The sequence below is a fragment of the Podarcis melisellensis genome, assembly GCF_964234715.1.
Source record: "Podarcis melisellensis genome assembly, chromosome: 9".
In the NCBI taxonomy this organism is placed as follows: domain Eukaryota; kingdom Metazoa; phylum Chordata; class Lepidosauria; order Squamata; family Lacertidae; genus Podarcis; species Podarcis melisellensis.
In genome coordinates this window covers 22,344,822-22,489,000 of record NC_138541.1, presented here as the reverse complement: position 1 = coordinate 22,489,000, position 144,179 = coordinate 22,344,822, and the positions used below count along the sequence as shown (strand labels likewise).

The 144,179-nt window shown below is 43.5% G+C and overlaps 2 protein-coding genes and 1 long non-coding RNA gene across 3 annotated transcripts; 2 read left to right on the top strand and 1 right to left on the bottom strand.

Moving 5' to 3' along the window:
* Positions 1–8,031: 8,031 nt before the first annotated feature.
* Positions 8,032–31,178, top strand: PPA2 (inorganic pyrophosphatase 2). Its single transcript, XM_081925245.1, has 12 exons — positions 8,032–8,935; positions 13,391–13,455; positions 14,925–14,969; positions 17,182–17,235; positions 17,651–17,770; positions 19,091–19,177; positions 20,138–20,264; positions 24,705–24,832; positions 27,301–27,386; positions 28,840–28,909; positions 30,226–30,265; positions 30,946–31,178. The coding sequence occupies exons 1-12, from the start codon at positions 8,734–8,736 to the stop codon at positions 30,972–30,974; spliced, it is 1,053 nt and encodes a 350-aa protein (XP_081781371.1). The 5' UTR covers positions 8,032–8,733; the 3' UTR covers positions 30,975–31,178.
* Positions 31,179–46,297: 15,119 nt separating this feature from the next.
* Positions 46,298–114,924, bottom strand: TET2 (tet methylcytosine dioxygenase 2). The gene is made up of 10 exons (XM_081924759.1): positions 114,770–114,924; positions 65,422–68,845; positions 63,314–63,404; positions 61,310–61,403; positions 60,459–60,667; positions 58,298–58,448; positions 57,259–57,348; positions 52,858–52,995; positions 51,397–51,757; positions 46,298–49,128 (listed from the first exon to the last, which is right to left on the bottom strand). The coding sequence occupies exons 2-10, from the start codon at positions 68,798–68,800 to the stop codon at positions 47,756–47,758; spliced, it is 5,886 nt and encodes a 1,961-aa protein (XP_081780885.1). The 5' UTR covers positions 68,801–68,845; positions 114,770–114,924; the 3' UTR covers positions 46,298–47,755.
* On the top strand, positions 87,567–98,289 carry LOC309377881. Its single transcript, XR_014171759.1, has 3 exons — positions 87,567–88,016; positions 88,306–88,388; positions 98,172–98,289. It is a non-coding gene; the product is annotated as an uncharacterized lncRNA (long non-coding RNA).
* Positions 114,925–144,179: the final 29,255 nt, after the last annotated feature.

The window sequence follows — 144,179 nt, the reverse complement described above, 5'->3', positions numbered from 1 at the left end:
GCAAATCTCTTTGGAGGTCTGCCTTTTGTGGCTCTCTGTGACCTGCGAATTAGCCTTAAGTCTTCAACACTCTCCTCTTCCTTCTTAGGAGAAAAGTGACCTATTGTGAACAATGGTTCCTCCAATTCTTGATCAGAGCTTTCAGAGGGTCGCATAGAGGCTTTCGCACTCTTGAAATCCTCTGAATCATCCGATTCAGTTTCAGTTTCAGACTCAGAATCAGAACCTTCATCAGTGGGTGTGGGTTGTTGCGGTTGCTTTTGACTATCCTCAGTCTCATCACTGTCATCAGGATAACATTGGAAAATTCCCACATTCTCCCCCCACTTGGCATTGTACTCAACACTTCTTGTGAGCTTAATTTCCTTAGAGTCAGTCATCATTATTCTGTAAGACCCTTTCTGATAACCTAGAAAGATACCATGCAATCCACGCTTGTCTAACTTGGAGTGTTGTGGTGAGTGAACCCACATGTCCGAACCAAAAATTTTCATGTGTTTGATGTATGGCTTCTTGCCAAACATCTTCTCATAGGGGGTACAACCAATCGCTGAAGATAACCTGCGATTGTAACTGTAAGTGAAACATGAGAGAGCTTCGGCCCAATAACTCTCTTTAAGATTTGCATCATGCAGCAAGGTTTTTAACCCTTGAAGCAATGTTTGATTTGCTCGTTCCGCAAGTCCATTCTGCCATGGCGAGCGAGGACTAGACAAATCGTGTTGAATTCCTTTCTCAGCCAGAAAAGCTTCAAACTGCTGAGAAGTGAATTCTCCCCCCCGGTCAGTGAAAAGAATCTTTATCTTCTTACCATGCACATTTCCCAACCAAGCACAGAATTCCTTGAACCTAGGAAAAGCCTCTGATTTCTGCTTGAGATTATACACAAAAATATACCTGGAAAATGCATCAATAAGAACCATGAAGTACCTATTCCCACCCAAAGAGGGCGCTAGTGGTCCAACCAAATCAGCATGAATAATTTGGTATGGTTCTGTAGCTTGCCTACTAGACACCTTACCTTTCGCAGCCATTTTCACCTTGTTTGCTGCGCATGCCTTGCACTTCATGTGGTACCTGCAGGGTTTAATAGTCATACCTTCAACCAAGGCAGGCATTTTAGATACTGCCTCAAAATGCAAATGACCATATCTCCTGTGAAAATCATGAATACATTCTGCATGCAAACTTTTGTTAGAACCTGCAATGCAACAAGTGTCATCCTGCACAACACCATCATAATACAAAACAAACAAACGACCAACAAATTCAGCATACAATTGATAATCATTTTTCTTGGTGATGATGCATCTATTGTTCTTAAAGGAAACGTCAATCTTCTTCTCAATCAGCTGTCCAACGCTGAGCAGATTATGTTTCGCATCCGGCACATAAAGAACATCCTGTATCGATAAGTCCAAACTGTGAAGAACAACAGTTCCGTAGCCTTTACTGGGGATAGTGTGGTCATCCGCCTGGTGAATCGCACCTTCCTGCGGTGTAAAAGACACGAACAGTCGCTTATCGTTGCACATGTGATGCGTTGCAGCCGAATCAACAACGAAGAAAGATCTAGACGTCTTCTGGACCTCTGCAACCTCTGCAACCTTTGTAACCTTTGGAGCGTAGCGTGAGACCATTGCCTTGTGCTGCGTTGTCCTGGACACCGGACCTTTGCCTTTGCTCTGGCCTTTTCCACGCGATGAGCTTCCGCTGCGCTGCTCTGTCTTGGCCTTGGGATATTTGCATTCCCTCTTCATATGGCCTAGACGTCCACACGAGTAGCATTTCACTGCCTTCAAAGCTTTGGCGCCATCTGGTGGTTCCACTGCACTATGGGATGACGTCTGTGAAGTCTCCCCATTTCCCATGCAGCCAGCACCTCGGCGATCTGCTTCAGTCTGAATCATGGCAGTATCACAGGCTACTGTGAGTTGAGCATTTGGCTGATCAGTGGTATCAAATTCCCCACTTGCTTCATCCAGCCTTCTGCAGCTAGCCATCTCTGCTGCTTTAAACAAGCTGCGTCTGAGCCACTTGCTTATCTGCAGCTGCTTGAAACCTCATTCCCAAAAGCAAGTTCAAAAGCGAAAGTCCCCAAGTGCTTTCTCTATGTTGCCCTTTAATTCTTGCTGCGTCACATCTGCAGCTGCTTTGAAACAACAGCATTTTTAAAAGTTACTTTCGATTTCCCCAGCATAGGAAAGTGTTGCTTTTAGCCATTTGCCTGTGCCATGGCAAAAACCGGCTATAAACAGTTCAAAGTCCAGCCATAAAGCCATTAATTAGAAGCTGGCAGGCTGCCCGGAGCAGTAGCACATACCTTCATCAATCATTTTGACGCGCAGAGCAGATACCTTGCGTTCCGTCTCTCTGCCGCTGTTCCGATGCTTTGCCGGCACTTCGTCTCTGTGCTCCTTTGTTCCTTTGCCAGGAGCCAGACTTCTGAAGTCCATTCTCAAAACACTGCGTTTTTCTGGGCCCGGAACCAAATGTTGGGGATAAGCAGTGTCCAGTGCACAGCGGAATGATGAAAAATACGTGCCAACATGCTCTATACTACTTTATTTACAGTTCAAAGCTGGTAAGTTACAGAAAAACATCTTCCCTCTGCCGGAGCAGAGAAAGCGTCATCTCTCCTCTGAAGCACGGAGAGAATCACAAACTGAAACTGTAAAGAAACAGTGAAAAACAGGAAACCAGTGTACGTCATATCCAGTCTCCTTTCCCGTGGGAAAACCTCCAACAGTACAGACTCTGTGGAATGTAAACAACCTGTCTCGTGACAAGCACTTCGCTGCACAGAGAAGAAAGCAGAAACCAACAATATAACCATCATCTGAGGCTCTTCTTCGTATGCCACAACAGGTCCAACGGACCTTTTCTGCAGTGACTCCCCGTTTCTGGAATTCTCTCCCCGAGGAGTCTCTCTTGGTGTCTTTATTATAACATATTTTTAGATTTCAGATGAAAATGTTTCTCTTTAATGAGTCCTTTGGCTGATTAACATTCTATGTGGGGGGTTTTGTGGAGGGGGTTGTTTTTGTTTTTATTATGTAATTTGTGTTTTCATTTTGCATGTTGTGAACTGCCCAGTGAACTTCAGATGGAGGGTGGTATAATAAAACTGAGATAAAACTATCCATGGGTACAAAGGCTATCCTGGGGGAGAAAGTGGGGAGTGGCGGCGCCTCCACATTAGGAGAGGGCTATTGAACTCATGTTCCTATTTGTGAGCTTCTCAGAGGCATTGGGTGGATCTGCTGTGAGAAACAGGCTCTTGCATGACAAAGCCCCGGGCCCCATAGTTCCCTTATACAGTCATACCTCGAGTTACAGGTGCTTCGGGTTGCACATTTTCGGGTTGTGCACCACACTGAACCTGGAAGCACTAGAACAGGTTATTTCCGGGTTTCAGCACTTTGCACATGAGTGCCGAATTGCAACCCGCAGACAGGCTGCGGGTTGCGAACGTGCCTCCCGCACGGATCACATTCACAAACCGAGCGTCCACTGTATAATAAACACACAAGGACACGGATAGTGAGTGGTTTGGCTTAGGCATTGGAGGAAACCAACTATATCCTGGCTCCTGCACTCTTAAATCTCTTAAGGGTCAACCACCGGTACGGGGAGTAGCCCCAGGGTCCCCAATGGGGTTGTGGCATGGCCCTAGCCCACACGCAGGCTTTGGACAGAATCCACACCCCCAGACCCCTTTAACGGGATACCCTTATCGAGGCGGGGCAGGCAGAGGCAACAACCTCCCCTCCCATAACAAAGGCTTACCCAATGCCTAACCTCACAAAGTTATGACGATTGCTACAAGGTAGGTGAAAACCAAATGGCTGGTGCCAATTTGCCATGTGGGAAAACTTCCTATGTGGCCCCATCAATGTGGTGGCCGACATATGTCCATAGCAAGGTCATGTCATACCAAAGCTTAAAAAGAGGGCGGGTGGGCTGGGAGATCTGGTGAGGAGGCAAAAGGAGGCAGCCCCCCGGCTGCACCACAGTTTAAACATCTTGTGGCCACACACCCTGGCTGCACAGATTGGTCGGCCAGCAGCGTGACACAGCTGGGAGTCTCGGTGACATGGGCAGCATCCCTTCGCCCCCAATCCGAGTCACTGGGGGTCCCGGATGCCAGTCTGCAACACAGCTCCCCCCTCCCAGGGAAGGGGAGCAGACTTCTCATGTTCTTATCGCCAGAGTCTCAGGAGGAAAATCTCTCCCAGCCAGGCTACTTGAGATCCTCTGATGAGAGATGCAAGAGATTGAATCTGGAATCCTAACACATAAAAAGGCTGTGCTCTCTGCCCACCATCACTGTGAAATGAGCCCTTTTTGTGTCACACAATTTAATTACATGGCCATTCAGGCTTTTACAAGAAGACCGAAGTCAATGTGAACGGAAGACCATTGTCAATGGAAGTAATCTACGGGTAAAAAAGTAAACATTTCAACTGCTTTTTCCCCAAACTTTTAGAGCTCTGCAGAAAGCACACATTCGAGATAGCATTTATCAGTGAACCCTTTCTAATGAGCCCTTGGCTGCAGGAAAGCTCCCATGGAAGAAATCACAGAGGTGGAAATGAGTGATTAAAAAAAAACAACCACCACCAAATCAGAGGACTTTGAACATTGCACCTATGAACTTTTATGTAATTTCTCCTCAGTTAACAGTGGCAAGATAAGAACAGACCCATGATGAAATCAACAACAAGAAATGTAGGTAGTCAAAGGAATAAATATGGCACCTACTGGCTGTTTATTAATAATAAATCAAAGCTCCAGTGTTAAGACAAGAGTAGTTTCTCATAGTGGGTAGCGAGTTAGCAGCCTTTATACAGTTTCTGTGCTTGCCATGCCTATTTAGAGAACATTGGTTATTTATTTATTTATTTATTTGATTGATATTCCACCCTTCATCATAAGATCTCAGGGCGGTTCATAGAATAAAATACAGGATAAAAACAAGTAAATAAGTGAAACAAAACAAGGCAAACAGTTCCCTTCTCAGATAGGTTTAAAAGGATGTAGACTCTTAATCAGCCCAAGGCCTGGTTGAAGAGGAACATTTTTGCCTGGTGCCTAAAATATATTTAATGAAGGCACCAGGCTCAACTCACTGGGGAGAGCATTCCACAAACAGGGAGCCACTACAGAGAAGGCCTGTTCTTGTGTTGCCACCCTCTGGACCTCACATCTGCTCAATATGTACAGACAGAGATTACGCCAAACCACAGGCTCAGTAAATGCACTGGGAATTTAACTTGCAGTGTAGCATTCAAGATTCCAGCTGCTCCTATCCATTCATCTTCATCACCCCATTACCCACCCCTACCTAGAGAGCATTTCATGGTCACTAAGCATGCTCAGTCCTCCCTGGCCGTTTTTGGGAGGCCATTCCTCTTTAGGTCCCCCCCCCATCTTCTACAAACCCTGGGATTCCTTCTAACCAGCTAACATCTCCCTCCAGTTTATGGGTTTGGGCTACATGAGTCTTGGCACATCGTTGGCCAAAAAAAAGGGGGGGTAAAGAAAGGGCATGAAAATCAGTAACTCTTTGGCTTTAGTGTGGTTTGTATCATTTGACACAATGCCCTTGATCTGATGCTATGGCATGTTGCGTAAAGAAAGAGCAAGGAATTTAAAATGCAAATCTACTAGGGGGCCTGATCTCTCGAAGCCACTGCGATTGCATTTTATGGCTGAAAGGTTTATGCAAAACGTTGGTTTAACAAAGTTTTATTCCCTTTAATGATCTTTATAAGACTTTGCAGAGGAGATAATCCAAATGAGGGTCCACAATAGCAGGGAAAAGGAAGGCACATTCTTCTTGCTTCAGAACCCCCCCCCCCCGCCCCAAGGAGTCTAAAGTTTATACATATACAAAAAGCAAGTGTATTGCTACAACAGTATATACGCAGGTGAGCATATTTCCAAAATAAGCAGTCAGAAAAGGAAAGGGACAGATTTCTATGTTTCGCGGAGCCAAATGACCTCAATAAATTAATGGGGCATTTCATCAGCAGAGCTTGCGGACACACATTTTTGAAATTTGATTTAATGCTGGGGGAGGAGGGGGGTCACAGAGAAGCCAACTAGGAAATATCATACATGCAACTTTATGTTTCAGAAATACTGTGTAACTGCACCTGGAAGAATATGTACATGCAATCTTCTGGGCTAGGATAGGGCTTCTGTGTGAATTAAATGACACTTTTTGTTTTTAAACCATGGACACGGGTGGTGCTGTGGGTTAAACCACAGAGCCTAGGACTTGCCGATCAGAAGGTCAGCAGTTCGAATCCCCGCGACAGGGTGAGCTCCCATTGCTTGGTCCCTGCTCCTGACAACCTAGAAGTTCGAAAGCACATCAAAGTGCAAGTAGATAAATAGGTACCCCTCCGCCGGGAAGGTAAACGGTGTTTCCGTGCGCTGCTCTGGTTCGCCAGAAGCGGCTTAGTCATGCTGGCCACATGACCCGGAAGCTGTACGCTGGCTCCCTCGGTCAATAAAGCGAGATGAGCGCCGCAACCCCAGAGTCGGCCACAACTGGACCTAACGGTCAGGGGTCCCTTTACCTTTAATGGCCAGCCACAAAATAAAAACATCCAGACTTAAATCCTAGCATGCAACCTGAAAGCTCACACTTTCAGTCCGTGCAGGGAATTGATGGATTGAGCTTTATGGATTAAATCACTGGCCCACCTGGTCTAGTATCTCCGCACCTTTGCTTCCCAGCAATTTTTTGCTTCATTGATTTGTTATAGGGTCTATGTTTGAATTTAAAATGCTGTGTGGGTTATTTTCTCTGCAAACAGGCCTATCTCTCTCACACATATTAGAGCAGATATATAGGCCAAAGGGAGGAGTTGCTGTACTTTTACAAGTTTTTTTGGAAGATGTGAATCCTGATTTGAGGTCAATGGGCTAGATTTGAACTGGCACAACCAGTTCTCTTTTCGCCTCCTGGCTACCCTCACTTGGCTTTTAAGTTAACAGGATTAAATATTTGTGAATATAAGCTAATTAACATGCACAAATGAACAAAAGGAATTCCCTCCTCTTCCCCTGGAAAGACATTAAACCCATTTGTAATCGGCACAATTGCATGCTTTCTGTTAGATATTATGCTGTCCATTTTTCAGCTGCCCCTCTGCACACTGATCTATGTGTTTAGCCTGCAGTAATTAGGAGGTGGCAACATTTTTCTCTGAAAAGCTTCATTTGCAATTTCTGCAGATCAAGGCTGCTATTAAAGAGACAACCACAGAAGACGGTTGGAAAGCTGCCATTTCTATGGAGTTCAGAACCAGACTTAATTTCCTGCAACTATTACTGCTTATACCATTGTTGTAAGTTGACGGTGCATTTGTGGCATCCCACAGCCCATTTCAGGATCTGACCATAGATGTTGACATGTTTTAATCTTTCTTTAAAAACTTGCTAACCTTTTAATTATCTTTAAATGTTGTTTCTAACTGTTTTTGTTGACAACTGTAATATTTCTTGTAAACTGCCTAGAGGTTTTACCAGTGCTTTTTTTCTTTTAAAAAAAATATTTAGGGATTCTCTCATTTTGGCTCAATAAAATCACCATTTTATAGTTCAAATCGGGAAAAATAAATAGTAAATGGACAAAATTACAAAGATTCACAAAATGTTTAGGGGTATGCATACCCCTGCGTCTCTCCAGAAAAAAACCACTGAGAGTCAAGCAGTGTATACATTTTGTTAAATGAAATGTTAAGTGCTAGAAAAATCTTAGAAAACAAAAGTAAATCCTATTGACCTTGTGTTATCTGACATATTTTTATCCCACCTTTCCATAGTGATCAAAATAGCTTATGTTGTAATTAAAAACAAAACTATACAGCAATATATGTATTAGGGAATAAACACAGGAAGACTGGGAACTTGCCCACAAGTCTGTCAAACTTCAGCCCTTTCAATAAGGCTGACTAGAATCCATTATATTCCATTTACGATCATGAAAGTAGAGACAAGGATCCCATGTGTAAATTCTAAAATCCCTCCACGTGCTTTCTTCTCAGCGCACCAGCCTGCTGGGGTTTCAATCCTTTGCACACTTTCTTCGGAGGAAGCCCACTGAAAACAACTTACATTCGGAAAGTATTAATGTACCGGAAGTGGATACAACGCTCCGTTTTAATCTGCCCGCGGCTGTATCTGCGAATAGGTTTTTTTGCTTTTCAACTCATTTCGCTATTTACTGAGGTTTCTCATACTCGGGAAATGCAGGAAAATAGCAGAGTGCAACCCGATCTAACGTTAAGTTTTGCACAAATTAAATCGTACTCAGGTACCGGGGACTTCCTCGTAGGTAAACGTGCTCAGGACGGCGGCAGCCCGTCTCTCTGCATGTTTACTCGGAAGTAAATTCCCTCCGAGCTCCGTGGCAAATACTGCCATTGAAAAGTACTGGAAGTGCGGAGCTACGGCGAATGGACGGGTTTTGCCTCGGGCTAGGCTGATAAACCAGATCCCCTCCTTGCGGGTTTCTCGCCCCCGCGGGACTACCCACAAGCCCCATTGCCCGGTTTCTGGCTAGATGCCCGTTTCCTACTGATTAACCGAGAGGAGAAACCAGGCTGCTGGCAAAAGCGGCCGGGCTGCGACTTCAAGGCCGTTTGCTGAGCATGCTCCGAGCTCCACCCGCTGCGCCGCCAGAGGAACTGCGCGGAGAAGCGGAAAGCACGAAGCATGCGTGCGGGGGCTGGCTTGGGTCGGCTGCTGTGGCTGCCTTGGGCGCTTCAGTGCCACCGCTCTTCGTGCACGAGAGGGACGCCGGCGCGGCTTCTGCAGCCGTGGGTGCTGATCTGCCGCTCGCACGGCGGCCTCATGGCTCAGTACGGCACGGAGCAGCGGGGGCAGCTCCACTCGCCCGATTTCCGCCTTTACTTTAGTAAGTAGCCGCTCGGCAGGACCCGCGTGGGCAGCGGCAGCGGCGACGCTTCCTTCGAACGCGCCGGCGTTCTATAGAACGCTGCTGGCACATTCGCTTGCTTTCATCTTTGTTACATGGCGTTCTAGGGCGGGGCTTCAGCGCCCAGCGAAGACCCGCCCCCCCTCTCTTCTCTGATGGGTGGAATTTAAGAGCAATTAAATAATAATAATAATAATACAGGGTTCTAGGGCAGGACTCGGGGTTGTTCCGCCCCCTTCCCTTCTGATTGTACTGTCGTTCTAAACGCGTAATGAATTACCGGGCGTCCTAGAGTGGCGTTTAGGGAAAGAATCCTTTCCCGGTGTCGACTGTTTATACAGTAATTTAAGATCCTTTGCTGGATCAGATCAGAGGTTAATCTAGTCCGCTGTTGGCGTTTCCTAGTGGGGGAGGGGGCAGTGATTCATTTTCGGGTGCCAACTGGAATCTGCCCTGGCGAGGCTCAAATTGTAATTGTAATTAAATTACAAAAATCAAAGCCTGATTCAGAATTTTGGTGCGTGGCCTGCCTTGCACTTACAATCACTTTTCGCATGCCGCAGTGACAGGAGACTCGGTTTGTAACTCTAATGTGTGGATCTGAATAACTGATAAGCCCACAAAGTGCAAATAGCAAACATATCACATACAGGAGTGCAAGTACAGTGGTGCCCCGCTAGACGAATGCCTCGCAAGACGAAAAACCCGCAAGACGAAAGGGTTTTTCGGTTTTTGCGACGCTTCGCTAGACGATTTTCCCTATGGGCTTGCATCGCAAGACGAAAGCCCATAGGGAAATCTCGGGGACCGTTTTTTAAATGCTGGCGGTGGGGAGCAAAGCCTCCCCCCCCCCACCGGACTTCAGAAGAGGTCCAGGAAGGCCGGCGGGGGCGAAAGGCTTTGCTCCCCACCGCCAGCATTTTAAAAGCGGTCCGGGATAGCAGGGAAGCGCTTCCCGCTATCCCGGACGGCTTTTGAAGGCAGGCAGGGGGGGCAAAGACTTTTGCCCCCCCTGCCTGCCTAACCGGGGGCTTTTAAATCGCCCCGGGACTGTCCGGGGCGATTTAAAAGCCCCCGGACGGCTTTTGAAGCCTCCCCCCCCGCCCGGCTTCGGGGAATCATCCCGATGCCGGGCGGTGGGGCAGGAACGCCTCCCCCAGCCGCCCGGCATCGGGGAATCGTCCCGATGCCGGGTGGTGGGGCAGGAACGCCTCCCCCAGCCGCCCGGCATCGGGGCATCGTCCCGATGCCGGGCGGTGGGGCAGGAAAGCCTCCCCCAGCCGCCCGGCATCGGAACGATGTCCCGAAGCCGGGCGGCCGGGCGGGAAAGCCTCCCCCCCCGCCCGGCTTCGGGGCATCGTCCCGATGCCGGGCGGTGGGGCAGGAAAGCCTCCCCCAGCCGCCCGGCATCGGAACGATGTCCCGAAGCCAGGCGGCCGGGCGGGAAAGCCTCCCCCCCCCGCCCGGCTTCGGGGCATCATCCCGATGCCGGGCGGTGGGGCAGGAACGCCTCCCCCAGCCGCCCGGCTTCGGGGCATCGTCCCGATGCCGGGCGGTGGGGCAGGAAAGCCTCCCCCAGCCGCCCGGCATCGGAACGATGTCCCGAAGCCGGGCGGCCGGGCGGGAAAGCCTCCCCCCCCGCCCGGCTTCGGGGCATCATCCCGATGCCGGGCGGTGGGGCAGGAACGCCTCCCCCAGCCGCCCGGCTTCGGGGCATCGTCCCGATGCCGGGCGGTGGGGCAGGAAAGCCTCCCCCAGCCGCCCGGCATCGGAACGTTGTCCCGAAGCCGGGCGGCCGGGCGGGAAAGCCTCCCCCCCCCCGCCCGGCTTCGGGGCATCGTCCCGATGCCGGGCGGTGGGGCAGGAACGCCTCCCCCAGCCGCCCGGCATCGGGGCATCGTCCCGATGCCGGGCGGTGGGGCAGGAAAGCCTCCCCCAGCCGCCCGGCATCGGAACGATGTCCCGAAGCCGGGCGGCCGGGCGGGAAAGCCTTTGTCCCCCCTGCCTGCCTTCCCAGGGGCTTTTAAATCGCCCCGGACAGCGGAGAAGTCCTCCGCTGTTCCGGGCGATTTTAAAATGCCGCCCGCCAGAAGAGGTCGGGGGAAGGCTTTTTCCATAGGAACGCATTAATTGATTTTCAATGCATTCCTATGGAAAACCGTGCATCGCAAGACGAAAAACTCGCAAGACGAAGAGACTTGCGGAACGAATTAATTTCGTCTTGCGAGGCACCACTGTAGTGTAGAGCCAAGGCCACTTGTAAGCATCCTGGAGTGTGTATTGGAGAATAAGGCCATCTGGCTACTAGCCATGTTGGCCCTGCTCTGCTTCTGCAGTTGGAGACAGTACACTTCTGAGTATCAGTTGTTGGGAACTGCAGGACGAGGGTGCGCTCAGGTGCTCTGGTCCGGCTTACTGGTTCCTCACAGGTGTCTGGTTGGTCACTGAGAATAGGATGCTCTACTAGATGGACCATTGGCCTGATCCAACTGTATGCTTATGTGCATGCAATAATCACACATACACATCAGGCAGATTCTTCCATGATAGCTTAATTCTGAAGCAGCCTGTAGCAGTGGGGTGAAGCAACAGTATGTACAGTACTGGAGATCTTCAGATGGGACCAGCTTTTCCAGTCTGGACACCATATGTGGACTGCCCATGTCTTTTTCTTCTTTGGCGATCTCTCATAGCCGAGTAAGATTGTCTTCCATAAACAAGGTTTTAACAATGAGTCTGTAAGTGATTGTGGATCCACATGTCCTTCCACAGTGGGGACATAGGTTTCCGGGCGGGATTTGACAAAGTGTGGGTTTGCCAAGCCCATGACACCTTTGGTAAAGGCTGTTCTCCAACTGGAGCACTCACAGGCCAGTGTTTCCCAGTTGTCAGTGTTTATACTACATTTTTTTAGATTTACCTTGAGACAGACTTTAAACCTCTTTTGTTTACCAGCATTACCCTTTCCATTTTTAAGTTCAGAATAGAGTAGTTGCTTTGGAAGACGATCATCAGGCATCCGCACAACATGACCAGTCCAACAAAGTTGATGTTGAAGAATCATTGCTTCAACACTGGTGATCTTTGCTTCTTCCAGTACACTTATATTAGTTTGCCCATGTATGATGTATGTGGATTGCTGTGCATGACGTTTGCACGGGTTTTGCTGAGTATACCTGTGCTAGGAAGTCTTGGCCACAGCTAATAACAATTTCCACTATGCAATGAGAATAATAGGCCCTGCTTGTAGCTTGGGGCCACTGAGAACAACAAGTTCTCACCAATCAAGCTCTTATCTTGGCTTTGTGGGCAAAATCCCCTGGCGAATGCTTGTTATGCAGGTCAGCCCTCTGCATGTTTATTCAGAAATCAATTCAGTGTGCCCCGCTGCTGAGTAGACATAGAACTGAGTTCCTAGGAAGGCACACCATGAATGCTTACTTTTCTCATCGTTGCAAAGCGTGCCCAGTAAGTGTTGCTGCATTTGCAGAGCAGATGTACAGCAGCCCTCGTGGTTAAAAAGTCCCATGAGAAGACTGGGGGAGCCATAGCTTAGGGATGGAGTGCATGAGTTGTGTGCAGAGAGTCCCACATTCAACCACCAACATCTCCATTATAGTATCTCCTTCCTTGTAGAGGTACTATAGACTCGCAAGCAATGTACTATAGACCCGCAAGTACTGTCCCAGTGTTGACCTAGTGACTAGCCTCCCATGAAGGTAGCTTCATACAGTTATATGTAAATCTCCTCTACCATCTGATGAAATGAATCTGCATAAGCACACACAGCAGGTTAACCACGGCAGCAACACTTTCCTACAGCATGTTAGTGGTACAGTTCTTTGTGATTTACTCACTGTTTGTAAGGAATGGTCCATCAAATGGTGAAATGTGGGCAAGTTCTAACACTGGTTGCTAGTCATACAACATAGGACCTGCTACCCTAAGGTTACCAGATTTTTTTCAATGAATCTGGAGACACTTTTCAACTTCAATTGATTTTATATGGAGACTGATTTGTAAATCTGGGGACTATCCCCAGGAAACCTTGCGCTACCCTATTACCTAGAAAGTTAATTGAATTAATTGAGTTTTTTTATCATTGGTTTCTTAGATCTGAAAATCATAGTGTTGAGGTGGGAGAGGAGACAAGCTTCTAGGTATTCTTGAATGTATATTATTGCTTACTGATTGTAGAGCAGGAAAGCAACCCAGCTTTTAAAGCAAGCTGAAAACTAGTTCTCTGCCACGATAACGTGAATTGTTTGTGCTTTGAAGAGGAGGTGATTAAAACTGTATTGCCAGTATTTTAGCTGAGCAAGCAGAGTTTATAGCTGAATAACTGCAAACTAGTTTTTTGTACCAGTAGAGATACAAGCAATTGTATACACTGCATGTGTGTTTGTGCTTATAACGTTTTGTTTAATCTTGTAGAGAATTCAAAGGGAAAATACATTTCCCCATTCCATGACATTCCTCTGTTTGCTGGATCAAATGAGGTAATTAACACATGTAACACTCTTTATTTGTTGAAATTGCTGGAAGTTGAGATCTTTTAAGGTAAGAATGAGTCTTTCACTTTTAACCTAACTAGTTCTATAGTCATAACTTTTTATTGTCAGGGGAAAAAATCATTTCAGCCAAAGTTTCATTTCATCCACATCTCATCAATTCTGAAATTATCAGTGACATTTGAGCTGTGATCTTGCACTGGTGGAGGTCAGGAGACCTCGTTAATTGCAATGGCCTGCTTCCTAAAGCAAAATTCACACAAAAAAGGGTACCATCCTTTTTTGCATTCTGGGTTCTTTTGACATTATTTGGGCTGACTTGTGTGGTCCACTTGTTACTAAAATCCTCATCCTCATGGTCATCTGATGTATTTTAAATGTGAGAAGCAAAAGTGAATATTCAATACACAAATTCGTTACACCTTAACTGTTGTGTGTTTTTGAGAATGTATTTTTTGTTTTGGGGCAGAAGCAGTCAAAGAAGCACCAAGTCTAGAATTATTTGCAAGAATTGCAATACAGTAATGAGGATATCCTATTCTGGAAGATAGGACAGTCTGCCGATCCATTCTTTATTATTATTATTTTAAATAACTTTTTATTCAAAATTAAGACAAAACATATTATCCAGAAACATATCATCCTTATTCCCCCCCATTTTTCCTCCGTCCCCCCACAGAACCCCCCCACCCCCCCAACATCCCTCAGTTCCAGTCTTTGATTTCTCTAAAAATGCTATTTTCTGCATGTAACACAGTTGTATAGATCCTCAAACTATTTAGCTGATTATTATCAATAAAAAGTTTGTGAATGTTTATTCAAAACCAGCCGAGGAGTCCAGTTCGCTTTGCTGTGTCTTCAAATACTTTGTAGAGGTTTCCCATTCATCTTTAAAGTCACAATTATCCTTGTCCCGTAGCTTGTATGTCATATGTGCTGCCGAAGCGAGCACCATTCTTTATTTTTTTTATGTAGCATTTTATTTTTACAAGAGACCAGGATAGTGCATTCTATAGCAATCCTCGTGATTACAAATCATTACGAATTCAAAGATCAACACATCTCAGGGATGGAGAACCTCAGGATGCATTCCAGTCAGGCAAAATCTCTCAAGGTTTGTGCAAGCAGGAGTGGCCTAAAGGTCACCAGATAGAGAGACCTGGAGGGATGCATTTGGGGTGCAGGTTCCCCATTCCTACTGCAGTTGAGTTGCTCATTCAACAAATATCCACAACCTTTAAATAACTTTTTTGGGGGAGGAAGGTGTTGAGTCTAGTTAGCAAAGTCACACCTATTCACAGTAATTAGCCAGCAAACTCATAATATTTTTGAACGCTCTGGTGCTGCGCTTGATACCTGCATTCAATAGTCACTTTATCACTTGGCCCCATTTTTTAGACTTGTCTCTTTACGAGTTAGCCTTGTGTATTCACTGATTTTTCTTTTTTCCTGTACAGGATAAGGAGATTCCTGCAAAGAGGTCGAAGAACAGTGAAAGTGAGGTATGATCACGGAGCCCTTTATTGAGATTATTTGCTATACCTAGTTTTGCAGGGGAAGGAGAAATGTGGGGGAGGCAGCTGTCTGATGGATCTCTGATGTGTTCAGTTCCTTACCTTCAAGCCAGGGTTGAGGAAAATTAGGGTGCAATAATTCTGGGCATCAGTAAGAGGATTTTGTCTCATATCCACTGTATGGTCTCAACTAAATATTCATACATTTCAGCAAAGCCTGTATTTGTCATTGCCACTACTCCAGATGGAATTTAATTCGTATTTCAGTAGACAAATGTTTCAAGATACAAATGTCATCACTTGAAAGTTCTCAGATACCCTTTTTGTGTCTCTTTTAACTGGGCAACTTTTTTAAAATAGTAAATCCGTCTGCCTATAGCAGAGACACCCAACTTCCAAGAGACTGTGGTCTACTCACACAATTAAAAACTGGCAGTGATCTACCCCTTTTTTGGGGTTCAGGTCAAAGTTGTTGAGCTTCTCTTAGGGAGAAAAATCATGTTTTTTTGAGGGGGGGGGGAGAACAAGCCTAAGGAATACATGGAAAAAGCCGCTCAACAAGAGTTCACTAATGAAACAGTCAGCCTCGCAGCAGGAGCTCTGACTTCTGTTCTAGTGATCTGGAGGACGGGGGGGGGGGCGGGGGGAAGGGGCTGGCTGGATGGAAGAGCTAGCGATTGACTGCAATCTACCAAAACCTCCCGGGGATCAACCAATAGATGGCGATCGACCGGGACATCCATGGCCTATAGCAATATTTTTCTGGAAGATGCTTCAAGTTGACTGTGCCACTACAGGCCGGGGTGCGTGTGGCTGTGGTCACGTGTGCTGTTTTTGAACGCTCTTCCACCTAAAAACTCTGCACACATGGGAGAAAGATGGTTCTTCTTCATTCTGAAATGTGCTTCCTAAAGAAGTTTACCAGGCCCACTCTGTCAAATCTGTAAAAATAGCTATGATGTAGTTTTGTGGGACAGCCTTGCATCAGCCATTTTGCCTACAGCAATCATGAAGGACCATTCAAAGTTTCAGATTCCCCAGTGTTAAGTAGGACTGCCCATGAATTGATGACTTTTTTTCTGGAACTTCATTCTGCTATCAAGAACTTTGTGGATTAATTTGCCATGCTGGTTCATCTAGTTTATCATCACAGGCGTGGGCAGAGATGCTCACATGAACTCTGGCTGGTCTCATCACTGATGTTAATGGTACGTAGAGAGGGAGGGGGAAAGTGTTGTGAGATGTTGGTGTGGTGCAAACATACCAGCAGGCGCACCAGACTAGCTTTCCCAGTATGTCTGCACCACATGACCCTCACAGCTGCCTCTTCCCCTCTACCTCTCCATAAACAGCCATGACACTACCAACCAGAGGTATAAATCTATGCAATCATCAGAATTGCTGTATTTGACCAAGCAGTTTCTTCCACTGATGCCCCATGCAAACAACTCAGATCTGTCTGTCACTTTCATCCTATAAGGCAGTCTTCATGGTCTATGGCTGATGTTTGCCAGATGTAAACACCCCCTAAAATTAAACAATTTATTAGTTTACACCACACTTTGTCTATAGATGTCTATAGATGTTTCACAGAGCCCATGGAAATACTGATAACCAAGGTTCTACCTAAAACTACAGTGGTACCTTGGGTTAAGTACTTAATTTGTTCCGGAGGTCCGTTCTTAACCTGAAACTGTTCTTAACCTGAAGCACCACTTTAGCTAATGCGGCCTGCCGCCGCTCCGCCGGAACACGATTTGTGTTCTCATCCTGAAGCAAAGTTCTTAACCCGAGGTACTATTTCTGGGTTAACGGAGTCTGTAACCTGAAGCGTCTGTAACCTGAAGCGTCTGTAACCTGAAGCGTCTGTAACCTGAAGCATATGTAACCCGAGGTACCACTGTATCGTAATATTGTATGGTGTGAATGTGGTCTTTCTTTGGAGGTGGGCCATATTTGCCAATGGGCTGCTCTAACCGTGTTTAGGAAGGGGAGGGACTGCGATGAGCAAGCATGAAGTCTTGAGGCTGGCTCCCAGCTGGCCAGCCATTGCCAGCAGAGAGCTAGCACTGTGTTTCCTTTGACCCTGAAGAGTATGATAATAACCATGGTTGCTCTGTGCTCATTCTCTGTAGATTTGTGTGTTTCCCATTAATTTCTTAGTTGTTCCTTTCCACCCGCTTTTTCTTCTTCTGTTCAGGTTGTACTTAACATGGTTGTAGAAGTGCCTCGCTGGACGAATGCTAAAATGGAGGTAACCATGGACAGCAGCTTGCAAAAACGTAATACAAGTGGAGCTTGGCAAAAGTGCATCTTCAGGCCCGAAAACTATTCTTTTGATGAGAGTATAAGATATATAAGTTGTCAATGGCTTGAACACACCACAAACAGCATTTTAAATAAAGCCTCCTTTAAATGGAAAGATGCATTTAATATCACTTGGACTGGCATGCCAAGGGAATTCCCTAACCCACCCAAATATTTTTATCACCATAAACAAATATGTTCAATGTACTGTTTCCCTCACTTTGGGAGATGGGGCAAATATATAAAGCTTGATGCTTTGTTGTGTTGTACGCTATGGGGATAAACAGTTGAATCGTTTTACAGTAATCCTCCTTTCCCCTTCCTTCCCAAATCTCTCCTCTCCATTTTGCAACATGTTCCAGATTGCCACAAAGGAGCCATTGAATCCCATTAAGCAAGATGTAAAGCAGGGCAAGCTGCGATACGTGGCAAATATCTTTCCCCATAAGGGCTATATTTGGAATTACGGGGCCTTCCCTCAGGTAATGTGGTTTCCCCCCCTCTCTCTATGTGAAAGTTTTCTGTCGTCTCAGTAAAGTCTAGTCATAATTCTTGTAATTTTTTATGAATGCAAAGTGGTTGCATGGAAAACAAAGGTGTTCAGAAGCCTTGTGCATTGGCTAAAGGGCTGGGGAGACATTATGTAACAATATTTGCCCATTAGTTTTGAGGAGTATTTAAAAGCAGAATGTATGTGTTTCTGGGAAAATAGTCATGCAGGCTCATAGTGGTCTGAGTCATGCAGAATTATAGAGTTGGAAGGAGCCACAAAAGCCATCAGTGAAGGAGTCTTTTGCCCAACATGGGCCTTAAACTCACAACTCTTCAGATTAAGAGACTATCATACTACTAAACCATGGTTTATTAAACTATGGTTTACTAAACCATGGCTTAGCATCATGTGTGAACCCGGTCAAGTAGCTTAACTATGGTTTATCAACTATGGTTAAAGGTTGCCCATTAACCAACGTTTGTAGCCGATTTATAAAACTTAGGTTACATTATCCTCATCTTGGCATTTTGTGTGAGACTGGACCTCCTCCTCAATTATGGTTAAGGAGTTGTCATGTCCCCAAAATTATAGATCCACAACAAAGAGCAATTTTCCTGGCTTTTCCTCCTTTAATGGGTGAACCTAATAAACCAAGATTTAAGTCATTGTCTGCCAGAAATTTCAGTTTTAATTATACTCTATTAACTATGGTTATCCTTAATAATGGTTAACATGAACCATGGCTTAATGTTATGTGTGAACCAGGCTAATGTCCAGGGGTTTTTCTGCATAATGCATTTATGTTATATTCAAAACTTTGGGCAGATGGTGAATAGCATCAAAGTGGAGGTGGGACAACTGCTGGCCTATTGTGCCTATTATGAATCTGTTCCTTAGCACTGATATGTCATTCATTATATTTTTGTCCAGGACTATATGTCAAAACACACACCCCCATCCTGATTATAGCTTCACAATACCTTATAAAAGAGGGCTGTTACTTTTCTACAGCAGAGTGAAGATTTGACCCAGATCTCTACCCTAGCCAAACACCCTGTAACATGTGACCCTCACCCCCAGAAATTGTTGGACTTGAACTCCTACCATACCTGACACTTGGAGCCACACATCATCTGGAGGGCCACAGGTTCCCCTGTATTATTTGTTGGTGACACCCGTGTGCCATGGTCTCAAGGGAAATGAGAGTCACTATTAAACCTAGTCCACGCAAGAAGCATGGCTCTTTATTTTTGGAATCTTTGTAACCCATACAGACTGGTAATCTGAGATCTTTCCTTGCTTTCAACAGACTTGGGAAGATCCCAATCACAAAGATGATAGCACAGGATGCTGTGGTGACAATGATCCCATTGACGTCTGCGAAATTGGTTCCCAGGTCTGTGTTAACTACTTGCTTTAGATTTTAATCTAATGTTTCAGACATTTATTTTCTATTATGAAGTAGGAGAGTAGGCCGCAGCAGTCCAACTGGGAGATAGGGTTCAAAACTTTAGTTTAGACCCGTGGTAAAGGTAAAGGTAAAGGTACCCCTGCCTGTACGGGCCAGTCTTGACAGACTCTAGGGTTGTGCGCTCATCTCATTCTATAGGCCGGGAGCCAGCGCTGTCTGCAGACACTTCCGGGTCACGTGGCCAGCGTGACAAGCTGCATCTGGCGAGCCAGCGCAGCACACGGAACGCCGTTTACTTTCTCGCTGGTAAGCGGTCCCTATTTATCTACTTGCACCCGGTGGTGCTTTCGAACTGCTAGGTTGGCAGGCGCTGGGACCGAACGACGGGAGCGCACCCCGCTGCGGGGATTCGAACCGCCGACCATGTGATCGGCAAGTCCTAGGCGCTGAGGTTTTACCCACAGCGCCACCCGTGGTACCTGCAACCAAATATTGCAGCGTTTCATTTTACCTATACAGAGTTCTAGCCAGCTAGCTATAAGCTAGCTATAAAAGCTTGAAGTCCGGCAAGTCATTCCTTCATCCATCCTGTTTTCCATTTTTCCATTCCGGATGATGCTTCATGCTCTGTTTCCACTAAGCATCAATAGGTGGTGTTTGTTTTTTTGCACTTCTGCAAACCTTGGGGTTCCCTCAGCACCCTAATACCTCTCTCAACCCCATTTTAGCTCTAGTATTGTTGGTACTCACCACTTGGGTTTGCTATTAGAGGGAGCGATGCTCAGACCTTGGGAGATGAAACAATACCACTGATGCGGTAGAAGCAGGCTGGAAAATTAACACGCCTAGGAAAGAAACTAGGACATAGCTGAAAAAAACAATTGTTGAGTCTTTCTTCTTTGCAGTACTTTTCTAATTCAGAAGCTTGTTTTCTATGCTTTTAAGGTTCGAACTCTCGGTGAGGTGGTTCCGGTGAAGGTCCTTGGAGTTCTTGGTCTTATTGATGAAGGAGAAACTGACTGGAAGGTCCTTGCTCTCAGTGTGGATGACCCAGAATCACAGAAGATTCATAGTAAGTATTTTTAACCTCCCTGTTAAATCACCCATTGCACCTAATCTACAAACATCCTGTGTTTTCACTGTCATTGTTAGGAACCTTGAGAGTTGTGAGGCTCTATGGATCATTGAAGATTGCAAGCAGAACTTTCTCAGCTTGCCCACCAAGCTACAATTTGTAGTGTTTGGGGTCAAAGCCATAGTAGCTAAAGAGGTTAAAAATTGGCTTGAGTTTGTATTTATTAGATCTGAGTTGCTTTGTGACGTATGAAGGCATTTGAATTTGTAACATAGAATTCCTAACCAATCTTTTAATGGCATGACTTTCCAGTATATATAATACCCATCGTTATTGTTACTTTGTTGACGTTTGGTACCTTAAAAGAGTAAGATAATTTATTATGGCATAAGTTTTCATGGACTGGTCCACTTTTTCAGATGCACGAAGCATTAGCCTGAGTTACATGTGGACGCAGGTGAGAATTGTAAACAGAATTGTAAATCGGAGGGAAATGACACGTTTAAAGTAAGCACAGTGATAATTGCAAAATTAACAGCTGCCGTTTTTATTTGGAAAACGTATCTTTATTCTTTTCAACCTGAAAGCAACTTCCTCCAAATTTTTAAGGGACTCCGGTTGGTCCACCAGTTACGACATTTTATGGACAGGGATAACTTGGCCCCTGAACTTCATGCTCTGGATTATTGCAATGTGGTCAATTTGGGGCTTCCCTTGAAGATGATTCGGGAATGTCAATGGGTCCAGAATGCAGCAGGAAGATTTTGGATGGGTTTCTCTCTAGATCTCACATAACCCTTATTTTAAAAACAGCTACACTTATTGCCAGTTCATTTTGGGCCCAATTCAAGATGCTCTTGTTAGTGTTTAAAGCCCTAAATGACTCAGGTCTGTCTGAAAAGCCCTCTTGAGGGACCATCTTGATAGTTCCTGTACCTTCTGAGGCCTGGGGATGGGTGGCTTAGGAGAGGGCCTTCTGAATGGCAGCCCCAAATTGTGGAACTCCCTCAGAGGTGTGTCTGGCATCTTCACTGTACATCTTCTGGTGAATGCTGAAGACACACCGCTTTACCCTGGCTTTTTGACACTTGAGGTGTGTATATTGTTAGGACCCACCTGGTTTTGTGTTCACAAGTTGTTTTGAACTGTGCTTTGTAAGCTGCTCTGGGACCTATTTTATTGCTATTAGTGTTCAGTTCTCAGGGTTTTTTTTCAGGTGTGAAACTAGAACCATTAACGTACTGTATTGGTTCTCCACAGATAGCATTTAAATATGTTGAGCAGCAAGGAAGATTTATGAATGCATTGGAGTGAATTAGAATAAACATTCAATATTAAGCAGCTTGAAACGTGTGTGAGCTCCCTTCCCCCCGCTTCAAAACATTGCAAATGCCTTTATATGGTCTGAAGTAGTGCTTCCTGTAAATGTTTAGAAGATGTCATTAAAAACATATGTCCTCTTCCCACAGGCTTTCTCCCCCTGAATGCATGCTGCAAATTGGGTGTGTTAGCTTTGCTAGAAAAAGAAAAAGGGAGAGGGAGAGGGGAAATGGCCACACGTGCATGTGGAGACACACACATGCACACAAAGTAGTTATGTACAAATTGTTTCTCATGGTGCCAGTTCCAGTAGAGTTGGGAATTGGCATTCAGTTGCTCAAGGCTGCTTTCATGCGTTCATCAGAAACATGCGCCAATTCACATTAGTGATCCAACTAGCCCGGCGTTGTCTGTTTTGACTGGCACCAGCTCTCCAAGATCTCGCTGGGTCTGAGCGGGGTGGGGAAGGAGCCCCAAAACATCCAGAACACCCCTCCCCAATCCTTCACGCTCCTTTAACTGTTAATAATAATAATAATAATAATAATAATAATAATAATAATAAATTTTATTTATATCCCACCCACCCCCAGCTGAAGCCGGGCTCAGGGCAGCTAACAACAATAAAATAGTACAACATTCTAAAAACATTTCATTATAAAAGTAATTCAAATCAAATTGATGGCAACCATTGGGCCAAAGTTCTGTGAAGATTGCCAGAGGAGGGAGTCAGGCTGTGCCTTGACCAAAGGCCTGGTGGAACAGCTCTGTCTTGCAGGCCCTGCGGAAAGATGTCAAGTCCCTCAGGGCCATAGTCTCTTGTAACAGAATTTTCCACCAGATCGGAGCCATAACCGTAAAAGCCCTGGCTCTAGTTGAGGCCAGCCTAACCTCTCTGTGGCCTGGGACCTTCAGGATGTTTTTGTTTTAAGACTGTAAGTTCCTCTGTGGGACATACCAGGAGAGGCGGTCCCATAGGTACGAGGGTCCTAGGCCGTATAGGCTTTAAAGGTTAAAACCAGCACCTTAAACCTGATCCTATACCCCACCGGGAGCCAGTGCAGCTGGTATAGCACCGGGTGAATGTGATCTCGCAGTGAGGACCCTCTGGGTCAGTCTCAAGGGCAGCCCCACGTAGAGCGAGTTACAGTAATCCAGTCTGGAGGTGACCGTCGTGTGGATCACAGTGGCTAGGTCAGGGTGAGAGAGGTAAGGAGCCAACTGCTTAGCTTGGTGGAGATGGAAAAATGCCGCCTTTGTTATAGCTGCAATCTGCGCCTCCATGGAAAGGGAGGTGTCAAAGATTACACCCAAACTCTTAACGGACAGTGCTGGCACTAATTGCACCCCCACAAGAGATGGGAATTGCCCCCCCCCCCCAATCCCATATCATCCCATCCCAGCCAAAGGACCTCTGTCTTCGAAGGATTTAACTTCAACCGGCTCCCACGTAACCATCCAGCCACAGCTTCCAAACATCTGATCAGTGTGTCTGGGACCAAGTCAGGATGGCCATCCATCAACAAATAGAGTTGGGTGTCATCAGCATACTGATGACAGCCCAGCCCAAAACTCCGGACAAGAGAAGAGGAGTGGCTCAGTGGTAGAGGACATGCTGTGCATGCAAAAGGCCCTGCTATCTCCAGATAGGGTTGGGAGAGATCCTGGTCTGGAAGCCTGGAGAGCAGCTACCATCCATTGTAGACAATACTGAGCAAGATGAGCCAGTGGTTTGACTCTGTATCAGGCAGCTGCTTACGTCCACACAAACCTTGACTCTCCTGTGTGGTCTGCCGCTGAGTGACGGTACTTCCTCATTATGGAGGAAGAGAGTCCATTATTCACCTTGGAGGCACTTTTAGGCTGGCCAGGGAGTTTTGTGTGTGTGTGTGTCAGTCATAGCTCCCTGCTGCTCGGTGGCATAGCATGGGTTACTAGTGCCCAGGGCAAGGCAAGTATCCTCAGCACTGCTTGCTGATAAGCTGGAACAAAGGGTCAATAGCTCACAGCACCTTATGAGCGTTGGGCACGGCAGGATGGGGGATTGGTCAGGAGTGGGTATCTTTCAGAAACCCATGCAGAGGGTGCCCAAATCTGCTCCTCAGTCTACCCATGCGAACACTGGAAGATCTGTGTGAGGAGGAAAGAGCGCTATTTTTTATTTTTTCCTCTTGAAATTTTACTTCCCCATGAATTTTGCACCCAGGGCAACCGCCCCTTTGGGCCTGCCCACACTATGCCCATGCCACTGCTGCCTCAGGCAGAATTGAGCCATCATGTACAAAGCATGCCTTATTCTTTTGACAACAGTGGAGCAGTAGTTGCTGTGAAAGTTTGCTGCAAGATTCTTCCTGTTGTGTTCTAGTGAGCCACCATGCCAAATCAAGGAAAAATACGGAGCTTCTGTCTCTCAACAGTCTCTCAACTGTACCTCTGCAAATTGGTGGAACTGCCTCCTGAGCTACCAAAAAGCAGCAGTCTCGAGCTCAGCCTTTCCAAGTCTTCTGGACTCCAGTTCCCATCAGCCCCAGTCAGCATGGTCAATAGTCAAGGATGATGGGAGTTGTAGTCCAAAACAACTGGCAGGCACCAGGTTGTGGCAGGAGAACCTGTGGCTCTCCAAATGCTGTTGGACTACAACTCCCATCTCCCCTGGCCATCAACTATGATGTCTGGGACTGATGGAAGTTGGAGTCAAGCAACATCTGGAGGGTGTTCCCCATCCCTGATGTAATCCCATCCCAGTGTAATAAATTACATAGACTTCCAGTGTTGGTTTTCAGAATCAATGTGTACATATATGGCACAGTAACTGAAATTATATACAATGCACAGTATCTGTTGTACATCCAGAACTCTTTGCAAGCAGGGACTAACCCATAACCCATTGACTTTAGTTTTACAGAAACCTCCATTCACTCACTCACTGAAATGAATCAAATTGTTTCTATTTGTGGGGTGTGTTTTATTGGAGACCTTGCAGGTGTCACCTTGTAGACCAGTGGTCTACTTACATGTACTTGCATGTACATTTAGACCCTATGGAGTTGGGGCAAATTGGGATATAGCGCTATTTTGTGCATAGGTATAGATACCTGTTTTTCTAACCCTTTGCAGATATTGATGATGTCCGGAAGTTCAAGCCAGGTTATCTTGAAGCTACGGTTGACTGGTTCAGATTATATAAAGTTCCCGACAGGAAACCAGAAAATCAGTTTGCTTTTAATGGCACTTTTAAAGACAAGGTGAGGTACTTCCTTTTGAAAGATGACAGATTTGCTAATGGTTCTCATTGAAATTGTACTCTGTGGAATAAAACTTTCAGAAGAGTTCTGGAATCTCATGCAAAAAAGGGGTGGGAATCTCCAAATAGAGTAAACTTTTATTTGTGTTAAAAATGTACACCAGATAGTTCACCTTTATAGTTCCATGCTCGGCTATGGAACAAGAAGTATTGAGCCTCACCATGTAGGACTAAAGCAGAACTAATTAACACACAGGCTGCGGGCCAAATCTGGCTGGCCAAGCCACAAGAAGTGACCCTCCAGCCCTTTCCCTCTCTCCAGTTTTATCACTCCATTTTGCCAGATAATAAATCTCCCTGTCTGTCTTGTTGAGGGTTATTTTTTTTATATATAAAAGAGCTCTTTATCTCCCTATGGAGGATCTCTGAAGAACGTTCTGAGTGATCTTTCGTCTCTGATCTCAGCACTCATCGTCACAAGTGCTGAGATCTGAGATAAGCCCCTCTACATCTTCTGTAAGAGTACAAGACAGTGTTTTCTTCCTCTCCAGTGCTGGCGTGTGGGGAGGGTTCAAACCCTGCCTTTTTCAACAGATCCATTGATGGTGATGGGAAGGCTACCTATGCTGACTTTGACTATGTGCATGTGCGCAAATGTCTTTGTATTTGTGTTCATACCCAGGCGTAGAGGTCAAAAGGATTGAACAACTCACCTTTGAGGAGATTACTTGATACGTTTTAGTTTAGGGGAAAAGGCAAGCAAGGCGAGGAACATAATAGAGATAGCATGGAGAACGTGGAGAAGGTTTTCCCGCCTCTTTCATAATCCTTGAGCTTGGGGACATTCAGTGAAGCTGAAAGCTGGAAGATTTGGGACAGATAAAAAGAAAGGACTTCTTTAAACTATTGAACTTGCTCTCACAGGAGACAGTGATGGCTGCTATCTTAGAGGAGGACACAAATTCTTGGAGAAGATGGCCTCTACCCATGATGGCCATGCTGTGCCTCCACAGTTGGAGGAAGCAGTGCTTCTGAGTACCAGTTGCTGGAAGCCACAGGTGTCCTGCATGTAGCTTTCCCACAAGCCCCTGGGTGGCCACTGTGAGAACAGGGTGCTGAAATAAATGGGCCATTGGCTTGATGCAGCCGGCCCTTGTGGTCAGCAGTTCTCAGGGTTATAAGCAGATGTCAGGGAACTGCCATCGGCTCAGAGGTGAGGAATAGAAGGGCAGTTGTATTACAGGGAGCCCACAAAAATCTTGTGAAGCAGTTCCCTTCTGGGGAGGAGGAAAGCCCCACCTCTAGTGGGGCAGAGGTGCAAGGACCAGAAGATGCTGGTGGGAGCCTTAACACCACTCCTGGGCAAGCCAGACAGGAGGGAAACACGCCCTTGCCATCGGCCATACTGCACAGTAGCTTAAGGCCCAAAGAGGGAAGGAGAAGATTGGGGGTAACGAAACTCTTATGTTGGGGGAGGTCCAAAAAAAGACCATTCCCTGATTCTGCTAGCGATTGAGCCAGACATGAGCTTTGGAGCTCTTCACTGTAAATAGTTTGCACCAAAATAAAACCTGTAAAAGACAGGTTTGGAGTCCTGCCTGGTTACTCTCAAGCAACTGCAACAGCCACCTGACAGCAGATTTTGAAAGATTGTGACAACAGCAATAAGAAAGAGATCCAGTTAGTCTTGTAGACAATTCTGCTGCTGTAACTTAGGAAGTTTTGGAAGAAAACCCACCTTGTCTTCCCAGTGCCTGCGACTTCCAAATAATTGCATGGTCGTTTGAAAGTTTCCCTTTCCTGAAGTATATTGTTGTAAACTCGTTGATGGTCTGCAATGTTCTCCCTCTTTGAGGTTGAGGGAAGCTCCCAAGTCTCAGTTATATTCTCAGACTGACCTTAATTAGACACTTTCCAACTGTTTCACTGAGGTCCAGGGAGGGCCGTTGCCAAAACAGCTGGCGTTTAAAAAATTAAGCATCTGTTGAAAAGCTTTGCCTAGAGCAGAGCCAAGGCATGAGCTGAATTATTTCACTCTCTATTTGAACTGACTTGGAGAGGCTTCACAAAACGGTTCTGGGAATGCGAAGAGGGGTTAGTCTTTCCCCAAATATGGCTTAGTTCCCATGGCCTGCATGAAGCATGGCTGTGCTCAGGCCATTCCATTCTTATGAAATGCGCATTCCCATTCCTGATGTGTCTCACCCCCCTTCTACTTTTTTGGGAGCAGATCAGTGTTTTTTTGGAAGTTTCCACAATGTTTGGTCTGAATTGGGGAAGGTTACATCTTCTTATTTTTAGAATGGAAGTGGCTTAGCAAATGTATTGGGACCTTCCAAGCTCTTGTTCAGCCTGTAGTCTTAAAGTGTTCTTTGAGTTCCTGTTTTGTTTTGCAAATCATACAGTGTAACATTGATTTTAAAGAGGGGGTGGAATCACACCTTATTGTCATTTTTTTTAAAAAAACAGGCATTTGCTTTTGAAATCATTCAATCCACCCATGAGTACTGGAAGGCTTTGCTTCACAAAAAGGCTGATGGAGGCGCCATAAAATGGTAAGCATTCACTTGGCACCCGGATCTATTGAAATCCAGTGTGAATTAATGCAAAATTGACATGGATGGCTTTTATTACAGTGGTTCCCTTTCTGTTCCTGAAGATCACTTCTGCGTACTGCCTTTGTTGGCAATTTCACTTAAATAAAATAATTAAGTCACAACCGCATGAGCCCCGCAGATTATTCAGTAATTAAACCGTAGTAACGGCTCAAAAATAAATTGGCCTGTAATCTCCCACTTGTAATTTTGCTCACAAAAAAAGAGAGAGGAAAACCTTGGCTTTTACTTGAGGATATATTGAGTTTCTTGACTTTGCTCATTCTAGGGCCTCATCTGCACCAGAGGTTTAAAGCACTATGATGCTGCTTTAAATAGTCATGGCTTTTCCCAAAGAATGCTGGGAACTGTAGTTTTTTAAGAGTGCTGAGAGTTGTTAGAAGGCTCCTATTCCCCTCACAATTCCCAGAGTTCCCTGGGAAGTGGGGTTAATAGTTAAATCCAAGTTGAATCCTGACAAGACAGAAGTACTGTTTTGTGGGGACAGGAGGCAGGCAGGTGTGGAGGACTCCCTGGTCCTGAATGGGGTAACTGTGCCTCTGAAGGACCAGGTGCGCAGCCTGGGAGTCATTCTAGACTCACAGCTGTCCATGGAGGCACAGGTCAATTCTGTGTCCAGGGCAGCTGTTTATCAGCTCCATCTGGTACACAGGCTGAGACCCTATCTGCCCGTGGACTGTCTCACCAGAGTGGTGCATGCTCTAGTTATCTCCTGCTTGGACTACTGCAATGCGCTCTACGTGGGGCTACATTTGAAGGTGACCCGGAAACTACAACTAATCCAGAATGTGGCAGCTAGACTGGTGACTGGGAGTGGCTGCTGAGACCATATAAAACTGGTCTTGAAAGACCTACACTGGCTCCCAGTACATTTCCGAGCACAATTCAAAGTGTTGGTGCTGACCTTTAAAGCCCTAAACTGCCTCGGTCCAGTATACCTGAAGGAGTGTCTCCACCCACATTGTTCTGCCCAGACACTGAGGTCCAGCGCCGAGGGCCCTTTGGCGGTTCCCTCGCTGCAAGAAGCCAAGTTACAGGGAACCAGGCAGAGGGCCTTCTCGGTAGTGGCATCCGCCCTGTGAAACGCCCTCCCACCAGATGTCAAAGAGAAAAATAACTATCAGACTTTTAGAAGACACCTGAAGGCAGCCCTGTTTAGGGAAGCTTTTAATGTTTAATAGGTATTGTATTTTAATATTCTGTTGGAAGCTGCCCAGAGTGGCTGGGGAAACCCATCCAGATGGGCAGGGTATAAATAATAAATTGTTGTTGTTGTTGTTGTTATAAACTACTCTGGGTAACACCAGCTTCTTATGTTCCTTCCTGTTCACGTTTTCCGTCATAGCACTTGACAGTAATGCCCCAATTGTTGGTAATTTTGTTCTGTTTTCAGCACCAACACGCAGCTGGATACCAGTCCATATTGCTGCAACGAAGAGGAAGTGCAAGCTATTGTGCAGTCTGTAAGAGAATTTTTTTACATCCCGATTCTTAAATGTATGTCATTAATTGAAGCATAAAATTTCCAAATGTGCAGCGAGGTGTAAAACAAAGGAAAGACCTGACTTGAAAATTAAATGGAGAACACAGGTAGGGTGTTTGGGTGTGATGGAGGGAACCGGGGACTGGGAATCTAGGTGGCAAGGGGTAAAAATATTTCGCAGCTTTAAGTACTGTTTTATTTACCATTTCTCAATCGGAGTAATTCCATTACCGGTCTTCTCAATGCAGTGAATGCATTTCTCTCTTTACTTATTTCTCTGAAAGCTCCATAATGCTGGATTTTCTATCTCACTAATACTGAATAATAGCAAGGTGGACCATTTGTATCTCGCCTACTCAGTGTGCTGGCTTTGATTTGCCCTGTTGTCATGTGCTACTAGCACTTAAAGCTCATTGAGTAGCAGCAGTATACTCTTAATCACAAAGAGCATACTTTATTGCCTTGTGTAATTCAATGTATCTTGCAGGAAAAGATAAAGTGTGTGTGCGTGTGTGTGTGTGTGTTAGAAAGAGAGAATTATTTAAAATATTATTTTCAGTCCATCCACATGTTTCCAATTTCTTTTTTAAGAACACAAAAACTTAAGCAAAGGAGCTAAAAATATCAGAGCCTGCTTTTATCCTAAAAATGAAGCCTTGCATTCTGATCTGTTTATAAATGGGCTTTGCCAGCTGCAATGATTGCATCAGTTACATCGAGAGTTTTCCGCCGCCCCCAGGAGTGTTCCCAGCTATTTAGCCAGCTGATTTTTAACTATTAATGCCCTGAAGTGCCCATTTTGTAAACTGAGTCATGGCAGTTGCACAGATGCAGCCCGTACAAGGAAGCTTCTGTTTTCTATGAAGAATCTAATCCAAGCTTTCAGAGACGCTTCTTCCCCCACTTTTGATTACAGCAGAATGCATAGTGCATGTTCAGAATGTACAGCGCATGGTTTAAATGTGCTGTAAAAGTATGGTGCCTTTCAGTGCAACCTTTTTATTAAATGAAATGTATGCTTGTTTGTTTTTGTTTTGTTTTGTTTTTAAATCCCTACGCAAAGTCAGCCCCTTTTTGTGTGTGCATGAGCTCTTCGGCTCAGCCTCCAAATTGCTACACCCTTCTTCAATTAACCCTAAGTGTATGCAACTGAATTAATTGCAAGTTCTCCTTTTGTTGACCGCTGCCTCCCCTTCCCTAGTTTCCCCTAGTGTCAAATTTTTGATTTATAAGCTTGTTGGATCGCTTTGCATGTTGGTGATGCAAAGTAAATACAACAGACTGTTCTTTCTGTAGATTCCATCCCCCGCAGAAGACTATCCTGTTTCGAAAGAAGGTAAGACCCATTTTTCCAGGTGTCTTCATCCCACAGCTGAAGCCTGCCTATCAGCCATACATGTGATAATTTACACTCCTTGTTCAGTGTCACATACAGTTTTGTTCTAGTTGAAAACAATATGATTGTGAAATGGTGTCCTGTGGTCCTATTTTCTGTGACCATTCTTGAGCAAGTAGGATACCCCCCCCCATCCCCCAAACACTGGAATGATGGCATGAGATATTTGCACACCACCTCTAGAACTGGCATTCTTCTTAAAGGAAATTCAAAATATCCTGTAGTAGGTTTTATGCAACTTAACATATATTATTATATCAGCGTCTTTGCTCCTTCTTGCTACTTGTAAGCATTGCTAACTGCTGGACATCTGTTAAGCATAAATATTTAGCAGATCTGTGAGATCAGGTTGGCACAAACTTGGGGGGGGTGTGGCTTCTGCTAGAAATTAAAAACATGTCTGTTTCCCTGCCCCTTTATGCTTGTTCCTGATGTTATGCTTTACGTTCTTAACATTTTCTAAGTTGCTCAGGGAAACTTTCTGCAGCAAGCAATTTATAAACTGAACGAATGATTATGTATTGATTCGTGCACAGACAGCAGTGGTCTGTGTTTGACTATTCTGTCCTTTTAAGGAACAGTCTAGTAATGAATAATATTTGTTCTGTTTTTTCTTTTAGTTGATAAGTGGCATTTTCTCAGGCAGTGACCATGAGCGTTCCCTGAAGTCAGTCTGTGCCATCTATCTACATCTATCTATCTTCTTTATACACATTCATTTACTCTCTCTTTCACACACACATTTTTTTGAAAATATGCAAGAGAATATGTCACCAAATGGATTCTAAAGATACAGGTCTACATGTGCTGTGCAAATTTCTATCATGTAAATAAAAGCAGTGATTTTACATTCTCTTTGTGGTATTGTGTGTGCGTGTGCGTAAAATTTTAGATTGTTACCTAAGATACACTTTTACACCAAGTCTACCATTAGGTAATAACTGCAACCTCCCTACGTGTGCTTTACAAAGCAGATTGCCTTTTCCGCCTCGCCCCACTTTTATTTTATTTTTTAGACAGAGCAGTTCGGACTATCGACAAACATCGCCTTCTCTGAGCCTTCGTTCAACATCCATGCCCCCGCACAAAGCAGTTGTACCCAAATGAGCTGGCGTAAATAACTCTGAAACAGCCCTGTCACAATTTTTGCACTTTAGTGCAGGCAACTCCTGTTTTAGGTGCGACCGATTTGTGCGCAATTACGAACCCAGAGCCGAACCCAGAAGTGACCTGAAAATGTCATAAAGATGTCCCTAAAGGAGTGGGATGGGGGCAGGGCAGAACGGGGTGTTTTCAGTCTTTTTCGATGGGTTTCCGATTTCACGCAAGTGCGCAGTGACCCGGAACGTACCCCTCCCCACACGCAAACGGGGAGTTGTCTGCAATTAAAATTTTAGTTTCATTTCAAATGTGGCATAAAAATGTGTTTTTATTCCTTGTGAATTTTTAGCTACGAAGGTGAAAAAGAACGAGTGTGGTGTAATAAAGAGTGTTGGACTTGGCCCTGAGAGGCCATGGTTGAGTAAGGAATCGAACCCTGATGCTCACTGGGTCAGTTTGAGCCAGTCACTGTCTCTCAGCCTGACCCTAAATTGCAGGATTGTTCTGAGGGTAAAAATGGGGAGCCATGTACCCCACCTTGAGCTTTGGGGGGGGAGCTAATATATAAACATGTTCGAAGTAAAGCGCACTCTCCAGTCAAAAGCATTTTAAAACCACTGATTTGAAAGGAAGTGTTGGACATGTTCTTAAATATTTCCATTGGAACTGATGTGCCTTCAGAGCTACATATGGCCTATCAGATACCTTTTCTTAGTTAATGCAAACAATTAAAACAATTGTGCGTTCCTGACTGCACAATTGACTTTGATTTTGTTTACGTAGCCTGGAGTTGAAAAGTAAGTTCTAAAGATTTGTGGCTCAGTTTAGGTCAGAGTATGCACCTAATAAATACTTGCTCTAAGAAGGGCTTCATTGACCACCAGTGCTTGGGTGGTCCTGACCGAAGTGAATGGAATGTGTTCTACATTAAATCAACAATAAAGTCAGCCGGACGCCTCTGCAGCCAGTGTTCTGTACGTGCCAGTTATTTACAGGCTCAAACATCTAAACAAGACAGAAAAGGGTGGAAAGAACAACTTGCTGGCATTTCTCTGTAGAACGGTGAGTAATGAAATGAAGTAGACTTGAGGAATTGCCTGAGGAAGAACTGAGGAGAACCGTAAGACGCCTTGTGATGTGTGCGTTGACCTGGAGTTCTGAACATCTGTCAATGGCCACTGTTTAACTAGAATAACCGGAGGTTACACTGGACTCAGAGTTCAGTTATGTCTTATCTGCATGCAACTATGGGAGTGTTTGCTTTAGTGCACAAATGAAGCTGCCGTCTGCTGAGTTGATCTATCTGGCTCAGTTTTCTCCACACCAGAGTTTCCCAAACTACAACTCCCATCAGCCCCGTCAGGGATGATGGGAACTGTAGTCCAGCAATGTTTAGAGACCCAAAATTGGGAAGGCTGGTCTACACTGACTGGCAGTCTGAATTCAGCAGAGTCTTGCTTCTGGTTTTTGAGTCTGAACATGCATGCAGGAAACCACTCACTTGGGGAGATTGGCTTGTTCCTGGGCTACAAGCTGCTGGTGCCAGCTATGCCCTTGACTTTTCCCTGTGTAAGAACATCTCTCTCCCCAAGCCCTGCCCATAAGTAACTAAAGAATGACCTGAACTCAGGAAATGCACAGTTTTCAACGAGACCAGGAATTACTGTCAGCCTGTGTGTTAATGACATTTCCCTTCCATCCACAGGATTTGTGTAAATAAACTAGATGATAGTTCAAAGGTTCATAGAAGTGCAAAGTAGAAGTGGAGAGATAGACACTCACTAGCACCCGCCCTATTTACTCCTGATACATTAAAGGTAAAGGGACCCCTGACCATTAGGTCCAGTTGTGACCGACTCTGGGGTTGTGGCGCTCATCTCGCTTTATTGGCCAAAGGAGCTGGCGTACAGCTTCCGGGTCATGTGGCCAGCATGACTAAGCCGCTTCTGGCGAACCAGAGCAGCGCACAGAAATGCCGTTTACCTTCCTGCTGGAGCGGTGCCTATTTATCTACTTGCACTTTGATGTGCTTTCAAACTGCTAGGTTGGCAGGAGCAGGGACCGAGCAATGGGAGCTCACCCCGTCGTGGGTATTTGAACCACCGACCTTCCGATCGGCCAGTCCTAGGCTCTGTGGTTTAACCCACTGCGCCACCCGCGTCTCAATTCCTGATACATTACATCAATCCAATTTACATCCCAGGAAGAATTGCCAGCAGGACCCAGAGCCAGAGGGGCCCCTGTCTCCAGGAACATGGCAGGCTCTTGAGGTGTAGGGAGCTCCAGGAGGCTGAGGCAGGCAAGGGCCCACAGCCCAGCTCCCAAGCTGGCCAGATGGGGCATGCTAGCTCTGAGAGGAGGGGTGCGATTCCTCAGATGGATTAGGCTCAGGAAAGGTGAGAGTCACATGTCTCGTTAAGCCCAGATGCTGCAATCAGCAGGCAAAGCACAAAGGGAAGCAGAACTGAGGTGCTGTGTCTGCTCTACTGCCCATGTTGATGGACCTTGGCTTGGAGGCTGGTGGACCTCCATGGAACTGTGCTTCAGGTTTGACTCTGGACTGTATCCTGACTGCTGGACCTTGTAAGAAAAACACTGGGGCCTGATTTGGTCAGTGGAATGTTTGGTATCCAGTGGGCGGGGCTTGTGTGTTATGCTCTGGAATTAGCTCCTCCTTTTAGGGTGTTCCATTAAGTTTCAGTTAAGAAACTTGTCTCTCCTTGCTTCTTGCCTCAGATTTTCCTCATATTGTTGTATTGAGTTCCTCTCATTACGCTATTTTTGCTACAGTTGTCTTAATTATTAAAGCTTACAGGGGTTGGCATTTGCATGAGCCACTTATTTTTCCTCAAAGAAAAAGAAACTGCTGAGGAAAGGTGTGGAATACCCTAAACTGCACTAGTGAGGGGATATTCCCAGTTTGCCAGGAGGGTTGGTTTTGTTTTGAGGTTGGGATAATGCCATTGCATATTATTGTAGCTTCTTATTGTGACCTACCCTGGGCTATACACTCTCCTGTAGGAAGGGTGGCTTAGAGCTATCTTGACTGAACTAATGTGGTTTCCCATTGGCATGGCAATTTGAGATTGTACAGTCCAGGGCGGACTGTACCACTTGCTACTTGTGCAGATTTTGAATGGCCAGCCAGATACTTTCTATGGAATCAACTCACAATGAGTGATAATCTAATGGGAGTCACATTTCAAGTGACCCTTTGCAATCTATGGACTTTCAATGGATTTACTCAGTATTACTAACCCTAGATACCGCCCAATGTGAGTACAGAATCCCACATCCTTCAAAGAGTGATGTATACCTCAGAAAATACATACACTTCAATATCTCTATTGAATATATATATGTATATGGAAGTTTTTAATGTTTGTTGTTTTACTGTGGTTTTATAATTTGTAGGAAGCCGCCCAGACCAGCTGGGCTAACCCAGTCAGATGGGCAGCATAGAAATAAGATGTTGTGGTCAAGTTTTTCATTGTTACCGTTCCTTACACTTTCTCTTGTGACTTTTGGGATAATTCATTATTCTTCCACAAACCAAGCTTAAAGTCCTCCTCATAAATTGCTTTGACCACACTTAAACCTGTGGTTTCCAAGATCCTTCGAGTGCACATGTGCTTACAGTCTAAGAAGCAGCTTGAGTTGGATATCTGTTGTTGAAATCCCCTGGTTGAGTTGTCCCGTTGAGCTGCCAAAGAGATCTTAAACAGCTTTCCTTTTTGGTATCTGGAAGTCATCAATCAAGGCACTTCATTCAGAAAGAAGACCCAGGGATTGCGGGTAGGTGTGTGTGTGTGTGTGTGTGTGTGCGCGCGCACAGTGGGATGTTTTGTTCTATCTTTCTTTTTACAGTTAGCTTCAAATGACTAGGCAGCAAATGAATGGCTATTCTGTGCTGTAGGCAACTCTCTTTGCATTAAACCTCATCCCAGATGAGAATCAGTACTGTTTTTACTGAGTTAGTGCTTTGCCAGCAAGAACGTAATTCTGGTGAGCTCGACTTCCACGCAAGCCAAAGCGCGACGATAGGTGGCATCATTAGAAGTCGGGACGAACTAATTTGCCATCTCACTTTTGCCACTGCCAAGTCAGCAAGGCCACTTTTGCTCTCTCTTTTTGGAAGCGCATTCCCCATTTCTTATTGATGCGGATAGGACTTTGCAGGCCGCAATTACATTTTCTTTATTGACCACCTCATAACAAATCAATTCAAAATTTGCCTGGGCTGTCAGTTCGGTGATCTGAAATGACAGTGGTGAGCGGTGATCATTGTGACTGAGAACTGAATACCTCGGGGTGTCCAATTATAACTGCGGAGAGAGGAAATTCAGAAAAGTCATTTTAGCTTCCTTTATGTTGGCCCCCGAATGAGCAGCTACTCCGCTCCTTTCAGGTTTCACAGTGGAAAGAGCATTAATGGCAACGCTGAGCAATTTTGGATTCTCATGTTCAGGAGGTCGAGAATCAATGCTTCTTTCCCCTCGCTTCGACTAAAACAAATTTACCATCCATGCTGTGCAGGCTGTTCCCGTCTATACCTGCTCCAAAATGGCAAGAGACAAAACTGCAATAGTTTTATATATGAGTGTTTCTCTTCATGCCCCCCCCCCCAATAAAGTAGACTTTGTGGGTAATGCACAATGGGAACAAAAGGGGGGGGAAGCAGGGGAAAAACTCAAGCAGGAGCAGGCACCTACTTTAAAGAGGGCTTGACGTTTAGCAGCAACATGGGGGTCTCAAATATAGAACTTCAAAGGGAGACTGTAGCAGGAATTATGAAGTTTGAATCAGGTCAAGGGGCTGCATTCATATGGCAGGTTATTCCATTTCCCAGAAAATCAGTATTTCCTTCTTGGAAAATTTTCAGCCAAGTTTTCTGGGATCTTTACAACATGAGATCCATCCATTCAGAGATTGGTGAGAGTCCCTTGCAGCTATTTCATACACCCATAATTTTTGTGGTTTTATACTTTGGTTATATTCTGTGATCCACCCTGAGACCTCTGGGAATAATAATAATAATAATAATAATAATAATAATAATAATAATAATAGGTTGATTATGAACCAATTTTGTGCCTGCTGGTCCGTATTGGCTGACTCATGGCACAATAATGTACATGTGGCAATTTTGCATGTCGTAATATAAAGGATAACCTTGTTTATCCCTCCAAATCAGGCTTCCTCAAACTCTCTCTTCCAGATGTTTTGAGACTACAATTCCCATTATCCCTGACCACTGGTCCTGCTAGCTAGGGATCATGGGAGTTGTAGCCCAAAAACATCTGGAGGGCCGAGGTTGAGGAAGCCTTCACCAAACCTTCAGAAGTTCTGCCAGTCAGAAGTCGGACCCAAGCAGTCTATTTTCCAACGACGCAGAGAACAGTATTTCCCATAGACATCATGCCATGCCACAATTTATTTATTTATTATTTATTTATTTATTTTAACCTGACATATGACGTGAAAATCTAGAGGTGTTTTGAAGGTGGTGGGTTCCAATCATTATCATTATTAAATTCCAAAAGGATTCAAAGTGAAATAAGAATGCATCCTTCTGCAGAGGAGCTGAAGAATGGCAGACTGTTCCAGCTGCAGCCCCTCCACTCTCAACCTCACCTCTGACTCTCTTCACACAATAGTGCTCTGCTCAGCTTATGTTTCCACAGAAAAGCTCTGCTCCAGAGATGGGGGAAACTGTGGCCCTTCAGATGTTGTTAGACTCCAGCTCCCATCAGCCCCAGCCAGCATGGCTAAATGGCCAGGGATGATGGAAATTGTAGTGCAACAAAGCCACAGGTTTCTCAATCATTGTTCTGCTCTCAAGGCGTAGCAAGCTAGATGCTGCAGTCAGGGGCTGAGTCCTAGAGATGGACATCTCCCTTTCCTTTATCAATTAGCCTTGATCAGAACTTCAGGGTTTGCTTGTTTTACGTGTGTTTCTGTCTGTCTGTCTGTCTGTCTGTCTGTCTGTCTGTCTGTCTGTCTGTCTTAGCCCTCTCTTGGCCAGTCTTAGAGGAAAGCCAACTTTCGTCCCAGTCTCTTGATGTCTGAAGTTCTTCTGTCCATCAATCATCTACATATCCTTGATATCTTTCTTTGACAAGAGATGAAGCCCTACTCAGAGTAGACCCATTGAAATTGCTAATCCTCAGTCATATCCATTAACTCCAATGATTCTCCCCTAGTAGGACTAGCATTGAATGCCACCCACCCCATTTTTTTGGTGTTGATATGCTGATCTCTGTCCATGCTCTTGTCTTTAAGGAGCAAAAATAGTATTTCAGGTCGGAATGTTTTAAAATTCAGGGCTTTTGGAAATTTGAAATTACCACATTTTGTACTCCGTGACATTGACATACATTTTTTGATTGCATTTACAACCCACTTGGGCAGATCCCAAAATGCAAAACGGGGGTGGGGAGAGATGTATATATAGGAGGACTTCCTTATATATATATATTTTAAAAAACCCTCCACAAGTCAACACAACCACTTACTATATAGCTGCCCAGTAGAGGGAGCTCAAGTTTAATTGTTAATTACAGTATTTCCTTCAGAGTTGAATTATGGAGGAACATGTTTTATTTGCCATGATTTATTTATTTATACTTTGGCACTGTACTTTTAGAAGGTTGCGTTTTTAGGTTTCAAAAGTCATGGGAATTTATGTTGAAAGTTTTAATTATGAATGTGTACCTCTCTGGGCTCTCAGTTGGGTGGAGAAGCAGTATAAAAATCAAATAAATAAATACACATATCCTGTTTGATTTAGCACGCGTGTGCACACACCCACCCTTTGGAATATTTGAATTTCTGAAATATTTTTCTACTTTTAAGTTTGCTCAAGGTTTGGTTATGTTTCTAAGGAAACGCTCTGTGCAGTGTCCCATGGGGTGGTTTAACTCTGGGGTGCAGGCAGCTCAGTTGGTTTTGCATTGTCTTTACTTGTGGAAAAAGTATCATTTGGTCAGAATAACTTGATTCTTGGCTAATTTGTAGTTGTTTTAGAAACAGTGGCTACAACATTCTAACTCCCTTGAATGGACTTCCGGAACAGATTACGTTTGAGAACCAAGATGATAATAATAATAATTTATTATTTATATCCCGCCCATCTGGCTGAGTTTCCCAGCCACTCTGGGCGGCTTCCAATCAAGTGTTAAAAACAATACGGCATTAAATATTGAAAACTTCCCTAAACAGGGCTGCCTTCAGATGTCTTTTAAAGAGAAGATAGCTGCTTATTTCTTTCACATCTGAAGGGAGGATGTTCCACAGGGCGGGTGCCACTACCGAGAATGCCCTCTGCCTGGTTCCCTGTAACCTCACTTCTCACAATGAGGGAACCGCCAGAAGGCCCTCGGTGCTGGATCTCAGTGTCCGGGCTGAACGATGGGGGTGGAGATGCTCCTTCAGGTATATAGGACTGAGGCTGTTTAGGGCTTTAAAGGTCAGCACCAACACTTTTTTTTTCAAATTCTTTTTATTAATTTTCGCTTAAATAACCAAAAAGAAAAACAAAAAACGAAAAAACAGTTACAACCATTACATAAAACCCCAAAAACACAAAAAGAAAATTTCTGAGCATAACAGAAAAATAGCAACCATTTCCCATTACAATTCTTTGTCTTCTCATTTGTCTCTTTATATCTTTAGATACTTAAATCTTATTATATATCTTTATATCTTATTATTATATCTTTATATCTTTAGATACTTAAATCGTTCCTTTGTACACCTATTGACTTCCATCCCTCCCGGTTTCAGGCTTCTTAATATGAGTATTTTATTTCTCTTGCAGTTAATAATTATAATGGTTTACACATCGTAAGATCTATATCAGTCCTGCTGTAGTTTTTATGTTCTTATAGTTCCCTTCAATGTAAGTCATAAATTTGTTCCAATCGTTAATAAACTTTGTATTTTTTTGGTTTCTATTTTTTTGTGTCATTTTTGCAAGTTCTGCAAATTCAAATAACTTTGTTTGCCAATCTCTAATTTCTGGGGTACTTTGACTTTTCCAATTTTGGGCAATTAATAATCTAGCGGCAGCTGTGGCATACTGAAATAGTGTTTTATCTTCTTTTTTAATTTCATCCCCAATTATTCCTAGTAGGAAGGCCTCTGGTCTTTTGGGGAATGTATATTTGAATATTTTTTTTAACTCATTATAAATATGTTCCCAGTATTTCTTCATTACATCGCATGTCCACCACATGTGGAAAAAGTTACCCTCTTTAATTTTACACTTCCAGCAAAACTTATTACCTGTTTTATACATTTTCCCCAGTTTTGCCGGGGTTATGTACCACCTATACATCATCTTTTCTAAATTTTCCCTCAGTGTTACACATGCTGTGAATTTCATTCCACTAGTCCATAAATTCCGCCACTTATCATACTCTATATTATATCCCAGATCCATTGCCCATCTTGTCATAACCTCCTTTATTTCTTCATCTTTGGTGTCCCATTCCAATAATATATCATACATTTTGGATAATAATTTAGATTTGCCCTCAATTATTTCTATCTGGAATTTGGATTTCTTCTCATTCATCCCTACTTTTTTGTGTTCTGTCCATATTGCGTTTATTTGGTGGAATTGTGGCCAGCTTGCTAATTTACCTTTCAACTCCTCATATGTTCTCATCTTCCATCCATTTTCTGATCTTATTAGTAGGTCTTCATAGGTGAGTCTTTTTCCTTCCATATTTGTTTTTTTAATCGCTGAGATATCGATTGGTGATAACCACCAGGGTGTTTTCCCTTCTAGGAGCTTTTTATTTTTCTCCCAGACTTCATAAAGAGGCCCCCTAATAATGTGACTTGAAAACCCTTTATGTACTTTTTCTTTATTTTGCCATAAGTAGGCATGCCAGCTGAACCTATTGTCGAACCCCTCGAGGTCTAATCAGCACCAACACTTTGAATTGTGCTCGGAAATGTACTGGGAGCCAATGCAGATCTCTCAGGACCGGTGTTATGTGGTCCTGGCGGCCACTCCCAGTCACCAGTCTAGCTGCCGCATTCTGGATTAATTGCAGTTCCCGTGTCACCTTCAAAGGTAGCCCCACGTAGAGCGCATTGCAGTAGTCCAAGCGGGAGATAACTAGAGCATGCACCACTCTGGTGAGACAGTCCGCGAGCAGATAGGGTCTCAGCCTGCGTACCAGATGGAGCTGATAAACAGCTGCCATGGACCTGTGCCTCCATGGAGACTGTCCGCAGGCAGGTAGGGTATGACTGTACAACTCTTTTTGCTCTTTAGTGGCCTTGAGCCAAGAGTCTTAAGTTCTTGGATCGCTAGCTTAAAGATAGGGAGTCTCAGGCCTGGAGGCCAAATGTGGTTGCTGACTCTCAGGGTTCTCCCTAGGCCAACCCCTCCCCAGCCACAACCTCTTTCCCAAGGCCAGATTCCTCACCAGCCCCTTCAACTCTGATAATGAAGATGGGTGTGAGAGCATGCGTAGAAACTAGCCTAATGGACAAATTTCTGGCTTTGCCCACTTTTGGCTTTGATCTCACCAATCACAGGCCGGTGGCCCCCAGGAAGTTACTTGGAAGGGAAAGTGGCCCTCCAGGCTGAAAAAGCTCCTCCTATAGGTGGACAACTCAGTCAGCAGAGCATGACACTCTTAATCTCATGATTGTGGGTTCAAGTCGCACATTGGGTGAATGATTCCTGCATTGCAAGGGGTTGGAATAGATGACCCTCGTGGTCTCTTCCAACTCTATGATTCTGCGAACAACACATGATTCCACAAGACAAGCACAGAGTGCATTAAATAAATATAAATTTTATTAAAAACACCCACATTTCAGCATTATCAGGAATGATATAATAAAACAGCTTTTCAAATAACCTGCATTCATTACATTACAATACTTACAGTATTTATAACCATTCTCAGATTTTAATGGACCAAAAAAAAAAGCCCCTTTGAAAAATGAGGAAAAGTTTCTTTAAAAATAAAAACAAAAACAACTCAAACAGTAGAACATAAGCTTAGAAAATGCACATTTTTTTTTTAAAAAAGGTCATTATCTTAGTGTCAAACTGTTAAAGTTTCCTACACAAAAGTTAACCACTAGCTTTAAAAGTGAACTTTCAACGCCACTGTGCGTCAATCAAGATGAAGGGAACAAATCATTCAAGTAAAGTTGACACCACTCAGAAGTATCTTCAAGTATGGCTATAGTCAACCTGATAATCCTATACAAGCAATGTTATGTCTGCTCCCCCCTCCCCCCCAGTTCACTGAGGCAGGGTTCTGTACATCAAAATTACAACTTTTATTTACAATACATATTTCTCCTCCCGGTCCCACTCCCCCTTCCCAAATTCCCAAACTAAGTTTTCTTCTGCCTGCAAGCAATTTGGCAAATGACGGGGGTTGGATACAAGCCCCCCCTTCGGCATGTGGATGGGGTCTTCCACTCACAGAAGGGATGCCTGACACTTTGCGTCTGAAGTACCACAAGACAAAAAGGGAACTGAGCAATGTTCCTGCAACTTTTTGCAGAATTAGCAGCATCCTAGCTGCTCTAGAACCGAGCATGGCACAGTGCTGAACTCTCATGCACAAACATGTGCAGAACAGCTCTACCAAAAATGTGCATGTTGCTCATGGTTCTTTGGCAGGGCTGGATTTAGGTTTGATGAGGCCCTAAGCTACTGAAGGTAATGGGGCCCTTTATATGTCCGGCTGTCCTTTGTCAACAACAAATTGTTGCTGGTTTTTGTGTTGATATATGGTAATTTATGGACCTAATAGGCATCTAAAGCCATTTGCACATAATAAACATGTATTTTATCAAAGTAATTGATATAGAAATGAGCAAACCTGTGATATTTTAGGGAGCAGGCTAGCAGGCGGGGCCCATTATGTACATCATAGGAGCCTACACAACACAAAACACTGCTGCTGTATGTAGATTTTATTTTATTTGTTTTTTTACCTTACATTTTGGAAATGCACATCCAGTTTTTTATTTTAATTTTTTGGGGGCCCCCCAAGAGAGTGAGGCCCTAAGCTATAGCTTGTTTAGCTTATACATAAATCCGACATTGTTCTTTGGAATCCAACCTAGAACCTGTTTTTAAATCGGCACTTCTCGCCTTAAGTCAGCAAAGAAATGGTAAATGGAAAAACATAATATTACTGGAAGATGGTTTGATTACATGGATTCAGCAGCTCCCATGTGGAGCTCCACACAAGCAGAGGCTGTTTGGTTTGGGTTCAATGCAATGTTGAGAATCATCACTGATGAGGTTTTTCTCAACATGCAGCAAAGCAGAGCAGCATTGGCTTGTACTGAGGTCTCTGAGATTCACCCAGCTTTGGGTGATTCCAGGGATTCTCATTAATTAAAGTTGCAAAGGTTAAAGATTTGTTTCCAAGTTAAATATTCAAAGGACTTGTATTTACAGTGTGGTGTTGGCAGTAGACTGAGGAGGGGATGTCTCAAACTGCAGTTCTCCAACATTCAACGGTGATTATAATGCTGCTTTTAAAAGGCCAAATTCAGGCACTGGTCCTGTAATGGTCAATATTTACGTTGCCCAAATACACACAGTGCTATCGGTGGGACAATTCAATGTATAGAGTGAAGCAGCAACTTGTTTCATGGGTCAGGGTCTTTGCCTCATAATATATTGCCCAGCCAAACATTGAGGCATTAGGTCTGCATTTTTCAAAAGCAAGACGTCCTAAGAAGAACATTGCTTGATCAGACCAACATTAGCCAATCGGATGCCTCTGGGAATCCTAAAAGCAGGAGATGACTGCAAAAGCCCTTTCTGCCTGGAGGCAACATAGAGTCACCTTGACTAGAAGTAGCCGCTTATTCTTCATAAAATTGTCTAATCTCCCTACTCGCAGCTCCCGCTCCCGCCAATTAACTTTTAATCTCCTTGGAAACACACAACCCTCTAGCAAATGGTCAGTTGCCAAATCCTTGCCTTCACAACAGGAACGAGGAGTCTGTGGCCAGCTCCTATCTTCCCTAGCTCACATGGGAGTTGTAGTCCTGCGACAGGTGGGGAACCAACTTCCCCCTCCCCTGCTTTACAGTTTCCCTTTTGACCGCTCAGTGCATTCTGCTTTCCATTTTGTGACTGGGCCATACAACCCCTCCCAGAAGAAAGCAGAGTTTAAATCGTTAAAACACTCTCATCACTGTATAAAGGAGCGGATGAATTTACACAAAATATAGCTTTAATCGCCGTCAGTACATTTACAAGTATTAGAGAAAGATAAAGATTGAATCCTCAAACAATAGAATAGAATAGAATAAAATAAAAACCCTCAAGGATAATATTTTGATCAACATTCACAACACTTTCACACACCCTCGCACAATATTCTCTCTCTCGCACACTCATTCTCACCCCTACTCTCTCACACACTTAGATGATATGTTGGCTTACAAAGGAGATCATGAGCTGATATATCCCTGAATTTTTAGAACAAAAACATTAAAAAGTCGAAGTTCAAGTTATACTTGCTATAATATCAAGTAGCGAATGAGAGAGAAAAAAAATCTTGTTTTTCAAAGAATCAGGGGGGAAGAGAGGGAGGGGAAGGTGATATAACGTTATAAGCTTCCGCTCCCAGTTTAACATCCTATTGCCAACTAGTGTTGAGGTATATGACAAGTAGGAACATCATTCAAACATTTTAATGTATTTTTAGATCACATTATATTTTAATAGCAGGCTGAGTAGCACCGTGATGTGAATTCAGCTCCAAACCCATATATATATATCTATGTATATATATATCTAGATATATAATAGATTTATATTTATATATTTGTACAGTATTAAAATACTAAAGCATTAAAAAAAATTGTTTACAAGTTAAGTTACTTACTATACATCTCTTTTGCTTGCATTTTGTTTAATACAAATTACCAATTTAAAAACCCGCCACAGCAAGCCAGCTGCCTGTTCTGTATCCTTTCCCCCCCCCACGACAGAATCGCACAGAATAACCCTGTATCTCGTGTCTTGGTTCTACTCAAACCTTCCTAGCGAAGATGGGCACCTTACACTGAGCAGTGTGATGTATACTGTAACATAAATAATCCATTGAACACCTCAGTCTGCCCAGCTATTTGGAGAACTTTTATGGATCCTTTAAAAAAAAAAAGTAGACTAAACTACACAATTATCAAGTCTAACCCATGCTGTTAATTATCCGAAGCTAATATTAAACAAAAACAAAATGTATATACGATTTGAGGGATACACTCGTCATCATAATGGTAAGGAAAAACATGTTCACAGTACAGCTGTGTAAGATGAGCACCAAGGAATTGGAAGATTGGGGGGGGGGGCAGAGTGTGTTGTAAAGGCAATGCCTTGCATCCATTCAACCCAAGTGTGATTCTGCCTTTAAAAGCAGATGTTCCTCTTGTACACCAGTAGATGTTTAAGTAAGAGGTTTATCTACATAGTCTCAACCCCTATTTTTAGGAGGGGGGGAGGAAAAGGATGCTGCAGGGAAAGGGATAATCACTCTCCCCTGCTACTTCTCAAGATTGAAATTGCCCCTCCCATTTTTATTTTTGAAAAAGCATAGTATTGGGGCTCTTTTACATGGATTTGCCCCAAAGATAAAATAAGCTTCTAACATGTTTTAGTACCCCAGTGGTGTTTGCCAATGCTTCAGGCAGACAAAGTACTTTTCAAGCACCATTAAATTAAACAAAACAACCCCACACATTTTTTCTCCTTAATCAGGCCTTAACTTGATGGATGCATTCAAATGAGATCCAACAGAGCTTATATGGGCAGGCAGCCTAAGGGCTTTTGGGCTGAGGGGTCTTTCTAGATGACCCAAACCCTTGATTTTTGCCTTTATCACACTATTTACTTTAGTCAGCAGTATGCTATTCTGTCTCTGCACAATAGATTGTAAGTCTCCTTGCTGAAGCATAGCACCACCAAGAAAATATTTTTAAAATCCAATATTTCCAGCAGAAATATAGCAAGCCAGAGGAAGGGATGGGCTAGGTATTAAAAGTGAGAACTAAGAACACAGAAACATAAGAGCCTGTGAAATCAAGTCAATGGGCCACATTTTTCAGCATCCCATTCTCACAGTGTCTGAGGGAGCAACATGGCATGTTCCAGTGCTGTGGTACTGCACTGATAACATAACCCTACCCATATAGCATCTAAAGTAGCCTTAGTGAACTGCTCACAGGTAGCAATTCTGACTGCAGTCCCAAACAACCATAAAGCTCATGGGAAATAAATTTGCACCCAACCAGAGGCTTTCTGGAATTTTTTTACTGCCGTTTCCCCACAGGGTTCAAACAGGGAAGTCTAGGATTGTTACCACTGAGGATTAAATTTCTTTTGACCCTGAGTGCTCAGAAAAATCTGTCAAAATCTTCACGGTCATTTGAAAACGAGGAAGTTAAATAAAATATTAACACCAGGGAGTACCTTCCATGCAGTTAACAAGTATATTTAGCAAAATTACAAAAAAAATGCCTTTCTTCATCTTAATTTATTTTTAAAAAATCTAAACTCAAACAAGTTTTATTGGATTTGCTGAAAATCTGTTCAGCACTCCCTTCTCAAATTCCTCCTTTTTCACTCAGTAAACTAGCCCATTGAGATGCTTCCCTGACATTAGCCAGGTCTTTATTTTCTGCAAGGTACTGAATGACCGCTCTATGATACAAGTGGTGTATAGCTAAGCAAGAGAGATAGCCAGTTAGACACACTCCAGTAGTATTCTAAATTCTGATGTTTTGTAGAGAATGGCTGAAATGATATGCTACATGCATAACTGTAACAAAAGCCGGCACTAACTTTTTCTAGGGAAACGCTCGCTAAGGAGGGAGATAGTGGCACCTCAGTGAGCATTTCAATTTCAAATATTCTGATTCTTTCTACTTTGAGTTAAGTATTATTTACAGTCGTACCTTGGTTGTCAAACGCCTTGGTACTCAGATATTTTGGCTCCCGGATACCGCAAACCCGGAAGTGAGTGTTGCGGTTTGCAAACATTTTTTGGAAGCTGAACGTTTGATGGGGCTTCCACAGCTTCAGACTGAGTGCAGGAAGTTTCTTCAGCTGATCGGAAGCTATGCCTTGGTTTTTGAACCATTCTGGGAGTCGAAGGAACTCCCAGAACAGATTAAGTTTGACAACCAAGGTACCACTGTACTTGATTTGGGGGTGGGGTGAGCAGGGGCCCCACTGGCTATACCCATGGAGGAGAAGAGCATGCAAACCCAAGGCTTGATTCTGCTCATTCATGTACAGTAAACAATGTCTTAGTGTTATGTCCCAAACAGGCTGCTGTTTGGATGCTGTCTTTGAAACTTCCATTGCTGAAAAGGAAGACTGCTGTTCAGTTTAAAATATTGCTTTTGCTTCTTTGCCCATGCAACCAACCATAATGAAAAGCTCCAGAGAGCTTCACACAAAGTCACCCTACTGCTCATATATAAGCTTTGCTGGATCTTGGTCCTGCCTGAGCACAATTTCCCATATTTTAAAAACTGGGTGTTTTTTCTTTGAAGCACCAGATTACAAACAAATACAATTTGGATACAAACACAAAAATAAAAAGGTCCTGTTTGCTGTTTAAGGAGAGCACAGCATACTTTTTAACGTTTTCATGGTTATAAAAGGCATTAAAACTGTTCAGCTGCTGCATTAGACACCATTCTTATACATAGCACCATGTTTTAGAATAGCCAAACAAATTCAGTGTTTTGCTTCGTATTCTTTATGTAATATATGTCGCTATCCTGATTAATAAAAATCAAGTCAAGATTAAGATTACAGCAACAAACAAACCCCTGCATGTTAAGAAGCTGCATTTCCAGTATTTCAGCACATCATAGATTCAGCACCAGTTGGTAATTTAAAATTTTTGCTACTGAAATACTACAGTATTTTTTACTTTAAAAACAAACTTCTCTTAACTAACTTGCTTTCATTTAAATGGTCACAGATGTAAAAATTTTAAAGGTTATGCATACAGATTCTCTGTCTTCCAGTAAGTAGTCAAGCCAGTATTTCAACGTTAAATTTGCATAGGGTGCTTTGGTTTTTAGTTGTTAACGTGTTACCTGTGACCAGTTACCAAATGGATGTGTTGGCAATGTTACCTCTTTTGCTGGTACAAGGAGGTTTTCCCATTGACAAGTTAAAAAGAAAAGGAAAAAAAAAATACTGTCTCTTGCCCTTTTCCCTTGTCTCCAGCCTAAAAAGAACGACTACCTACCAACATAAACAAAAACAAAAAACAGATGAGGTAATGAACGAAGATCTGATGTTTATATATATCTGTTGTAAGGCCCTGTAACCCGTGTAAAGGCATATGGAGATGTGGTAACCGTGGAGTTTGTGGTGAGAGACATAGTCCTTTGTGCAAGAGACCTGATGAAACGCATGTAGGTTGGCTCCAAATTCTCATTCAGTTCAGCCGGCTCCCGCTTCACTTTCTTGCCATGCACTTTCTGAGGCACATAATCCGGACCGTACTTTTCGCAGTCCTCCTCTTTCTCCCTCGCCTTCTCCGCCATCTTGGCCTCCCACAAAGCTAGGCCGTGCTTTGGCTCGTTCATGCTTTTGTGCTGGTAGAAGACGAGCGATATCCTTGTGGGGTGGTTCCTGTTAGGGTTCTTCAGCGGGGTCGTCGCGTGGAGCTCACGTTTTGCGCATTCTATGAGAATTGACCCGTGCGAGGGGGCGACCGCCACGCCACCTATATCTGGATCCAGAAAGCTCTGCTCGTTGTCTGACCAGACGCCATCGGGATCTTCTGGCGGGAGCACCTCAGTTTTATTTGCGCCTTCTTGGGAAGCAGTCCGATTGTGGTTAAGACCTGGAAGCATGTTTGACAACCCATTTTGGTTATTCTTGTTCTGGAGGTGGAGTGGATGAGCAGGGCCACTGAACATACCCGCAGCAGGGTGGTAGTCATGTGTTAAGTGTGGAGGGGGGTAGAGATGGTCGCCATTTTTATTCATGTAGTCCACACTTGGATTATTTAGATTTGATTTCAGTCTAGAGGCGATGTCCATAAAAGGACCATCAGCCTCATGTGTGGGGTAAGGAGGGAAGGAACCTGCATGCTGAATATTTGGTCTAATTGTGCAACTGTTGAGAGCATCTACCTGCACATTTTGGTTTCCATAATTCAAGTACCTGGGCCCAAAGTTCTGGTTGTTTCCAAACCTATGCTGATATAATGTATGAATTGGAGGTAGACTTAGCTTAGATAGAGAGTCTTGGCTCTGATACCTAAACAAGTCCATATGCTGAGGCTGAGACGAATAGGAGTTGTAGTAGGAGGAACAGTTCTCCAGAGGCAAGTTTCCATTGCATTGATAATGGGGATATTGGTTATTTTGACCCAAGTGTACAGAATAGGGATTCATGAGACCAGGAGAATTCAAATAGGCTCCTGCAGGTTGCGAAGACGTTGGGTAGATATTCATGGAGCTGGACCCACCATAAGGATCTGAGGCATGTGAAGAGTTTGGATAGGGATTGGCTGGATTTGGCAAACCCATGTAGAGGTTTGCGGGACCTGAAGCAGTGTATGAGTTGATGTGGTTTGACTGAGGTTTAGTAGGGAGGGCATGGTGCGGATGTTGGTAGAGCTTCTGCTGTGTCATGGCTGGTCCTGAAAGACGTAACAGATCTGTGGAAGGGGAAAGAGAGATAGAGGAAGAAATAGCTTTAGGAGGTAAGAACACCAATTATCACAGGTACGGGAATCGTTTTCTGCCTTCTTGTGCATTAGGAGAGGCACTGCTACTCCAACCCCTCAAAGAGGTTGGTGCAGCTCAGCACAGGAGAGTTCTCCCCTGCTATTAAGAACATAAGTAATACCACCACGGGTCAGTCCAAAGGCCCATCTGCTCCAATATTTTGTTCTCACGGTGGCCAATGAGATGCCCATGGAAATCGCACAAGCAGAATAAGGAGACAAAAGCATTCTCCTACTTGTGCTCTTCGGTGCCTGTTATTCTAGAGGCGCATGCTGTCTCGGATACTGGAGATAACATTTCACCATTGTGACCAGGAGCAACTGATAGCCTTATCAGTGTATCTAAGGCTGTGCACGCATTGCCAGCTAGGCTGCTCTCACCCTGGATTCTAGCATTATGAGAGTGGGAAAAGATCTCCCTAGTCATTTTCTCTACACCACTTATAATCTTGACTTTCTTTCTTTCCTTGCTTTCTTTCTAAGCCCAAACTTTCCCTAAATGAGCAACCTTTTCTCATAGGTAAGTTGTTCCAGACCCTTGATAATTTTGGCTACCCTTTTCTGTGCCTTTTCCATCTATTGAAGAGAAAACAGGGATGCTGCCTCTTCCCTGCACAGCCATAAGAATGTAACATAAGATCACCCCTTGCCAGGTCACGCCATCTATCCCAGGGGTCAGCAACCTTTTTCAGCCATGGGCCGGTCCACCATCCCTCAGACCATGTGGTGGTGGTGGGGGGAATGAACACATTCCTATGCCCCACAAATAACCCAGAGATGCATTTTAAATAAAAACACACATTCTACTCATGTAAAAACACCAGGCAGGCCCTACAAATAACCCAGAGATGCATTTTAATTATAAGGACACATTCTATTCATGTAAAAACATGCTGATTCCTGGACCATCCATGGGCTGGATTTAGAAGGCGATTGGGCCGCATCTGGCCCGCGGACCTTAGGCTGCCTACCCCTGATCTATCCCAACATCCTGTTCCCACAATGGCCAACTGGATGCTTATATAAAGCCTGCAGGTAGTGCTTGGGCCCTCCATCTCCCAGTTCTCAGAGGTGGTTTTCAAGGACTCAAGGAGGCTGCAGGACAGAAAGAAAGCCCCACTGCTTGCTTTCCTCTGGAATGAACTGTCTGTGACCTCCACAATGTAAGTGCAACACAACCACCCCAAACCCTCTTGCCTAACAAGTTGTTAAGTACAGTTTGTCTTGTGAGAGTAAGAAAGTAAGCAAGGAAAAGTTAAACAACAAGAACGCACTGTTTGTATTTCTCCGTGCTTGACATGACTAGGGAAAGAACATCCTTAGGAGATTGTATACACACAGCTTTTTGCAGCTTATGTCTTGTTTGCCCACAGAAAAAAAATAGGAACCCTGAAGGCTGTAAGGGCATTTCTGCGCACTAAGAGGTTGTTCAGTCTTCATACTTATTCAAGAGAACCATTCGGATAGAAGCCTAAGGGCCAACCCAGATATGTTAAATGCCTTATTGCTATTCTCCCTCCTTCTGTGCACATTAGATATTTGTAAATGGCACCCAGGGTAGCTGTAATAGGTGGGGATGGACAACATAAACCTTAAAAGCTTCCCTCTCAAATGACGCTACTTACATAGGAATGAAAGCTCCCATTAGATGTGTGTGTGTGTGTGTGTGTGTGTGTGTGTGTATATATACACACACACACACACATATATATAATATCACAGTAAGATTGGCCCTAAATAAAGTCTTGAATTATTTACTTCTAACATACTTTTCATGTGCTTTATCAAGGAAAAGGCAATGGAATTGCTGGGTGGCCATTGGCTGCCTCCATCTGCACATCAGGTGAATGCTTCAGAAAAGCTGCGGCCAGTCAAAGCAGGCATTATTGGGCGATGGAGAGGGACACATTGCCTGAATTGGTATAATCAAGTATGTTCAAAAAACTATGGGTTGAGGTCTATAGCTTGAACCAAACACCGCTTTGGTGTAAGGAAAGGCTGTATACGAATACCTTAAGTAACTGAAACGTCATCTACATATATTCTGAAGTTGTTCACTGACCTATAGAAGACACTAAAAGCTGAACACATGCACTGCCTGCCACCTAACCTGCCTCACCCTTATCTTGAGTATAAATAATACAAACAGCACAGGAAACAGAACCATGACCCATGGTGCGTACTCATTACAAACCATACCTGCTAACTGCTTTGCATGACCCGATGCTTCTGAGATGGCCTGCTTTTGGCGTGCTGCGTTTGACTTCTCTCTCTCGTGTTTGCTAGACCCATTATCCATAGCAGCAAGCTTCTCTGTGGCTGCTTTCTTAGCTTCCAACTTTTTTTGCCGGCAAGTCTTAACTGGCTCCGAAAGCATCCTTACTTTTCTCCGGAAGGAGCTAAGGACCTGAATGCTGCCGTTCCGTTTTTTCTCTTCCTGACCTTCTGCACTTCCAAACTCGTCCACGTTGGAGATTTTGTACAAAGGGAGCACATGCAATTGCTCATCTTCGGGCGTCTGGCCAATTTCACGATTGTCTTCTCTGGTGAGCGTACAAACCTGTTAAAACAAGGAATGCCCTCTTAGCATGACAAGAACACAAAGGTCTGTCGCATGGCATGTGTCTCTAATGGGCTTATTTGCTTTATTATCCCATCTTTTCTGCAACAAGGGCAAGGTGGCATTCTCTCAACAGCTCTGTGAAGCAGGTTAGACTGAGAGAGTGGGGGCCACAATAGCAGTCATGAAATATGACTGATCTTCAGGTGAGTCAGAAAGCAAAGTGACGTCCAAGAAAGGGGAAGAGCTCACATCCAGTTAAGGGTGCCTCTTCAAATGACTGAAGCATAGCAACACCCACCTAGTGCCATTCGAATGTCCACTCAAGAACTATTGATGGATTTATTTATTACATTTATATCCCACCTTTCCTCCAAGGAGCTGAAGATGGCATTCATGGTTCTCCCCCTCTTCATTTTAACCACACAACAACCCTGTGAGATAGGACAGGCTGAGAATGTGTGACTGGCCCAAAGTCACCCAGTGGGGATTTGAACCCTGGTCTCTTGGGTCTTAGTCCAACACTCTAACCACTCCGCCACCCTGGCTGTCTTTAGAAGGTTTACTTAGGACCCATCGTGATAAAGGGAGAGAAGGGACACTGGATTAGTTGGCATACCCAAAACATGCTGTTGGGAGTTGAAGCACACGACTTTCTGAGAAAGTCCTTTGGTTTTCTCAGCTTTAAAGGGAATGTGCTTCCCTCTGCCTCCAGCTGGGAACTTTAAGAGTCTCAGGATTCAAATGAAGATGTCAGATTCTGCACTTTTTGCAAGTTAAACTTCCCATTCAGGAGCTGATTATAACCACATAGCTCTTGAGCTCTCCTAGTCTTATATTGTTTCGCTGTGTAATAAAAGCAAGGCTAGGAGCAAGGATTTTAAGAATGAACCATGGGAATCTCCATCATCTTTTAATTAAAAGTCTGGAGGATTTCACATTCCTCTTCATATAAGCATTTTGCCGTTCTCTCTCCCCACCCCCACCCCCCAACAGCCATCATGTGCCAATTTAATAGAAATACAGATTATGAAAAAATAATGAACTTAATAGAGGAAATTAGTTCTGCATGAGTACGGCTGCATGCATCACTGACTTACCAGTGTGCTGCCATTCTGCATATTATGCAAGTCTCTGTGAGCATGAGCACAGAAATCCAGGCAGGCAGTGACCCCTGAGAACGGACGGCCTTCTTTTAAACCCAGACGGCACTCGGGTGCTCTGTGTTCATATTCAATCTGAAACAAAACAAGCGCACACACGCATTACTGAAATAGTCTAATTTAAAAATGCTGTATTATCCCAGAGGAAATCATAGTCTTAGCTATGTTGAGGTTTTTTTGACCCAGCTGGATTATTTTGATTTGTCATGTGGAGTACAGGAGCCAAGAAACCTCTCTGGGGGTATATCCATTACAGCGTTGAAGTCAAAACTTTGTAGGGCAAAGACAGTGACGGAAGACCACCAGACTCCCTGAAGTCAGCACTGCTAATAAGCTACCAAGTATAAGACCTCAGGGATGGCCCAATGAGGAGGCAGAATGAGACAATGATGTCAGGCATATGGAAGTGGCAAACTGGCTCCCTTGGACCTGCTCCTTAACTCATTACTGGGCAGGTAGGCTTGGCAATGCATTCTGGGTGAGGTGACCTGGAGAATGCCAGTGGCACTGCTTTCTGTAGCAGCTAGGAAGCCTGCTCAAACTTTTTTTTAAAAAGGTGCTTGTTGCAGCTTACAAGAAACTGTAATTTTGTTAGTGGGCTTTCTACATGCTATGTCAAGCCTGAGGAATCTCTCCCTCCCCTCCCGGTGGTTCAAGGAGCCAGGAGAAAACAAGAAAGCTTTTAAGTACGATTTATTTGGTTACTGTGGTAACAGACAAAGAATTCCCCGTTCGCATCCCGAACAGAATGCAAGACGCGATGGCGCGTGCCGCGTTTCGCCGCTACCGCGCATGCACGTGACATCATTTTGAGCATCTGCACATGCGTGAGCAGCGAAACCCGGAAGTAACGCACTCCGTTACTTCCGGGTTGCTGCGGAGCACAACTCAAACGCGCTCAACTCGAAGCACATTCAACTTGAGGTATGACTGTACAGGAGGAAAGAATCAGCAGGATTAAAGAGTCCCAGTCTTTGGGTTCCCACATTGCAGGGGTGCCAACTTGAATAAAATATTGAGGGGCCCAGGTAATTGAACACGGGATGTGGTGCACACACACCACTTGAATGGCAATGTACGTCAACTCTGGGGCAGGGGTCTCGGTCCCCTCAAATATTTTAGGGAGGGGCGAAGGGACCTTGGCCTCTAGGAGGTGGCTCCTATGCCACTTTTGCGCAGAATTTGGTGGATATATATATATATATATATATATATATATATATATATATATGCTTTCGTAGATTTTCACGGGTACAGGAATGCAGGTTTTGGTGTCCTCGGGTGTCTTCCCGTGTAAAAGTTGGGGTGTCTAGGCGACGTTTCGACGAGGTCTCACTCGTCATCTTCAGGCTGGTGCTTTCGGCTTCTTGTTACTGGAACAGAGCAGGATCTCAGTGTTTGAGTTCCTATAAATACTGTTGAGGGGGTGTGGTGTATAGCCTCCAATGTTCTGGGCAGAGAGGAAGTTCCCAGGCTAGTGTGCCTTTTCTTCTTTTGTTCCTTAATTACTTGAGGGATATCTTGAGTGATTTCTTGAGTGATATCCTGAGTACCACTTAGGTGGGTCATTAGGTGTGGATTAGTTGCTAAAGTCTTTGTGTCTTGACCTCTTGAACTTTGTGAAGAGTTTTTCTGAGAAGATGGCTGTACTGCACTTAGTTGTGCTCTGGCTTGGCTTCGTGTATAGGGGCGAGCTGTGGTTTTGTGGCCTGTGTCAGCCAGATCTGTGTAGGGATTGCAGGGGGGTGCAGCATCCGGAGGTGCCACCATGGTTTGGCTACTGGATGGTGTCTGTAATTTATCTGTGGAGAGGGTCTGGGTTTGGGTCTGGTGTGGTTGATTGGTGATAGCGTTCTGTGTGCCTCTGGATCTGGTGTCAGTTTTTGTGGGGAGGGCTAATTTCCAGATGTCTGGCAAGCGGGATGTGTCGTCACGCTTGTTCATGTTGTGAGGGTGTTTCTCTATCTCGATGGCTTCCATGATTATTCTCTTGTGGTGATGTTCCATGTTAAAGAGCAATTTGGAATCTGCAAAATTAATTTCGTGTCCTGTTTCTTTCATGTGTTGGAAAAGAGAGGAAGTTTTTTCTTCTTTTTTGACGGCATTCTTGTGTTCAGATATGTTGACGACACCTTTGTAATTTGGCCACACGGGAAGGAAAAACTGGATAGCTTCCTCACACATCTCAACAGCCTACACCCCAAAATACAATTCACTATGGAAATAGAAGCCAACAACCAACTTCCCTTCCTTGACGTCCTAATCTACAAAAAACCTGATGGCTCCCTAGGACACACTATCTACCGGAAAAAAACACACACCAACCGCTACTTACATGCACAATCACACCACCACCCTGCACAAATAAACTCCGTAGCCAAGACTCTCATCTCCAGAACCAAACGCCTGGCTGACAAAGACCACTTGACAACTGAGTTACAGAATCTCTCAAATGTGTTAATTGCCAATGGATACCAGCAAAACAGGGTTACGAAGCTAATCCAAAAAGAAACACCCCCCAAAAACCAAGACACAGAAGAAAACAATGGCATGGCCCTCCTTCCTTATATCAAGGGCACTACAGATAAAATTAGCAAAATCCTCCATAAACACAATATCAAAACAGCCTTTTGCACCAACCAAAAAATAGCCAATATCCTCAGAAACCCCAAGGATAAAATCCAGTTGGAAAACCAAGGGGTCTATGAAATACCCTGCAAAGTCTGCCCAGCCACGTACATTGGACAAACAAACAGACGAATAAATGCACGTATCGCAGAACACAAGAATGCCGTCAAAAAAGAAGAAAAAACTTCCTCTCTTTTCCAACACATGAAAGAAACAGGACACGAAATTAATTTTGCAGATTCCAAATTGCTCTTTAACATGGAACATCACCACAAGAGAATAATCATGGAAGCCATCGAGATAGAGAAACACCCTCACAACATGAACAAGCGTGACGACACATCCCGCTTGCCAGACATCTGGAAATTAGCCCTCCCCACAAAAACTGACACCAGATCCAGAGGCACACAGAACGCTATCACCAATCAACCACACCAGACCCAAACCCAGACCCTCTCCACAGATAAATTACAGACACCATCCAGTAGCCAAACCATGGTGGCACCTCCGGATGCTGCACCCCCCTGCAATCCCTACACAGATCTGGCTGACACAGGCCACAAAACCACAGCTCGCCCCTATACACGAAGCCAAGCCAGAGCACAACTAAGTGCAGTACAGCCATCTTCTCAGAAAAACTCTTCACAAAGTTCAAGAGGTCAAGACACAAAGACTTTAGCAACTAATCCACACCTAATGACCCACCTAAGTGGTACTCAGGATATCACTCAAGAAATCACTCAAGATATCCCTCAAGTAATTAAGGAACAAAAGAAGAAAAGGCACACTAGCCTGGGAACTTCCTCTCTGCCCAGAACATTGGAGGCTATACACCACACCCCCTCAACAGTATTTATAGGAACTCAAACACTGAGATCCTGCTCTGTTCCAGTAACAAGAAGCCGAAAGCACCAGCCTGAAGATGACGAGTGAGACCTCGTCGAAACGTCGCCTAGACACCCCAACTTTTACACGGGAAGACACCCGAGGACACCAAAACCTGCATATATATATATATATATATATATATATATATATATATATATATATAAAAAATAGAGATTATGGGATAGTATTAGATGTGTGTTGTAATCAAATGTATTGGGGCAATTCAAAGTATATAAGGAGCATCTCATGGAGTGACATTATACTGTGTGAAATGAAAAAATCCCAACCTAAGTTTACTAGCAGAGTTAATTTTTTGGACCACTGCAATCAGTGCCATGAAGAACATGCAAGATCAACTGCTGCTAAAAGCTGAGGAATTCTGGTGTGGGAAAGATCTGAACCTTGGGAAGTCCTGGGGAAGTCTTTCTTGGGGATTTGGCCATTACTTTCAATACAAGATCATAAGAGGTCCCAAATAACTCCTTAACATGTTTCATCCATTGTTCGGCTTCACATAATTAGAAGTAATTTTTATCCCACTTTCCTCCATTATCATAAGTACATTTACAACAATTCTAATTTGCATTAGTCACAGCACAGAGTGATCTTAGGAGTGGTAGCTATTTCCAACTAATTACTCTAAAATAAGAAGCATGTGGTGTTTAAATGTACTCTAAAGATGTTATTCAAGCTTTTTTAAAACTTCAGATTCCCAAGGTCTCTGCCAAAGACTTATTATTATAATGAAACTTAATGTGATTGCAAAATAAATCAGGTTGTTTTAGTGTTGATAACTAGCACCCCACCCATTTTTTAGCCTACCTGGTTGTTATACGCATCAGGTGCCAGTTTCTTGTAAGTGGGGGCCATCAGAGTCGAGAGATTTTGCAAATTGGACTCCAGCTTTTCTTCCTAATTTTCAGTAAAGGAGTGATTTTGCGTGTTAGCATTCAACTGTATTAAGTTTACATTGTAGCCCTAATTATCCATTACAAGCCCAAAAAGGGGGGAGATGGAAGGGAGATATTGCAATAGATTAAGTTACTGCAGTTACAATATGCAATGCTAGTAAATCAGCAAACACAGAGGAAAGTTAAGGTTACAAAACAGAGGAATTTTAAATTTGCAAATAAACCAGGGAAACTGCTGGCTTGGCAGCTAAAAAATGAATGAAGGGGGAATGGAGAAAAGATGAAAAGTGTGTTTCTGTGCATGTGTGTGAGAAGGGGAAGGAGGGAGGGAAAGGGTATCCTGCTCACTTCTGACCTTGATTCCACCCATTACCTGCATTCAGGCCCTGCCCACTTCCCCCTAAAGGAATGCAGCCCCTGATTTCAGAAAGGTTCCTCACCTTCCTGTGTCAGACAGAAGAGGTAGATGGAAACACTTAGAAATAAATACCATTCTAGGGCGGAATGTTGTACTTTGACAAAACTTAAGACCATCATCTGACACTGTGAGTCATTTTTTAAAAAATGAGTTTTGTCTTATTCATTCATTCATTCATTCCCAACCCTTTTCCCTGACAAATACTCAAGGCAGCTTACTGATTAAAACAAGAACTGCTAAAATTATAGGGGGCGGGGAAACCTATAATTTAAAAACCATTAAACATGGATAGGATTAAAACTATATATAATCTATTAAAACCATGCAAAGGATTACAATAAGAAAGCACCAGCCTTTATAGTCAAAGCAGTCAGTTCCAACAAGAACACCTGCACTTGCAGGCAGAAGGACAACAAAGAGGGAGCCAGTCTTAACACCTCTAGGGTGGGGGTTCCAAATCTGGGAGCAGCTACCACAACTAGAATAGAAATGCTTTGGAGAGTGCCACACATGCCATCTATTTAGTCCCTACCTCTCTTGGATCATCCCCCAATAGTTTAAACTTCCTTGGGATCTTGCTTCTGGCAAACTTGCACCCATTGTAGTACATACTCCACGAGCAGCCGAAGGAAAACGATGCGCCACAACTCTCGGGGTCCAGGCCTTGGCATGCGCAAGTTCGCCTAAGAAAGGAAAGAACTGCATTTGTAGCAACCTAAAAGCATAGTGTGGACACCTGCAAAGAATCCCTGCCTGGAATTTTTTTTTACACATCATAATGTTTTTGCAGCTATATGCACTACGCCCAACTTCTGCACTCCCTGAAGAACCCTTCAACAGGCCTCTAATAAAAGTTTGTAGGAAAGGAGAGCCACCCTTTGGCCATGTGTCTAAGGAAGTCTTGGCCATGATGTTGTTGCAACCAGAGCAAACTGCAGACAACTGATCATCTTCTATGAAAAGCCTTTAATAGTACCAAGAGTGGTTGTAAGTGAAGTCAATTGCTTGTGTTTTACCTTCATCTATAGATATTTGATACAGAAGCAAAACAACAACCTTCTACATGTGTAGGGGTGTGTGTGCACGTATGAAAGTGGTTTCCTTACAAGCTTCTGAAAACCAGCAGTTCATATTAAGGTTGCAATTCCATACATATTGTGAAGAAGAACCACTCAACTCAATAGGACTTGTTTCTGTGTATTCATACATAGTATTGCACTGTAAACAATTACTTTATTAAAAAATGAAAACCAAAGGAAGGCACCCTAGCTCTCAATTATATTGAATAGGTCCAGAGATCCCATGAGTGGGGGGACACTCATAAAATGCTCCAGCTGATAGGCGGAGGTAAGGTGTGATGTCCACTGACTTTCCTTCCTGCAACACCTCCACTTCCCAAATTTATTGCCAGTGGTTTTGAGAGACACCCAGAACATTCTGGGCACAAGCCTGCTGGGGGGCTGCAGAGGGAAAGAATGGCCAAAAATCACCTCCATCTCTTTCTATCTGCAGATCAAAAGACCCTTCTGCAAACAGAAGGACCTCACCTGTTTGTGGAAAGGCTATGCTGGAGCCAATCCTATGTATTCACAAAATTCCAACACACCTGGCACAGTTGTGTAAACCCAGTACACCATTTTTACCATGCCTTGGAAAGAGGTACCTTGCTATAGGGTATTCTTATTGGTCTTCTATGGTCCTGTCTTTGTTGGTATTGCAATAGGTCTTGTTAAAAGCCATCAAAGCACATGGCCAGATGAGCCATACAATAATCCCACCTGTCTCACTAAAACTGTGTAGCTATTCAGGGCATTGAAGATGTATAATAAATACATAGTAAGGGCTAATTTGGAAAGACAATTTATGTCTTAGGGAAGCTTTTAATGTTTAATAGATTATTGTATTTTAATATTATGTTGGAAGCCACCCAGAGTGGCTGGGGAAACCCAGCCAGATGGGTGGGGTATAAATAATAAATTATTATTATTATTATTATTATTATTATTATTATTATTATTATTGGAATACATTTCCATGAAACCATATGAGTTCCTTAGGAAAATTGGTAGGGGAACACCCAACAGGAAGTTGTCTTCATAATATGACTGGGGCTGCAAAGACACAATACACTAACATACACCCTCCCACAAAGAATCCTGGGAAGTGTAGTTTACCCTTCCCAGAGCTGCAGTTCCCAGCACCCCCAACAAACTACAGTTCCCAATATCCTTTTTTGTGTAGAGGGGGAAATGTGTTTTAAATGTATGGCATGTATGCAGACTGGGTAACTTCACTGAGCTAGGCACCACAAATGAAGCTTGCTCCCTATATGGTACTCCGTGTACTGGGCAGAATTTGTTGCAAGAAGTTTGATGCAGCAAGGAACATTAACAGCATCATGGTAGACATGGAACTAGACTCCATGTGTGCTGCAGAACTGAATGTGATGGGAATTGTGGCAATGATAGAAGGGAGGTGAAATGGGCTCTCTCTGTTAAACAAAGATGACTTTCTTGGTTACTGACAACATAAAGACAATAACTTAAGTGAGACCAATGACCAATGTCAGCTAAGAACATGAAAAGGAGAACATAGGATACATGACTTCAGTAGGAATTATTGTTCCTTAAATCTAGGCATTCAAGCTATAGCAAGATCACCTTTTGAGAGAAACAAGTACATACTTCACTTACTCTTCATTTAGAGCACAGCGACGGTTTGTTAGCGTGCCATACTTCCTTAAAGTTTCGGAGAGTTCGGAATACAGCTTGTCTGCTAGGCTTCGAGAAATTCCTTCCCACACCAAGATAAGCACTACTATCACTGCTGTTTCACAGCTGTGGCCTGCACGTTCCCGTACCAAACAAAGGAGTTTTTCTTCAGTGCTACTTCTACGAATCACCTGCAAATACAACCCCCCAAACGAGGTTTTCTGGTTTTTAGTGAGATGCTTAATATGATAGAATGTCTGTTCAAGGAAGACATTTATGCTCATATCCAGTCTGCCTGTAGCAGTTTACTGCAGTGCTGTGAGCAGAAGGTTTTAGGTTCAATCCCTGTGATCTCAAAGTAGGGCTGGGAAAGACCCCTGCCTGAGATATTAGACAGATGTCAATCAGAACAGACAAGACTGGGTTAGAGGGACCAGCACCCTAAATAAATACAAGGCATTTCCCAACTTCGGGAGGCCTTTAATTGGAAGTACATTTTCAAAATACTATACTTTCCTTAGCTCAGTCCAATACTTTGACTAGGTTACATTTCATCTTTGCATACATTTTGTTTTGCAAATTTTGCATGATTGGGCAGCCATGAACTTTGAGATACGGTCTGTGTTTAGGTATTTTTATATATATATATAAACTCATTTCATAGTTATAATACCTCTTTTGACATCTATCCTAGGTCAGAGGCTTAAAAAAAAATCAAAATAGTAATATTCTCTTTTAAAATGATCTGAATATTTACAGCTAACAAATACTAGTATTCTTTGTTAAACTTAAAAAAAATATCTTTTATATGATCAAGTGGAAAAAAGGCTTACCCATTTAGCTATAGGACATCCTTGGGCACTTTTGCCTTCTTTCCCCGTATAGACAATCCGCTCTATCCTTATGGCTTTGCCTTTCTGTCCATACCTTTAAAAATCCAAACAAATGAATAAAAGTAAGTATTAACATTTGAACTGAGCAACAGAGATTCACATGAAGTATAGGTAAAAGGTAAAGGACCCCTGGATGGTTAAGTTTCTCTGCGTTACGCTGCGTTACGCTGCGTTTCTCTGCTCTCCCGGGAAGGCAGGCAGGGGGGAGCAAAGACTTTTGCCCCCCGCCAGCCTTCAGAAGAGGTCCTGAAGGGTTCGCTGCCGTCCCCCAGCATTTTAAAAAACCCGGGACAGCGGAGGACTTCTCCGCTGTCCGGGGCGATCTTAAAATGCTGGCGGGCGGCAGCGAAGCCTTCGCTGCCGCCCGCCAGCATTTTAAGATCGCCCCGGGACAGCGGAAAAGTCTCCGCTGTCCCAGGAAGGCAGGCGGGGGGGAAGCAAAGACTTTCGTCCCCCGCCAGCCTTCAGAAGAGGTCGGGGGACAGACTGTCCCCGGACCTGGTCTGAAGGCGGTTTCCATAGGAACGCATTAATTGATTTTTAATGCATTCACATGGGAAACCGTGCTTCGCAAGACGAAAAACTCGCAAGACGAAAAGACTTGCGGAATGAATTAATTTCGTCTTGCGAGGCACCACTGTACAGGGGGTTGGACTAGATGACCATCAGGGTCCCTTCCAACTCTATGACTCTATGATATATCTATCTGATCCCCTTGCTCAAAAGAATAAAGGTGTGAAGTGTCCTTAGAAGAATATTAACACCTGCCCTACAGGGCTAAAGCTATTAGTATCGCATTTTTAGCACAGCAGCTCTAAGAAAGAATGAGCTTAAACATTGACCTAATTACCTGAAAAAGGATTCTGCTCGTTATTTACATCTGATAATCTACTGTTTTATCATATCAAACATATATGGAAATGTAAGTGTGCAGAGGAAAAGGAGGCAACGTCTTGAAAAAAGGTGGACTGTGCTTTAAATTTGCCGCTAGGTGAACAAAGGCCCCCTTAAATTTGTGTTGAAGAGAAACAAGACCTAGAGTCCAGAAATTAGCTAATTTCAATTATATGTGCCTTACATACAATGAAATCTCATCTGCATATAGCTTTTGTTTGGCTGCCACTTGATTCTAACAACACAGAATAGGGGGGGAAACTTCACCCCAGCATATCAGATTAATGTGCTGTAAAAAAAAAGGTACTGTACTTTCTATGCTGTTTTCAAGCCAAAACTGATCATTTATTCCTTTTTAGCAGGCATCTCCAAGCTTCAGCCCTCCAGATGCTTTGGACTACAATTCCCATCATCCCTGACCACTGGTCCTGTTAGCTAGGGATCATGGGAGTTGTAGGCCAAAACATCTGGAGGGCTGCAGGCTGGGGATCCCTGCTTTATGGAATTCAATGGATGGTACTAGATTCCTTAGTGTAAATAAACAGAAGGAAGATGAACTCTTAATTGTGTTGTGGTTTTTGTTTGGTTTTGGTGGAGTAGCCTGCTTGAGGTTTTCTTTCCTTGAGCTGCATATGCCTTTTGCCATCTCCCCTATGTACCTTGGCATGTGTGGTGGCCCGACTGGGAATTCTAGGTCTTTTCTTGCTTTTACAGTCAATGCCAATTCGCTAATTTGGCAGGCTGGCCCTGTTGCTGGCATCTGCCTCAGAGTGGGCAGATCAGGACAGCAAGCCAGCCGACCTGTCAAATGTTGTCGTCCTCCAGTGAGCAGCACAGTGCCCTGTGTTGGCAAAGCAGGAATAGCCAGCCTACGAAATAATTACTTGGGAGTCTGCAGTTGTGGTCTTCTTTGTGTGCAAAGACCAAGGGTGTGTGTGTGTGTGTGTGTGTCTGTCTGTCTGTCTGTCTGTGTGTGTGTGTGTGTGTGTAAATCCTGACATGCACAATGGATAATTTTTAATCTGCCGTGTGCCATAGCAAATTCATTACCGTTCTTCCATTATTTCTCTAATAGCAGCCACATTAGGGCCGGCACCTAGATGGGTGTAGAAAGGGCCTTCGTCTTTTTCGATAATCTGTTCTGTTTAAAAGAAGACAGAAACAAACAAACAAAAGGTTAACGCAGTATGCTTTTGACAATGTCTTTAAAAGATATTACATACTAAAGCATAGTTTCACCTTATATACATATTTTACTAAATGAAATCTGTAACAAGACCTGTTTGCACTATACATATGAGTAAAACCAACCCCAAAGACTCTTGGTAGGTCATCTGTGCACCAAATCATTCATGGACTGATAGAAGGGCTAGGGAAAGCATTACTATTTTCATTTGGGAATTGTTTTTTTTTTTTAAAAAAAAATAATTAAAAATGCAAATAGGGAATTATTGTACCAAACAAGAGAGTGAGCAATATTTGGGGCAGTTCTAATGCATAATGCCAGATGAACGATTTTTTATGTATATATAAGGCATGGTTAATACAGTTACTGTAATAGGGGTCAATTAGGATTTTCTCTGTTCCCGTTACCATCAGGAATCAATGAAAGTTATTGCTGTAGAATGGCTAATGGAAGAAAATCAGATAGGGCATATTCTCGACTTTTGGTATGTCAGCACCTCTGCTTATTGGTTTTTATGGTGCAGAAATATTGGAAGGTAAAATCCCTTTATTACAGAGGCAAGAAACCTATGACCCTCCATATGTTGCTGAACTACAACTCCCATTTTCCCTGACCACTGGCCACACCGCCTTGGGCTAATGGGAGCTCAAGTCCAAGAAGAACATCTGGAGAGCCACAAGTTCCCCATTCCTGCTTTATTACATCTGGTTCGACCATAAATAAAGGTTGGAAATGAGTCTAGATTTTCATTGATAGTATTAGCCTTTTAGCTTTGCAGCAGTTCCTGCTATCTATATATGCACCCCAAGGCTCAGTTATTAATTTTTTAAAAAAGGTAAATTGGGGTTCAGATAAATTCCTTTAAAACCATGTGTTGAAAATACAAAAGTCTCAGTGTGACCGGTTCTATAAAGGCAGAACAAAGTTTTGTACTATGCATTGAAAGATTCTTATGCATCAGTGTCCATTATTCTTAGTGTGGTGCATACACGGGAGGACGACTGTTCAGGCCCAAATTGCATGCATCTTGAAATGTTTCAAATAAAATGGGGCATGGGGATATACCAAAGGGGCGTACAGTAGAAGAGGGTGCTAAATGTACTGCTGCTCTTCTGTACCCCATAGCCAGATGCCAGTACAGAGAGAGCCCACCTTGAGAAAAGGGCAGCGGCTGTAGAGGGAAGGACCACAAATGGAGGATTCAGAACCCTCAGACCATGCACTTATTTAATACATTAAATCACACCTCTATCCCTTTGTGGCGCTAGGCCAAAGGTCTTTTATGAAGACCTTATCTTCTATTATGTGCAGTTTGGTCTTAAGTCATTCTGCAACAACACTTTTCCAGTGTCCTAATTCACCATGACAAAACTAGATGCAATTTCCTCATTTTACTTGCACGGGTTATTTCAAAGAGACAGTTTTCCATTCTGTTCGCCTAGGAAATCATCTTGCTCAGGCAATACCTGCAGAAGAGAAATCATACCTGCAAGAGTCTCAACTCTACATGTGCCTTCACCTTGTCCAATCACATCCATATAATGTGCTCAGAATGTAACAAACCAGCCATCTTTTTATGCCCATATTTGATTGTGGGAAATTTGACACCATAAACCACTCCCAAAGAAAAGTGGAGAGTGGATCATGGAGTCACGATGATTCCATAGCCAACCACATGTTGTATAGCATCATTCAACTCATAGTATTTTCAATGAAGGAAACTGAAGGACAGTGTGGCTGGAACTGCAAGAGCCTGAGATACTTATAATTTTATGGATAAGAAATTCCAACCTGCGAACTGAGAAATGCAGTTTGGGACATTTATTTGAGAAGACAAGGGAAGTCTTCCCTATAGTAGAAAGGGGAGGAGGGTGACTTGAGGAAGGGAGCTGGTTGGGCTTGGAAAATTATAGCAGAATGGTATTATCATATTCATTTAAAAACAAACTCTGAAACATCAAACTCAACTCACCAACGCAGCTACATGATGGGAAATCGTACTGAGTTTTGACAGGTGTGTCCAGTAGGTTTTTCACAGGGGTATCTAATAACTTGGAAGGTGACTCTAAAAAATGATTGAGAGCTGTTCCAGCAGCCGTTCTTTTGGTTGGTGTTTTTTCACTGGAATGAATGGGCTGTTGATCTAAAGAGGCTGTGTGGCTGTTGAAATCTGCAGCGGTGGAATTCCTTGATAGAATAGTGATGGGTCCCACAGTTTCAACTTTCACATGTTTCGGTGATTTGATAGTAAGGGACTTGTGATCAAAGGGCGTTCTGACCTGAAACTGTTTCAGCTGCTGCTCCATGGTTTCGATTATACTCTTTTGTTGCATGTTCTCACAACCAAAGTGCTGAATCTCTTGTTTAATTGTTTTTTTCCACGCTTTGTTCTCCAGCTGCCCAGCTGATGGAGGGGTGCAGACATTCAACTTGGAGCCAGCTTCAGCTTTAATAGGCTTGTGTCCCACACCGTGACAGGTGTCAGATTTGTTTTGTTGTTCTTGCCTGTTTAAGATGTGACACCTGAGAGCAGCATGCTTCTGAAAATCCCTTTGAGGTTGAGTTGGAAGATGGCAGCCTCTCTGATCATGGGACGCTGATTGCTGACTGTAGGGTACGTACCTTTGCTGAATCTGGGCAGGTTGTGGGCTACACATGTTGCTGGTCAAATTAGAATACCCCTGTGTTTGCTGGAAGGGTCCAGCTGAAGTTGGTGGAGACTGGGAAGCTTCTTCCTGAAAGCAATGGGGCACATCTTGTTTGGGGGCCATACTATGTGTGTAATATTGCATATGCTGTAAGTCATGAGTTGCATTTTCTGCAAAGAGCTCAGTGTTCATAGGGTTTTCTTTTTTCTCAGAGACTAAGTGCATGTTGTTCAAGTAGGAATGCTTCATAACAGTATTTGCTTTGAAAGCATGATTGTAAAGGGAATCTTTACTGTTCATATCGGACACAGGACCTGGCCTGACCTGGGAGTTTTGCATTGGGAAGTCAGTTGATTTGAAGTAATTGTTTGCAGTTTCAAAACTTTCTTCCAATTTAAGATGACTGAAAGATGCCCCTTCTAGCTGCTGCTCTTGTCTGCTTTGGGAATGAGGAAAGGTCTGAGGAAGTTCTCTACTCTTCATGTGCATTGATTGCTGCTGGGAGCCCATGGTTAGCTGTGGACTGTGTGGCAACTGTGTTGGCTGGGTCTGGAGCATCTGTTGCAATATATGTGAACGGAGGAACTGTTCATTTTCCAATGGTGGAAGATTTAAGTGCTGTGGCTTTATCTGCGATTCCAGGGACTGTTCAGTGTGGTGCTCAGCTTGTGGCTGAAAGTGGAAGTGCTTTGCATTTTGCTGCTGTTCGTGGGATTTGAGCATAGTATCCATCTTTGTAGGCTGTGGTGAGTGCTTTTGGAATTGCATTTGCTTCTCACCTGTAAGATGAGGTGGCAGCTGTGTTGCCTCACCCTTGTACAGTGCTGGTATCTGCTCACATTGTGTGATGTTCTGGAAGCAAGTTTGCCCTGTAGCCTCCTTTGATGCATTGGGGCTCCCGGGATATTGTTTTGGATGGGTCTGATCAGCTGAATTTGACTGAAGCTGAAGCATTGTCCTTAAGAGCACCTCATTTGATTTTTGGGGAGACTCACTGGGGCGAAAGTGAGGGGAAGATATTCCTGTCCAAGATGTCTGCAAGTGAGGGTGTGACTGATGCATCTGATTTTTCACCAAGTCTTTTTCATTGCTAGTTACAGTCTCCTGGTTAATTTGGCCCAGGAAATGTTGATAATGTTGTTGCAACTCTTTACTGCTCCCTACTATTTCTGTGTCTTGAACCTGCGGCTCCAGTTTTGACTGCAGTTCATCAGGATATTGTTGCCTGATGCCTGATGCCATTGCAGAAAGCATCAGATCTCTTGTTTCATTGCCAGTCTGTTGTGAAACCTGAACCTCTTGTTGAAGACCCTGTTCAGAACTAAGTGCTTGCTGGCAAAGGCCAGGAATTTGTGCTGCAAGCTCCCCCTGCTGCTGCTGCTGCTGCTCTCCATTCTTCTCTTTCTTCAAATGAGTCTCTTGACTTTGGGTCTCATAATGGTTATGCACTTCTGAAACACTCATGGAAAGAATGCTGTTTATTTCTGGAAGAGGAGAAGAAGCTGCAACAGGAGGTGGGCTGAAATAACTCTTCTTGAACATGGGGTCTTGTTGGAACAAAGCACCGTTTTCCTCTGCTGGCTCTGCTGGTCTCTCTGAGCTATTGTTATGAGCTTTCATATTGCTGTTGGGATTTAGTGAGAAATCTTGACTGGGTAGTGAGAAATCTTGACTGGGAACCTGCCCCATGTTTCCTGGAACATCAGTATTCTCTGTAGGGGACTGGCATGCATTTTCAGATTTTTGCTGCTCCAATTGCAGTTCTGGTTTCTGAAAAGTGTAGCAGGCTGGCAATGTGGATATCTTACTGCCGTCTTCTGTGCTGTGGACTTCAGTGGCCACAGAATCTAGCACCTGAGGCAGCTCAGAGTTTGAGGTTTGTGGGGAGTTGATCTGCCCTGAGGTATGGGATGAATGTGGTGTGCCACAAGTCGATTCATTAGTAGCCTGTGTGTTTATGGCATTTGTAAGAGATGTGGTTTTCTGCATTGCAATGGACACATGATCTGGATTATACTGAGAGAGCGTTTTCTCAAGGAGTTCATCGTGCATGTTTTCCATAGAAGAGGCAGAAACTATAGCACCATTAGACATTGACACTGCCTTGCTCTTGTAGAGCAAAGCAATGTCCCTGTTGTGGCAATTCATGTTTTCACTCTCCTGTTCATTCTGAACCTGGGGAGCAGGAGGAGTTTCTGAAGCACCACGGTTGTTTTTGGAGGACTGTATGAGAACTGAAGCTGCATCTTCTTCCATTCTAAAACCCACCAAGTCTTCCTCGCTGTATGAATTGGGAACACTTGGTTGATCACTGCCATCCAAAGAGGTTTCTTTCCCTCCTTTTGCTTCTTCATCTTGTCTAAGCTTTTTGTTCTGGTGAAGCCCGTACAGAGAAGGCTCGCTGAAAGTGCGTTTTATCCCACCATTTTGCATATACCTGGCACACTCTCTCTTTTCTTGCAGAAGGTCTGGGCTTATTCTGTTATTTGCATTTCCTCTGACAGTGTGCTTCATTCCATAGTTGGCCTTGAAATGCAGCCACGTGTGGTCGCCATTGACTTCAACCTGGCCCTTCTCTGCTGGTGGGCTCCCATTCTGTAGCTTCACTGACAAAGGCTCTCCCTGGCAAACATGAGAAGGATGTGGTATTAGAAATGGGCTCAAACTACTGCCTTCAACATGGCTGGTTCTATCCTGTTCCATCTGGCCTACTCTGGGGCCATCCACAAGGCTGCCCTCCTATTGTATCTGAAAGAGAGAATGGGGGAGGGGGGAAATCCATGTTTATTTGATGCACGCTACACAACCCCACATGGCAATTATGCACTTCATCTAATGCACTTCCCCTTCCTAGATCAAAAGCCTCATAGAAATTGTGACAGTGTCTAAAAGTGCTGGGATATACTGTATTTTTCGAGCCATAAGACGCGTTTTTAGAGGAGGAAAACAAGAAAAATAATATTCTGAACGAAACAGTGGATGCATGATTTTTGTGGTGCAGGCTGTGTGATCTGATGGTGAATTTGGGGTGTCCCAATGCAAAAATCCTGAGGATCCATGTGGATCCATGCTTTGTAACCAAGTTTTTGCGCCATTGAGGTCCACCGAAACAGTGGATGCGTGATTTTTTTGGTGCAGGCTATAGCCATGGACATGCTATGTGATCTGATGGTGAATTTGGGGTGACCCAATGCAAAAATCCAGGGCCCACACATTTGCTCCATAAGACGCACAGACATTTCCCATTACTTTTTAGGAAGAAAAGGGTGTGTCATATGGAGCGAAAAATACAGTATATTATGTCAAAAAATATACAGCGCTGCATCTTTTTTGGAGAATAGCAACATGTATGGGAAGACTCTAGTAGCAGTCTAAGAATCGCAAGCTCTCTTTCCAAAAGAGATATATTACAATCAATGCTATAATGGAACTCAGCAGCTCGGAGACTGAACAGATGATGGTTTTTTTTTTAAAAAAATATACACTCTCAAAAGCAGTGAACACAGCTGGACAGATGTTCACTCTTTCATCAGGGGAGAAGACAGCACTAAACAGCTTTGAGCATTCTGAGGTTCCAACATCAAAGCTTACAAGAGCACCCACAGAGAATTCAAAGTCCCAAGTATGTCTCTGAATACAAGTGACTGGGAATCACAGTTGATGTTGAGGTGGAGCACTGCTACACTCAGGTCCTGTGTGTGGGCTTCCCATAGGCATTGGACTGGCCACTGTGAGAACAGGATGCTGGACGAGTGGACCTTTGGCCTGATCCTGCAGAGCTCTTCTTCTATTTGGAGGTCTGTGAGCTCCATCTTGGGACAAGCCGAGTTTCAAATCATGTGAAGTTTGTCATTAAAAACACTGCTGCTAGTGAAATGGGATGTGAACGCTTCAACATGATTAATTAACACCTGCTTGAATTATTAAAACAGGATATTTGCATGCAATGATTGCTGCAGCAAAGCTACTCTTTGAAAATGTCACCTATTACACAGACTGCAGCAGTAGAACAAGATTGCTTGCTCCCTTTTCTGTGTGATGTTTGAATGCTGTGCTCCACTTTCCATGGTTATTTCTGCCTTGTAATGTAAAAAGTAAAAGAAAACAGAAATTCAAATTTTTGCAGTTATCTAGAATGACCACATGTGAAGAAAAAACCAAAACGTCTTAGAAAGTCCTCTGTATAAGACCTCTGCTTTTAATAAGTGAGCTGGGGTGAGGCATTCCACACCCCAAAAAAATCCCATTAGTTTTTTTTCATTTGTGCCCTTATCTAATATTGGGCCATAAAGACAAACCATAGGTGGAGGTGGAACTGTAAATATCAAAGTATGTCCCTCTGCAAGTGCAAGCTTTCATTCCAACAATTCCCACACAAGTTCAAAATTCTGAATTGCAATCATACAGTGCACATCTGTATGGTATGGTAAGCATGGTGATCCAAAATAATCCTAAATAGATCCCCGCTTTACTGTCCTTCATGGGACAGGAAAGCAGCTGGAGGAAGAGAAGTGGGCAGAGGCCAGAGAAAGAACAGTGAATGGAGGGATGTTATTTTCGCATCCTTGGGATCCCCTGGGAAACTCACTGGACCTGCAGGACCCAGGTATGGAAAGTGTAGCTGACTGCTGAATAGGACACAGCTGTAGGAAGTCCCATCCACCCCAAACACCATGGCTAGCGTTAGAGACTAGGGGTGATGTTAACAGTTTCCAGGCACCTTTTGTGAGATTTTTGTGGGTGAACTATGGGTTTGTTTGGGCCCTGGGTGGGTGAGTAGAAACCAAGCAGCCGAGAAGGAAGGCATGTCAGAAGGATGTAAAATTGATTTTGGTTCATATTTATTAATAGTTTCATATTTTTATTAATGCAACTGTATTTTTGTAGTATTTAAGTTGTCTCATGTCTTTGTTGTCTATAAACTACTTATAGAGCATGCATATGTGTGTGTGTGTGTTTCAACACATGTGTGCATGTGCACACACACAAGTAAATAATAAAATTCAGGAATTGAGAAGGGGAAGGATTGTGCCAGTTCTATATCAGCATCTGCCCACCATTCATGGTAGAACAACTGAGAGAGAAATTAGCCAATGCGAAAGTCAATTGGCTTATTCAACTGAGTTTGGGACATGGATAATATGTCCTTTAGCAAGGAAGAAATCACAGCCAACTTGAAGGTCATCTAGGGATTTCTGTTGGAGTTGTGTCACTACCAATATATTGAGTAGTTGTGTCACTGCTCAATATATTTATTTTCTTTCCAAAATGGGGAATTAGCAATCTGCAAATAGCTGGACAAATCCCTTCCCCTTTTGTGTGAAGTAAATTGTACCTCTTCCAAAGCAGAGGCTTTCCCCAAGTATAATAATTTGTATTTCCTGCCCCCTTCAGTTACTGAACTCCAGCCAATATACTTATCAGCTTTACTTACACACACACACGACCAGCCATAGTCTATTAGAAATTCATGGCACATCAGTAGCATCTGCGAAACAATGATTACATCTAGGACCAATTCTGCAGTCTAATCCATCATAATTATGACTGGCCTCTTTGAAGATGTCACGATGCATGACTTAGAACAGCACATTAGCGTGCAAAAGGGATAGGGATCGTATTTGTCCAATATGAATTTTAAATAATTCCACCCACACCAATTGACACTTTGTGAAACATGGAAATGTTGATATATTACTTTTCTCATATGGGGCATAAACTATTGCCAATTTAGACGTATGCTGCTACTGTTGATTTTTAAAAGATGCCCAACATCTCTTTTAATGTGCCTTCAAGTGCACCACATTGAGAAAAATGCGAGACACTACTTTTCAAGGAGGGGCCCAGGACCCCTCAAAATTATGTGCCTGCTGTCCTCACTCATACACTTGCTAAATCATGGGGGCAAGCTTGCCCAAGACAGACAGATGCCAACAACCCTGACATTTTACTTCTATGCATCTACCACAAATCTCAGTCCAGCTGCTCATCTAATGAAGTAGGCTGTTGCCTGTCAAAGTGTATAGCATGGTATGTCATGAAGTTGCTATGGTGACAGGGGGCCTTTTGGTTTTCCTACTGTTACGGACTAGTGTGTTTATTTGTCTGGAGTTTCTTACACATTATTCGTTTGCTATATTTATATACTGCCATTCAACAGATGGTTTTACAAGAGGACTGCATAGCAAAATTGGTCCATACCCTAGAACATCTTAACTGTATGATCCTTCACTACAATTTTTTCTCTCTCTCTTTTAAAAAACTGGATACTCCTTACACCATGTAGGTGCAGTTGGGAAGGTGGTATCGGTGGGTTTTGGTGAAGTGGTTACCTGAAGGCCTGCAATGGCCACAGGGAGAAAAAGGTCTCCCTGGAAATATACGGAACTCTCTTCTCCTCAGGAACATTCCAGAAAGGTTGGCGAAACCAAGACAGCATTGAATGGCATAAGCTGCTTGCTCAAAACACACTTGGGAATACATATCGGAGGGAACAGGTGCCTAATCTTTTTATGGAAACATTGTCACAGCAGCATACCAAGCATGGCTTCCGCAGATAGAGAAACCATTCAAAAGTGTGATCTTAAAACTAAGTCCAGCAACAGATGCACAGAGCTGCATAGAAACTCAACACTGTATGAAAGAAGCAATGAACCAGAATACCATAGCCAGTTGATGTTCTAGTCTGTCTCCCCTTTCCTTCCAAAAGGCCTGTATCTGCAAATGCATACACTTTCAGTGCTTATCACAATGATGATGATGATGATAATAATAATAATGAACTGATACTACCTCTGCTGGTGCCTTTCCCGGGAAAATCAGAGGCTCACTATGTCAGGTTCCTACTGGAAGACTGGACAAAAGCTAGAACGTTGGCAGTGGCAAAGTTTCTATCGGTGGTTGCAAGAACAAATGAGCCCTATATTCTAAACAAAATGATTAATTTACCTGGAGGTAGGCTGTATGAACTGTGTATTGATTTGTAATGTTTTGTTGGGTCTCTGGACCGTAATAAATATTGTTGTAGTAATAATAATAATAATAATAATAATAATAATAATAATAATAATTTTTATTTATACCCCGCCCTCCCCAGTCAAGACCAGGCTCAGGGCGGCTAACACCAGGTATAAAAACAATTGATTAAAATATTATACTTTCCATTTTATTAGTCCACTCTCTTTAAGGTCTCATTATATTAAAATGGTATGGGGGGCAAGGAACCCTGCCTACATCTGTACATGGGCATCCATGTGAAGTTTTTTGTCGGAGTGGGTAAAGCACTGAAAAGGATGGAACAGGCTATATTCCTTCACACACACAAATGAGAAGAACAGTACCTGTACATTTTGACTCTTCTCTCACATTCAACATATGCTAGAAACTTTTTCTTTAAAGAAATGAAAGCTGGAAATTATTATTCATCCAGGGTGGGAGCACCCCCCCCCCCAATATGCATTCATCTGAAAGAAATCAGTCGCCCACATTTCACTACTGGTTAGTTCTAGTCTTCACCAGCTAAGGCTTGGAACTACAATTCCAAGCAGTTCCACAGGGGCCTTTTGTACCCCTCTCCCTCACTTTCCTTTTAAAATGTTTTCAAAGCTTTGAGAATGGCACGTTTGACTTTGTTCTGGCAGTTTGCCATCTACTGCCAATTCAGTTTCAGCTCCTAATCTTCCAAAGTACCTAGAAACCCAATTAGATTCAGTATAATTTTAGATGGCTGAAGGAGTACTGAGTTACTTCCTATATTTTCAGATATTAAGGGAGACATACGAAAGGTTAATGAAAAAATGACCCTCTGTCGATTTTTCCACAGAGTTCCCCTTCATAGTCTGCCAAAAGCCAGTCACAAGATGTTATTTCACAGATTGGTAATTGTCTCCCCAAAGCATGGATGTAACCATTGGTTCACAAAAGCATCAGTGTGGCTAAAATGGATTATTTCTAAAACAGGAGGGTTTTCCTGACTTCGGTTTGGGTGCTGAATGAAGCTTTTATGGTCTATCCTGATTGCAATGCTCCTCCCCACAATTTTTAGCAGGTCACCAAGGAGCTTCATAAAGGATGTTAGGATGAATAGAAGCATTAATCTTATACCTTTGCTCAACCATGGGAGTGAGGAAAAGATGTTGCTTCTCTGAAAGCAGTGAAGTACTCTTGATGCTTTGAGACCCTGCAGATAAATATCTGAATTATAAGGGGTCAGACCTCTGTGGTGACGCATTTATAGAATATTGGTAGATAGGCTATGATTTGGCTAAAAACTAAGGGGACTCAGGAGGTAGAGTTCATCAAGGAACTCTGTACCTTTCACTCAATAATCTGAACACTGCTTTGGATACTTCCAGTTTATAGTTCACAATCAACAGGCATTTCTAGGAATAGCACCTTTTAAACATACCATTTACTTAACCTGGGGTAAAGGTAAAGGTAAAGGGACCCCTGACCATTAGGTCCAGTTGTGACCAACTCTGGGGTTGCGTGCTCATCTTGCTCTATAGGCCGAGGGAGCCGGCGTTTGTCCGCAGACAGCTTCCGGGTCATGTGGCCAGCATAACTAAGCCGCTTCTGGCGAACCAGAGCAGCGCACGGAAACGCCATTTACCTTCCCGCCGGAGTGGTCCCTATTTATCTACTTGCACTTTGACGTGCTTTCGAACTGCTAGGTTGGCAGGAGCAGGGGCCGAGCAACGGGAGCTCCCCCGTCGCAGGGATTCGAACCGCCGACCTTCTGATAAGCAAGTCCTAGGCTCTGTGGTTTAACCCACAGCGCCACCCGCATCCCTCTAACCTAGGGTAGGGTTAGGCGAATAAGTCTACCTTGGTTTCTCATTTTTCCAATCCTGTTTTCAGTACATCCCATTTCCACATACATCTACAATTCTTTTTCTAAAGTCTACATGAATATTTGAATGCACTTTCATGCAATCTCTTCCAATAGACACATTTTTGTATGCAGTGTTGCCTAGTATATGCATTTGTGCAGGCAAGTTACCCATAACAGAACGTATTTTAGCATGCACTTTACGCTAACATACACATTTTTGGGTGCATTGTTTGGCTGGGGGAAAAACCCTGTATTGCAAAATTCAGAGAAACGTGAATATGTCTCCTAATATCAAAAGCAAACAAATGGCTGCTTCACCCCTACTCTGGAGTACTTGTATGAAAATCAATGAAATGCTACCATAGAATGTGGTGGTAGCTATAGCCTAAGAATGTACTAGTGTGGGATTTCATGAGTCTGATGAAGCCGAGGAAATATGTCAAGATTAAGAAATCTTGGTCAAGTTCCACAGGTGTATGTTCAGTTTGAAATCTTTTAAGGCTGCAGCCCTGAAAGAAATGTAGCAGCAGCTGTTACAAAATAAATAAATAAATAAATAAATAAATGACTCCTAAGCTGCATTTGGTAGCGAAGAGCCTTTGGAAAAATGAACAGCTGTGGATGGAAAAACATGAGATAGCCACAGAGACCAATTATTCATAGAATCATAGAATCATAGAGTTGGAAGAGACCACAAGGGCCATCGAGTCTAACCCCCTGCCAAGCAGGAAACACCATCAGAGCACTCCTGACATATGGTTGTCAAGCCTCTGCTTAAAGACCTCCAAAGAAGGAGACTCCACCACACTACCTTTTACCCAATAATCTGAACACTTAATTTATTAATTAATTTATTAATTAAATAAATTAGATTTATTAATTAAATCTAAAAAGCCACTCCTTTAAATTGAAATGCATTGCTTTCAAAAGCATGTAGGGATTTGAAGCTGGGTTTCCTAAGGCCCAACTCATTACAGCAGTGTTCACAAGTAATCTTTTTTTCCTTCTTCTTTTTTTAGGTGGGGAGGAAGAGAAAAGAAACACCATTCGTGCACATTATAAAGCAGACTTACAAAGTGAATGGTATTTTTTTTTAAAAAAAGGTTACTAAAACACCTTGTAGTGCCTCCTGTGACCTTCCACCAATTGGCCCCTGCACCCCAATAATTTCCATTATTTCCTTCTTAATGTCTGATTTCCCTATCAAAGGGAATTTTCATGCTCCCATTTTGTGTGTTGGTCCAACTGGCATCCCTCAATTCTCCCCTATGAGGCAGCTCCCTATGAAGAAACACTGGGGCCTTCCTTAGTTTGGGAAATGGTGAATAATGGAGAACATGATAGAGGTGTATGTTATGTATCTCATAATAATATACCTGAGTGTCATCCTGTGGAAGGTTCAGAAAAGGCAAAATATTTCTCCACAGTGTATAGTAAAACAATGGAATTTGTTCCCACAGGATGTAGTGATGGGCACCAGCTTGGATGGGTTTAAAAGAAGATTAGACCATTTCATGAAGGATAAAGCTATCAGCAGCAACTAGCCACAATAGCTATGCTTTGTCTCTGGAGGAAGTATGTCTCTGAATATACCATATTTTTCGCTCTATAGGATGCACCCAACCATAGGACACACCTTGTTTTAGAGGGGGAGAACAAGAGAAAAAAAAATCTCTCCCTCTCTGCTCAGCACCCCTTCAGCAAAGCGGCAGGAGAAATGGAGCCCCTTCCATTTCTCCTCCCGCTTGGCTGAAGGGGTGCTGCGCAGCTCTCCCTCTCTGCTGAAGCGGGGAGAGTCTCCAGAGTGCAGTGGGACCTCCCGCTGCACTCCGGAGGCTTCCTATCCCTGAAGCCTTCAGCAAAAGGAACCCGGCGGCTATCCCTGAAGCCTTCAGAGCGCAGCGCGGGTCCCCGCTGTGCTCTACAGGCTTCGGGTTCCTTTTGCTGAAGCCGAGAGAGCAAGACTCTCCTGGCTTCAGCGAAAGGAACCTGAAGCCTCTGGAGCGCAGCTATCCCTGAAGCCTGGAGAGTGAGAGGGTCGGTGCGCAGAGGGAGCACTCCCTCTGTGCTTTGGACGCTTTGCGTTGCTATCGCTGAAGCCAAGGAGCCTGCATTCACTCCATAGGACGCACACACATTTCCCCTTAATTTTTGGAGGGGAAAATGTGCATCCTATAGAGCAAAAAATAAGGTAAGTGGCTGGGAATCACAAGTGGAGAGAACTGTTATACCCATATCCTGGTTGTGGACTTTTCGTTGGCATTTGGTTGGCCATTGTGAGAACAGGATGCTGGTACTTTGGACTGATCCAGCAGGGCTCTTAATATTTTGTTACAGAAGCATCTGAGAACCTTTCCCCTGCCACATTACAAAATGCTCAGAGATTCATTGCTTTGTGTTGTTCAACTCAATTATTAAGTTCTCCCAATTTACTTTAAACTGCCCACTGCATGAAGATGTATGTACCTTCAAAACAGTGGTGTTCTTATGATAAGAAACACCCACAGAGGCTATCTCCACTTCTAAATTAATGCTTTAATGTGCAGTAATTCAACCATGCCGCAGGCATCGGAAGCTGCTGGACTGAGCAGGTATTTGGACAAAACATTAAATGAGACTGATCACATCCAGGCTGCATTAGGAAAGCGCAAAGTAGAAGTAAACACATCATAATGATAAAGGGCTTCAGTTATAATCAATCCATTGGAATTACAGGCAAAAAGAGAGAGATGTATCTATCCCTGGAATATGACCAACTCTTTTCTTCTAGAGGTGTTAAGCAGAGGTTGCTGTGAGCAGTGGTACAGACATGCTGAGCAGGTTTGCATCATAAGTATGGCACTCTGATTTTAACTCTGGCCCTAGTTTTTAACGTTCTACATTATGCTGCAGATGAACTCAGCAATAAAACAAACACTGGTGGAGACTCATGACTGAGACTACCTGGTGACAGTGAAGGCAGCATAGAAGGTACACTATGCTGCCTCCATTGTCTGGTCCAGAGGAGGTGGTAGAACCAACAGTAGCTCACTGTGACTTGTTTGCAAAGCACTCCCTCTGAAGGCGCAGGTACATAGCTTACAGGTACTTGTGGATACTTTGCTGTCTCTTGAGGTACAGAGTGCCTTCCATCAGCCTTGGTTGGTGGCCCAGCTGCATCCCTATCTGGACAGCGGTAACCTAACTAGTGTTCTCTATTCTCTGGTAACCTCTAGGTTAGATTACCACAACCTATTATACATAGGACTGCCTCTGAAGATGGTTTGGAAACTTGAGCTTGTGTAGAATTTGGTGGCCAAGTTGCTCACCAGGGCAAGACGGTTTGAGCACATTACACCAATTCTGGCCTGACTGCACTGGCTGCCATTAGTTTCTGGGCCCAATGCAAAGTGCTATGTTTGGACCTATAAAGCCTTAAGTAGCTCAGGACTGCAATACCTCAAGGACTATCTCTCGCCATATGAACCAACCAGAATGCTGCAATAATCATCTGAGGCTATTCTTCGTGGGCCTCTTCTATGAGAGGTCTGGGGGGGTGTCCATATGAGAATGGGCCTTTTCTGCGTTGGCTCCCCATTTGTGAAATGCTCTCCCCAGGGAGGCTTGCCTAGTGCCTTCATTACATGTATTTAGGAACCAGGTGAAAATTTTTCTCATTAGCTAGACCTTTGGGTGATTAACATTCTATGGCTTTTAAGGGGGGGGGAGGGGAGTTATTGGTTTGTGCTTATGTTATTGTATATTTTGTGCTGTAATTTTGTATTTTTCTGTTGTGAACCATCCTGAGATCATCGGATGAAAGGCAGCATACACATTATTATTAATAATGATAATAAAACTTGCCATGAAACCCAGACCAACACATGACAAGCACACGGTCTGCTTACCACATGTCAGTGGACGACAGAAAATTGTACAACTGTGAAGAGGTTATACTGTGGTCATAAACAAGTATGCTGCTGTAGGTTTTTTTAAAGCAGACAAAGAGTATCATTTAGCTGTAGAAGAAAAGGAAGTTTATCAAGAAAGGAGATGGCACTTTCCAAGATAATAATGCCCATTCAAGAGCTTATAACCCACCTACTCTCAGCAGCCAGAAACATCTTAGCCAAACACTGGAGAGACCTTTCAGGAGTAAGCATGGACTAATGGTATCAAATAGTATGGAAAACAGCCTTATTAGAAAAACTAACCAATAAACTGTAACTGACACGGGGACAAATAAAAGAAGACGCCTTCACCCCAGTATGGCTCCCCTTTATCACATACACAGCCCAACAAGACAACGACAAGAATCCACTAACAGCATACGAATCAATCTGGCTAACTTGATAAAAAAAAACAACCCACTCACACATGAAAACAAAGTTCACCACAGCTAATCACAAACAACCAACCATACCCTAGGCCAGCGGTTCTCAACTTGTGGGTTCCCAGATGTTGTTGGACTACAACTCCCATCATTCCTGAGAAAGGCTGCCCTAGGCCAACCCCAACCTGTCTCCAAAGGAATACAAGAGAATAGTAAAGAGAACCCGCACAAGCGACGCTGACACACAAAACCCCACACATACATTAAGTAGAACAGAAGCATTGCCACCCCACCCTACCCCCACTCACCACAGCCCCCTCCACCTCTTTCCCCCCTTTTCTTCCTAATGTAACACTAATGACTAATGTCTCAACAAATGAAACTGATCTGTAGAAAATGTAACTTGAAAAAAAGCACATACTTTTGTAAACCAAGAAATCTTTAATGAAAAATGTTAAAAAAAGAAAAAGAAGATGGCACTTATCAATATTCTGATGAAATAAATAAATAAAATAAAATAAAATAAGGACATATTTCAGATACAACAACAACTGCTGTACTTTAGGCTGCAAACACACTAATCAATTTATAACACAAAAATACAGTCGTTCCCCCCCAATCTGGAATAATTCACGCTCTTCCACAGCCTGCTGCTTTCAATCTAGTTTCCAGCGCCTGCTACCAAGAAGGGTAGGTGCAGTTGCAAGATATGCATTTGACAACCCTCCCCTTGATTAGGCGATACATGTTTTCTCCTCTCTGTTCATGCCCAGACGTACACAAAGAAGGAAGAGAAGATTGTGATGCTAGTAGCTGAGACCACCTACATCTATTTTCAAATGGACACACTGAAGTAATCAATCTACAACACATTTTAATTTCTGTAATGAAACCAGTCTCTTAAGCACGTTTCAGGGGCAAAAAAATATGCAATAGATCTATTTTGTGTGCGGACTACATAGAAAGTCTCCATTGTACACAACCTTACTATTAGTATTAGAGTTGACTGCATAACATTGCACCTGTTGGCTTTATCAGGTACCAAATGGGTTACCTACTGAGATGAAGTCACCTGGAGCTGGACCAAAATGCTCTTGCAGCAAGAGACCGCTATGGGGTAAAAATCTGCTATTTTGGAAGAAGTGCGCAAACTCTGGCTGAATCTGCAGTGTGCACAGAAAGGTTGAACATATGAACTGGGCTATTGCTGGCAACACTGGAGGGGGGATATTCAGGATTTTATATATATTCACATACACACACACACACACACACACACACACACACACACCACTGTACCACAAAAAGATATCAAAAGTGGCTTACGACAATTAGAACATAAAACCAATCAGTAAAGACAAAAAAAGGTGAAAAACAAGTTAAAAACAAAAATCAGAATGAGGGCAATCGGTTTTGGATGGGATCACCCTAGGAAGCAGTCCTTAACAAACAAACAAACCCACAGACACAGCAGTGAGAATAGTGACTGAAAGCACCCAAAAGCACCATTTCCCCACCCATTGAACAAGGTAATGGATGAACAGTTAGTGCAGCTCTAATTTACAGATAGCTTTTTCCAAAAATGAGGGGGGGATGACTTTCAGTATTTTTATTATGCCTCCAGGCTGACCTAGTGAACCTAATATTTTTCAGTTGCTCAACAGTTTCATAAAAGCAGGCAGGTGGTACCCCTTACAAGAGGGCTGATGTGAAACTAAAGCACTGCCCGTAATGAAGACAGAAACAAGAAAGTGTGCACTCAGGAAAAGAACAAAGATACAGATTGTTTCATTGGTCTCTTCTAATTTTAATTAGGGTCTTCTTGGTGGGGAAGATTGAGATTATTCCAAGGAAGTCCCTGGTTCTTTACACATTCTCATTCGCTCCCCACAGAATGAATAATCACCCTCCTGCTTTTTTGCTCCGCGCTCTTTTTTTTGACAGAAGACACCCACAAAAAAATCTAAATTTTGCATTGTTTTGCAATTAACATGCTGAGTAAATGCAGCCGCATCCCCAAAGGATTTTGAGTGATGCAAAATGTCCTTTCACTGTGAGATACAAAAGCTGAAGCTTGTTAATGTTAAAGAAACCTGTGCTCTTTGAAGTCTGGAAACACTGAATCTGTTTTCAGTGAGGGACTATTCTTCCCAAGGCTCTCTTGTTAAAGGAACAAAAGGAGAGAAAAGCGCTTCCTCCTTTCTCAATGCGCTTCGGAGAATCTATTAGCTTTTGTGCAGAAGCATCAGCGACTGGCAGAAATTGCCTGCCATTTTGATTGGGCTGCATTAAGATACATTAATCGGTTGCCCACCATCTCAAACCTCCCCTGTTTTGCTCCCGTTTCCAATCATCCTCTCACTCCCATAACTCAGCTGTCAGAGATGCTTCCAGCACTTCTGCTGTTGTTGCATCTCACAGGCAAACCTCCATCCCTAGAAGAAAATAAACCCTTGTACATAATACACCAGAGATGTGAACCGGATATGGAAGACATTAAAATGGAGGGTATTGTTGTCCAGGCTGCTGCTGAACTCAAATTTTAAGAAGAAAAACGATTGCCCTGAGTCAGCTTTATGGCTTTCGTGAAAGGAAATAGTTTACACTTCCTCTGGTTTGTTTGCTTGTTCTTTCACCACTCAGGAAAGGGAGTGGGGAATCGCAGAATCATCGCATTGTAGAGTTGGAAGGACCCCTGAGGGGCATTTAGTTCAACTCCCTGCATTGCAGGAATCTAAACGAGATAATATATGACAGATGGTCATCCAATCTCTGCTTATAAACCTCCAAGGAAGTAGAGTCTACCACCTCTCTTGGGAGTCTTCCAATGTCAAGCAGCTCTCACTGGGTGGACTGCGTGGACCCCACCCGTTTGCCTCTCAAAGCTTTCACTCTCTCTTGAAATCTCTCTTCAAAGTCCCTTTCAACTTTCCCTTGTGGAACCCGATGACTATCAGTCACATGAAGGAGTTAAAAGAAAGAAACTCTCATGTTTAGGGAATTGAAACATTTATTTCACCCGCCTGTAAGTTTTCGCCAGCCAACCCTTATGATGAAGACCTATGAATCAGGAAACTTAAAAAAGCAGCTAACTCTGAATAGTCTACTATCAGCTCTGATAGGTGATAACTGTACCATTTCCAGCCCTTGTGCTTTCTTCACAGAGCGACTGTTACATTGGACAAATAGCCCTACCCCAACCCCTTAACTGCAAGGCCTGCTACTGCGGCTTCTTAGAAAACTTTATCCTCCCTTCTCCTGTTCTCCTGCTGTCACTGTGGAATTCCAGCTGCCTTCCTGCTTGAGCCCTGGCTACCATCATTGCTCCAGGTGCAGGAGAAGATGGGATTTTTTTTCCTCTCCCAAAGGGCAGATATATTAGACAGAAGCAGGGCACATTTTTGCAAAGTGAAACCGAGAAGACTTCCCCCCACCATTACTGCAGCAAGTCCAGCTGCTTGTTGGAGGGGGGGAATGAGGTGAAATTGACAAATGGTTTCTCTCCAGGAATCCATAGAACAGAATAGCTGTGTGAAAGGCTGCCTATACCTGGGGAAATGGTACAGATGTTAAATTTCACTAAAAAGTTAGATTATCTGAGGATGTGGGTGAAGGAAGCTGAACATGGAAAATCTGCAAGGTGTGTGACATCAGGCAAGCACCCCTTAAAGCTGAGCAAATAGAGAGCAGCTATTCAGTGTCAATATGCAGATAAATCCCAGATCTATTTCTCCAGGTCACCTGAGACAGATGAGAGCATGCAGGCCCGCAAAGCAGTGTCTGGATGCAGTGACGGACTGGTTGTTAGGCAATATTGAAACCAAGTGACAAGAAGATGTAAGTCCTTTGGATGGTATTCCCAAGTCTGAGAATTAGGTAATTTTCAGTCAGCACCTTTTAGCACCACATATTCCCCCTGCCTGGCAATCTGTTAATTAGTGCCAACACTTAGCCCACTTCTTAAAGAAGTTATTGTAATCATGGAGCATGGCCTAAATAAAAAGTGCTTTACCACAAATTAGAAAGTGCTCTAGAAGAAATTGAACACACACACACACACGCACATTCTGGAGGCCCGTTCACAACATGAAAGGAACGCAACCCGCAGCTGTGCATCTGCACACACGCAGATTGCAACTCGTCGCTTCTGTGCATGCACGTGTCATTTTGCACGTGTGCACATGTGCAAGCAGCAAAACCCGGAAGTAACCCTTTCCGGTACTTCCGGGTCGCCGCGGGACATAACCTGAAAGAACGTAACATGAAGCGGACATAACATGAGGTATGACGGTATATATATCAATTGACTGGAGGAAAATAGATGAAAGCAACGGCATATTCAGGTGAAGTGTCCCTTCCCAGACTGCATGGCCATACCATAACTGCTTATATGGACAGGAGACAGAGGGATATACAAACTGAAAAGAGCACTCTATCCCCAAAGAGCGAAGAGTCAGTTGCAATTCCACACACAGCAACAGCAGCATAGGAATTGTTAGCAGTGCTAGGAGCTGCCAGTCTGGAAGCTATCGTGTGCCCAAGTACTTGAGAGAAGGCGACATGACAGAAGTGCATGCAGTTATTCAGGACACAGAAAAAGTGCACAGAAAAAAGTTATTCTCCTTCATAACTCTAGAACTTGTGGAGATGCAATGAAGTACAGTGGTACCTCGGGTTACAGACGCTTCAGGTTAGAGACTCCGCTAACCCAGAAATAGTACCTTGGGTTAAGAATTTTGCTTCAGGATGAGAACAGAAATCGTGTTCCGACCGTGCAGCGGCAGCAGGAGGCCCCATTAGCTAAAGTGGTGCTTCAGGTTAAGAACAGTTTCAGGTTAAGAACGGACCTCCGGAACGAATTAAGTACTTAACCTGAGGTACCACTGTAGAATGTTGAGGGATTCAGGAAAGACAAAAACACCTCAGGACATAGTTAAAATTATGACGCAGCGATGGGCACCAATTTGGATTAGAAGTAGATTAGACAAATTCATGGAGGTAAAGCCTATGAAACCTGAATGCTGTGCTCTGGCTCCATGCCTGAGGCAGTATGCTTCTGAATACCAGGTGTTGGGAATCACAAGAGGGACATGTGCTGCTGTGCCCACGTCCTCCTTTGGGGCTTCCACAGGTTGGCCACTGTGAGAACAGGATACTGGACTAGATGTGCCACTGGCCTGATCCAGCAGGCTCTTTTTACGTTCTTATAAACTTGACAGTAATCCCTACTGAATCCAATGGGATTAATTTAAGAGAAAATATCCCTAGGAGTGTTACTTAGGGCCACCTACAAGTGGATACATTACTGAGAAAGATAAGGCATACATGTACTGCAATTTGCATGTGCAAGTGAAATGTGTTCTTGAAAATGTTGGTGTATACATGCTGTGCATTTATGTGCCCACTATTATCAGAGAAAGTCGTTTCTGAACTTTTTTTTTTTAAATGCAGAAATCACCAGATAATAATTGTTGGTTTAAAAACAGCCTGTAAGTATTTATCTTAAAGGTAAAGGGACCCCTGACCATTAGGTCCACTCGTGGCCGACTCTGGGGTTGTGGAGTTCATCTGGCTTTATTGGCCGAGGGAGCCGGTGTACAGCTTCCAGGTCATGTGGCCAGCATGACTAAGCTGCTTCTGGCGAACCAGAGCAGCGCACGGAAATGCCATTTACCTTCCCGCCGGAGTGGTACCTATTTATCTACTTGCACTTTGATGTGCTTTCGAACTGCTAGGTTGGCAGGAGCAGGGACCTGTTGCAGGGAATTGAACCGCTGACCTTCTGATCAGCAAGTCCTAGGCTCTGTGGTTTAACCCACAGCGTCACCCGCATCCCTATTTATCTTACTCAGCACCAAATCCTGTGTAAATGAACCAGACAGTTGAAAATGGAGGGGGAATTCAACCATAATACTGTGGGGGTGGGAGTAAAGAAACAGTGTTTTGTTTGACTCACGTCTGTGTGATCATCTTCCTTCTCTGAGCTAACTTTCAACCAACTGCATGACAAAGTGAGAATGTGGTTTTGCATTTCCTGTGGTTTGCTTTCTGAGCAAGATCTAAATCAAGAGGCAGTGAGTGCTGTGGTCGTTAATGCTCTAAAAAGCATGTGGATACAGCAAGGAGGCTGGAAAATAAATATCATAAGAATGGCTTGCCCATCACTTCTTGTGTCACCTGCACCTATCACCATCATTCAGTACGAATGGCTGCTTTCCCTCTCTGTCCGCTCACAGTGTGTGCTCACCTGACAATCAAATATGGGAGAACTCTGTGGCTACCTCAGTTCTGGCACTTTCATTTTTCTCTCTCACTGTTGAAGACAGAAATGGGAAGGGCGGGGAAGCAGACCACAGAGGCAGCAGCCGTAGCACACTGCTGTGTTTCTCCCAGACAGAGAATTCTCCAAAGTGTTCTTTGGCTAAACCTAGGTGGAATCTAGATACATATGGAAGTGAGAGCTGGACCATAAAGAAGGCTGATCGCTGAAGAATTGATGCTTTTGAATTCTGGTGCTGGAGGAGACTCTTGAGAGTCCCTTGGACTGCAAGAAGATCAAACCGTTTCCATTCTAAAGGAAATCAGTGCTCACTGGAAGGACAGATCCTGAAGCTGAGGCTCTAATACTTTGGCCAACTCATGAGAAGAGAATACTCCCTGGAAAAGACCCTGATGTTGTGAAAGATTGAGGGCACAAGGAGAAGGAAACGACAGAGGACGAGATGGTTGGACAGTGTTCTCGAAGCTACCAGCATGAGTTTGACCAAACTGTGGGAGGCAGTGGAAGACAGGAGTGCCTGGCGTGCTCTGGTCCATGGGGTCATGAAGAGTCGGACATGACTAAATGACTAAACAACAACAACAACAGACACATAAAAACCGCTCTGAAAATACATCGAATTTTCTATAAGGCTCATCACCGCCATCTAGTGTCACATTGCATATTGCACTTAAAACACACTTTAAACATTTTATTTGCAGCTGCATAGCTGAGTCCTTAGACTCAGTGTTCTCTGCATACAGAAACCAACAGAGGTGCCATCCTATCCTCAGCCGTCTGGATCTGCCCTGACTCTGGTCAGCTTAGCATGGGTCCTTTTCTCTGCTTTTCGTTATTAAAAAAAAAAAGTGGACTAGCACAGCTTCACCTGAACAAGCAGAATCTGAATGTGGTGTCATTTCTAAAAGGTCATCTAGGAGACAAACCTGGGATTATCAAGGGAGGCGCTTCTGTCAATCACACCCTCACAAGCACATTTGGTGGGGATGCGGGAAACGGCTGTCTTGGGAGCTGCTCCCAGATTCTGGAACTCTTTCCCTGGAGAAGCATCTTCTTTGTTGTCCTGGTGAAGATGTTCTTGCTCTGACAGGCTTAGGGGAACTGACTGCTTTCAATGAAAGCACTGGTGCCATGCTGTTTTTATTGTATTTACAGTGGACCCTCGGGTTACGTTACCTTTCGAGTTGTGAATGCGGCAAACCCAGAAGTGTATTCTTCTGGGCTTTGCCTTGCGTGCGTGTGCAGAAGTGCTCTGTACGCCTCATGCGCAGAAACGCTCTATCGCGCCGCGCACGTACGCAGAAGCGGCACCTCTACTTGCAGATTTTTGGGGGTACATACGGACCTCTGGAATGAATGACATTTGTATTTGTATATTTTAAACAAGATTTTATATATGCGTATAGTTTTCATTATATCAGTGTTTAACGGTTTTTAATTTATTGTATCTTCTATGTTTTTAGCCATTCTTGTTTTTATACGTAAGCTACTTTGAGTTCCGCAGGGAAAAAAGCAGAGTATAAATAAATGTATCATCATCACCAAATTTATCTAATAGAATAATTATAACTCCCCACTTCTGCCACCAGGACTCTGTAAAGCAGTTGAGGTACAGCTGCATTCACAGCCCGCCTGGCCACTTGTGAAGGAGGACTTTCACACAGACTTTTTAAAATATAAAATCTCAAAGTATTGTGAAGATGTGGAGAACTGAACTTAAGTTTGGAAAAATGAAAAATCAAGGGAAACTGAAATCAACAGATTCGCCCAAACCTACTCATAGTTTGGCAATATTGGGGTATCTGAAAATAGATGCTTGCTCTTTTGTCTTGATGTACAGGATACACAGAAGTGTGTGTTTTAATAAAGGACACAACACAGAATATAAATGTTTGGAGTGATTAATTTGCTGTCCTGCAAGTACTGTTGGACTACTATGGACTGATGAGAGTTCAGTAACAACCTTTAGAGATTAGTTACCTTCAAGGTAAATGGTAATATTCACAGGTTCCCCCCCAAAAAAAACACACACGAAAGTATTCCGATCATAGAAGATATTTTGGCAGTTGCTTTAGTAAAAACGTGGATAATAATTCATTACCGTGAGAGGAATGTTGGCCAATGAAACCACCCTATGAACGCTCAATTGGAAGTGCATCAGGTACAGATCTAGATTTGCCTGACTTGGACCAGCCGTTGAAACACAATTCCGTTTGTAATTGATGCACAAGTTTCTTCAAAATCAGATAAGCCTGACAGCAGGCTAATTTATTAAACAGTGGCTTGGACAAAGAAGCCTGCCAGGTTCAAGTAAGGACAGAGAAAAGTATGTGTCGTGACTAAAATGATAAATGAGGTCATGTGTTATCAAGAGGGAGGTCAGCAGTTGCATAAATCAATCCTTGGAAGCATCGACTCATGAAGTATCTTTTTTGTTGCAAGTCTCCAATTCCTGCAAAAGGAAACGCAGGCGTTCCAAGCTGCCCGAAAGCAGGTCAGTTTATCTGCCCGTCTAGCCCAGTATTAATTGTTGTGACTGGCAGAGGCTCATGTTTCCCCATAACCTGCTACCTTTAGCTGAAGATGTCACAAGTGACCATGACAAGCACGAAAAGCTTGCCACTGAGCTATGGCTCCTTGCCCTAAAACATATTTCGGAAACTATTAGTCTCCTGCACATTTACAAAAAAAACCAGGGGTGGCTCAACATGTTTTTGCCCAAACAGTACACTATATGAAGTTTATATTGAAATTAAAAGTTAAGATTAATGCTCTCATTTCAGTATCCATTCAGTGATGCCACCAGAGTGCTGTTTGGGGAAGAGGTCCAGGGCTCTGCAGCAGAACTGGCTTACCATAATTTGAAGTAAGTGAAATAAAATACACCACCATCTCCCTTCCACACACAGGCAGAAGAGGAGGGAGAACATTTCTGCTTGTTTATTTTCTTAAACTCTACAGTTTCACACTGGCATTTCCAATGCTTGTTTTTGTCCTCCAATAGGCTTTAAAACTTGTGGCTGTCTTAAATGTTGCCTATGAAGTTGTGATGAATACTGTTGCTGCTGCTGCTGCTGCTGTTGTAGTAGTAAAAGCAGAGCATCATAGGATTAAAAATAAAATAATAATAATGAAACTTTTAACTTTTGAAAAAAAACAACCACCTGATAATGCTTTTTAACAAAAAGAATTAGAATGCTTCAGTGCCCTGGGGGCAACATTTTTTTGAAATTCTCACTTTTTGCAAAGCTCATGGACCTAGAGAAACATAGGGAAAACATAGAGCTATTAAGTTCATAAAAACACGATGCTTTGCGGATCCCCGATCTACATAGCTGTCAACGTTTCCCCTTTTTTAAGGGAAATTCCCTTATTCCGAATAGGATTCCACGCAAGAAGAGGGAAAAGTTGACAGCTATGCCGATCGAACTGGTGGAGTTAACATCACAAGTCAGCCTGGAAGTGTGGGAAAGACTCTTCAGTCACAATTCACTTGATTATTGAGCCCCCATACAGAGCTCAGTAAAGGCGAGTCTTACTCATCTCTGAGTACAATTTTAACAGATTCAGCTGTGCTTTCAGTGGTTTGGATATTTCCTTTAAAGTTGCTTTAATTGAATAGTTCTGCTTTTCTAAGCAGCACATCACAAATATTAATGTGATTTTTCTTTTCATTCCAAAAGGTGGACATTTTACTCTTTTTAATTGGTAATTGAGATTCATGAGCCAACTTTCCATTGAGGACAAAATTGGTATTCTTAGGATATCTGTGAATATTCTTGCCTCATATTAGTTGTTCCCTGAAGTGATAAGTGATGCAAAAGGAGTCAGAAAAAGCTTTTTAACTGTGACTTACGAACAAACTTCTAGATAGGGCACTCACATCATGTAAGTTGTTTTATTATTTCATGAAAAAACACTGCCAGAAAATGAGTGCAGGAAATATTAAGAGTCCCAAATAATACTCCATCGGATTCCTCATCTGTTGCAGTGAAAACAACAACCACGACTACCTTTTTTGAATTTGTCCCAAATAATTTAGATTCTGGCATTTAGCTCAAGTCATCTGTAAAAAATCTTCACTGGCCTTAAGCAATAAGAACATATCCGCCCTGCCCCCCCCCCGTGTGTATATGTGTGTGTGTGTGTGTGTGTGTGTGTGTGTGTCTTGTTGATATTCTTCCTTCAAGCATGACTTGAGACTAACAAGCCATTCCCACTGAAACTAGGTGTTCTTGCCTTTCTGCACCCAGTGGATTTTGGATTAAGCTATCTTGTGCAACAACAACTGTGTTTCTAACAATGAGCAGGACTCAAAGCAATTCAGAAAGCTAGATAAAGTCATTAAGGTGGAGCTACGATTGTCAAGTAATTCAGTAAACCTGACTGGAAGAAGGTTTATAGCAAATTTAAAAAAAATGTTTCTTAACGCAATTCACACTTCTAGCATTCATTGCCACAAAATACGTTGATTCTCACTATCTTCAATGGCTTTTTGAGAGAAAAAGACCAAATCTATGACATCTTAAAATAAAAATACTAATAAATAATAAAAACAATTATGACTTGCATCAGTGTATACAGTGGTACCTCGGGCTACAGACGCTTCAGGGTACAGGCTCCACTAACCCAGAAACAGTACCTCAGGTTAAGAACTTTGCTTCAGGATAAGAACAGAAATCGTGCTCCGGCGGCGCGGTGGCGGCAGGAGGCCCCATTAGCTAAAATGGTGTTTCAGATTAAGAACAGTTTCAGGTTAAGAACAGACCTCCAGAACGAATTAAGTTCTTAACCTGAGGTACCACTGTAATTCAATGTACCAGTGTAAAAAGGTGCAAGAAAATTCAAATCCATATGCTTCATTGAAAATAATAATAATTAAAATTTCTACACCGTCCTCCTGGTAGATCAAGGAGTTCTAGAAATAAAGTAGATTCTGCAAGCCTGTTCCTCTGTAAGCTGATTCAATGGAATTCCTATAGCAAATGCTCCAATTCTAATGTGTGAACATCCAGACTAAGTTTCCCTGCTAGCTGCAGTTAAATCGGGTTGGGAGGCAGCACATGTGGGATGTCATGCATGCACAAAGGCTCCCCCAATGTTGGGAGCAACTCGGTGCATCTGCCGACAGCCCCAAGAGCCCTCCCTCCACCTTCCCAAATGGAGAGGAGGCAGGAGGGCTCCAGCATTCTGTCAGAGCCTGGGCACCTCCTTCCCAAAGCTCAGGAAGCTTCTGTCTGACTTAGGGAGACGTGATGCGTACACATGCAAGATCAAGATGTCACAAGTACAACATCATCCCGCCCCCCCCCCATCACCCTTACAAGCTGGTGCCTGTGGCCCTAACTGTTCTCCTGCCAAAAATTTCACCCCATGCCACTGCTCTCAATCCACATGAAAATCTAACATTGATGCTTCTGCAGTACAGTGAACTTGACCACAGTTCAGCCTTGATTGCAGCATTGTGGTGAGGTTAAGGTGGGATAAATTGGTGGTTAGCACAGAATCTAGGGGTGGGGAAGCCTACTATTCTTCTGACAAGATGGAGTTGGTCAAAAGCAGGGCTGGTGATTGATGTGGCCTGAAGCTCCAAGCACAGCCAGAAAGCCACAAGTATATAGAAGTGAGAAAGCCACCTTAGCCAAGGAGCTCTTTATACACACCATCTACACTGCATGACCCTGTGGTCACAAGGGGTGCTATTGTTAGCCTACTCTCCCCACCACAGTCTCTCACTGGTGCAGATAAGCACGGATCCAGTTCACAAGTGGTCTCTTGCAAACCCCGGACATGTCTTCCAAGCCACGTTAGTGACACCAAATGAAACAAACAAGCCACAACTGATTTCCCGAAGTCTCAGAGTCTGAAACTGCTTTCAAACATGTGCTGCCTAGCCCAATATAATCACCTTCATTCATCAAGATCACAGCAAGCAAGTTTTAAGGTAATCTCCAGGAAAGCACAAACTGTTCATGAAGCCGTTTGCCCCCGGTGCAGTTGTGTCAGACAGTTGTGCCAGACAGCATCCTGTAGATATACAATGAGTGTAATGATTTCTTTGGTGCTGGCACTAAAATGTCATAGTCTTTTTTTTTATAAAAAAAAACCAACCAATATGTGCAGCACTGCATGGGCTTTGTTTAATTACCTGCTTTCCCACTTCGTTCACACCCTGTGTCGCGTAAAGATAATTGTGCCAATGAAAATATGCAAGGCCTGGGAGCAAGCATGTAAATTCTTAAGTGAAAGGCAAACCTCCTTTTGCTTAGTCTTCATTCAAAGATGTGCTGTAAAGTCATGAGAGCTGTGAATTAGATCTATACTGCTTCTTCCAGTACATGTGTAAGAATGACTGGTGTCTTAAAAAGCAATGATTATTATCCCTTCCTCCAGTTTCTCAGGATTTCATTGTTGTTGTTTAGTCATTTAGTCATGTCCGACTCTTCGTGACCCCATGGACCAGAGCACGCCAGGCACTCCTGTCTTCCACTGCCTCCCGCAGTTTGGTCAAATTCATGCTGGTAGCTTCGAGAACACTGTCCAACCATCTTGTCCTCTGTCGTCCCCTTCTCCTTGTGCCCTCCATCTTTCCCAACATCAGGGTCTTTTCCAGGGAGTTGGTAGGATAGTAAATGCTAGCAGATGCCCTTGTATCCTAGCCACCAATCCTAGTTCCTGAAGACTGAATTTGCTAGGAAGTTCTGTCTGTGACCCATCTTTTGGGAAACAATGGGATATTGTGTTCCAGATCCAAATCTTGAAACAAACCTGCAAGTACAGTAGTTTCTCTCTTTCCCCAGAAAACAGTAGCCATGGTCAACTGCAGTATCTACATTACCAATGTTCTCCTGCCCCTACTGAAGATTCAATTATACAGCCCATAATGCATGTACCACCAACATACCATATAATGGTTTGAGGTTTCTTCATACTAAGAGTCATGGATTTCCCACACAATAACAACAGATGAGCCGTTTCATATACACCTATCTCACACCTCCAGTGATCTCAGTCTGTAAGACAGCAATTAATTCTGCAAATGTGTGCATCTTGATCATGGATCTGAAGTAAGCTGGTGTCTGTCAGCAGATACAAGGCTGCAGACAGAGTAATCAGGTCAAATTGAATGCAACAGTCAGACTAGTAGCAAGCAACAGCAGAGGCAAGTCAGCAATCCCTGTCCCTTCCCTACCATAGTAATAATTTGCACCCGTGCTATAGTAAGTTTCTATGCAGAAGACCGTGTTCCATAACCTTCCAAAAAAAGTATAAGATGTCAAATGTCCCCCTCTTCATGTTAGCCCTGACTGGGTGTTCAGTTCACTTGGGTGAAGACTAAAACATGAATGACAGCGAGGACATGGTGGCCTCCAGGTTCTAAGGACTTAACTATAGAGCTGCAAATATAACGTTTTAACTGTGTTTTAAGTGCATTATACAAATGTGACACTAGATGGTGATGGTGAACGAATGACACACACACACAAGTGCATTTTTTAAAAATGTATTTTCACAGCATTTTTCATATATATGTAAATTCCACCTAAATCACTTTAGGAACCTCCAAAAGTACAGAAATCTCCTTGCTTCAGAATGCTGCCCTGCAACTCACAGAAGGCTGTCAAAGACTAAAAAATAAATAAACGCTCTGAATATGCTCTGCAAAAAAACATTGTAAAGCTCACAATTGAAAATATCACTGAGTTGCGATTTCATCTCTACAGCGCCATTTGGTGCCACAGTGTTATAACACATTGATAATGCTGTATTTTGACTAACGTAGCTGAGTCGAAGGAGAAAAACACAAACTGGGGGAGACGGGAATTGTCAGCATGCTGCTTCATGCGGTTGTCTTCATGTAAAATATGAACTGAACCCCCAAACAGGACTACTGTATACAAGATTAAATGGAATACAGTTATTGGACGTGCTGTTTGTCATACTTAAACACGAGAAGTTATGGGTGCACATAAACTAAACCTGAACACTCATATTTACTGCAAGGATTGCCAACATGATTTGTGGCCCGTTAATAGGCAGTACTACTTGCTACGGAAGTGCCCCCACATCTTCTAACATAATCCCTAGAACCCAGAGAGTATATATACACCAGCACTGAATTGTTTGACTTGCAGTCCTAAGGTTTCCTGGAGAGGTCTTTCCTAGTCTTGGCATTTGAGCAGCAAGAGGAGCCAAGGATTAAACCGGAGATCTTCTGCATGCAAAACATATGTTCTTCCAGCCAGCCCCTTTGCTGTGTTTGTAGGGCATGACAACAACAGGAAGAATGGATATACTGCTCTTTCCTTCATCTCTCGGATGTAGGAATGTGTATGCATGTGAAGAATTTGTCCAGCTATTATACAGTAATGCATCAGCAGCAGAACAGAGCTTTCTTTAGAATATCAATCTTACCTCCATGCATACTCCATGTAGCTTCAAGGAAATCCTTAGCAAACCACAGAAAAATCAACTGTCCAGCTCAAGCAGAACGCACTTAAAATAAAAGCTTCCATTCAGGTGGGCATGTTATCTTTTTATTCTCTCTTATACCACCTCTCTGAGCATCTGCTTCAAGAGCCTTTCAGCTGTTTAGTAAGGAGACCACACATTGCACAAACCACAGCATTCACAGCACAGTTTCCATAGTAACCATCTTATTAAAGCAGCCATCTGCTTTAAATATTAAACTTCATAAGACCATCATGGCTTTAAAACAATATCACATGTTCATGAAATATTAAAACGGGGAACAAAGGGCTGCAAAGAAGAACTTCTCCTGATTTTATTTTATTTTAAAGTCTGATGGATTATCCTGGAGTTTGTTCTGACTCTTTAGAAACATAAATGTGTAAATGTGTAACAAATCCATAAATATACCTACTGCAAAAGCAGTCTCTCTCTCTCTCTCTCTCTCTCTCTCTCTCTCTCTCTCTCTCTCTCTGACTATTATTTTAGCATATTCACAGAGCAAGCAAACAAAAACTACATAAGTAGGGACTTTCCGAGATGTTTTTTTTTAAAGCAAATTTAAACATATTTCATTTTAATAATCATTCATTCTTTATCACTTTTTAAGTACCAGATCTCGTGAGCATTGCAAAAGAAGTGTTTGAGACAATGGGGAACAAGATAGGTGTTCCTCTCCTGCACTGTTACATAATGAATAATTTTAAAGGTCTCATATTGTGCACAATCAATTTACAGTACTAGGAGATCATCTGTGAAGGATAGAATTACAACACAATGTCAAGTCTTCTTTCCAAATAAAGTATGAGGTCTGGAACCTTTAAATACTTTATCAGCAGCAATTCAAATTCAAATAGCAACCTGCTTTACTTAATGGTGACTTCAAGTTTAGATTTTATTATCATTTATTGAATTTATATACCATCCTATACTTGGAGGTCTCAGGACGGTTCACAGAAAAGATCAACATAAAAACCACAATATATATAATCAAAAGAGCCACATTTTAAAGGGGCATAGGATGTCTATCAGATCAACCAAAGGTCTGGTTAAAAAGGAACGTTTTTTGCCTGGCACCTAAAGGTGTATAATGAAGTTGCCAGGTGAACTTCCCTGGGGAGAGTATTCCACAAACACGGGACCACCGCAGAGAAGGCCTGTTCTCCTGTTGCCACCCTCCTGACCTCTTCAGGAGGAGGTACATGAAGAAGGGCCTCAGAAGATGACCTCAGGGTCTGGACAGGTTCATATGGGAAGAGGCGGTCCTTGAGGTATTGCAGTCCTGAGCAGTTTTATTTCACTGCATTTTGTCTTCTCTATTTAAATGCAGTCATTTTGTTCAGTGACATTTCATACTGTTTAGTTATTGGAGGAGTACTACCAAGTTTTGTTTTGTTTTTTAAATACCCATAGAAGCAACAAAGGTCCATATAGTAAAAGCTAGGGTTTTCCCGGTAGTGATGTATGGAAGTGAAAGCTGGACCATAAAGAAGGCTGATCGTCGAAGAATTGATGCTTTTGAATTATGGTGCTGGAGGAGACTCTTGAGAGTCCCATGGACTGCAAGAAGATCAAACCTCTCCATTCTGAAGGAAATCAGCCCTGAGTGCTCACCGGAAGGACAGCTCGTGAAGCTGAGGCTCCAATACTTTGGCCACCTCATGAGAAGAGAAGACTCCTTGGAAAAGACCCTGATGTTGAGAAAGATGGAGAAGGGGACGACAGAGGACGAGATGGTTGGACAGTGTTCTTGAAGCCACCAGCATGAGTTTGACCAAACTGCGGGAGGCAGTGGAAGACAGGAGTGCCTGGCGTGCTCTGGTCCATGGGGTCACGAAGAGTCGGACATGACTAAACGACTAAACAACAACAGCAAGAAGCAGTGAGTGATTTCTGCCCTAGCCCCCAGGAAGTAATGGCATAAGCAACGGGACGTGTCCTACACACAGTGTTTATCAAAGTCCAGCAAAAGGGTTCCTTTTTCAGTTTTCCTTCTTTTCTGCTCCATTGCTGTTCTCCCCCTTTTTTTCTTTTGAAGTAAGGTTATCTAAGGCAATACATTCTTTTCAGATAGTCAGATGCACCACTTCTTGAGGACTACTCCGGAGTCATTCAGCAGTGAAGAACTTCAGAAATAAGAGGTTTGCAACTCAAGACTGCTGTATTCCAAAAAGGAATCCTCTCTTCCTCTTGAACTCAATCTCTGTTTGAAGCACAGGAACTTTTGCTCGCATCAGTCAAGCAACTCAGAGGCCTATGGGCCACTGCTGTGTCCTGCCATGCCTTGATGCACTTTCAAGCAACATTCTTCCACAGATACAAAATTACAAAGTAGTCTCTCAGTTCTGCCCTCAAATACCTAAGATCCACTTCTTCAAAAGCAAAGGCGGAAGAATAATTCAGCTCTTAGGTGCGGCTTCTGCTAAACCAGCTATTCAGGATTTCTCTTTCTTCTACTGTTTAGATGACAAACCCATGACAGCGTCTGTATTTATTCTGAGATATTAATCTAAACTGACACATCGTGCTTGCCTTCCGGCAGAAACCTCTTTCCCAATGTCCTGCACATCTATCAATCCTATTCTCTAAAAATTAAGCTCTGCAGAATCCCCAACAATCTCCAAAGCACTCTGGCAGCTAAGTGCAAGGGCCAAAGTCTTCATGAGCATTCATTTATACTTATTATTATTATTATTATAGCCGCCTCACATTGTTAATCAGGCTTTGCAATAATGATAATACTGGTGAAATAATAACAAGTGGCCTGTAACACTTCAAGCAAGGACTCCCATGCTTCCTTGATTCTCTGTTCTAAAGCACCGCACAGAGAAAACAAGTTGCCATACCTAGCCTTCTCCCTGAAAAATGCTACTCTTCTACATGTAGAGAATATCCTTCCCTATGCAGAAACAGCCATCCAGTCAACCTGCAGATTGTATCTCAAGTCACAACACACAGACATATATTTACTCACAGAAATATGTTTACCGTCTCATCTCAAAACAGCATGCATTTCTTTTGCAGTACTTTTGCGATAAGAACTGTCAGGAACTATATCTTGTTAACCACAGTGTTTCCCAATTGGCAAACTATTGTAGACTTCCTGTTTTTTCAAAAGTCAAGCCATGGACCCTCTACTTTCGAAAATGTTGATATCTTGGTGGCAGTTTTGGTTATGTGAATGCTGCATGTCCCAGCACAAAACTGGGTTGTATGTCTTCCAGAGCCATGAGAGCCATGTGAGAGCACAGTGGTCCCTAAACACATATTTTTGGGCGCCATGATCTCCCATGAGATGCGCATCTGGCCACAACCTCACACATTTCTGGGCACTGTGCTCTCACGTGAGAGCATGCTCTCTGAAAAATGGGGTGTGACAGACAGTTGATGGGTATGTGTCACAGACCCCCTGGGTGGGTTACAGACCCCCCCCCCGGGGTCCACAGACCCACCATTGGGGACTGCTGTCTTAGTAGATTCACAGCACAATCCTAACCATTTCTATTCAGGAGTAGGTCCTATTGAATTCAATTAGGTTTACACCCAGTTAAGTGGGGTTAGGACTGCAGCCTTACCATTCCAAAAACTTGTGGAAACCATTGAGATTCTGGACATTATATGTAATTTTAGCATGCAATGTTAATACATGTTTTTGACAGAATAATGCAATAGCAGGGTTGGAAGGGACACCTGTTGGAAATCCAACTCCCTAAAGTGCACAAATCCTGCCCACAGCTCGAAACACATACCTTCTGGTTAACGGCCAGACCCACTGTCCCACTGCTAAATTGTTTTAAAATTACTGGTTTTATGGTGTGTGTGTGGTTTTTTTTTTAATGTAACTTGCTTTTAATGTTTGTTTTTATATGGCTTTTGTAAAGTGCTTGGAGTTTTTCTCCCTCGAGTAAGCAGTATATAAATTTAATAAATAAATAATTTTAATAAAGAAAAAGAAAAGAAAAGAATATGGTGCCCCTTCAGGCAATCATGTTGTCTGACCATGGCAGTCAGAACTGTAGTACCTAACATAAGACAGGGATGGGGTGGGGGATAGAATGGTAATTGGGTACATTCATATGTCTTGAACTGAAATCTGTCATTTACATGAAGATGTTGTTTTCAGGTTGTTTGAGTCAAAGTTAAAGCTAAAGGTTTGGGTTTTTGTTTTTTTAAAAAAAAGATTTAGAGATCCATACCCTGGGAGAAGTACTTCAGGAGTTTCTTCACACACGTGACTGGATTACAGTGGTACCTTGGGTTACAGACACTTCAGATTACAAACCCTTCAGGTTATAGACCTGGAAGTAGTACCTCGGGTTAAGAACAGGATGAGAACAGAAATTGCACAGCAGCGACAGGGCAGCAGTGGGAGGCCCCATTAGCTAATGTGGTACCTCAGGTTAAGAACAGTTTTAGGTTAAGAACGGACCTCCAGAACGAATTAAGTTCTTAACCTGAGGTACCACTGTATGTGGAAAACACTTTGAGAAGGATGCCATTCTTTCACAGAACTGAATTCTGTATGCCAGTTAATGCCAAAATGTAAAGCTGTATGTGTCTCCTCAGAAGTAAGACTCATTCAGTTCAATGGGGCTTGCTCTCAGTTAAGTGTGCAGGGAACTGCAGCCATGGAATTTCAATTCTGTGCAATGGCTTGTTGATGGTTTTATTCCTCCAGTCTCTTTCTTAAGAAAACTTCAAAACAGTGTATTTTTATAAGGGTTTGGCTCTGGTTTTAGTCAGAGTGTATTTTTAAAAAGAGTGTAGTGAGCAGAGTACAGCATTTAAAATTAGCTAAATGCCATGGGGTGGCAATAATTAAACTGCCACTTGTTATCTGATATCTTTGAAACAAGAACTGAAGCACATTAGCAGCCAACTCAGTTTCAGGAGGTGAACTAAAAAGATGCAGCACAGATTTGACTGGCAGTTCCAATGCCTGTATAAATCTAGAGAATCTGAACAAAACAAATCTGGAAAAAAGAAAAGATAGGTAACGAGAAGCAATTTCTGACAACAGAGCCACAGTTGTTCCCAAATTAAAAAAAATAATCATGCTTTGCTTACATCCCAGAGTCTTACTTTTATGGCTTGTTAAGAGTAAAGACTGTCAAGATGTGGTATAATTAACAATTGCCCACTCTCAAGAGTGTCTCTGGGAGTGTCTTGCATTGGACATGCAACCTTCTGGTGATTCATGTAATCACCCAATGGGAAGCCTCCCAGCCTCCCTTGTGCTCAGTGAGTGATCATCATTGATGAAATGAGGAGGGGGAGAATTATGTAGGCCACCTTAAGCTCCTTGGAGAAAAAAATGGGATAAAAATGTAGTAGATAACAAAGCAATAAAATCCGTTCATTCATCAAGGGACATGAGAAGTTCGATCATGGGCATCATCAATTTAAGGATTCTATATGTATCACATTCTTAACAGAGCTGCAAAGTAAAATTCTGCAATCACTTCAGGCAAAATGTAGTCTCATGAATAGCTCAGCACACACTCTTCATTGTCATCCTGCATGCACTGAGAAAGCTCAATAACTACTGTTTGTCTAATTAAGGACCCATTTTGGCCAACAGTTTCATCATTATCTTACACAGATGCCCCCACTGTTTGTTTTTAGGCCCGGCAAAACCACTTCTATTTACCCAGGCTTTTGATCCTTAATTGGAAGAGTAACTGGCTAAGTCTGTGTCCTTTTTTTTTTTACTCGCCCCTTTAAGTGGGGTGGTAGGATTTGTCCCCCTCCCCCTACGCACACCACTTCCTTTTCTAAGATATTCATGGCACATTTACAAACTTAATGTATGGCATACTGAGTGGTTGATTAGCCTGAGCAGATCCCACAGTCCTCATAATTAAAAATGGAAGTGTGCAAAACCCTGATATCCACAACTGATATTGCACAAAGGTAATTACACGGCTCCATGCATACAAAGTCTTCTGCATATGAAATCCATATGTGGAACTGTGGAATGAATGTCTTTTTTATTTTCTACCAATCCCCATTCTTTCCAAAATGGAATTGTAAAAGTGGCAAACGGATTCTAATAAAGAATCTGAGACAAGTCCTTTCAGAAGAATATGTCACAACACGAGCTCCTTTTATACTTTTATAAAATGTTCCAAGTCACTACACACTTGAAGAAACGGAAGCTTACGACGATGAAGAAAGCGCCATCAAATGTATTCTGACTTGCCTGAAACGCTTATTCAGGCTAGTTAGCGGCTGCATGAGTAAAGTTACGTGCTCACATACCCAACGTGCATTTTCCTAGCATGTGTGTTTCCCCACCTCCCGCCCAACTGCTCTGTTGAGTCTACGCCAACATCCGTGATCCAGGTCATTTTAGTGAGCCTGATACAGCACTTGCTGGCTGTTACATAACTGCCCTCAGGAATTCTGGGATCGTGTTTGTAAACACTACAGCCATGTGCGCGAAGCCACGTTGCGAGACATCAGAATGACCTGGAACGCCTGCTTTCGAGGTAAACCCTGACACTACAGTGTTTGTACATCCGAGCTGCGCTGCAGGGCTAAGACCAGCGTGTTCCAGTCTATTTTGCCCTAGCAAGTTTCATCACCGGTGCCCACAAATGGCCCACAAATGTCAATCAATTCATGCTGCCAGGCATTTTTCTCCCAAAGAGAACTTCAAGACAAAGTCTCTTCAGTTCAGGGACCAAGAGCTGTGCTTTCTACTTCCAGCATTGGTGAATTTGATATATACACTAGGCAAAGAAATGATATGAGTACCACAAGGATACACAGACATTTAACAGTATAAATGCAGCAGCACAGAACCAGGCTTTCAGTGTTTAAAAGAGGAGACATTTAACTATTTCCACTCATTACAGTTGTATGGAAAACACACAAACAAAGCTCTATCACTTCCCCTCTTTCTTAGAGAAGCTTTCCTTTTGAAAAACAGCTGAAGGGGTTCACTGAAAATGTTATTCATAATCATGTACATTAAATGTTCTACTAATGTATCCAGGCAAATGGAAAAAGGTGTGTGTGTGGGGGGGGAGTGAATAGATTTGCCTCTGCCAAGCTATTTTAAATGCAGCTGCGAATCCCATTTGCTTTTGACCTTTACTGCAAGAGGAGAGAAAAGGATGGAGTTAAAACGTTGCTAAGCCCTGCTGAGTTTGCATTTCTTCAGACCGTTTAAGCCAGGAATAAGAAGGAAAATAGGCGAGGCCCGCCCCAAACTAAAACAAAGGGAGAACCTTAGAAAAGACAACAATATTTTTTTTTCTTTTGTAGTAAGGTAAAATGTCATTTGGAAAGAGAAAAGAGTTCTAGAACTCTCATCAATCAAGAAATAAATTTTCAATAGAAGAGATATAAGAAGTGTGGGGTTTAACCATAATGTGACACAACCTCAGCGTACACTTACCTGGAAGCAAGACCCATTGAATAAGGGTGTTCTAATTACTTAATTAATTTGTTAGTTGTTTTATCTTGTCCAAGGCAATCCAAAGTGACTATAACCAATCAACCAGACAAAAACAACCCCCGCACACACAGATGCATCAAAACCAGTGGAAGGAAACAGATTTTTAAAAATCCCACTCACTTCAAAATTATAACTCTCATTTGCCCACAAATTCTTGGAGATTCTAGGAAAGCGAAAGCAGGGGGTGCCAGGAGGAGGTTGGCAAACAACCGCCACCACCACCCAACAACAACAAACCACCTTTGGTAACAGAATTTCTTTCTACTGCAAACATTTATCCAAGAACTGCTTGGATCCTATGAGTGAGCCTATGTCTCCAGCATTCACAGTTGCTTCCATCCTTGAGATATGGATCACTCATGAGATCCAAGCAGTTATTGGAGAAAAGGAGAATCACCTTCCCAAACAGTACCGGGTATTGCTTCAGGAGAACAGTCCCACAGACCTCCAAGAAATTAAAGAGAACTGCAGCCACCTCTCTTCTGAGTAAGCATGCTTAGGATAGCTGCATGATAGTCTTTGCACTTGTGAAAAGCATTTGCTAGTGGCTGGCTAAAATGAATATGTTCTGAGATGGGTGCATGAAATGGGTGTTTGAAAGTTGGTGCCGCCATATGTGACAGCATACCCTGCTCAAACAACTATGAATGTGTAGCAGCCTGCTCACCTTAAACAAAAAGGTAAAGGACCCCTGACAGTTAAGTGCAGTCGTGAACAACTCTGGGGTTGCAGCGCTCATCTCGCTTTACTGGCCGAGGGAGCCGACGTTTGTCTGCAGACAGTTTTTCCGGGTCATGTGGCCAGCATGACTAAGCGGCTTCTGGCGAAACCAGAGCAGCGCACAGAAACACCATTTACCTTCCCACCACAGTGGTACCTATCTATCTACTTGCACTGGTGTGCTTTCAAACTGCTCGGTTGGCAGCAGCAGGGACCAAGCAACGGGAGCTCACCCTGTTGCGGGGATTTGAACCGTGACTTTCTTATTGGTAACCTCAGTGGTTTAGACCACACCACCACCCACATCCCACCTTACCACACCTCACACCTGTAAAGCACTTTAAAACCCCATGCTTACCTTCAACTGTAACAAGAAAATCACTGCAGTAGCAAAATGTTTGCCTGCTTTTTTGGTTGGAAGAGTTTAAATGTTTTGACTAGAATTCTGGAAAGCTAATCTGCTACAGCATGCTCTTCTGTGCGATTTATGCAGCCCTACTTTGTGTGTGCATGACTGCAGCCTGGGTTAAAGACTGCTGATTGGAGTGTTTAGCATTTCCCCCCATAGATCCAAATAGCAAGGACTCACCCAGCATTACTTTCATATGTTTGCAGTTGTCTGCAGACTATTAGTCCTTTCGGAAAGCAGAAACTACGTCTACTCCCCATGGCACACACGGTTTGCACTGGCCGGTTCCAGTTCTTTGTCAAGCGGTGAAGCTTCTATTTTTGGCTCACCGCAGATGACCTTGCTGTAAGCTACAGAGCTGAATGTCGCCAAAACAAAAGGAGATTATTAAGGGGGGGGGGGGAAGCAGGAAGGGAAAAGAACCCTGAGTATTGTGGAATACTCCAACCAGCCTATAACAAGGTTATGATGGCTGTGGGCGATAGTAAAAATGGAGGGGAGAGTAGACCATTGCGGGTGAACGCTGCTGACTCGCGAACTGTTGCACCCGCCAGACTGTTATGCAACAGCTCTTGGGAATTCTGGGAGGGTGTTTGTAAACAGTCAGACATGTGCGCAAAGTCCACGTGGTGCTGACTGAGGCTGGATCGGAAGAAACTCTGAATGGAAAGAGCAGCTCGGTCTGCAGCATTGAAGGGAAAGCAAGTTGGAGCCATGCATCTCGGGGCCTTCCTGGAGAGCAAAATGTTGCAAAGAGTGTGCATCCCATCACAGTGGCAGACATTTCCTAGAACGCTTAGCTGCTTTCTCCAAAGCAAGACAAAAACGTGTGCAAACTATTGAGGAAAGAAATCAGAAGGAACTGTATGAGGAGTGAACAAGCTACGATGTAACTTTCTGTAACTCAAGTACAGGCAAAGGAACATTAGCAATAAATTTAAAACAAGCATCCTCATGAAAATAAAGAACTGATATACTGATTGCTGTAATGAAGATACTGAAATTTATTTTAAAAGTTTCAGCTTTCACACAGAAGACACTGTTCAGTGGTTTCCAATAGGATACCTGGTCCTATCTGCATTAATTTCTAATGAAGTCCCTTGTGGGTTCATGAGTATTTACTTCCACATATATAGACTTGATGGTTGCAGCATTTGGGCACAGCGCGTATGAAGCTCTGCTTGAATATATTTTGTTTCTCTATCCACTATACCCAGACACCTGGAAGATTGCAATCTCAAACTACAAACTTGAAAGTAACTTCAGTCCAACAGGGCAATACTTGTCAATATGGTTTGAACAATGCAAGAAGTCATTGTGTCTTTGAACTCGTCCTATCTTTGAACTGGTAAGCAACCTACAGATGCTAAGTCTGAACTAATTAATGGCATCATTGTATGTGGTAGGTGATGTATACAAGTCAAAGAGCATATACGGTAGGTTTAATAAAAGAAACCAGAGCCCCTTGTTTATTGAAGTGGCATGCCACAGCCTTATCTCCTAACTGCTACTTTTAATTGTGGTTATTACTTCATAGTACAATTATTTTTGACAGAAGCATGCACTTCAAGAAAAAGACAGGCTGGACTGAGGGTCCCCCCCCCAATCTGTTTGGTAGTCTTTTGGCTTCAATTCTTGCATTCATTCATCTGCCATTAAAAAGCCATGGCCTGGGGCAGCCTTCCCACTGAAATAAGTTAAATATTTGGGATTATTCACTGAACTATAGCAGACACAAATGAAAATTAAAGCTGTAGTGCAAGAACTAAAAGGGAAATCTAATTTCAAGAACTAAGGCCAGTTTACCTGGCATCACAGATTTGGATTTCATGTATGGGTAGGAAGTCACCAGATAATATTTATTTTCCTGTATAAAGTTATTGGGCTTTCAGTTTCTGCCTCTAAATCAACTTATTTCAGTAAGCAATGAGTGTTAACCTTATTAGAAATCTGCAGTAGAACTATAGATAGATACATAAGAGAGAGAGAGAAAGAGAGAGAGAGAGAGATAAACACAACACATTTTTCAAGCTGAGTTGTGGACATATTACTTTTCAAGGGAAACCCCTTTACACCTCAGTGGACCAGCTATGGACTCATATATTATGGTACTTCCACATGCTAAGTTTTTTACCATGATAATAGCATTCTTGTGCAAGGCAAGCCAGCACGTCATATATTCATAAGCTAGACAAATACTTTGTCAATGCCAGTTAGTCCAAATGTACAGACAAGTTTAGCTCATGGGGACCAGCAGCCTTTGTGCAATGCCAGCAATGGTAGCTCCAAACCAGCATGGTACCAGGTCTCTCTTCTGTTACCCACTTCCTATTTTACTCAGGCTTGCACCCGTCAACAGTGGGGAAGTGGATAATGAGAGGTGCCCAAGAACTAGAGCTGTTTCCTTCCATTTCAAGTTCAGCACTTTGGAGCAGGCCCTAGCTCCCATGTGCAAACCACAGGGTAAAAATATAACCCAAACAATAATTATTCCCTGTTAGCACTGCATTCGAGCCCAGATTGCCTTTCATCTTGAGACATAGCTCATGCAGCCTCTACAGCTAACTTTCCAGTGGGTCCCTTCAAACACAAGGATTTTGTGGAACAGTATAGCATTGTAAGTCACCCAAAGAACTCTGGTTCTGTGATGGCACAAGAGTTGCCATAAATAAGTAAACAAATGAGGGGTTAATTATAGGAGCAGAAATATGCACAATCTAGCATTGCTATCCAATCTTCTCTAGCACAACTATTACTTTATTGGATTACAACTCTCTCTTTTTATCTCAGCATCTCCATTTACTCTATTCACCACTTCCCATTCTATATACTAGCTTAGTGAAAAGGAAGTGATGTAACAGGAGTGAGTAATCTATATTCCTCCAGATGTTGTTGAAACGCATAATCCCTTACCACTGGCCATGTTAGCTGTGGCTATTCGGTATTGCATCTGGAACATCTGGAAAGCCATAGATTCCCCCCTCCCTGGTTGTATAGACCATTAACTATTCTCTCAGTGTGATCACCCCCCCCCCAATGCATTTAGGCTCATTTTACAAAGCACGCTTTCTGCACAAGACTCTAGCAAAAGCATCACAATTCAATCAGAAACTCAAGACTAAAAGTCTATCTAGACCTCTAGCTGACAATATGTGCAGGGTAAAGGAATCATTCCAGAATTTCAGACAAGAGAATTAATTATCTGTGGCTGCAGCCAAAATGCCTTTCTCCCATATCCTGCTGCCTGCTTGGCAACTTATTCTCTGTAATACATTGTGCAAGACCTGAACTAAACTGTCATTTGGGGCAATTCCAGCCAAGAGATGTATATTTATTGTAGGTTCCTCACCAGGCAAGTCAACAAAGCAATCACCTCGTTTTTAATAGACTAATGGCACAGTTCTTTCAGATGAACAAATATCAAGCTCTACACAGAGTTTCTTATGCTAGAGCAGAGAACAGAAAATGTGCAAGTGTACACTATCACAATAATAAATGCATGGGTATCAGTATATCCAGTTAAGTAATAAGCCCTCTCCAGGCCAGTACTCTTCCTCACCCTTCTACATTACAGAGATAATTTCAATAATATGAATTAATTAATCATTTCAAATAGAGGAGGGATACACACACAAACCCTTTTTTTAAAAAGGAGCAAAGCTGTTGACCCAACTCCTGCTTTTGTGCTTTAAACCTCTTAAAAACTCTGCTTCAGGATCTGTGGGAGAACCCCTTCTTGGCATCCCATTACTGGCTGAAATTCACTGTGATGTGGAATACTGCCTTCTCAGTGGTGGCACCAGTTTTATGGAATGCCCTCCCCTCTGTGATAATGGCTGGCCCCTGATGCATTAAGAACCAGCCCATCTCATTTGGAGCACATTAATGTAGTGAGGCCAGACACTAATAGGGTCTTGCCTGCTGTAGGATTAGAACTGCATAGGGAATTTTATTTAGCATTTCAGGAAATTTTCCATTGTAGTGGTTTTATGATCCTGATCTGCGGTGTATGTTACATACACTGGAATCATTACACAATGAAGGCTGGGGTACAAATTGAAAGAGAAATTAAAACAATACGAAACATTTCTAAGGGCAGGTTCATATAGTCAAGGACATCACTTGGTTATGGGATGCCAATGAAAGTATGAACGGACTCCATTTAGAAACACGTATGTAACTGCTATAGATACACACATCAGTGGTTGATTCACACATGCTAGTCAGACCACTCCTGAACATGTGAACTAGACCTAAGAGTCCATGCCCATAGATCTCCACACTGCATGTCCTCTATTCCTTCTGTGAATAAGCAGTCACAGCTGTCCAGACATTATCACCATTACGGCTATAGAGGAACCCCAAGCAAATCTGTTTAGTTTGCTTGGGCGCAAGAACGGCAGGTGATACACCCTTCTTGACAGAAGAACTACAAACTATAATTCAAAGTCTCCCGCTCATGTAAGTATTTTTCATGCCTGGCAATGGCAGGTGGTGGAACTCTGCAAAATGTGTGGAGCTGTGCCTTCCACATTTACATGATGTATATGGTGTGGCTGCTTATGTATTCAGGGCTATTGCAGCCACAACCTCCAGTGTTGCATATTATCTGGAGTTTCAGCAAAACTGGATTTCCTTGCAGATCTGCTTCAAGTCCCATTTTCCTTGTACAGAAGAAAACAATTTCAAATGCCAACGATTAAGAACAAGGACAGTTCTCAGCTGTTCTAGAATATATCTACAATATTGGCTGCATTCACACGCCATGGTAAATCACAGGACAGCGGACACCGGAAATGTGCTTTGCTTGCTGAAGCTCCATGATTCAATCTCTACTATCTTCAGGTAGGGCTGGGAAAGACTCCTGTTTGAAACCCAGAGTGTTCAGATCAAAGCTCTTCTTGCACTCTATACTATTGCAATCCTTACAAGAATCCAGAAGACAGGGGAGTAGGAAGAAAGACTTACCGGTACATCAGTGGTATAGTACATGCTTTGCAGGCAGAAATCCCACGTTCAGTCCCTAGGAATTCTGGGCAGGGCTGGGAAATATTATTGCCTTAAACTCTGGAGAGCCACCACCAGTCAGTGTTGAATGCTAACCTAGATGGAGCAGTGGTCTGACTTGGTTAAGGCAGCTATCCTATGCACTTGGGCTGGGGTTGAGGCCAAGGGAGTAGTTTGTCAGAAGCCAATTCATGACTTTAGGGCAGGGTTTCCCAAATATAAGTCTCCAGCTGTTTTTGAACTATAATTCCCATCATTCCTGACCACTGATCCTGCTAGCTAGGGATGATCGGAGCTGTAGTCCAAAAACAGCTGGAGACCCAAGTTTGGGAAACCCTGCTTTAGGACAACAGCACGGCTAAAGGGGAGGGGGTCCCAATTCATAGCACAGTATCTTCATCGGTAAACTAGACATGGGTTAAATCAGTCACCAGCCCTTACAATTTAGGCTTCTTAAATCTTACACTGATTATTAGAATCTTCACAACTACACCTGTATCTGTGACATGCTTTGTATTTCTGTAGCATCTTCAGTTAGTGATTTTTCAAATAAATTTAAAAGACTTCTAAGTTTCCAGAGGTCCACTGAAGTGGATTTGTTGTTACCTGCAGTTCAGATTAAAATGACAACAGAGCTATAATAGGTATGTTCAAATCTCTCTTCAGCTTCTATCCATCTCTGATTCACACTGCAGTCAGTTTTTTATGATTCATAATGCATCCCACTGCGTTTCAGAACTAGATAAAACAAATAGCCTTTCTAGATGATGTCATAACATTAAGAATTGGCAAAATGCCTTCACAGCAGCCAGAGAGAACAAGACAAATCAATAGTTCATCTTGTTCGGCAAAATAATTTGAGATGGTGTTTTCCAGCATTGTTCAAAAGAACCACCAATTCTTTTCGAACCTTAGCATGGGCTCAAAAGTGGACAAAGGGGGGAAAGAGTGAGAAAGAAAACAAAGGAGAAAAACAGCACAGATGGAGCTAGCATTGATCTTGTACCAAAGCTGACCCAGTTGTGGCACTGGTCATTGTTAAAAGGCTATGCTGCAGCAATGCCAATTGTGAAGAATGCTTTGGAAACTCCAAAATGCCATCACATAGAATTCTTCTGTGTGGTGACAGACACAGTAAATCTAGACTGCCTCTGCTCATAAAGACATAAGTGCTAACTTTCTGTATTGGATTAAATGTCTATCTAATCTAATCCACTTCTGACTGCTAGAGCTCTCAAGCAGATGTCCTGGGGAAGTTCACAAGCATGGTGTTCTGGGAACAGCCATTAGCCGTTCCTTATAATTTGGCCCCAGTATCTAGTAGTCAGCGATATTTTACCACTGGGCATGGCACAATATGCATATTTAGTTGTTATGTGCAATAGCTGATGACACATTTACCTTCCATGAATTAATCTAACACCAGGGCCCACCTTGCCACACACAGAGGCTTTCAAAAATACCTCCGGGTGCTTGAATTCCATGGAGAAGCTTTCTAGTTACATATCCAAGCTCAAAAGTGCCCTGGAGAAAACAGCCGGTTATAAGTGAAATAAACATGGAGAATCTTCATCCCAGAGCAGCTACGAACCAATCAGGCCTTACAGATTTCCAGTTCCTAGAAGTTTAAGTTGCAATGGCTCTAGTGTGGTGTAGTGGTCAAGAGCGGTGGACTCGTAATTTGGTGAACTGGGTTCGCGTCTCCGCTCCTCCACATGCAGCTGCTGGGTGACCTCGTCACACTTCTCTGAAGTCTCTCAGCCTCACAGAGTGTTTGTTGTGGGGGAGGTTAGCCGCTTTGAGACTCCTTAGGGTAGTGATAAAGCAGGATATCAAATCCAAACACTTCTTCTTCTTCTACTTGGTGACATGGCCATAACAATCTCTTTCAAGAAGACTGAAACAGAGTAGCCACTCTGCTTCTTGCATGTAACCAAACAATTTTGTAACCAAAGTGTTCTTTACTATAATGCCATTGACAATCTCTTAGGAAGTACAGTCGTACCTTGGAAGTCGAACGGAATCTGTTTCAACTTCCAAAATGTTCAGAAACCAAAGTGTGGCTTCCAATTGGCTGCAGGAAGCTCCTGAAGCCAATCAGAAGTCCCGTCGGACATTTGGCTTCCGAAAGAACATTTGAAAACCAGAAGACTCACTTCCGGATTTTGATCATTCAGGAGCCGATTTTTTCGGGAGCCAAGATGTCTGAGATCCAATGTACGACTGTACAGTGAATACAACATGCATACAGCCCACATCTACATGGTGGAAAGTCACTAGCAGTATATTACATCCATGTTGCATCATCTGCATGAGCTTCCTATTGATTGCAGGCCCAAGTCAAGGTGATAGTTTTGACCTAGTCTCATGTATGGCTTGGGAGAATTAGGCCTGCAAATTATCATGATCCTCGACTATAATGGGGAAAACCAAGTTTAGCAACCAAGTTTAGCATCTCACACAGAGAGGAATTTTTAGCAACTGCTTCTCAGAAGTTGCTCAGCAAAGTCACAGTTTTTCTTTATCTAGCTGTTGGGGAGTGTGGGAAATATCTGTTTGAGTCTCATATATGTTTACCTGCCCTTAAACAATCGACTAGCCCACAGATCCACTGACAGCAGCATACACAAAAAATTGAGGCTCTGGTAAATCATAGAATCACAGAATTGTAGAACAAAAAAACTTATTTACATTTGTCCAATGGAACATGAAAAAGATCTCTTTGATCTCTTCAAAATCAGCAATATTGCCCTTGCAGGGAATTAAAAAGTGACTGTACTCCCCATCATTTTAAGGATTCCATTTCCCCTTTGCCCATTTATTATCAAGAAAGAAATTATTTCTCAATCTTTCATTAGCAATGTGAATACTCTAGAGTTGGCATGGACAGTGAACATCCCATGGATGTTGGGGAAAGTTGTCTTGTTTTTTTAAGTAGTCAGTGGGTTTGATCCAGACTAGCAGTGAAGTCTATTCATGAGTAACCTTTAGTTAGTTCAATGAGACTTACTCTGAGGGTAATTGTGTTTAGGAACACAGTCTGTTAGCTGAACTTGAGTTCCACTGAAATCAGTCTGAAAAGTTAGCCATAGTTAAACCTCAGCAAGTTTAACAGAAATAAAGCACAGCTAACTTATGGGTTGATCCAGCCCATAAGTTTATAACTGCACTGTGCCAATCAAGTAGCATCCTAAGTAAAATAGCAACCCCAGCAGAAAAAGCACTTAGGCAAGCTGCAACAAAATAGTGCAGTTTGCCACATGTACATTTATGAAACCTTGAGGACAGAGATGCTTTTGAGAAGGGCAACCAGTTTTAGTTGGTCCTGCAGGAATACAATGTACTGATTTCAAATGGCAATTTCAGTGCTACACATTATTTTGGAAATCAAGACAATCACCATGACTCTAAACATGTTTGCTTAGAAGCAAGCCCCACTGAGATTAGAATTGCAGCCACAGTCACTTCACATTGCCCTTTTGCCATTCAAAATTGAGTAACAATTGAACAACCATAACAATTTATCAGGGCACAATACTTTTGGCATAACAAAGTCTAAGACTAGGAACCTCATTTCAAAAATGTGGTTTGCGTATGCAGAACAATACAATAAGTGAAAGGTCCCAGAAATAATAACAATAACATGCTTTATCTCTAGAAGGGCAACATTCTGATAAAGTTGTCACTGTTTATTCTGATGATATGCAGTAACCTAGAACTCTTATCGCATCCACTAGGATGTTCAACAATGGAGCTTTTAAAGAGTAAAAGTCATTCAACTCTACAGTATATATTATGTATAATGTTGCTAAGCTAAAGGTTTTATCCTACAAGTTACACAAGTAAAGATTTAAGTACTTTTGAGGCAGGATCTAGATGCCCTTACCCGTACTAAGTACAAGATGCTACAGAATCTGTCACAGAACATTGGTAATATATTTATGGTAAAGATAAATGACCCCTGGATGGTTAAGTCCAGTCAAAGGCGACTATAGGGTTGCAGTGCTCATCTCGCTTTCAGGCCGAGGGAGTCGGCGTTTGTCCACAGACAGCTTTCCAGGTTGTGTGGCCTAAACTGCTTCTGGCACAATGGAACACCATGATGGAAACCAGAGCACACGGAAACGCCATGTACCCTCCTGCTGCAGTGGTACCTATTTATCTACTTGCACTGGCGTGCTTTTGAACTGCTAGGTTGGCAGGAGCTGGGACAGAGCAATGGGAGCTCACTCCATCACAGAGATTCGAACCGCCGGCCTTCTGATCAGCAGGCCCAAGAGGCTCAGTGGTTTAGACCACAGCGCCACCTGCATCCTTTACCATATTTATGGACTACATGTGGCAAATGAACTTTATGAACTGTGCTAACTTGCTACCTGCTTTCCTAGAAACCAGTGTCATGCTGATGCTCAGTGCTCGAGATACATTTGTGTGCACCAATATGCATGCAGCCCAAGACTGTAATTTGGGATAGAGACCAGTTTCACTGAAAGAGAAGGATGAGCCTACTTCCATATTGTGAATGGAAGCTGTACTGGATCCCCAACCAATCTGTGTGTGGAGTTCCCAGCTGAGAAAGAGAATCTGTGTGCAGAAGCTGCTTTCAAAGGTTAATCCCATCAGCAGTACTTAAGGATTTAATTTTTTTGTTTAAGCTTTTCAGAATATTGAATATTCTTGACAAAACACCAACGGCTCAGTTCATGATTATGGAGGAAAGTTTTCCCATTGCAGAGAGAGAGGTCTGGTAGGTGGATACCGTTTTGTTTAAAGAAAACAGCTATTTTCCACTGTACTTCATACGTGTGTCACTAACTTAAATAAAACAACAATTATTATCTGGGAACATATCAAGCAGCGCATGAGAACAATGCATACTGCTATTTTTATTATTACTGAAAAATAATAGAACAATGTGAGGAAATATGAACTTCTTAAGCTTATACGAAAAAAATCAACCCTCCGCTGATGTAACCAGAAAAAGTCAACAAAGCACATTAACCTTTGAGGAGTAATGTGGGAGTTGTTGCTAACATCCCTTTTACTTTTCAAAGCAGACTGCAGCTTGGACACAAGCTAATTGAGTGAATTTGTTAACAGAGATAAGAGTAGCAAGAACTCACAAGGGAGTTTCAACAGGTTTGTGTTAGGGAGGTTTGGTGTTTTTTAGTTTTTGTTTAAGACCAGGCATGCATTGGGTATGGGGTTGTTTCTGCCTTCTGATCAACCCCCCACCCCAATAACTGAAGCCTGCTCATTATGCTTGACCATTAACACCCATCTGCTGAATTTGTTTTACAAATAAGCTCTGTTCTATTGGCTTTAGATCTCAACTGAAAGTGCCATCATGGAATACACATGCAATTCCACAAATGACTGTAAGGCTATTGCTACTCCTCCTCTCCACCCCTCTTCCTGGAGTGTCAGCCTGCCATTAAAATGCAAATACAATGGCCTTATTAGCTAGCAAACAACCACCCACCGACCTTCTTCTACAGAGGGAAGGCATCTTTTCCTTCATTGTTTTAAAAATGCATTTGTGAATATGTAACAGCCAGACAAGTCCTATTCTACCATTGTTTACCATCTCATGGTATCAGGTTTTGTATTTGCATACTCACCATGGAGGGGAAAAACATATCTCAAAATGAGATCATCAGAGTGAACGTTTCAGTGGAAAGCTGCTAAGATCACATCAGCTCCTTCCATCCCCACCACAATCAGTTCACAAAGGCAAATTTTATATAACGTACACCCAAGTACTGTTGCAGAAAGCCTGCTAAGTGGCAAAAAAGAAACACTTCCAATTCGATTAAAGCTCCCATTACAGATCTAACATATGACCTATGGGAGTGATTGGAATTAGGTTTAATGCTAAATAATAAATACAAGAAGGCACAACGTTTTGCATTTGACTGGCGCATTCCTGGTAGATTATGGTTTAGTAGCCTTGATCTCGTTAAATGGCAATTATTTTAAAAGGGCATAAGAAGCTTCCCTCGTCGTCCTCCCACCCCCCGCCCACCACCCACATTGAGTAACTGGCTCTCATCACGGGATCCAGCAATTACGAAGCCAAAATAGCAAGCGCAGAGAATTGCAAAGGTAGAGAAAAGAAGCCGTGGAGCAAATGTCCTCTCCAGTTCTCTCTTCCTTCCCCAGCTTGGGGGGGGGGGGCTTCACTTTCCTTCTGCGCCCCTGACCTTGCCGTCCTGAAAACTCCACAGCCCCCCTCTCTCTTCCCCCCTCCCGCCCTCTCTCTTGGACTGCGCCTGCCTTTGTGTCTGCTTGTCACTCACCGGTAAACCAAATGAGAGCTGATTCATGAAAAGCACAAAGCCAGGGGGGGGGACACTTTCACACATTAAAAATCTCGCACGCACGCCTCTCTAACCCGCTGCGTCCAGCCAGAACGTCCCTGCCCTCTAACGCTAGGCACCTCTCAAGAAAGAGTTTGCTTTTGCCCAGAGATCACAAACCCTCTTCCACTTTATTGCTATTCTTTTTTTTTTAATAAGGGCATATACTCTTAAAGTTTTGGTCACATAACCCAACCATCGATTATTATTATTTTCGTAAAGCGACCCTCCGCAAACTTGCTGTCCCCAAGGCCACTTGGGAGTCTCTTTCCAGAATAAAGCCCGGACGCGATTAAGAACTCAGCACGTGTGTAAGCGAGAACACACGTTTAAAGGGCGGCTGCAACTGGGGGTGAGGGGTGTAGCGTGGAAGCGAAGAGGAGGAAAAAGAAGTGCAATTTTATAAGACAGGAAAAAAAACAAAACTTAAAGCAGATCGACTTCTCTGTCCAACAAACACAAAGGTGGGGGGGAAGGCTCACCCACCCCAAACCCAAGTAGCTAAAACAGCAAAGTTCACAAGGCGAAAGCTACACACATACAGGGGGAAATAGAAGGGGGAAGGAACCCCCAAAATAGCTTCGATTTTTTTCTATTTGTCAGCCATGTTGGCGAAGCTGCTGTAATTTTCTTTTCCATTTGGACCCGCGGAGAGTTGTGTGTGTGTGTGTGTTTCTTTCCCTAAAAGTCACACCAAGGAGCCCCACGGGCTACTAAAGGAGGTCAGGAAAGGAGAGCGTTTCGGAACAGGGGGAAAGGGAAAGAGAGACAGAGAGAGAGAGAGGGAAGAAGGAGAGAGAGAGAAGCACGCCTCTGACCTCTTTCCAGCAGTCCCCTCCGCCTCGCCGAATCCAGCCGAAGCAATCTGCTCTCCCTGCTAACCAATCCTAAAGGGCAGCCATCTTGCTTCCTTCTGCTCCTTTACGAAAGCAGCCTAGCCTCCGCATCAATATTCATAAGGCCGTTTTGACGTCTGCTCCCTCCTCGCTCGGCGGAGCCCCAGCGTCGCTCCCAGCGGCGGACGTGACTGCCATCCGAACGAGGGCGGGAGAGGGGGAGGCTGCTGCTGCTGCTTCGCTGTCTCCCCAACAGCGCCAGGGCGGGCGAGCGAGCGGGCTCGGGCTACTGGCTACTGGCAGAGACGCCAGCCTCTCCCCCTTTGGGGGTTTTCCCACACAAAGGCGTGGGAGACTTTTTACTGGGATAGCTCTATTGGGTTGTTCTAACAGGGGAGCCGGATAGGAAAGGGTGGTGTTGTAACGCGCGTGGCGGCGGCGGGGGGGGGGGGTGTTTGATGGATTTTTTAATTATTTTTTTATCACTTTTTCGGCTCTAAACCAGAAGGGCAGGAAATGCCAAAAAGCAGTCGCGTGTTTTTTGTGTGTTTTCCCAGCCCCCCCCCCATCCGCCCTTTTCCTTGCTGCTGCACTGCAGCCCCGATAATGTGACACAGTTGCAGACAAAGGACTCAAAACAAGGAGCTGTCATTCTTAACAGATGTTGTTTCCTGGTTAGGGAGGGAGAGCGCGTGCTCGAGCGCACGCGCGCATCCCACTCCCGGGCCCTTTAAGCAGCAAGAGGCTGTTTCTCCGACAATGGCTTGCTTGCTTGCTTGGCAAAGCGAACTTCGGCTCGGGCGCAGGCCCCGCCCCGCGATTTGCATATTCAGCGCTCGCTCGGGCGCCATTGGCTGGAAGCGCGGGCTCGGCCGTGCTTTTTAAAGGGTTGCTGCGCCCAAGTTCTCCAAAGTCCGCGGGGTTTCTCTCGCCTCCTCCTGTCCCGCCTCCTGTTTACGCCGGGCATGTGAGCGCACGGGGAGCAGCACGTGGATGGCACCGATCAAGGTCGGCACTCTTTGGTGGTTTGTGTTTTGCTGCAGACAGAAGAATCCGTTGGCTCAGAGAGAGTCATGAGGGGATCAGCCCAGTCCTGTGGGATCAATGGGTCCGGGCATGTTCAACTGGACTGCATGTTGCAGCATATTCATTGAAAAACCACCCTGCGTTTTGTTTTTAAGAAGTTGTAAAACGAGAACAGACTGCCTTTTGTTGCACTTAAAAAGAAAAAGGAAAAAGGAGGAAAGAGAGAAAAGTTAATCCAAACCACTGGATCATTTTTGGAATGTCGTCAATGTGTGGTCACAAATAAAAAGGATGGATATAGAACAATATCTTCCTAAACCATACTCGGAGTAAACCTATTGCAATCCATAGGCTTAAATTCCACCGAATGGAAATGCAGGATAACATGGCAGACGTTGTACAATTGAAACATGTATTGCAAAGAAATACGCACAAGCATTAGATACAAAAGAGTAACACTGAAGCAGCACATGGAGATAGTTTGTTGCTTTGAAACTTGTTTTGCACATTTGTAGTGATACAGTTTGTGTTGATGAATTGTTTTCGTTTAAAGCATTTGTATTTTGCTGTAGAATATAACAGCAGGCAATAATAATAATATTATTTTTATTTATACCCCACCCACCTGGCTGGGTTTCCCCAGCCACTCTGGGCAGCTTATAGAATATAAAAAACAAAACAAAACAGCAGGTGGACGGTCATTCTTAACCATATTTCATAACCATACTGAATAGTTTTACATACCCGTATAATAATATGATTTATGATATGTAAGAGGATGGTATATATTTTGATAATGGTTATTATTATGAACTAGGAAGAAGAACACACGAGAGTAGATGTTACAAAAGACACTGGGCTTCACCATTTTTCTATTGATTGTATAAACTAAGCTGACTCTAAAGGTGCAATCCTAAATCCACTTACCTGGGAATAAGCACCATTGAACACAATGATACAGTGGTTAAGAACTTAATTCGTTCTGGAGGTCCGTTCTTAAACTAAAACTGTTCTTAACCTGAAGCACCACTTACCTAATGGGGCCTCCTGCTGCTGCCGCACCTCCAGAGCACGATTTCTGTTCTCATCCTGAAGCAAAGTTCTTAACCCGAGGTAATATTTCTGGGTTAGTGGAGTCTGTAACCTGAAGCTTATGTAACCCGAGGTACCACTGTACAAATTGTGCTATGGCGGCACGGCAGCAGCGGGACGCCCCATTAGGTAAAGTGGTGCTTCAGGTTAAGAACAGACCTCCGGAACGATTTAAGTACTTAACCCAAGGTACCACTGTACTTCCTTTTGAACAGATGTGTATAGATAGGACTGCACTCTTCAGGGAGCAATCCCATACACCAGAATCTGGTTTAAAGTTGCAACAGATCTAGGACTCATTCAGCAGATGCTGCTGCTGTTCTGCATAAGCCTGGCAGAGGGTAACAAGCTTTTAAAATAGTGTGTCATACCAGGTTGTCAGGTCATGATGTGAACTGAGGAGAATGGAGGTCTTTAAGCAGAGGCTTGACAACCATAAGCAGAGGCTTGACAACCATATGTCAGGAGTGCTCTGATGGTGTTTCCTGCTTGGCAGGGGGTTGGATTCGATGGCCCTTGTGGTCTCTTCCAACTCTATGATTCTATGATTCTATGATTCTATGATTTAGGATCCAGCTGAAGTACCCCGTTTGTGGTTTGCCTCTGCCACTCTCCCAGAATGCCCTTTTGGGGAATTTATATTAGCCTCAACCCTGCCCCCTTTGGCTGGTAAGCAAATTACACCAGCATAAAGGTAAAAAAAGGCAAAGGACCCCTGGACGATTATGTCCAGCCAAAGGCAACTATAGGCTGTGGTGCGGTGTTTGTCCACAGACAGCTTTCCGGGTCATGGGGTCAGTATGACTAAACCGCTACTGGCACACCTTCCCATGCAGCGGTACCTATTTATTTACTTGCACTGGCATGCTTCTGAACTACTGAGGGTTGGGCAGTTAATGCTGGCTGATCCCAGCTGAGCTGGAAATCCTAAACTGCTCATTCCAGCAGATCTTGCCATAGGATTGCCCTTTGAATGTGTGAACATAGGGAGCAAGTCTCTCTTTCACAGAACCCTCAGAAATCCCTGTTTAAGGAGGCCCATGTGATGTTCATTCAGAGCTGTTGCACATAGAGTCTTGTGCATGGCTAAAAGGTGCAGAACCTCCTCTGTTCCTTTCTTTAGAAACTTTCAGAGACGTTGCATGATCACTTCCTCCTTTGACAATTTATTCCACTGCCTGACTGTTCTTATAGCGTCTTGACAGGATTATCAAGACAATCTAGAACAGGGTGGTCCAATCTGCAGCTTGCAGGCTGCTTTTGGCAGACCTTGGCAACATTCAAGAAATTACATCTTAAAGCCTTAAAACATTAAGTCTGATTACTTGAAATATCATTTAACTATATTAAATGTGTAGTTAATTATGCATATATTTAATTAACTATATTGTGTATATTAAATCATGTTAAATATATTGCCAACACTTTAATTTATGCTGTGGAAATATATTTCAGTGTGTGGCTCATGGGATCTGTGTCAAAGTACTCTGCAGTCCACTTAGTATGAAAAGTTGGATCACCCTGATCTAGAGCAACTTGGTTGCAAAAAAGTGCCGTTTTAACCTGTTTTATCCAAATCTGCAAACTGTTACAGTATCCTCCATCCTTTAATCACTCTTTTCTCTAAACTACATATACTAAGTTCTTTCAGCTTTTTAAAAATAGGCCATGTGTGCCAACAGGCCATGATGTTATGCATGTTTACTTGAAAGTAAACCCCACTGAGATGGGGCAGTGGGGCAAATGTGGATAGGATAGTACCCACACAGTTGTAATAAATGCTGGTTATGACACGGGTGGCACTGTGGGTTAAACCACAGAGCCTAGGACTTGCCGATCAGAAGGTTGGTGGTTCGAATCCCCACGACGGGGTGAGCTCCTGTTGCTCGGTCCCTGCTCCTGCCAACCTAGCAGTTCGAAAGCATGTAAAAGTGCAAGTAGATAAGTAGGTACCACTCCAGTGGAAAGGTAAATGGCATTTTCGTGCGCTGCTCTGATTCACCAGAAGTGGCTTAGTCAGCCAATAAAGCGAGATGAGCACCACAACCCCAGAGTCGACCACAACTGGACCTAATGGTCAGGGGTTTACCTTTATGACCCCTAAAACCCTATATGGCTTGGCCGCAGGCTACCTGAAAGATTATATCTCCTTATACAAACCTGCTACGATCCTTCGGTGAGCATCTTTTCTTGGTCCCATCAACATCTGAGGCATAATTGGTGGTGACATGAGATATAGGCATTCTCTCTTACCACAACATACAGGAGGAAGCCTGATCAAAGAATATGGATTGGATCCATACTTATGCTACAGTCCTAATCCCAGTTATTGGGGAGTCAGCCCCATTGAATTCAGCAAAACTTACCTCTGAGTTGACATGGTTATTGCACCATTAGTCATACATATCACTAGGCCATTGAAATAAATGAGGTTTAACCATGACCAACTTGAGCACCATTGGTTTAAATGGGTCTATCAGCATGACTAAGTCCTCACCTGGACTATAAACTTAAAGCAGTATGGTACCACCTTAAACATTCACAACTTCCCCTAAAGAATACTGGGAACTATAGCTTGTGGGTGCTGTGAGCTGATAGGAGACCCCTTATTCCCTTCACAGTGCTACAATTCCCAGAGTTCCCTGGGAAGTGGGCTTGATGGTTAAACCACCCTTATCATCTTACCACGTATATGCTTTGTCTGCAAAACTGGCACTGTTACAGGTGCCACATAATGCCCTTTTCCTGGGATAAACCAATCTTTTAGTGTAGCAGCACCCACATTTTGGAACTCCTTGCTTATTGGCATCAGGCTGGTGCCTTCCTTGTTCTTTTTTCAGTATCTACTCAAAGCATTTTTGTTAGGCAAGCCTATCCATACATGTAAAATGCTGACAAGTGTCTTCATCTGGTTTTCAGCTTCTTATTGGTTTAAACTATTTTTTAGACGGTTGTTTCTGCTGCTTTTTTTTTAAAACCGATAATTTTATTGTAAACCACTTTGAAAGGTTTCTTATTTCATGTTACAACCCAACAGTATTTGAATTTTGTGGAATAAATATATAAAATAATGCATTCACATGAGGTGGCTGCACAACTAACACTCTGCTATACTGTTCTTGCAGTGGATGGACAACAGTGCCATGTTTGAATAGGAAGCAACCTTGGTTTGCCTCTGCAGGGACTGCGGGCCACCTTAGTTTACTCAAAACACAGTGCCTATAGATGCATGGAACTAGGTCTCTATATTTACGCACATTATGTTTAGTAAAACGATCCATAAGGTCACCTCCCTTTTTTCATTTCATCTTTTAAGCCTCTCCCTGCCCTGATCTGTGTCCTTCTATGTTATAACAGGTGGTTCTTGTCTGCCTGGAATCTTCTTTGGCTTTCGCCCAGCTTGGAAACAAGCCTAGACCCCTTCCTTGCCAATGTTCCCCCTCCTGTGCTATGACATATGTTGCTCTTTTTTAAAAAAAGAGAAGTGCTTCTTAGCCCCCACCAAAAGAAGCAGCTGCTGACCTGAGCAGCCTGAAGACCATAAAGAAAACATGTTTTCTTAGGAATACTTTGCCTGCAGCTTACTTGGTACCCTTTTCTCTTGTTATATATCATAGCAAAAGAGACACACAAGCATGTTTTGTTCTCTGAGCTGCATATAGTAAATGAGGACATTCTTGAAATGCTTACTTTTCTAGGTGTGGCATGGCTATTTTTGAGAAGCACTTCAGTATGCCCAACAAGAGATCTTATTTCTTAACAGCCTTGATAAAACCAAGAACAGCAGTTCGAACAAAGCAGCGGGATATCATTTCACCACAGAATGTAACCCTTGGCTACAAAATGTCCGCCTTATGTTTTTCTGAATTAGCTTGGTCTCCAGGGCTGCTAATTGACACCATGGCTTTCAATTAACATATTTAAATTTATTTCCCACCCTATCCACAAGGGCTTGGGGCAGGTTACAGTATTACCTAAGTATTGTCCTTGAAGCAACCTAGTAAGATTATTACTAGGCCGAGATTCTTACTCCTTCAACCAGAGCTTCAGTGATGGGCAAGGATTCAACTCCAAGTTCTTCTGTGACTGTGCAGACTGTATGCATCTTCTTGTGGTGTTGATGTGGGTGTATTTGAGGCTGTAGGCAATTCACAAACTTTAATTACCACAGCCCACTGTGCATAGAGGCTGCATGCTGTGGCACAGTGTGAATCGGGTCAAAATCATTTATAAGTTCAAATTTTGATCTTCCTTTTTCAAACCATTTCAAAATGCTGAGGGAGTGAATGAAAATGTCCTTCCTGAAATGTATTTTAAGCACTTGAAATTTATGCTGAAAATGCTAAACCAGTAAAACTTCATGCACCTGCTCTCTGCCTGTCCATGACTGCCAAGGTGGTCTTTGCTAGGCAATGAAAAACATTGCCCGACAATGCAGTCTGGTGCATGTCTACTCATAAGCCCATCCCATTGAGCTCAATGGGATTTACTTCAAGATAAGTACATAAAGAATTGCAGCTTAAAATAAGAGACCAGACCAGTTTGCACACAAAACTTAAGTGGGCAATATTTTAGAGGAAAACTTGTGGCTACTTTGCTCCTCATTTGGTCCTGCTGCAGCTGCGTTACCCAGAGCTAAGCTATGGTTTGTTTAGCATTGCGTCCAAATCTGGGCTCATGGTTTGTTGTGAATTTTAGCATAGGCTTGTTCTTAGCTTACCACTTGTGGTTTGTCTGAGGAATATAAACCATACATTTGGACATAACACTAAGCTAAATAGTGGCTTAGCTCTGGCTAGTGCAGTAGCAGGAAGAATAAAGTACAGAGGATTTTCTCTGAGTAACCAACCACAGTCTCACTCATTTGCACTTAGCGATGGCTTGAGTTATGTCCAACCCTGCCACTGGGTCTTTTAGGTTAAACAAATTGACCATTTCTCACATGATCCCTGTCGACTTCTGAGCCACTTGCCTCACGGAGAGCAACTCTTTGCTACGTCTTAAGCTCTCCTTAGAATCCAATAAATAATACTGCCATTCGTTTTGTTTCAATAATTCTTGCTGCTGCTACATGATTTTTAGCTTAATGACTGTAATGATTGCTTTTGTATCTCGTATAATGTGCATTTTGTGCATGTTAAATCTATGGTATATTTCAAGATAAATAAATAGAAAATACTTGTAGCTATGTCATCAATGTTTCAGCATTAAATATCCATGCCCCTCTCCTCAAAACCACGCTTGAAACAGAAATGTAAATTAAAAATTCAGGTTTGACATCATTTTTTATAATCATATAATCAGGGAGCTTGTGTGAGAGTGTGTGTCTCTGTCTCTCTCTCTCTCTCTCTCTCTCTGTGTGTGTGTGTGTGTGTATGAGAGAGAGAGAGAGACATAGTATGAAGGAGCAACCTGAAAGTTAAAAACACGTTTGTGTTTGATTTGTCATGCTTGAATTAAATTTCTTATTATGGGTTGCTGCAGACAATAAACTACCAAGGACAAACTTAGCTAATCAGCTATCTGGCTGCCTGTAGCAGCTACATATGCAGTGAAAATTTCACTACAGCTACACATCTCTAGAGTTGTTAAAAGAGCAGGTGACAGTAAAATTCTCATCATCATGTGCATGGATGCTACAAATGAATGTAGTTTTGTCTACACAGTGGTAAATTTTCCTATCAAGAATTATCATCCTATAAACCAGTGTTTCCCAACCTTTTTTGGGCAAAGGCACACTTCTTTCATGAAAAAAATCTCGAGGCACAGCACCATTAGAAAATGTTAAAAAATTTAACTCTGTGCCTATATTGACTATATAAAAAGTACAGTGGTGCCTCGCAAGACAAAATTAATTCGTTCCGCAAGTCTCTTCGTCTTGCGAGTTTTTCGTCTTGCAATGCACGGTTTCCCATAGGAATGCATTGAAAATCAATTAATGCGTTCCTAGGGAAACCGCCTTCAGACCAGGTCCGGGGACAGTCTGTCCCCCGACCTCTTCTGAAGGCTGGGGGGGACGGGGACAAGGGCTTTTCTTCCCACTGCCAGCCTTCAGAAGGCTGTTCTGAAGGCTGGCGGTGGGAAGAAAAGCCCTTCTTCCCACCTCCCGCCCCGCAAGCTCCGGGGACAGGAGGGCTTTGCTGCCGACCGCCAGCATTTTAAAAGCCCCTGCTGTCCCGGGGCGATTTTAAAATGCTGGCAGGCGGGAGCGAAGTCTCCGCTGCCCCGAGGAGATTTTAAAATGCTGGGGGTCGGCAGCGAACGCTTCGCTCCCGCCCGCCAGCATTTTAAGATCGCCCGGGGCAGCGGAGAAGTCTCCGCTGTCCCGGGAAGGCAGGCGGGGGGAGCAAAGACTTTTGCCCCCGCCTGCCTTCAGAAGAGGTCCAGGACCTCGTTCCGATGCCCGGCGGCGGGGTGCGAGGTTCCCGCCCCACCGCCCGGCATCGGGGCATCGTTCCGATGCCCGGCGGCGGGGTGCGAGGTTCCCGCTCCACCGCCCGGCATCGGGGCATCGTTCCGATGCCCGGCGGCGGGGTGCGAGGTTCCCGCTCCACCGCCCGGCATCGGGGCATCGTTTCGATGCCGGGCGGCGGGGGGAGAGGTTCCCGCCCCACCGCCCGGCATCGGGGCATCGTTCCGATGCCGGGCGGCGGGGTGCGAGGTTCCCGCCCCACCGCCCGGGATCGGGGCATCGTTCCGATGCCGGGCGGCGGGGGGAGAGGTTCCCGCCCCACCGCCCGGCATCGGGGCATCGTTCCGATGCCCGGCGGCGGGGTGCGAGGTTCCCGCCCCACCGCCCGGCATCGGGGCATCGTTCCGATGCCGGGCGGCGGGGTGCAAGGTTCCCGCCCCACCGCCCGGCATCGGGGCATCGTTCCGATGCCGGGCGGCGGGGGGAGAGGTTCCCGCCCCACCGCCCGGCATCGGGGCATCGTTCCGATGCCGGGCGGCGGGGGGAGAGGTTCCCGCCCCACCGCCCGGCATCGGGGCATCGTTCCGATGCCCGGCGGCGGGGTGCGAGGTTCCCGCCCCACCGCCCGGCATCGGGGCATCGTTCCGATGCCGGGCGGCGGGGGGAGAGGTTCCCGCCCCACCGCCCGGCATCGGGGCATCGTTCCGATGCCGGGCGGCGGGGGGAGAGGTTCCCGCTCCACCGCCCGGCATCGGGGCATCGTTCCGATGCCTGGCGGCGGGGGGAGACCTTGCCTCTCCCGCCTCCCTCCCACGGCACACCAGGCAAGGTCTCACGGCACACCAGTGTGCCGCGGAACACCGGTTGGGAAACACTGCTATAAACTACTTAATTTAAAAACATTATGTGAATTAGGAAAACTACTTCCAGGATCTACTTCTGTTCTGGGAGTGATCTCCAGTTAATTTGCTTATATCTAGTAGCAATGACGTTTTCCTGGTATTACTCACCTAGTATTACTCATCTCTCAGAGCCCCTTTTGAATCAGACTAGAGTGGAAACCTGAAAATTTCCCTTCCAGGTTCCTATTGCTATTTCCTGGCAGTAAAAGCTACGGTACCTTGTAAACACAGTGCAAGGTAAAGCACAAAAGCTCTGAAATAATTCCAAGAGGGTACAGCTGCTGGGTACAGGGTTGTAATTGTCCACTACTCCACTTTTTTGCATGGTTGTGGGAGATTTTGCAGTCAAAGCTAAAAATGCATGTCTAAGTCTATGCTAGTTAGTAAATGAAGGGGTTAAGGACCATAGAGCTGTAAATTTCTAGATAAGGCACTATTAGGTCACACCCCATCACTTTCAGGGAGGGAGGAAGTAAGGCTTGTTTCCTTCTCCCTCCCTCCCTCCCTCCCTCCCTCCCTCCCTCCCTCCCTCCCTCCCTCCCTCCCATAACTAGCCAGACACATGAGCCTGGAACTCCCCAGCCCAGACTCCATGTTTGAAGATACTTTTTGTGTTTTGTACTCAAGAATAGGTTTTTACCTGCATTGTTCATGCTGTAGCATTAACTGATGAGTGAGTGAGCATTTAAACTTAAGTTTGTGATCTAGTCACTGTGAGAGAGGGGTAGAGGTGTGGGAAGCACATTATGATCGCTCATTCATGGGATATTTAAAAGTCTAACAACCTATATTTCGTGTGTTTTGCAAACACTGCATATATTCCAGTTTTGGTGAGCGAAGCCCTGTGCTCTTTGAATTCAGGCAGTCATCCATTATTATTTTTTACTTTCCCACATATGTGGGACTTCAGGATTAATTGGCATTCCCCAGTTATTTCCTAACAAAGTACACATTACACAGGGCAGTAGGACTGATTCCAGTTCAGGGTTCCTCTGGCACCACATACATTGTGTTTTTTGGCCACATGCCCTCTTTTCCTTCCTAAACAGGAGAGCGACAAGGCAGGCTATCAAGAACAGCAGGAACTGATATTGGATTCCTGGAGGCTACTGCAGCTTTAATGTGATGGTTAGCTTGATCCAGAAAAAGACTTCAGTGTGGTGATGTTGCCCCTTCGTGTGTCTCCAGCCCATTTCTTTGGCTACTGCTGACATTGCTGACCCTCTAATATTTATTCTTTGCATTTATTAGTTGCCTGTTAACCTCTAGACAATACACAACACAAATCAAAGTATAGAATAAAATAGCAAATAAAATAAAATAGCAGTCATAAAACATGTACATAAAGGACCATAATAGTTCAATTAAATGCTCAAATGCTGCAAAAATGAGACTAAACTAATAATCTGTGCCTCTTTTAATTTATATTAAAAATCTTAAAATGTTAACAAGACTGGATGAACAGAAAGGTCTTCCTGGTGCTCCAAATGTCACTTGTAGACACCTGAAAAGGTTCTCTCTCTCTCTCTCTCTCTCTCTCTCTCTCTCTCTCTCTCTCTCTCATATTGCCACACTCCATTCTTTAGACTTGTAGAGGGATCTCAGTTTATTAGGACACAGTTAAGTCCTCATAGGGAAAGGCATCTATTTAGGCCAGCAGTGGGGAACCACCAGCCTGCAGATCTGATTTGGCTTGTGAGGCTGGCTTCCACAAATCCTGCCCACTTGTCTCACACCTGGCATAATAAGTGATGCCAGGTGTGTGTGTGTAGGAGGGGGGAAGTAAAAGCTGCAAAGGACCAATTGGGAGCATAAAACACACTCTGGATTGCTCTTTGGCAGATGGGACTCTTTGGCAGCAAGCTCTACACCGGGATCAGCTGCGCCATGGAATTCCCAGTTGAGGACTCTCTTGTGCAGCTAATGGAACTCGTCCCTTTGACACGTTCACCTGCCATTGTAATAGTCACCCGCCTGTCAAAGTTGGCACACAGTGGGGTGGGGGAGGCCTGCCAGCTGGATTCAATTCTCCACTCCTGTCTTAGGTACTGAGGTCCCAAGCTGTGTAGGGCTTTGCAGGTCAAAACTAGTTGTTTGAACAGAGACCAGAAATGAATCGGAAGCCAGTGAAGGAGTGAAAAGGCTATTGAACACAGGAACATATGAGGCAATTGATTCAGAATATTGGTCTACCTTTCTCAGTATTGTCTGCACTGCTTGGCAGTGGCTTTCCAGGGTTTCGGGCAGGGGACCTTTCTAGCCCCTCCTGGAGATGCTGGAAACTGAACTTCTTGCATGCACAGCAGATGCTGAACCACTCAACTAATGTCCTTTCCTCACTGCCATATTCTGCACCAGCTAAAATTTCACTTGATCACATCTGTACAGGAATACTGAGTGGCCTGTGAAGAAATGGCTGATTCTTAAGAGTCAGTCAAGAGATAAATGAAGGCACTGAGGAGGAGATTTTGTGTAGGATCTCTGAGCTCCTACTGGTATGGAGGGGTAGCATCAGGACTGGCAGAATGACAGAAAGCAGCTTAAAGTCAGCTTCCACGGGGTCTTTCAACCCACAGTATACATCTGTTTCAGTTCATCTTACCTCACAGGCTCCTGCTAGCAGCCGCCTAATGAGAAGAGCTCACAGACAAATTTTATGTTGGAGCAATTCCAGGGACTCAAAGCCACGATTATAGAAAAGATGACCTCATTGCACACAACCTGTTTCCATCTATAAAACTGGAAAATGCCATCAGAAATGCCATTTACGCACAATCACACCTTTCAACTTAATTGAACGTGGAGTAGCTGCCGTCCCACTGGCTCCAAACTCAAATATACATTTGCACACTGAAAACTAGTGCTCCAGCTGCACCCAATCTGGGATTGGTCATGGTGATGCATGTCTTAGTTACATCCCAGTTGGATCGCTGTAACTTGCTGTGTGGGGCTGCCTTTGGAAAGTGTTAGGAAACTTCAGCAAGTTTAAGATGCTGCGGCCAGATTGCTGAAAGGAGCTGGCTAAAGGGGGAACAGAAACTTCTTGTTACAACAGTGCCACTGGTTACCCATCCATTTCTGGGCAGAATTCAAAGTGCTGGTTATGACTTCCGATGCCCTATATGGCTTGAGTCCAGGTTATCTGAAAGACCATAGCCCCCATAGGAGCCTGCCTGGGAGCTTTGAGATCTTCTGGGAAAACCTTTCTTTCTGTCCCATCATCTCCATAGGCACCTTTAGTGAACTCACAAGTTTTTCCAGTGCTGTTTTAAATAGGGTAACTTATTGAATTTTTTAATATTTATATTGATTGTCTATTTTTAACTACAGTGGTACCTTGGGTTAAGAACTTAATTCGTTCTGAAGGTCCGTTCTTAACCTGAAACTGTTCTTAACCCGAGATACCACTTTAGCTAATGGGGCCTCCCGCCGCCGCCGCACAATTTCTGTTCTCATCCTGAAGCAAAGTTCTTAACTCGAGGTACTATTTCTGGGTTAGCAGAGTCTGTAACCTGAAGCATCTGTAACCCGAGGTGCCACTGTATTTGTTTTAATTCATGCTGTGAGCCACTGTGGGTCCTATACTGAGAGAAAGGCAGGACTTTTATATAAAATAAATAAATAAATAGAAGTTGTCAGTGCAAATTAGAATCTCTTTTCCACCCATAAGAACACAGTGAAAAGCTGGGCTGGGGCAGACTATGAAAGGCAGAGAGGATCAAAGTCACACTTTTCTGAATGCAATACTATATCTGCCAATAAGCACCAATGAACTAAATAGGACTTCTTTATGAGCAGACATGTGCAGATGGCACTATTGGTGCTCCAAGTGAAATACTAAGATGCCAAGTGGTTTTTCTCTGTCTACTGCAGTCTTCCTTAGTCTTCCTTCTGTCCAGGTCCTCCGTGCATAGGCTTGACACTCAGGTTCAAATTATATGTGACATTGATCACATAAATTGGCCTTGCGCTGTAGCTCAGTGCTAGAGCATCTGCTTTACATAGCGAAGATCCTAGGTTTAGTCCTCAGCATCTCCAGGTAGATCTGGAAGAGCAGCCCTTGCCTGAAACCCTGGAGAGCCACTGGCAGTCACGGTAGACAATATTGAGCTAGATGGACTAAGAAGGCAGCTTCTTGTGTTCCTAGTTTTCCAGCAGCTCAGAATTGGTGTTTTTCTCAGCGTTGCTTTGATAATCAGCAGTTCTCTCTGGAGTCATGTGGTGTGCACATGGTGTGCCTTTTTCCTCTATCAGATGTGTTTGTGAAGTCTAGCAGAGGGTTGTGTCATCTTTAGTTTTTTTGTGGTTGCTCTCTTTGATTTATTTGCCACTCCCCAGCTCCCATAAGAGAAGGGCCTCGCACAGATATCTGATGCTCCGTAAGGCTGTCAAACTCAGCAAAACCAAAAAAAGGAACTGACAACTGACAGGGGAAATCCTAGATGGGAGGGTCTCTGTGACCTAGATTCCACCCCCCCGCCTTTAAACTGTGATGTATTTTTGAGACCAGATTGTTTTCCTCAGAATTGTTTTCATTTGCAACGGTTCAACTAAGATAGAATCCTGATTCTGATGCCAAATTTGTCTTATGTAAAAAAAAACGGTTGAGCTCGAATCACAGGCTTCATTCACCAAAAAATCAGGTTTTTTGTTCTATGACTATTTTCAGAGGGGCAGCCATATTAGCCTTTTGCAGAAAAAAGCAACGGGCATAGGAAGCTGCCTTACACTGATTTAGACCATTGGTCTATTTAGCTCAATATTGTTTACTGATTGGCAGTAGCTCTCCTGGGTTTGAGGCAGCAGGACAGTCCTAGCCCTCTCTGGAGATACCAGGGATTGAACCTCAGAGCTCAGACCTTCTACATGCAAAGAAGAAGCTCTACCAGTAAACTATGGTCATTCCATTAGCTTCCTGAATGAAGAGTCTTATGTAACCTTTAAGTGAACATATGGTCCTACTCTACAATGGATTCAAATAAACAGGGCACAGTGTATCACTGGAATTAGTGGATAGATGTGTTGCATATTTGCAGAGTTCTATTGCCTGTTAATCTAACAGAAAACTAATACAGCACAAGGAAGTCCATTATGCAATGGCCCCATCTTTAGGTTTAAGGCTATAATTAGTTTTAAGTTGACTTTCAGACCTCAAAGTTCCAAATGAGAATATGAGACCCATTTTAGCATGGGTAGCCAACCTATTTGAGCCCATGGGGAGCAAGGGAAGGACTCTGTGGGCACACTTGTGCCCATTGCACAGTGTTGATGGCATTGTATAGCGTTGTATAGCGGTTACAGCATTGAAATTAAGACTGGGGAGCTCCAGCCATGAAGCTCACTGAATGTCATTACAGAGGTACCTCGGGTTAATTCGTTCCAGAGGATGTTACAAAAGACACTGGGCTTCACCATTTTTCTATTGATTGTATAAACTAAGCTGACTCTAAAGGTGCAATCCTAAATCCACTTACCTGGGAATAAGCACCATTGAACACAACAGTACAGTGGTTAAGAACTTAATTCGTTCTGGAGGTCCGTTCTTAAACTGAAACTGTTCTTAACCTGACGCACCCCTTTAGCTAATGGGGCCTCCTGCTGCCGCCACGCCACCAGAGCACGATTTCTGTTCTCATCCTGAAGCAAAGTTCTTAACCTAAAGCACTATTTCTGGGTTAGCGGAGTGTGTAACCTGAAGTGTATGTAATCTGAGGTACCATGGTAGTTCAGACACATACATTTGCAGCCTTGCTTACCTGATGGGGTTATTTCAGGAATAAAATGAAACTGGGAAAATTATGTGCACCATAATTGAGCTGCTTGCAGGAAAGGCAAGAGATAAATGTAATAAATAAATAAGAAACTGTGGAGAGCACAACAAGAAGTAGTGTATCATACTCATACTTGGGGCAGATCTACGTCCAGTGATGTGACTGGTTGTTTCAGGACAAAGACAAAGACTTCTCCCATCACTGTGATTCCTAGCAATGCACACCTTTCCACTATGCTCAGATGCCTCCCCTCTGGCCTTCTGGTTGTCCCCTGGATCAACTTTCTGGCTCCAGTGGTACCTCTTTTATCTCCAAGTGATTGGCTGAATTGCTCTGATGGAACACTACATAGCAAGCTGCCTTATTTCAAGTCAGGACATTGGCCACTCTTGATCCATATTGTCTACATTGACTGACAGTGGCAGCTCTCCAGGGTTTCAGACAGGGGTCTTTACCAGTCCAACCTATAGATGCTGGGGATTGAACTTGGTTTGTTTCTGCATGCAAAGAAAGTGCTCTAGCGCTGAGCCGACTCATCAATCATTAGAACATTTTTTTTGCTATGTAAAAGCTCTTATTGCAGTACAAAAGAGATTTTGCTAAAAATGCCTCAGTGCCTCAGGTTGGTAAGCATTATAACCCATCATTTGCTCCATAGGATACAACTGGCAACCTGCCTCCTCCTCCCCCCCCCCCAATAATGAAGAAGTTAAGAAGAAATGTCCTGGGAAGAACAAACAGAAATATCATTAAAACACATGATTTCCACACCCCACAACAAGCCCATTTTGTCTGGCTAGCATCCTGCCAAAGCTGGAGTGTGTGAGAGGAAAGACGAAAAAAGTAGGACACTCCTTTGTCATGCATTTTAAAGAGGGGTTTTTAAAGCCAGACTTAAGAAAAGAGGGACCGTGATTATTCTATAAAAGAGACCTTTAAAAAAAATCCACACTTTATTACCATTTTCATGCCGTTTTCCATTTGCCTCTTTATTGCATAGTTCCCAGGTTATAAAGCATTCTTTGCATACCCTTAGGGGAAATTTTGAATCATTCTTAACACTAGCTGTGCTGGCAACAGAGAGAGACACAGACAGAAGGAAAACCACATAGTGTTATTCAATTATGTTCTGCATTTCAACCTGCAAGGTAGCAGTGACTCTGTTATAGTCATTCACACATAGATTCAAGAAGTTAGGAACTACCCAAGTTTAATAATCAAACCCAATACAGAAGACATGCATTGGGTTCTATGGGACTTATTTCTAGCTGAAGTGAGCATAGGATAGGGTTACCAGACATCCCCAGTTCCCGGGGACAGTCCCCTCGCTGCGGTGGGGCACGCCATTCTTACTCACCGGAAGTCCCCATCTTGTGAACAACAAATCATATGGGGACTTCTGGAAAGGAAAAATGGTGGGCACCATGGCAGCGAGCAGCTCCTGAAGCTAGCCAGAGCCAACTGTGCTACCAGGCTGGCTCCAGGCTGCTGATTGTCGCTGCCACCGCCACTGCCAAAGGGGAACCGGGGACGTCTGGCAGTACAGATCTCCTGCCCCCTTCCCCCTTTGTTTTGACTGATCAGGGAAGGCTCTGGAGTCACAGGTGGGCAGTGCGCCGTTGCCCAGTTTTTTAAAAACTTTGCACATTTATGTTTCACAGGGTGCGAAAGAAGGGCGTTGCACCTTTATGCAATATGCATGTGTGCTTGGGCCCAGGGTCTTTTGCCTCAACATCCCCACTACTGACTCCCTGTTGCTACTCAGCTAAAAAAAAAAGTGTCCCCGGATTCATTGAAAAAAAATCTGGTAACCATAGTATAGGATTGTTTGATACCCAATGCAATGGGACCTTTATTCCAGCTTAGGCCAAACATGCAATTATAGACACAAATTTATCATTCCTTCGTTATGCCTCTGAGTACCAGTTGCTGGGAATAGCAGGTGGGCAGAGTGCTCATGTGTTCAGGTCCTGCTTGAGAATTTCCCACAGTTGTCTGGTCCACCACTGTGAGAACACTGTGATGGGCCGTTGGTCTGATCAGCAGGTGTGCCTTATGATCTTAGTCACCAAAGACCTGCTATTGACTTGACTCAGATATCATGGTAATCCAAACTGTTTCCTTTCCCACCTTCTCCTGCTTCTCCCTCCTCTAACTCTCTATTTCTCTCTGGACCTTTCTTTCCAACTCCCTCTCTGTGGATCGTTGTTGTCTTTTCATCTCATCCATATCTCCTCAGTCAGATCCAACCTTCTGTTCATCCTCCTCCTGCAGTGGATCCTGTCCATTTTACTTAAATTGTCATATTGTCAATGTCAGGGGACTGCCATCAGAGCCAAGAGTGGAGGTAAGGCTCCCTAGCGATGCAGGAGAAGGACCCAGTAGGGAGAGAGGGAACACTTCCTCTGAGGAAGGAAATCAGCGTGACACCAGGAAGAAAGGGGAGCAGGGAAGGACTTCGGAGAGATGGCTCCAAGACTCTTCCACAGAGAACAGCAGGGAGAGCCCAGGACCTCCGCTGGCCACGCCCACTCTGCGCAGCAAACTTCCGCGCAGGGAGGCTAGGCGGAGACTTGGTGTCAAAGAGCTTTTATGATGGAAGAAGTTCAGGAAACGCCCACTGACGGATTCTGCCAGTGACTGACACAGCCACAGAGAAAGGGCTGTCCAGCCAGGGAAAGGTTTAGCCAGACAACGTTGTCTAGAGCAGCGGCCACTTACGCACGAGCAACCCCAATTCCCTTTACAGTCAACAAAAAGGGAGACAGCATGACAGGATTTAGCAGATGTGCATTTAGCTGTCTGGATAGGACTGCAGCCTAATGTGTGATCAGGTAAGAACAGGCACCCCCCCCCCAAACACACACACACACACACACACACTTGAACTCAGCGTGATCAGTAGTCATGGAACGTTCAATGTCAGTTGCGCCCCCTGATACCATACCTGTAAAACACTGTGATACCACGTTAAACAGCCATGCCTTTCCCCAAAGGATCATGGGGGCTGTAGTTTATTAAGAATATTGAGCATTGTGAGAACCCCCTACTCCAGGGGTAGGCAGTGTAAGGCCTGGGGGCCGGATGTGGCCCAATCGCCTTCTCAATCTGGCCTGTGGATGGTCTGGGAAGCAGCGTGTTTTTACATGAGTGGAATGTGTCCTTTTTTAAAAAAAATGCATCTCTGGGTTATTTGTGGGGCTTGCTTGGTGTTTTTACATGAATAGCATGTGTGCTTTTATTTAAAACGCATCTCTGGGTTATTTGTGGGGCATAGGAATTCGTTTATTTCCCCCCCTCCAAAATATAGTCCGGCCCCCCACATAGTCTGAGGGACAGTGGACTGGCCCCCTGCTGAAAAAGGTTGCTGACCCGTGCCCTACTCCCTTCACAGAGCTCCAATTCCCAGAGTTCCCTGTGAAGAGGGATTGATTGTTAACCCACTCTGGGAACTGTACCTCTCTAAGGCAACTAGGGGTTTTCCTTACAACTCTCTGTGCCCTAAACAAGCTTCAGCTCCCAGACTTCTTTGGAGAAGTTGTGGCTGTTTAGAGTGGTCTAACACTGCTTTAAATGTATGGTGTGCATGTGGCTTTGAAAGAGAAAAATGGAAGGGTGGCATTTAAAGCTAATTTCCAGGAGGCTGGCTGGCTGGCAGGAACCCAGAGCAGGTTCACTCTTGTGTGGAGGTGAGGTTGCACAGCAATGTCCCCCGCCCTGTCCGTTCCTGTCTCACTTGTTGGTTCTGTACTCTGGCAAGCTCTGGAAGTCTGAATCAAAAGTAAGTGGCAAGTCTCTTCTGCATCAAATGTCAGTGCTGGGACTGTGAAATGCTCATATGCCTCTTAAAAAATAACAACATACTGTTTGTAATCCATGTTGAGTCCTAAAACAGTAACCGAACATCATACAACGCTGATCAAAAGATGCCATTACTCAGACTCTAGTAAGCATTAGAAGATAATCTGTTGATTCTAAAATTGTTTAAGGCTGCAGCTCGAACCCCATTTACCTGGGAGCAAGCCCCATTGCATTTAATAGGTTTTACCTTTGTGTAGGCGAGGCTAAGATAGCACTGTTACAGCAAAATACCATAGCTTTAAGGCATAACTTCTTTTATCACTCCCATATCTAAAAGTACACTTATAATGCAATTCAACACATGTCTATTCAGAAGTAAGTCTTACTGGGTTCAATGGGGTTATTCCTAGGTAAGTGGTTTGTCGTACTCATCTCTCATACTAAAGTCCCAAGATAGGTAAGCTGTCAACTGTGACAGATGTATTACTTTCTGCAAGGTTTCGGTGCTATGTTTCTCAGACACTAAGTTATTGATTGAATTGGCTTTTCAGGTTTGAAATGGCACAGTTGGTTGGTATGGGGGTTCCCCCCCCCCGAAGGGATGCAAAATCTAAATTAAAAATAAACCTTCCTTTTTGAATGAATCTGAAGCAAGGAATGGTGCTTTTCCTGCTGTTAGCAAACACACGATGGAAGCTGATCTTTCCTTCTTTACCTTGCAATTGCTTACAAACAACAAAAAGAATGCACAAGTGTACAGAGTAGGTTGAAATGACAAAAAAAGAATTTTGCCTTCAAGTGATTCCCATTCTTTTGTAATGAAGTTTGCATTTGAGGGGTTCCATGTAAACTTTGATTCTCAGCAATTAAGTGAGACCACAAGTGTAGCTTGGGCTGATGAATCTGTTGGGTGCAATTAGTGAGTTGGAGAAAATAGAGAACTCTTGGCATACTTATTCATTTTTTTCCAGTTCAGCTGTCCAGTTTTCTGACTTTTTTTTGTATGTGTCTTCAGCTGCATGTACCGAATCTCAGCATACTGTGTGCTGTGGAATTATCTTAATGTTATAAGGCCGCAGTAGTCAGTCCTATTTCAAACATGGAAAAATAGCATGTGATACAGTCCTTCCTGGGTCATCTCAGAGTGTAGGCAGATAATGCCATGTTTGAATTCTTCTCCATGTTTCTGCAAGTGGAAAGATAGCAGAGCAGAGAGGAATTTATGAGATCCTTTTTTGCCTGACACCCTAGTTTTGCATGTGCAGAAGGTGGCACATTCACACATGCAATTCCACACCCACAGATAGAAGAAGTGCATTTGAATTAAGCTTTACAGAGAAAGACCCAAGTAGTGTATGTGTGTGTGTGTGTGTGTGTGTGTGTGTATGCATGCATGCATGCACAATATATAAAATATCACACCTTGATGACAACCCTTCCTCTAGCATTCAATAGAAAGAGTTTCTCTCTGCATATCATGCCAGCACAAATAATTGTTAAGTCATTAGCAAAGACTGTGAATGCCAGTTATCCTAATATTAAGCCTTCTGCTGCTCTCCCTGGAATTGTTTGACTTGATTGCATCCCCGTTGCACTGACAATCTGTTTTCTGTTATCAGCAGATAGGCTGACAGCCATTTAAATTCTCATTTAGAAAAATCCAAGAGCACTTGCTTCTTTGCTCCCAGAAGGATGAATCACTGAAACCAATGATTTACACAGAACAGTATAAAATAGAGGGAAAGGGGTGGGGGGGGGACAGTAGTGAGTCTTGTTAGCTGAGCAGAAGGCACATTACTGCAAAACTGGGCTATTAGCTGGATGCAGGGAGCTGGAATTCCTACCCTGGAAGTTTGTTTCCACACGCTGAAGTTTGTTTAGAACTTCTTGCCAGTTTTGACAGCAACCACTCACATGATTCCACGCAGAAAAGCAGCATTCTTTGCAGTTTGGAGTCTTCCTTTCCAATGGGTTTGGTCATTTCAGGGACCCAGGCATTCTGATTATTCATTCAGACAGTCAGACATCCACCTGATAGAGGAATGCCCAGATTCCACTCAGACCTTTTTAGCAGGGCTAACCAGAGCCATGACTGTCCTCTTGTCCATTTGAGTCTTTTCCTGGAGTTGCTTTTCCACAGAAGCTTCCCCACCACCCACCGAAGTCCTGAACATGTCACAGCTGAAATACACAATGTTCTGCCTGTTTGAGCAGAAGCAAGCCCTTAATGGAGGTATTTAATCAGAGACTGAACAACCATCTGCTAGGAATGCTGCCATTGCACCCTGTGTTTTAGATCCTGAACTGGTGTTAGGAAAGATTACCTCCAAGGACCATTCCAATTCCATGATTAGGCAAGCCGTCCATCGATAACCTGTAGTTTCCACCTGGGATGTCTACTTCATGCTTTGCAAAATCTTCTCTGCATTTTACAGCAATGGCCATGTCCATGCAGAAAAGGCACACCAGCCCATCTCCTTGAAGAGCACTCTCACTATGTTTTGCAGCAGATGGGAAAAGTTCATTTATTGCAATCACATGATTCATTATACATATGCTGCCATGGGGTGATTTTCTAATAGGAAATGATGCACAATTGATTACTTCCACTTAACCCATACAGTACAGCACCACCTTCACAGTGATACTGTAATATAGCAGCAGTGCTTCAGGCTACTGTAATATAGCAGCAGTGGGTTCCCACATGTGGGAAAGTATGGGAAAGGAGTGATCTCATATATGGGAAGGGATGTGGAGAAGAGAAGCTCAGAATCCTAGGCAGCAACACGACGATACAGGGAATGAGCTTCTCTGGCTTAGGGTACCGTTCTCCACAAAACACAAGAAATCAACTGCAGCCTTTGGGATGGCATGTATTGTAGTTTCCAGCAGTGGTGGTGGTGAAGGATTTACAAATAATAATTTACAAACAAATAGCAATTCCCTCCTTTATTTAAAAGTATTTAACCTTTCCTCACCTGAGCTCAGAGTTGTTAATAACAGTAAAACAACCATTATAGTATAATGGTTAAATACTTACTCGCTCACTCGTTTCCAGCAAGTTAAACAAATAATCAAAAGTGCTTAAAACATTAATGACCCAGTAGCATTCCTAAAAAGGCAGGTTTTAACAATTCAGTGGAGAGCCACTGAAAGTTAGGATGCCAGTAACTATTCTATATATTCTTTAAAAAAAAATTTAATGGCAAATAGAACAGAAGAAAGTAAATTTGACAGTTCTGCAATGGGATCATTAGATTTCAGTTTTTCCCCAGGCAATCAAGACAGGCCTGTGGTTTAAAAATAAGGTCAGCAGAACAGACAACCCGAATAAAAGATGCTGTAGCTCTTTCCAAAACACTTCTCTGTCTGCCCAGGTGCATTCTATTCAAACAAAAGAACTACGTGTGTGAATTACTGTGTAGTGGGCAGTATCCAGGCCTGAAAAAAAATATGCCTTATCTCCCTTGGCTGGTTTGTCGTTTTTAACTGGTTGGGAACCAAGGCGACATTCAGTAAAGCAAACAAGGGCACTGGAAAAGGGACTACCATGCAATTCAGGAGAGAGATGGGCCCGTCATACATCAACAACAGATGGCACTCAGGTCAACAACAGGAAAAGATAGGATTCGGTGTGTACAGAATGGGAAGGCCTGAGGTTGCATCGAAACAAGATACCGGTACTTGCCAACTACTACCACATTTGCTTGCAATTGTCTGTCCCTGATGAAAATTTAACTGCTCAGTATCCAAGCATATGGTGAGCCGGTGAGTCAAAAGTAGAAATTAATAGAAGCACTTCTCAACTGCATCGTGGAAGCCAGGGCTGGCTCAAGACATTTCCCCACCTGATGGTTTCCCTGTTCAACTTGGAGGAAGAGTGGAATTAAAACAAAAACCTTACTAATAGTGAGATCCAAAAGCAGCCAGATTGATCTGTGGAATGCACAGGTTTTCCTGTGAGTGATGCGGGCAAGTCCCACTTTGCAGGCTGCAGCAGAGAGCGGAAAAACAGAAGCACCAGCAGCCTGGTCTTTCTTTCCCTGCTTCGCACATGAATGGGCTCTTACACTGTGCTTGGTAGAATGTGCTGTAAGCCTAAGCGTTGGCACATGGTTGGTCTTGCTCATTGTAATCACTTATCTGAATTAGAAGCAGGTGTGGCGGATTATTTCCAGAATCATTATGACTTCCATTCTCAGATGCTCAGGTTACAAGTGTTAGCATTTCCCCTGCTGTAGATGAGTCATCTGAGTAAGCTGACATTTGTAACAGAGACTGTCTCAGAGTCGTTGTCTACTGTGGCCCTTTCTGCCGACTCCTACTCATATGTCAGAAGAATAGCTGTGTTAGTCTGTGAAGCAAAATTAAAGGGGTCTGGTCATACCTTAAAGACCAAGCAGCTTAGCGTGGCATGAGCCCAGTTCATCAAATGCATGAAGTGGGATGGAAAGTTAATGGATATAGCCCCGAGAAGCTGACCAAAAGATAAGTGGGATGATATCATCATCATCATCATCTCAGCTCCAGATCATCTGCACATGTAGCCTCTATGTTGTCTTCTTCTTTGGCGATCACTCGTAGCCGAGAAAGATTGTCTTCCATAAACACAGTTTTAACGATGAGTCCATAAGTGACTGTGGAGGCCAAGTCTGGATAAACATGTCCTTCCACAGTGGGGACATTGGTTTCTGGGAGAGAGTTGATCACGGTGTGGATTTGCCAAGCGTGCCTTCCTCTTAGCACGTTTCTCCCTTGTGTCCTGAGTTTGAGTGTCTTCAAAGCCCATGACACCTTTGGTAAAAGCTGTTCTCCAACTGGAGTGCTTGCAGGCCAGTGTTTCCCAGTTGTCAGTGTTTATGCTACATTTTTTAAGATTTCCCTTGAGACAGTCTTTAAACCTCTTTTGTTGACCACCAGCATTACGCTTTCCATTTTTAAGTTCGGATTAGAGTAGTTGCTTTGGAAGACGATCATCAGGCATCTGCACAACATGATCAGTCCAAAGAAGTTGATGTTGAAGAATCATTGCCCTATGTTGTAGGGCAGGGGTGTCCAAACTTTTTTTCAAAGAGCACCAGATTTGATGAAGTGAACATGCGTGAGGGCCGACCAAAGTTGCTGAACTTTTTTTAGGATTGCAATTGTTGAGTTTTTTATTGGATTGAAGTTGTTGAGCGTTTTTAGGATTTTACCCAGGAAATAAACAGGGGCCGGATTAAACCAACTGCCGGGCTGGATTAGGCCCCCGAAACAGACTTTGGGCATGTGCCTGTTGTAACGTAAGGTGACCATCTACACTTTTTTCTAGTGTAAAATTGCATACCCTCCAACATTTCTCTGATGAAAATAGGGGCATCCTATTCCATAATAATAATATTCATAATAATTTTACTATTTATACTCTGTCCTGCTGACTGGGTTGCCCTAGCCTCTCTGGGTGGCATCTAACATATATAAAAGCATAATAAAACATTAAACATTTTTTTTTAAAAAACTTCCCTTTACAGGGCTGCCTTCAGATAGCTCTTGGGTCAGTTAACTCCATACCATCCAACATTCCTCTGATGAAAATAGGGACATCTTAAGGAAAAGTGACATTGCAGGATCAAATAAGAAACCAGGACAGCTTCTATAAATCTGGGACTGTCCCTGGAAAATAGGGACACTTGGAGGGTCTGAAACTGTCAGTCAAAAAGAGGACAAAGGTTTGCATGGAATTGACATGTGCCAATTTATATGCACATTTATAAATCATTGCTAACGTTTAAATACAAACAACACATCTTTGCATAGTGGAGACCAGAAGTGCTGTGATCAGTATAGATTTAAAAATATTTGGATGCCCCTAACGTAGCAATCTTTGCACTGTGTCTAATCTGTGACTTAATCTCGGTAGGAGGGGGGGGTCCATTTTTACCTCACCCAGCTCTTAGAGTAGCTTGGAGTCACTTAAGGTGTAATTGTAAGAAATATATGGAGATTTCCCTTCCTCTTTCACTCCCCAGAGTATGTGAGCCAATGATGTGAAAAATGGAAAGCAATAATCCATCAGCAGCAGAGAACAGTAATAAATTATTTGCACGCTCTATAACATATCGCCATTGAGCAAATCAGGAGGTCTCATCTCAATATATCTGTATCTGTCTCTATTTTAAACTGTAATGCTTTCCAATCCTGCCCAATTAGGCAAGGCATTAATACAACAAACTGTTTACTGGTTCGAAAGCAAAAAGGAGATTGTGGCAAGAGTGGATTGTTCTATTAGCCACAGCTACTTCTACCACCCACTTGCAGGTTCTGAAAACCTTCCTCCAATCTAGAACTGAGTTGCTCTTTGTTATAATACATTTGTCTAAGAAAAGGTTCTGATCTTTTTATTTTTACACATACAGAGAAAGAGAGAGAGCAAGAAAAAAAAGAAGTCCGCTCTCTCCTTTATCAGTCACGGCAATGGATGACCTTGGCTGTTCCAGTAGAGTAGGGATGGCATGTCTAGGTCTTATCTTACGTCCTGACCACACTCTGATGCACAGACCTAGTCCGGGAACAGCGCTGGAGTGTGTTCTTGGAGTTGGTGACCTCTTGCTCCAAGATAAGAGTATAGGAAGGAAAACCCTTTTATGGTTAAGAGTGCCGGAGCAGGAACGTTTGTGATGTCAACCTGTGTGTATAAGCTGGCGTGGCTGGATTCCTGGGGGAAGGGGGAGAGGGTGCCTGGAGGATATATATACTGCATGAAATTCCTCATTTCTTTGGACTTGCTGTGGACTGACCACGCAAGTGCCTTTCTGCTGCTCCGGAGAGCAGAAATAAAGAACTCTTTCTCTGAACCAACCCTCGGTGTCACTTGACTTCCTTCCTCCCGTCCGGGAGCAACGCAGAGCCCACCAATTGGTAAAGTCTAATAAGGCTACACAGAATCTCCTCTAGACTGGATTAAGCCTGCCAAACTGCAAACAAATACATTGAGGGGCCTTTGTGTATGTGTGTGTGTGTGGGGGGGGGTAATATGCTTTAATATGCTCTATAATCCCTTATGAAGAGAGAGGGGTTGTCTCTTGCTCTTTCTTACTTTAACATAATCAAGACGTAGCCAATTGGTGTACATTTTTAAAAGAAACTTTTCAGCTTCACACTTGTCTTTCCTTTCTGGTGCTTGTTTGGGTTCTATGATAGGCCTCGGGTAGGTCTTGCAACACAAAGCTATCCAAAATGTTTTCTGCAGAGTTCCAAAGAAGCAATACTTTAAACTGAATGCAGAAAATTTGGAAACTAATGTCATTTTTCCCTTTACAGAAATCTAAGCCCTATTCAGACAACGGTATCCATGAATATGTATATGAATGTTGCAGCAAGGATGTATGTGGGTGCTTGCCTTAGTACATCTATCCTGTAATGTTTATCTAAGTTGGTTTCAGTTACCAGGCCAAATTAATTCCACCATATAGGACTAGACTATCAATGGTTAGTAAAGGTAAAGATAAAGGGACCCCTGACCATTAGGTCCAGTCGTGACCAACTCTGGGGTTGCGGTGCTCATCTCGTTTTATTGGCCGAGGGAGCCGGCGTACAGCTTCCGGGTCATGTGGCCAGCATGACTAAGCCGCTTCTGGCGAACCACAGCAGCACACGGAAATGCCATTTACCTTCCTGCCAGAGTGGTACCTATTTATCTATTTGCACTTTTATGTGCTTTCGAACTGCTAGGTTGGCAGGTGCAGGGACCGAGCAACGGGAGCTTACCCTGTTGTGGGGATTCAAACTGCCGACCTTTTGATAGGCAAGTCCTAGGCTCTGTGGTTTAACCCACAGTGACACCCGCATCCCTATCAATGGTTAGTAGCCAAGATCAATAAGGTCACTTCCAGATAACCTATTGCTAGTGTTCTCTTCAGCCAGAACTTCAGCGGTCTCTTCTTAAGTTCTTAGTGATTCTTCACTTTTGGTGGCATCAGTTGTCTTCAACCTCCTAAGGCCCCCATCAGTTAATGAGCCGGTGAGTGTAGGATTTCACCCAGGGTTTATTTATTACGTTTATTAGTCACTCCATAATTCAATTTTCTTTGGGCAATGGCCCAATTTAAGATCACAAAAAATCAGAGCAGACAAGGGCACACTACAAAATGCAGCCACAGAGAAGAGAGATGAATACAGATTCAGCCATAATAATAAAATAAAAAATGAGGAGTGCCACAGTTTGGGGCTAACATTCAGGCATACCATGACCCTGCAGCAAATGTGAAGCTTAAGTTGTTAAAACTTTGACCCAATCTGCAAATAGATTTTAAATGTTTATTTGGATTTTATACCTTGGTTCTAAAAGATGCAAATAGCACCACTGTATGGTGGCAGGGGATTTGTATCACAGACTGCATGGAGGGGGGATTTAACCCCTTCCTCCCACACTGGAGTTCATTAGCACCAGCGGTGGATTTCCCCCCAAAGCAAACATCAGCTTCAAAGGAGGGGCTTTCCTCAGGAAAGCAGCAAGGGAGGAAAGCATAACACTTTCACATCCACGCCTGTTGTAATCCCCATAATTATTTTTTTAAAACCCCCACTGAACTAATGTGATTTGCATAAGAAGCCAAGCCAAACTCTGACCTCTTAAATATAAGGCTGCATTTAACACCCCCTCTATTTTAACCATAAGATGTACTAATTTAAATAAAAGTATGTATGAGTGGCTTCATGGGACATGATTGCTGTCTAATAATACAAGGTACATAACAAATGGAGAGGTCTAGAACAATCTATTGGTATACAATTTTCCCCTCGTTGACTCTGGCAGGGTAGAGGAAACATTGTATTCTCTTTTCAGTCAGCCATAGACAGGTTCCCTCACTAATTTTTTCAAGCCTCACTAACTTTAATTTAGTTTTTCTACATCTCTTAATTTAGAAGAAAGAGGGTTGCATATTTTTTTTAAAAAGCAACACACTTTGTTTCTTAAAACCCATTTGACTTTGCCTCGAAACAGACAGTTAAGAAAGCATTATAACACTCCATTACTCAAAATATCTTTCCCAACAGATGTGCTCTTCCACTAGATACTGTTTCTTAGTTTGCGGGTGCCTTTCCTTTCCCCATCTAAAAATAAGACCACCAGAAAAGCCAGCTTCCTCCCTCCCCCCGCTTTCCTAATTGAATGTGTCTGCAGAGTGTGAAGGTGCAATCTATTGTAATTAATGCTAATTAATTATTACATGGTCAAATGAGCAAGTAATGCACAGCCAGATTCTGAAAAGTTAATTGTATGAAAATTGGATAAGCAATTGCACGTTTGAATGCACGCACACACAGGCGATCCGTGGCTTGGCATGGCACTTCGTCTTGTGTTTTTCCCTTTAAAGATCAGTGGAGGGTTTTTTTGTTTTCTGTTTTTAAAAATAAATACATGAAAGCAAACCTTTTCCTAAAACTCTCCTGACTGTATGGGAGAAAAACAAAAGGGAAAGCAAGCAAAAGCTGAAAAGGAAAAACAGCATCCGCCAATTTCAATAGCCCATGCCTTCAAAGAAAGAATATTTTATATTCAGTGCTGTGTACAGGCATCGTCGTCGTCAACATCATCATCATCAAATGGATGTAAAGGTTGTGAATTTGGTACCTGAATTAAGACTTGCTCAATTCTGGCACCATACTTCAATGTTCTTTATAACAAAGACAGCACATAGTTAAATCTATGGAACTGACTATCATAAGATGTAGTTATGGTCATCAACGGGGATGGCTTTCAAAGAGGATTAGAGAAATTCATGGAGGATAAGACTATCAAGGACTATCAGTACTCTTCCTCCACTGTCAGAGGCAATATGTTTCTGCATACCAGTTTCTGGGAATTGCAGGTGGGCAGAGTGAGTTTTCTGTGGGCATGCTGGACCAGATGGGCCTTTGGCCAGAACCAGCAGAGCTCTTCTTATGTCCTTAGTAGTTTGAGCTTGTTTTGTTCCTCTTGAGTTCTTTCACTGTACAGTACATGCCTAGCACAGGGGTGGGGAAACTGTAGCCCTCTAGATGGTGCTGGACTCTAATACCCATCTTTCTTAGTTAGCACAGTCAATGGTCAGGGAGGATGGAAGTTCAAGTTCAGCAAGTCCTGGAGGGCCAGAGATATCCCCATTCCTGCTATAGAATTAGAACCAGCCAGCGTGGTCAAGGATAGTGAGAACTGAAGTCCAGGGACACCTAGTGAACTGGAGGCTCCCCATCTCTGCTGCAAATATTTGGGAAGAGTATTACCTCCTTACAAGTTTAACTTTCACTAAACAGTCTTCTCTCTTGCCATGCTAGAACTGATATGCATTTAATTTCTGATTCCCATTACAGATTTCAGGGGGGTGGGGAAACTAAACTAGGACAGGAACATGAAAGGTGAATTGAAA

Bases quoted from the DNA above. Each gene is read 5' to 3' on its own strand.
- PPA2 (XM_081925245.1), top strand. From the start codon at position 8,734: ATGCGTGCGGGGGCTGGCTTGGGTCGGCTGCTGTGGCTGCCTTGGGCG. The intron at 14,970-17,181 runs GTATGATCACGG...TCTTCTGTTCAG, and splicing joins CGAAGAACAGTGAAAGTGAG to GTTGTACTTAACATGGTTGT. The intron at 17,771-19,090 runs GTAATGTGGTTT...TGCTTTCAACAG, and splicing joins ATTACGGGGCCTTCCCTCAG to ACTTGGGAAGATCCCAATCA.
- TET2 (XM_081924759.1), bottom strand. From the start codon at position 68,800: ATGGAACAGGATAGAACCAGCCATGTTGAAGGCAGTAGTTTGAGCCCA. The intron at 58,449-60,458 runs GTAAGTGAAGTA...TTCCTTTCTTAG, and splicing joins CGCTGTGCTCTAAATGAAGA to GCGAACTTGCGCATGCCAAG. The intron at 52,996-57,258 runs GTAGGCTAAAAA...GTTTTGTTTCAG, and splicing joins CTGATGCGTATAACAACCAG to ATTGAATATGAACACAGAGC.